The 144,179-nt window shown below is 35.2% G+C and overlaps 1 protein-coding gene across 1 annotated transcript; it reads right to left on the reverse strand.

The window, feature by feature from the left end:
* Positions 1-8,337: 8,337 nt before the first annotated feature.
* Positions 8,338-88,732, reverse strand: LOC309963266 (sodium channel protein type 3 subunit alpha-like; the record flags this gene model as incomplete). The annotated part of the gene is given in 27 exon segments (XM_082841566.1): positions 8,338-9,533; positions 10,050-10,320; positions 11,672-11,811; positions 12,772-12,913; positions 13,742-13,795; positions 14,729-15,001; positions 17,645-17,767; positions 29,216-29,389; positions 30,141-30,295; positions 31,425-31,545; positions 42,359-42,829; positions 44,641-44,997; positions 46,201-46,374; positions 53,339-53,577; positions 54,921-55,053; positions 56,097-56,444; positions 62,317-62,601; positions 68,841-69,047; positions 70,159-70,300; positions 75,251-75,314; positions 75,513-75,785; positions 76,583-76,674; positions 77,354-77,482; positions 81,306-81,386; positions 82,989-82,996; positions 82,998-83,120; positions 88,469-88,732. Coding segments are annotated over 27 exon segments (6,039 nt in total).
* Positions 88,733-144,179: the final 55,447 nt, after the last annotated feature.

Below are 144,179 nucleotides of genomic sequence, written 5' to 3' on the forward strand. Positions count from 1 at the left end.
TTTTCTGGCTTTTTGGAGTCACTCCCTATACCAAAAGGTAATTGTATTTTGTTCAAGATCTACAGTTTTTATTTATCAGAACATTGGTCTGATATTATCTACCTCATCATTTCCAGGAGAGGAAACTAGAAGTTCATTTTTAAGCCTTCAAATATATTCCTAAAAGTTAAATTTGTAATTTAATTGTATCCAAATCAGAAAATGTGGTGTGCTCTGTATGACACCAGTACTTTGAAGTTTTTTGACACTTGCTTTTTGATCTGTCATTTAATGCATTTTTAGTAAATGCAACATGTGCACTTGAAAAAAAAACTGAGACTTTTTCAAATGTTGTTGCAGAGTTCTTTATGTGTCTAATAGGTAAAGCTAATTGTAATCAAAGATTACATATCCTTATAGGTCTTCCTGTCCACTTGAGCTATCAGTTATTCAGCAAAAATGTTAAAATCTTTCATTGTATGATAAATTTGTCTGTTTCCCCTTGGGATTGAATAGATTTTTGCTTTATATATTTTAAAGCTAATTTCAATAAGTGCATCCAGCTTAAAATTGTTATGTCTTAGAGTTTTTTTTTTTAATTGGAGTATAATTGCTTTACAGTGTTGTGTTATTTTCTACTGTACAATGATGTGAATCAGCTATACGTATACCTATATCGCCTCCCTCTTGGACCTCCCTCCCACCTCCCACTCCCATCCCACCCATCTAGGTCATCACAGAGCACTGAGCTGAGCTTCCTGTGCTTTATAGCGTATTCCCACTAGCTAGCTATTTTACACATGGTAGTGTATATGTTTTAGAGTTTTAAACCTATTTTGTCTCTAATACAAATATGTGAGTATTCATTATGTTAGTATTTGCCTGATAATTTTCAAATCCTGTTACTTTTAAGTTTTCTGTATTTTTGTGTTTTAGGTTTATTTATTTTAAATAACTAGACTGTAAAAAATAAACATGATTTTCTTTGCCTTTTAACTGGGCAGTTCAATGTATTCACTGGTAATTACTAACATATTACTGACATATTTTTATAGCTATCACCAATGCCGTGGTGTTATATTGTATTCTATGCTGGAGTTTTTCTCTAGAGTATACCATTTTTATAGAATACAGTGTGATTTTTCCCCTGGAGTTGTGTAACACAGTTATCCTGGATAATAAAGCAGTATGTTGCAGTGATTAAGAGATTGGCTCTACAGCCAGTTTTCCTGGATAAATATCTTTATTGTGGTTCTTCCTAGCAATGCATCATTGGGCAAGTTAAGAATATTACATGTATCTCAATCTCTTCATAGTTCTTATCTTCATCGGGTTAATGTGGATTAATGTGGATTAATGAGGATTACCATGTAAAGTATTTGAAAATGACTAGATTAGAACATAATAAGCAGTCATTACATGTTGAGTATTGTTAATTTCCACCAAGTTGTTTTGTAGGTTTTATTTGTCTTATTTTTCCCTACTTTTATCTTCCTTCTTGTGCCTTTGAATTTCTTAAATATCAAGTTTTCCATTTTCTTCCTATAGTAGTTATAACGTTTTTATTCCATTTTTTGTCTTTACATGTATATCCTTAAGATTTTAGTAAGCATTTTAAGCAAAATTTAAAGTTAGTATCTTTACCAAACTCCTGAACAATACGAAGACCTTAGAATTCTTTTTTTTAATTTAAGTATAGTTGATTTACAATATTGTATTACTTTCAGATATATAATGTAGTGATTCAATATTTTTATAGATTATGCTCCATTTAAAGTTATTACAAAGTAATGTCTGTATTTCCTTATGCTGTACAATATATCCTTGTTGCTTATTTACTTTATACATAGTAGTTTGTATCTCTTAATCCCATACCTCTTTCTTGCCCCCTCATCCCTCTCCCCACCAGTAGCCACTAGTTCTCTATATCTGAATCTGTTTCTGTTTTGTTATATATATACATTTGTTTTGGTTTTTAGATTCCACATATAGGTGATAACATAGAGGACTTACCGTGGTGGTAGTGTGGAGCTGTGCTGCAGAGCAGGTGGGGTAGGTGTGGGTTGGGGCATGGGCTGTGGCCATGTGGCTGCAGTCAGGGACACAGACTGCTTCTGATGTGCTGCCTGTGTAAGTGCCTGTAATGTCTGCCCCTGCCCTACTAAGACACTGCTCTGGGTCTGAGCCATCTTTGTGCCTTACAGCTGACACACCCCTCGGCCACAGCAGCCCTCGCCCTGTGTGGAGTTGTGTCCTGAAGCAAGTGGGTCTAAGTGGTGCTCAGGTCAGGCCAGGGCATGTGCTGGGATGGTAGGAGAAGAGCAGTTTCAGTGTGCCTTTTCTGCCCTGTTTTAGGAAGGTGGATTTTAAGTCTCCCATTTTGTTTTGATTTCAATCATTACATTCTTTATTTCTGTAAATAGCATGATATCCTTCAAGTATGCCTCATAATTTTGTATCTCTCACTCATCGTCTTTGTTTTTTCTTTTTCAGGCAGTGTAAATTCTCCAGCTATGTTCTTTTATGTCAAGATTATCTTGGCCTTACTCAGTCTTTTGCTTTTCAATATAAATTTCAGAATCAGGTCATCAGTTTCTATAAAGGAAAAGTCTGCTTGGATTTGAGATTTTTGTTGTGATTGCACTGAAAATAATTATATCATACATGTGTATGATGTAATTTTTTTACATTATATGTATATGTGAGATAATATATATCTCAGTTTGTATATATGACTTTCTAATAATGAATTTTACCACGCATGATCTCTCTGTTTTATTTAGACTCTGAATTCTGGGTCTATGACTATGAATCTTGGGAGACTTTTTTCTGTAAACTAGAGCTAAGACCAGACAGTGTTCCTTTGCTAAGGTTTTCTTTCTATCTGCTTTTGCAAGGTTGATTTTTAAAAATGCTTTCATTAAGTGTGTAGCTTTTTGTGGATCTTGAATTTATTCAGGATCTCTAACCCATATTGGGTTAATCTTTGTCTTCTATTTTCTGTACGCAGGCAGTTAAAACCAAGCTATAGGTCACTGGGATCAATAGAAGCCCACAGAATAGCCTCTGACTTTAGTGCTAGCTTACCTTTCACTATCAGCCCTAAGGAATTTCCCTTGTTTTCTGGTAAGGCTAACCGTACATTAAAATGATCTTCTAAAAATATTTTATTCTGTTTTTAGATATTTTGTGACAAGAGTTTTAGGATAATTGTCCCATTATATGCTGGAAATATACATTCATCAAGCAAAATCCTAGTTATCAGTGTATTACCAGTGTACCTATGAGTTATTCAAGTGAAGAATATATACATGATTAAGGTAGTGAAATAAAACCTGATTATGTTTTTTTATCCATGCAGCATACATCTAATTGAGGACAACTAAGTAAACCTATTCTTTCACTGGCAGAATTAATGAAATGAAATTATTTTTTTTCAGTAGTTTTTGCTAGGCAATAGGCATTGCTTGTAAACTATAGTTACAAGGTGTACTGTATTTCTGAGATATTTTGTAATTATGGTAGTGCTTTATCTGAATTTAGATGCTAATAAATTAGAGAGTCATTCTCAGTAAGGACTGGAAAAAATTTACTGGTGGTGTTGTTTGGCACTTAAGTATTTTTGTGTTTTCCTGCAAGACTCAATTCTAGCAATGTATCTGAAAACTGGTAGTCACATACCCTGTTAGTCATTGCTGATAAAGGATAAAAGGGTGAGAAAATTAATGAGATGCATCCCATACCTTGGATATACTACAATCTATTAGAAGAGATAAGTGCAAAGGAGGTAATACAGCATGGTATGGTACATAAAATCCTAGATGCACATTAGGAAGTCTGAGGAGAAATGTTTCGGGGAAATCTGAGGAAGCTTTGAAAAGATGATATTTGAGCCAGTTTTTGAAAGATGAGCAATAATTTGTCAGGGAAAAAAAAAAAAAGACATTTCAGGCAAAGACTGTAGCATGTGCCAAGACAGGAGAGATGTCCAAAAATTGTGTAATTGGAGACTATGTGATTCCGTGGGGAGGAGGCATGAGTTGTGGAGTGATGGCCAATGACAGAGGATAGTAGTGGGATATGTGAGGGACAGGTTATTCAGGGTTTTTTTTTTTTTTTTAAACTCTGTAATATGAAAGGGAAATGGATTTTCTGAATAATGGGATGCCATCAGGTTTAGAAGATTTCAGATGTGTATTTCAGTATGCCAGCTGGACGGAATATTGGAGAGACTCTGGAGAGAAGAGGAGAGGAGAAATACTGCAGATGGAAGGACACATAGGAAGGAGACAGTTACAACAAAGTTTGGTTGCATCAAATCATAAATGTCTTTCTCTGTGAAAGAATAAAACATTTTAGGTGTTATCATAAGAGAATGATGTGCATCTTTTATTCTTTTTTCAGTAAAAATAGTGTTCTAGGGAATATAAGACTTAAGCCCAACTTCCTTAAGTTTTGTGGCAAATGTTAATGACAGAAGGAGTAAGTACACTTGTAGTTCGAGACAATTTTACAAATAGCTAATGATTTCTTTGTTTTAATTTCTTCTGTTACATATCAGGTGTTGTCTTTTAGAAATCTGTAACATCATAGAAGAGAAATAATAGCTGTCCTTTCAATTATTTAAAACATTCTTCAACTTTGTCATATAAAATCTTTGAGGATAAGAAGACTTCTTCATTAGTGGGGCTAAAGTCAAGGTCAGATGTTGCATTTCTATTTTAAGTTATCTGAGTAATGTTTTAAATGGTGTATTGACAATGCACATTTTTTTAAATTAAGTATTATTCATATAAAGGAAATTACTCATTTTGAATGGCAATTTGATTTTGAACATAGAATTTTAGAATTAAAGTACTACTAGAGACAGCATACCTAATCCAGCATCCCCATTCAAATAAAGGGGGAATCTGAGGGGCCAGAATTTGGTTTGCCTGGATTACACTGCTAGTTTTATACCAAAACTGAAACTAGAAGCCAAGTGTCAGAACTCTTGGTCCAGTTCTTCTTACATTTTTCATTTCCACAAAAATGGTCAGTAAGAACTTTCTTTATGATTACTACTGAGTAGTTTGAAATGCACAAGAATGATTTTCAAGTTATTGTATTCTAGTTATTTGAAGATTAGTAAAACACGTAAATTTATATAGACATTATCTTTCAGCTACATTATTTGAAATGCAGAATTCTCATTTTTCTCTCCACACAAATGGTTTTTCTTTACTAAAGGATCACTTATTGGTAATTTAGTATCACTTATTGTTGATTTAGTATCACTTGTTGGTGAATTTAAGTTTCTTTAATTTCATGGTATTGTTATTTCTATGTCCAACTTGATTAATTCTATTTTTTACAAAATTCTATCATGAAGTTTAATAATAGAAGGATTTTTCTTGTGAAAGTAGTTATTTCAAAAATCTGTCAAATTGTATTAGCAACCCTGTATTCTGAACATTTTTCCGAATGTCCTTTAGCTAGGTATATTTTTTAAAGTATTTTTTGTTTTTTTTGCAGCTGAGACTCTTCTGAACATAAGATCATTTAGCTATAATGCATATCAATTAATAGATTGCTTGGCTAATGATTATATAATAGGATGCATAAAAAGGTTAAGGACTTTGCAGAGTAATACTTGACTTCTCTGTGGTGTTGGCAAGATCTGAAAATTTACCTGAACAGCAAGAAGGCAACAAATTACAATTAAGTCACCTCATACCGTTTATGTTGGGGAAATTATGAAATGCGTATTTAGATCCAATTCATCAAAAATATAAGCATTATAACTGGAGTTTTCTACTGAGAAGAAACATTTGGTTTTGACCTGACATAAATCCAAGGGACCCTGAAAAAAATGTTAATATAAATTTTCAATCACTGCATCATTAATATTTTATGTGTAAATAGGAGTTCATAAAATGGATTTAAGTAACAAACTATGTAATATAACATTTATTTAGTGCCAAGAAACTTGGAGATTACAATAATTACGTTGAGAGGAGTTGAGGTCAAAATGTTTACAGCCAAGGGAGTTAATTGAAATGGATAACCATTATAGATGGCTACTATTATTGTTGTTGAACTTGAAAGTTGGAATATGTGAGCTTCATCTTTTGTACACAGAAAAGTTCACAAAAACTGCTTTTAATAGACTTTATTCTATAGTACTGCTTGGTGGATCATGCAGTAGGTTGTTATAAAATTCATGGGAACTTTTATGTATACAAATGTCAGATCAAGTACAGGTTTCATTAATTATATATGTTTTAAACTTCCAACAATAAAAAAAAACCCAGAAGCCAGGAAATTAAATACAATAAAAAATGAAATATTTATTCGTTTGGCTCAATAATGACATAGCTCACCATTCGTTTTAGTAATAGCAATTCCCTGCATGCAGTTCATCAATACACTACAAGTAAATAGTTGTGTAAAAGGAATTAACATTAATCTTTTGGTTTGTGCAAAAAACAAAAATTTATATCATGTTAGGTAATTGCACAGCTTAGCCACTATGTTCATGGCTAAAAGGGTCAGAGCCCAAGTTATATCTCTGATAGCTTTAGTGCAATAGGAATTAAAAAAATAAGACTAGTCTGCATAAGCAAATACTACAAAAGTTGAGTAAAAAAAAACCTTCCATGGATAAAGGGTTATATTGAGGCAACCATAGTTGGTAGAAAATGATCTAGGTTTCAATTTTTGACCAATGTTCTCCTACTGGAATGGTAGAAAATATATTATAACAAAGAAATCCACAAAACACATTGTTTAACTTTTATTTTAAGAAATTATCCATTGAAAATTCTTATGGATTTAAAAGTTTGGAGTTGTGATTAAAAATAAAAAGAAAAAGCATAAAGTAAAATAAATTGGCATGTCATCAACCTGAAAATAATTTTCTTATGTACAAAATGCAACAAATAAAATTGATTATATTTTTACATTATTTATATTTAAACAAGTTTTAGACATATTTTAGCAAAATGAAGTATAGGTTTTGACAGTAGGCAGTATGCAGTGTGTTTCCTTGATATCTAGAGAGACACCATATGACACAAGTTGAATTAAAAATGCAAAAGGAAAGGTGCTTTTAAATAACTGCAAGCTATTCTGCTTGATGTACTAGACATAGAGCTGGTTAAATCACTCTACTACCAACATGTGACGACTTCTAACCAAGACTTGTGAAGAATGGATTGAGTAAAATAGAGCAGCATAGGTAATTAACATGCATTAGTGGTAGTCTTCAAACTATTTATGTTTAATGAATGGTGCAGGATACAACCCCGTTGGAAGCTCGTAAAAGACACATACACTGTGGTACATACTTGATTTAATAGAAGTTGTTTATCAGGAGATATATATATATATATATATATATATATATATATATATATATATTCCCAAACATGCCCCACAGGATAAAATAACTATTTACATAAAAGAGGGTGTGTTTAATTGACATAAAATGTCAGCTTTGCTGAGAGCAGAAGATGGCAAAGCAACACTGAATCAGAAGGTGGAACAACTATTCTAAAGCGATACTTTAGATATACTTTTCTAGAACAGATTTATTAGATTACTTTTTTTGGAAAGCATTTAACCAAAATTAAATATAGTGCTCTGGAACTTAGAATAAAATTTGCACTTGCTGAAACAGAATACTTTGCATAAAAATAATCCTTTAAAAATTAGAGGAGACTTTACAGGCACGTAACTGTTTAGATATAAACAAACATAGACTAAAACACTTTCAAAATTAAAGCCGTCTAGAAAACGGAAGTACCTGAAATTGTTATTAGATTTTTTCTTTCTGGTTTTGAGCAAGAACTTCATCTCTTGGACAAAACCCTTTGTCTGATTATTCGAGAAACTTGTGGAGTAGGAACACAGGGCTCTTATATACTTTTTTCTCAACTTAAATTTCATTTGCAAAAATAGTGACATAGTATTATGAATAAACTATGAAGTAGTGACTAGGGAAATCCACTAGAACAAATTTTGTAAAAATATTGCAGATATGGAAGTTAAAAATAGAGTGGATGCAAGTACTGTACTAAAAGTGTTTGGTGTAGTTACAATGATCACTTTGCACAACTATCCCTACAGTCTAGGTAGCCATTGAGTTTCTCCTCAGCAGTGTCAGCTGGTAATGAAAACAGCAACCTCTTGTCAGTGTTGATACCCTGACTCACAGAGTTATAGTGATGGAGAGGTCACTGTCTTGTTATAGGCACTGACCATGAGTATTTGTTAAAACAGTTTGGCATAGACCTCCTCTGGGAGTCCAGTTGACACATAAACTTTACCTTCTTAGGCTGTAAACAATTGATCACAAAGATAATTCTTTGTCTCTTTTTACTTTTGATTTTCCCTCACCTCTTTCCCTTTGCTTTCTTTTTCTGGTCTGTCTTTTCCAAACTTTTCTTTGTCTGGCTTTGTTACACTATCATAGGAAGGAGGAGAGGTGGTAGAGGAACTTCCATCTGTTTTTTCTGGGGTGGAGTTCCCATTTAATTTGTCAATAATCATATCGTCTTTTATAGGTAAATCAATCCTCCCTTTGATTGCCTCTTTGTTATACTCACTTAATACCGTCTTTAACCTTTGCCTTAAAAGATAACATCTGAAATTACGCTGAATGATAGCAGCAGATACCTCCTCTTGTTTGCGTTTCAAAGTGGTTGTAATGGGCTCATAGGAGACTTTGGAGGGGTTCGATGCCATGAACCGATCTTCCATTTGTATTCGAAGGGCATCCATCTCTCCACTTTCACCCAAAACACGCTTTGTAAAGGCAAATAAAATGTCGAGGCAGTGGATCCTGTCCCCACTGACCATGGGCAGATCCATGGCAATGAGCTGGACTTTGTTTGGTTTTGCTATGAGAAGAGGAGGATCGAGGGCAGCTGCAAAATCAGAGAGCTTGGAGAACTCTATGAACTGGGTGGCATCAGGATCAAACTTCTCCCAAACCTCATAGAACATCTCAAAGTCGTCCTCACTCAGGGGCTCTGCACTTTCTTCAGTAGCAACACTGAAGTTCTCCAGGATGACAGCGATGTACATGTTCACCACGACCAGAAATGATATGATGATGTAACTGACAAAAAAGAAAATCCCCACAGATGGGTTCCCACAATCTCCCTTAACTGAGCTGCCAGGGTGAATTGTGTCAGGGTCACAGTCAGGTGGTGCACTGTTGAGAATAGGTGCTAGCAATCCATCCCAGCCACCAGAGGTGGTAATCTGGAACAGGCAGATCATGCTGTTGCCAAAAGTTTCAAAATTGAACATGTCATCAATTCCAGCTTCCTTTTTAACATAGGCGAAGTTGGACATTCCAAAGATGGCGTAGATGAACATGACTAGGAAGAGCAGGAGGCCGATGTTAAACAACGCAGGAAGGGACATCATCAAAGCAAAGAGCAGTGTGCGGATCCCCTTGGCCCCTTTGATCAGACGCAGGATTCGGCCAATCCTGGCAAGACGGATCACTCGGAACAGGGTAGGGGACACAAAATATTTCTCTATCAGCTCAGCCAGAAACATACCTATGGAACAATACAGAAAACAGCTAAACAGTGAGTATCTTATGCTTATATGAATGCTTTTTCTTTGCAAGGTTAATGAAAACAACAAATTTGTTATGCGTATAAACCTTTACTGTTTAGATCCACTTCCTAATATTACCAGTGAAAGATTATAGAGTTTTATTTAATAATTCTATAATGTCATAAACCAATATGGACTCTTGCAAAATCCCATAAGTTAAATAATCTCACATAGTGGTATGGCATTTTAAGATTATATACACCCAATTACGATGAATAGTTATCCTCGCATATGAAATGTGCCAACAGCAAACAAAGACTATTTCTGAAATCTTCAAATATATTGTTTTCTTTTTTTGAATAGTTAAATTCTTCAGTTAGTGGAAAATGAACAAGAGCATTGAACTTTAGAGTTATACACATTATGATTCTCAGATCTAATTTCCATGTTACACAGGTGATAGGCTTTGGGGACTTTCCAACAACTGCACTTCTCTGTAAATAAACCATTCTTACCTACAATGGAGAGAATCACCACCACAAAATCAAAGATGTTCCAGCCTATGGTGAAGTAGTAGTATCTGAGGGAGATAAGTTTCAGCACAAATTCTCCAGTGAACAGGATAATGAACACAAGGTTGATCCGGGACAAGACTAGAGTCATATATTTGCTCTGGTCATCAGTTTCTACCATCATGGTGACCATATTGAGGCAGATAAGGATCATGATGCTGATATCAAAAACTTGTCTGGTTACAAAATCAAAGACCATTCCTTGGTATTTGTTCTAGAAGGAGAGGAAGGAGAAGGTTAATATGCATATTTCATAAATATTGATCCATAAAATTGCAGATGAAGTCCTTTACGTATGGCCCATGGGATGTGCACCCTTCTCACATTACCGCAAACAAATTTGTTAAAAAAAGAGCAATAAATGAAGAATGTCATATGACAAAAACAAAATATAATTGTTTTATTTAGGTCCCATGGGAAGACAAAGCTGAATAAAACATAAATTGGTGGCAACTGGTTGATAATGTGCATGGGCTTTGCTTGATTTTAATAACTGATAATTTTTACAAAAAATAATGACAACTAATAATGAAGATTTACAAAGTAGGTTAATATAGACAGACTTTTAGATGGATGAATATGCCAATTCATTTATCAATGCTTTAGGGATTTTGAATTATAGCTTATTTCTGTCTGTCCATCCCTCAAAATATGTCAGTTGTTTTCTATTTAATTCTGCCTCTTCTAACTATAATATTTAAATGACATTCAGTAAAGTAGGTATATGCCCTTTTGTGTGCCCTCCCTTACATCATCCCTCTGCCCTGCTTCCCCTCCCCCCCCACCCCCCTCCTGCACCTACTCCAACTACTCTTAAAAATAATGCAAAGTGGAGTCATTTATAGGATTCATGAGACCTTGTCAAGTCCCAGTTCTGGCGATTACAGGCTTTGTGACTTTACGTACAGTATATACCTTCTTTGGGTCTCAGTTCCTTATTCCTTACCCATCTAAGAGGATAGGTGATTTAGAATACAGCTCTGTGAACATAGTCCACCATCTTTATGACTTTCCACTATAATGAAGCTCTACAGAGTATGCATTCTGAATAAATCTTTTGTGTGTGGGTGTATTTGCTGAAACAAACTATTTTGATGATACCCTTTTCCTTTCTAAAAACGTTAAAAATATTTTCTAGTCATAACAATGGAGAGAACAAATAGCATAGAGGGAGCCCATGGGTGTAGAATGGGAAGTCTGGAAAACTCCATCTACTTAAAAGGATAAGAGGGTGCCATGTAACAAGATCAGAGGAGCTGGAACCAGGTGTGTTGTTGGCAGCAGTAGGTGGCAGCAGGAGCATGAACCTTGCTTTGGAAGCAGTTATTGGGAACCCTGACTTGGAGGTTTTCAACTGACAAACTAAAGAACATTGCCTCATTTTTAAGAACTTAGCAATTCTTACAGTGTAGTAGTTGCAAATTGTGTTACACAGTATGTACTTCACAATTAGGTCATATTATATATTGATGATATCACCTAATATGTTCTGATCCAGAGCACTGCCCAATTTCATCATATGGAAATAGGGCTTTGGAATGTTAAAGAAGATGAGTAATTCTTACTGCAGGCCGAGGTATGGGTTTCTGAGGTTTCTTGGACCCAAGTTTCTTCATTGCATTGTAATATTTTTTTTGTTCCTCTGTCATAAATATGTCTTGACCTCCAAAGTAAAGACATAGTATAAAACTGGTTACAATCCAACCTGTATTACAACAGTACTTTTACAAAAGTATTTCTGAGTCTCTCCTTTAATCCTTTTTTTTCAGTTTTTAAATGGATATTATCCTGCTTCATATAGATTTATCCTGCTTTTCCCTTTTATGTGAAATTCTGAGTACCTTAACATTATATAAAACCCATAATCACATAAAACTCTGATTAGTACAGGATTCTAATTTGATTATATTACATTTAGAAGGAGGCTCAGGAGTCTCAAATATATTTTCATGAAAGGAAAAAAATCTTAATCATTTCAGTGTTGACAATTTTACTTCTTTATTCAACACTTTTTGAGCACTTCCTGTGTCTTAGACAGTGCACCCAGTATCAGAACTACATAGATATATAAGACACAGTGTCTATATGCAAACAAACAAAAACAACCCAGTACTGCAGAGATAACAATAATCTGTTTCTGAATCTGTTCCAAGATTCAGAAACAGGCTTTATATAGGGGAAATATATATCCTATGTAAAATCCTATGTAAAGTCATGGAGGGAGAAGAGCATGCCTTGTTCAGAAAAGGGCAGAAAATCCATGTAGCTGTGTATGTAGCAAGTGATAGTGTTAATGGTGGGTACCTGAGGAGTAGGGAAGTGCATATAGAAAGTGTGGTGTGGAAGAAGATGAAGCAGGAAGACTGGGTGGAGATAATTCCTGAAAGGCTCTGTAAGCAAGGGTAAAGCATTGAGGCCCACTGGATGTTTTGAAGCAGTGGTCATATTTTTGAGTCAGAAAGACACTACAGCAGATCTGCAGAGGATGAATCTGGAGAGGAGCCACCAGTTAGAGGCTGGGCTCCTCTGCAGCTGAACTGACCACATAGTGAATGGAAGACAATTTAAAAATGATCTAACTCCGTCATGACTATGAGTGTCCTGGTTATTTGGATGTAAAACAGACAGAACCTCAGAATGGAGAAAGGTGAGAGCTGAGGAATACTTATCTTCTTTTTCTGTTGGTTGAAGTTATCTATGATGACACCAATGAATAGATTCAGAGTGAAGAATGACCCAAAGATGATAAAGATGACAAAGTATAAGTACATATACAGATTTTCTTCATATACAGGCTGAAGTTTAACCTAAATAATATTGAAAATATTAAATAATATTTAAAAACACAATAAATACTTGAGCTAAATTAAAAATTTGGTGAGTGTTGTTGCTTATTATAGAGTTATTTTTGCCTTGACCTGAGATACTGTTCTGCAAAAGCAATTCTTTTCTCAAATTAGTATGACCTAATATAATGAAAATTTGTAATTTTACGATTGTTCTTAAATCTGTTTTCCCATTGTGGCTTACCTGTACCTATTCTTTAGAGTAAGTAGCAGTGGTATAAACAAGGCAAACATTTTGAACCTGTTATTAGTCTTACTATAATTTTTTTTGCAATATTTTCTCCTTGGGTTTGTAAATGCTAGCTCTTGGAGATAAGGCTTTAATAACAGAACATCAAATTCTAAGAGGAAAATTCAGCATAAACAGATATGTTCTGAGGAACTATTTTTATTCCTATTTTCTAAATTGAGTTTCCCTGAAACTTGCTTGCTTTTATCATGATATTTTTGGAAGCTGCTTCACAGACTCTGGTTTATCATACTCTCCAGGGGTAGGGAGAGACAAATTACTTGCCCACTGAGCAGCTTTCCCAATCTTAAGAGTCTCATTTACTGGACCAATCTGATTCTTCTAATCCATGCAGTTAGATATCCTTTCATATTAGATCTATAATAGACATATGTTAACCAAAATATCATTTATATTGAAGTGAATTGGCTTAAAAAGAGAATTTCTATATGCAGTTATAAATGTTCTGATTGCTTCTAATATAAAATTCTGGGCCTTTCAGTTAAATTATCACTATGGAAAAATCTAGTAGCTATAAATAGTATCTGAGTGAAACTTACATCTCGTGAATCAACAGCTGCATACATAATATCCATCCAGCCTTTAAATGTGGCCTGTAAACAACATATATTTGAATTCTGCATAAAAACCTAATCCAAGAATACGCATTTTACCATATGAAAATATGATAGTGTTATTAAATATAACTTTTTGTACAATATTATGAAATATTCTACAAAGAGATTGAAATGGATTGAATGAAGAAATGAAATTGAAATAGAACAAGATTTTATTTCAAAACTGGAACTCTTTTTCTTTGTTTGTCTTGGAAGGTATTTTGTTTTTTTCTACACTAACATGTAACTAGGTGAAACTCTCATCTCAGTCTCAAATCCCTTTCAAAAGGTAAGCTCTATGATTCAAACCTCTTGTGTCTTTAAACACTCAACTGTTTTCATTAAATTCTTGATTAGTTAATATACTGTCAGTTAAGTCAAAATAATTAAATATTACACATTTTGAAATCCACTCCATAAGATTTGCATTTCCACACATAGTAGAACTATACTCCTTAGATCTTGGTACAATTATCTGTACATTAATCTGTACATTATCTGTACATTATCTGTATCTGTGTGTTAATTAATTAATACTTAGATTAATACATAGATTAATAATCTATACATTTAATTAATCACTACAATAGATATGTTATTATTTTAATACATATAATTGCTTCTTTGGCATTTATTGCTACAGAAAATTAAAAATGGTAATAGCACAATAACACTCAATAATAGAGTAAGAAAAGACAGGAAGCAGAAATATAAAATCACATTAAAACATATTAACAACTGAACACTGGGGAAAATACATTTTAAAATCACTGCAAAACATCTTCTTTAGTCAAGTCACGCTAATAGTACAGGTGTTATCATCAACTACATTCGTGCTATCAGATATTAATCACTCAAAGAACATCAGAGAAATGATTTTACTTGAAACATTTTGAAAACGTATTCAAAACTCATACAGTAGGCACTTACCACTTGAAGCAATGCGAGATAGCCAGCGCCAACATTATCAAAGTTTACTTTCACATTTTTCCACCGAGCTTTCTTGCCAAGAGCCTGACAATCACTCAAATTGTTAACTTCACTAACTTCAAACATGTTACCAGTTGTCGTGTTTACACAGCGGTAGAACTTGCCAGCAAACAAATTCACACCCATGATGCTAAAGATCAGCCAGAAGATGAGACAAACCAACAGCACGTTCATGATAGAGGGAATTGCTCCAACAAGAGCATTCACAACCACCTAGAAGAGGAGATAAGGATAAGGCAGCTTACAAATTGTTAAAATGGAAACCATTTCTTCCATTATTTATTCAATATAAAATGGGTGTGAAACGAGTTAAATAAAAATCTAGGTGGACAAGTTTGTTTCTTCTGATATTTTCTAGGACATATTCGGTAGGGGAAAACAAACAGTGACACACTAAAGAGCTAAAGGATTTAAAGAAAGCAAAATATGCCAAAGTGTGAAAAGAAATAAACAAAAACCTGATATAGTAAGATGGAGTCAGAAAATGTTTGTATGCTGGGGAAAAAAAGAAAAAAAAAGATGTATTAAATACCAACAAGAAATAATCATCATTCAACAATACATGTTAACTTTCAGGTGTGTTCATGAATGATTGATTGAAAACATGGTTAAACAAACCCATTACAAATAAAGTATTAATAATGCCTTAAATCTGTATCACCAGATCAAGTTAACTTTTGATGAAGTTGAAGAATGGTATAAGGAATTTACAAGGTCCTTTTTCCCCATATTGATAATTCCTAATTTTAAAAAAGTATATTAAATTAGGAAATGAGATGGAATTTATCTCTGGACATAAATTACTGAATGTATTCCCATTATTATTGATCCAAATCTCTTAAATGTTCACTTCAGGGCACATGTTACTTCACCAACCCAGGCCAACCTATTTCATGAAGGAGAAATTCAGTCATCTTTCCTCTAAATTCAGAAGAGATTAATGTCTTTTTTCAAATCTCTAGTGATTTGTATCTTTTCTTATCTAATTAATCTAGCTCATACTGGGACTATTTTGTTAGGCACTTATATTAAATGAAACGATTGTTTTATTTTAAAATACTGAAACATTATTTTAGAAATCAACACCAAAGAATTAATATCAAAACCTGAAATCCAAAATTGTAAAAATTTCTTATGCTACCTGAATCTTATTTCATTTAGAAATTGTCATATATATTATACTGAAACCAGGTTGTCTTGGCTCTAAAATGTGTGTAAAATGACCTCCCACAAGTTCTCTTATCATCAAATAAATGCATGCCTTTTACCATATTTTATACCTAGAATGTTAATTCTGCCATATGACAAAATTAAAAATGCTAAACTAGAATAGGTTTCAGATTAGAGTAAACTTGGAAGTTTTCTATTTTGTTCAATTGCTGTCTCCCCTCAAAAATGAATTATTAGGGCTTCCCCTGTGGTGCAGTGATTGAGGGTCCGCCTGCCGATGCAGGGGACACAGGTTCGTGCCCCGGTCCGGGAAGATCCCACATGCCACGGAGCGGCTGGGCCCGTGAGCCATGGCCGCTGAGCCTGTGCGTCCGGAGCCTGTGCTCCACAATGGGAGAGGCCACAACAGTGAGAGGCCCACATACCGCAAAAAAAAAAAAAGAATTATTCATATGAAACCATGCAGCCAGATGAAGGCTTAAATAATGTGAGTGATGGTAAAAGATTGATGTGGAAAAAACTTGAAATTACATAATCATTTTTATTAACTTTATCTTGTCTTGTGACTTTATCAAGTAGCAATGAAAGAAAATTATAATGTAAAAGCAAGTATTTCTTTGCTTACAGTGCATCTGGAGAGTGGTTTCATTCTTCCTGGTGAGTGAATCTCAAAGTCAAAACTGAAGTGTTATTATCACTTAAACAAACCACCTCCTAACATAAAAGCCCCATGGCATAGAAGAAATTCAGTATCCATGTGCATTTGCAAGCTGGATTAAACAAAGCTGGCCTTTGTGCTAAATAGTATTTTGAGGGGCGTGGCAAGTAGATGTGTATATAAGTGTGTACTTTATGTTTAGATGCATAAAATATACACTAAGGAAGAGAGCTGGAGAGGAAAATACAAGTGCTAATGGAAAAAGTGAACCTCATTCAGAATGCTCACTTAAAAGGGAGATCTATGAAACAAACCCCAGGGGTTGCCTTCAATACTTAGTTAATTATCCTAACCCCTACTTTGGTTGCTTAGGATATATAGATTTTGTCAGAGGCTACAATTTAGTGTTGTTTTCTTGTACAACAACTTTTATTACTGATATTAATTGAAGAAGTAGAGCACACAAAAACCATTCTATCTTTCATTCATTACTGGTAATTTTTTAGAAATCAAACTACCTACTGAGAGGAAGAAAAATCTCCTCCTAGGATGAATGTCAGTAGTAAATAATTATAAAATGCATAAGCAATGAAAAGAAATAAATGGCAACACATAGGTTTTACTTGTTGTGGAAATATCCTTGAACTGTCACCAGAAGACTTGGATTCTAGTTCTAGTTCTGCCACAAACAATTTTTGAGGGCCTATTTTAGTTTCAGGAGGCTAGGCTCAGTGATCCTTAGGATTTCTGCTTTGAAATTTTGTAATTCTATGAAATAAATATCAGAAGAGTATGGCAGCCCTCTGTATCTAAATCATTACCTACACTTAATTTTTTTCAACAACGCGTTTTATTTAATTAATTAATTTTTTGGCCGCGCTGTGTGGCATGTGGGATCTTAGTACCCTGACCAGGGATTGAACCTGTGCCCTCTGCGTTGGGACCTGGAGTCTTAACCACTGGACTGCCAGGGAAATCCTTACATTTAATTTTGACATGAATCATCAGAGAACCTGTATTTTTCTTACCCTCATGCCTTCAAACCGGGATAAAGCCCTCAGTGGTCTTAAAGCTCTTAATGTCCGTAGGGATTTGATGGCACCAAGTTCTGAGTAACCGAGAGCATTGGCTACCAAGCTAACCAAAGAAACCTAAAGAAGAAACAAATATCAATCAGTCCACCAAGAATATATCTATTCTTTAGTGCCGACCAAATAAAAATTCAGACATACCTTGGCAGCCTTCATATTCCACATAGTGCGATCATCTTACATTGCCAGCCTCATATCATATTATTGCTTGTCTTATCAGTGAAACTGGAGTCTTTGCCCATTTATATAAACATCTGTAAACCCGTCCAGTTAGATATTTTACCCATGGAGCCCTTTTCAACCTGTGCATACACCACTGATGATTTGGGATTTGATTCAAAAGCCATGTGCTCCACGGATCTGTGCTTAATATCATTGATTAGAAATCATGCTTTGCTTCCAAATTTATGTAATATCTTGGTTATGTGTATTGGAGGCATTGACCATGTAATAGAGTCAATAGGTTAGATATCTTCTCTCCCCTTCCAGGTCACATTAACTTTTTATGGGCTGAGATGAAGCATTTTTCTTTTAACGTTCCTAATAATGTCTGGTTGAATATGTTTTAGTCAATATATGTTGGATAAATAAAAAAAGAATAAAATATAACCTGGAAAAACATTTTATCAGACCACATAGTTTCATAGTAATGAAAAATATTTTACCTAAACTACTGGACTTACAATTTAAAATATAGTACCTCTCATTCAGAATGATAATACATTTTTCTGATATTTACACAAATGCTAAATTTTACTTAAATATGTGAAAGGTTAAAGAAGACATGTCTCTTTTGGGAGGAAGAGACTTTATTTGCTTTTATTTTCTTTCAATATAATAACATTTATTGAAAATTTACTATATGTTAGGTTCTGTTCTGAGTGTCTTACATGTATAAATCTCAAGAAGTAGGTACTATTACTTTTGCCTTTTCACCAGTGAGGAAGTTGAGTTTCCCCCACACTCCCCCCTTCAAAAAAAAAAAAAAAAGATGTACAGGTAGAAAGAGGTGAAGTTAGAATCCAAGTGATCTGACTTCAAAACCATATCTCAGCCTTTTTCCTCCATTATCAAAAATTCATCCTTAATCTGAACCATGGAACACAGAAAATGACTTGTATGATTATCTTCTCAATTCTTGCAAGGATTTTATATTACTAGTCCTCTTCTTGATTCATCGGAGAGAGGTTAATTTACTACATCCACTGGATGGCTTAAGGGTCATGGTGTAAAGGTGACACCAAAACCAGAACTGAGACTTTACAGGCAAATGGAGCCACTGTCCCCTCATTATTTAATTTAACATACACCTCGCAGAATTGAACAGAAAAATAAATGACTTGAATGTTAAACTTCACTAGTGGCAGTGTAATTTATCGAGCTATTCATTTCTGTCTAGTGTTTGCTGCTACAGAAGAGTGGAAAGATGGGGAAAGTTATTATCAGAGAATGCACAGGCTTGTATATTATGGGCTTATTTGCCTCCGGAAGCATTCACAGCTTTAAGTTTCTGGAGTTGCTTTCTGAAGACTTCCCTCATCTTCCCAACCAAGTCCTGAGACTTGGGCATTTAAAGGGAAGTGGCTGCAAATTTCTCAAGACCCTGATGTAAGGAAGCTCACGCTTTGAAAGGAAAAGAAAGGTAATGGTCAGAACCAGGAGGTTCTGGAAGAATAGCAAGTTTTGTGTTCAAATCTGAGAGGTACCACTTGCACACTGGGGTGGCTCTGTGTGTTGCTAGAGAAGCTGCATTTTAGTGAACTGCCCTCTTTTAATGGACTTCATGTCATTTTGTGTAGGACATAAACTCATTGAGTTAAGTATTGTGAAAAACTTAATATGCTTTAAAGGCAATTTTGAAATAAATAATTTTAAAGATTTTCAACATACTTAAAATTGGAAGATGATGCCTTATGTTGATAGGGTGCTTTAAAACTTACAGTGATCTTTTTCACTCATTATCTGTGTCTGAGAGTAGTCAAATGACTAGTCCAAGAAAAGGTAGCAAGGGGCAAGCACATAACTGGAATTTCTGTTTTCAAGTCTAGTGTGTTTCCCATCTCAGCAACTTTGTCCTTGACCTTTCAATACACAATGTTTTAATCTTAGTCTCTCGCATTCTTCCTAATGTGTGCAAAGTGTAACAGAAACTCTTTGCCAAAAACTGAATTTTTAGTACAAATTTACATGATTCTAGATACCTTACTACCCAGAAAATATATGAAACCACAGAGGGTGGTTTAGTTGTCATCCACACCCTTCCACAGTCCTGTGGCAGTTGAGATTGAGAAGGAAGGGAATAATGCAGGAGGGAGTTGACGGTTCTGAAGAAGACCCTGGAAATCCTGTGATTGTTTAATGAACTAAGTGATATGAATTTATTTCCCTTAAAATGGCTAAAGATAATTTTTTAAATTCAGTATAAGCAGTTAAAAGATTAAAACCATATGATCACCTCCATACATCGAGATGATACATTTCATTGCAAAGCCTTGCTTAATTTTTGATGGAGAAATTTAGAAGCATTCTCATTAAAACCAGAAATAAAAAAATATGTCCACTATCAACATTATTATTTAACACTTTCTGGAAAAAGAAATAAGAGCTATAACAATCAGAAAAGTGGAAGAAGCCATTATTTACATATATGTTATTTTTGACCTCAAAAAATCAGGGGAATAAAGTGAAAAACTATTGTAAACAATAATATAATTATTTTCGGTTGTAATATATTTTTTCATATTAATTTTTTAAAGTTTATGTGTGTCTTTTGAAACTACACAAACTTTAAAATATTAACAAGGAAAAATAAAAGTATAAGAATAATCTAAAATATTGTTTTAAGAAGGAGAGCAATCAGAAAGGACAAATTCCACCTGATATTAAAGCTAATTATAGATCTACAATAATTAAAGCTGTCATATTAGTAGACAAAGAAGTGAATTAAACAAACCCAAATTAGACGCAAGGCATACTGGCATACCAAGATTTAGCACATAGAAAAGGGTAGCATTTTAAATGAGAGGTGAAAGAAACAACTAAAATGAGAAGCCATTTTGAGGAAGATAGAATTGGAGTCTCACCTCACACCTTACACCAAAATAAGTTCCAGACTGATCAAAAGTTCAAACATAAAAATGGATGAAGAAACAAAACTCAAACAGTAAAGCTGAGGGAAAAAGCATGACAAAATGTTTTAATAATCTTTAAAGCAAATGGTCTTCTAAGCATGAGAAAAACCAAAAAGGGAGAAAAAGGCTGATAAATTTGACTAAACCAATATGAAAACATTTTCACATGACAAAAAAAAAGCTCAAGAGACAAAAGCCCAAATCAGCAAAATAGTCATACCACATGTGACAAAATAGTAAATTTCCTTAATGTAAAAGGAGGTCCTACAAATCAGTAACAAAAAGGTCATTAACCAAATAGTATGACATACAAATTCCCTCTAAACTTTCATTTTAATATATTTGTTTGAACAACATATTTATTTATACTCCTTATTGAAATTTAACTCGAAGGAAAGCAAAAGAATACAAAGAGAATGCAAGAAGAGACAAGAAGGAAGAGAGTTTTAAAAAAATTCTGGAGTTTGAAAAACTAAAGCACACTGGAATGATTACTTTCTCAGCAGAGCAAAAGCAGCAGCAGAAACCCAAGTTCCTGAAGAAGTAAGTCAAATTGTTCCAATGGACTCTGAAAAGGCTCTGGACATGGAGGCCCTCTGTTCTTCTAAAACAGGCGGTAATGGATGGCATTGAAAACAGAATCGATTCAAAGTCTCTGTATAGGGAAGCTGGACATTCTTGAGTCCCTTCACCCACCCTTCTCCAGCCCGGCCAGAGAGCAGAATGGAGTAATACTCCTTCACGACTTACAAAGTAAAATCTGTATTTGTTACAGAGGTCAGAACGTAGCAACAATAATCTACATTGTGGTTGGGTTTCCTTGTGAGACCACAAAAGCCTCTTTAATACATCATGCAATGGAGGGTTTTCCATTAATAGTACCATAGGGTTTAAATAGCATGTAGACTAACTCAGTATTTCCTAGAGAAGGGCACCTGGAGTTTCAGATTGCTAAGTGCATACCTCCTTCCTTCTACTCCAGAACAGTCGGCTAAGCAGCTTCTAAAATGGGGCTCAGGTGATGGTGAGGGAACAGGTACAAATCTTCCATGGAAGTGGTGGCAGAGGGCTCTTAACGAAGATGGGAGGTTGGGGATACTGGAGATGGCAGGGTTTGATCAGCTGGGATGGGTAACGTTTATAGTAGGAATAGAGTGAAGACCATCCAGTGTCTGAGAAGTGAAGAGCAGTTCATATGCAATGTCAGTCAGGAATGAAAGTCCTTACACTTTTATGTAACGGAAGTCTGTAACTCAAGCCTGCCTCTTTGCTTTTGACATTCTCCTACTTTTATCTTAGGCTTTTATAGTTTATTCATTTGTCTATAACTTTTTACATGATTAGAAAATTCATAATGCTCACCAGACATGTAAAAGTGAGCATCTTGGTAATTATGGTATTTGTGGCAGAGGGAAACTGGAGATAATCTAAGTGCTCATTCCTGGGGAATGGATGAGTAAATTCTGGTGGTGCATCGCTGGGGACTGCATTGTGGCATGTAGACACCATGGGTTCCATAGGAATTTCATTGAAATATTGCAAACACCATTTTTAAAAAAATGAGGACTTTGAATCAGGTGATTTCTAAGTTTACTTCCTTGCCTGGAATTCCATAATTCAGTAATTTCAAGATGATTAAAGCAATATAATGCTATATGTTATTCATGTTGAGAAGATAAATCACAGTATCTTTACTAATGGAGGCATCATCTTTAATCAAGTATTCTACTGGTAAAATACTGGTAAAAGTGCTAGTCTGATTGATAGTGAGCATGATTACTTATGGGGTATGTAATTGTGAATCTATTCTTAGGTTTAATTATTGTTTTTTTCTAGGAAAATAGGAATTGTTTTTGACATTTTACTTAATGAACATATGTTATATAGTCACTTAATAGCTAAGTAATTACTCCGTGTCTCAGTTTCCTCATCTACAAAATTGGGATCATAACAGTGGATACCTCAGTGGTTGTTGTGATGATTAAATTAATTAAAGCAAAGGTTAATCATTATTAATATTATACATGAGAGCCCTTATCTGCCTTCAGTGTCACTGCTTAGAATCTTAGCAGTGATGAGCTGGTACGATATCCCATGGGAAGGCTTTTAGAAAAAGAAAGAGACATGTGGATCTTCCTAAGGGAGATATTTAACGAGGTCATGACTAGAGAGGCAGGGAGAACATTTATAAAGCAGCTCAGTGCTTTGTGACCACCTAGAGGGGTGGGATAGGGAGGGTGGGAGGGAGACGCAAGAGGGAAGACATATGGGGATATATGTATATATATATCTGATTCACTTTGTTATAAAGCAGAAACTAACACACCATTTTAAAGCAATTATACCCCAATAAAGATGTTAAAAGAAATAAAAGCCATTGCTTGGTCTAGTTAGTCATTGTGATGTTGGTGTGTTGTTGAAGAGGAGGGTCCAGACCTCCAATTCATTTTTTAGTTGGTAATTTGAAGTAGAATTTGCTGATTGATTGACTGTGAGGGGTGAAAGAAAGGGAGAGGCTGAAGATGACATTTAGCTTAGCTTCATAAATATACCACTACCAGACTAAACAGGACATTCAGGAAGAAATGCATGACTGGAGGGAAAAAGTAATGAATGTACTCAGTCAGGAGGAGGATCAGTAGAATTATCTAGGAAGCAATTAGAAATGTGAATTGGGGTTTAAGGGAAGACCAGTATTGGCTAAAAGTCATAATCTTTTAAAAACTGGAATATAGAATTTATGCTATTAAATTAACAGGATTATCTCTTTAAACATAGCCAGTGAAAAATTTTTCTTATTAATAAATTGATAATGCTAAAAGAATTAAATTCTTCCTGAAAAGGAACAAAGTGAGTCATTCCTATTAGGAGACATTTGTAGAAAAAGCCAAAGCACATACTAGACTGTTTACATGGAAGTATGTTTGAAGAGAGATCAGAAATTGATATGAAATGACAATAATTTATAGCTATTCAGTTCCTTTACCTCAAAGTTTTTAAGTTAATCAAATAGTTCCACAAGAGCTCCAGGTGAAATTCAAGGCAGGTGTGTACATATTAGCAAGGCATCTTATTGTTTTCATTCACCACCACCAAAGGCAGCCACCTTCAGAGTGTAATGTGGGAACTCTTTGACTAGTGCAACATGACATTTTACGTATATCTGTGCTCTGTTGAAAAATATGGGGCAAAGAAAGAGCACAGTGCTAGACAGAGGTACCTCTGACCTAATAGCTGTGTGACATCTCTAAACCTCATTTTATCAGTAGCAAAATAGAGATAAAAATAAGAATTACATCACAGGATTGTTATGAGGATTAATAAATACTGTATAATTAAAAAGAGATACTGATAATGAGGTTGGTAATGTAGGGGTTAGGAAGCACAGTCATTAGAGCCAGACTCCTTGGTTACAAAATCCAGCTTAGCCTCTTCCTTATTTACTGTGTTTACAACTTTTCTTTGTCTTAGTTTCCCCATCTGCAAAATGAGAATAATTATGGTTTCTAACTCATAGAGTTTTGAAGATTAGATGAATTAACATGTAAAGTGATTTTAGCAGCAGTTGTACACAGTAAGCATTAAATCAGGGTTACCAATTTTCTTTATTATTATTAGGTAAGGCTCTGAATTAGTGCCGTTCCCACAGTAAGTGTTCAGGACTAGGCATCTTATTGTGGCTACTAATATTAATAACAATTCTGGCTTCATTATTGAGGATGCTGATATGTCAAAAATAAATGTCAAGAACAGCCAGGATCACCTGATTCTAGAGGTTGATGGCAATTGTAAATACATACTAGAATCAGAAAATGTCCCTATTCTGCTTTTGTTCACTTCAGCAGAGCAGCTGATGAGGATTCTAAGGAGCCCTTGAGCAAGCAGGATGTCTGAGTAGCAGACATCAAGCATCTCATTTCAACCACATCAGCAACCTGTGCTGTCTCTAAAGTGGAAATCACTTGTGGACAATAAATATTTCATGATGGTTGAATCTTTACCAAGAGTGTGTTTTGGAAACATTAGCACCTTAGGATAATTTAGAACCAAATTTGAAGTTGTCATGATAGATGCTCAATGAATTTTCTTAGGGATGACACTTATGCAAAAATCCATAAGGACCGCAAGAAATGTGATTTTTTTTCAATAAATTATGATCACATGTTTAATTCATTCTATGGATAATAATAGCATCTAAAGTATAGCTTGTATAGTTATAATACAGGATAGTTTGGTTTTCATATGAATATAGTATCTTTTGCCTTTGGATAGGAGAAAATAATTATACAGAGTTAGAAAAAGTGGTCCATCTAGTGTGCGATTCTGACAACAAAGGCATGGGTTAAGTTGTCCTACTTGATTCCCGAATTATCATACTTGCTGTCTCTATCTCTTCGCCTCCATTATTCCTCAATCTTACCAATATTTCTAGTACTTTATCCCCATACTTCCATGAGACATCTCTTAACTATGACAGCAATGATGTCCATTCTGCCAAATCTAAGTGTCATTTCTCAGTACTCCTGTCACTTGACCTCCTTGCAGCCTTTTGATCACAAAATTGATCACCTCTCCTTTGGAAAAACCCAACTATCCTCCTCTGGGCTTCTGTGATACCATGTATATTTTGTTTTCCTTTTTCTTCTAATTGCTACTTCTCAAACTAATTTACTGGTTCCTTCTCTTTTGCCCAACTTCTAAATGTTGAAGTGTCTCCAGAGTTTGGTCTGGGCTCTTTTGTTTGTCAGCTTGCATTCTCTCCCTAGGTGAGCTAATTCAGGTTCATGATTTCAAATGTCATCTCTTTCCTGATGACTGCCAAATCCATAATCAGTTGTTAGATTCTCTTCAGAACTCGAGACTTGGGTAAAACTCACCATGTATTCTTGAATGTCTAATTGGCATCTCAAACTTAGTACATCCCTCTTCCACCTACCATCTGCTTGCCCTGTCAAGCCTGTTTTCTGATCTTATCCATTCCAGTTAATGGTTTCATCTTCTACCCATTTGTTCAGATTGAAAGAAACTCTGTTTATCGAATTCTCCTTTTTCTTCATGTCATACAGCCAGTTCATCAGTAAGTCTCATTGCCTTAGTCTAAGACATAATCTTCTCTTTCCTAGATTATTAACACAGCTCCCTAATTGGTCTCCCTGCTTTGACTTTTTTGCTGTTCCTTCACCATAGCCAGATGTGATAATTTAAAAACAGTAGAACAGATCCCTGCTCACCCTTCCTCCCTTGAGTTTCCCATTGTAACTGTAATCAATATACATTAAATTACATAATATGTACAATATACATTAAATTACAGTAAAACATGAACTTCTTACCATGGCTTCTAGGTGCCTTTCTGAATTCAGTGTCTCTTGCCCGTGTTTCATCACACACAAACACAACAGTTTTCCTTCAGTCTCTTGAATGTCCCTGGCTTATACTTCGGCGCCTTGAGATTGTTCTTTTCTATTCCCTCAGGTCTTCAAATAACTGTCCCATTGTTATAGACTGAATGTTTATGTCCCCCCAAAAATTCATATGTTGAAACCTAATCCCCAGTGTGAAGGTATTTGGAGGTGGGGTCTTTGGTAGGTATTAGGTTATGAAGGCAGAGCCCTCATGAATGAGATTGGTGCCCTTATTTATAAAAGACACCCCAGAGAGCTTGCTTACCCCTTCCTGTATGTGAAGACACAGCGAGAAGACTGCTGCCTATGAATCAGGAAGCAGGCTCTCACCAGACACTGAATCTGCTGGCACTTTATTCTGGGACTTTGCAGCCTCCAGAACTGTGAGAAATAAATTCTGTTGTTTACAGGTCTAAGTCTATGGTATTGTGTTACAGCAGCCCACAGGTACTGAGACACTATTTCTCATCATTTACCTTCTCATCATTTACCTCATCAAAGACACCTTCCATAGAGACTCTGGGTAAAACTCTCCTGCTCCCCACTCTGCAGTCATTCTCTATCCTGTTATCCTGTTTTCTTTCATAGTAGTGATCACCATCTGCTTTTATCTTATTTTTGGATTTTATTTGTTTACATCTTTACTGTCTGTTCCAGTCTCTCCTAGAGTGTTAGATCCTGTAGATCTAACAGGGCTTGATTTGTCTTGTTCATATCTTCTTTATCTAAAATAGCATGTGGCCCTTATTAGGTGCTCAAAATATTTATTAGATCAATGAATGAATGTTAATGGAGGTTGGAGAGATAACCCAATACCTTTACTTTTAGGTAGGGAATTGAAGATAGATAAATTTTACATAGATAAATTTCTCCAGGTTTAAAAGTGTATTTCTTCTGGTTTGAAGTTACTTCACTTATACTTCAGTTTTTGGGGTTTTGCTTTGTTTTGTTTTGAGCTTTCTGTGACTGCTTAGTTGGTATAGCAATCTATCTTATGGACTGTGAAACCCTTTTAAGTATGTTTTACTTGTACTTTCAAAAACTGTTTTAACTCTGTTTACTTTAGCTTATTGGACCCAGTGGTCTGAGAACAAGTTGTTGGTTGAGGTTACATGAATTCACATATTTTAGTCCCTGCTTTGGGAAAAGAGGAAGATAGATCCATTTAAGATTACATAACTTGCCCAAAGGTACTCAGTTCCATTTTACTAATTTAAACTTACTAAAAGGGAAGTAATTTGGGGGGCACCATTCTTTGACATTATTCTGTAGCTAACTAAGTGTCTATATTAGCTTTCTAAGGATTCAAACATGATACAAAACCTTGGCAGATTTTTGCATCACATTTATTTCTTCTATATGAGGGAAATACACGGACTTAAGTACAATGTAGTAAGTGTTTCAGTGAATGTAAAATTTTCAGTTAATGAAAATATTTTAGTAAATTTCAGAATTTTCTGGAGAAGTTCTATCACATTTTTAAGTGATCTTCATACATGACAAAAGTTTTTTGAACCAGAGAATATTATGTGTTTCGTGTCCCATCATTTCAGGGAAAAGCTGGAGATCATAAATGCTGAATTCCAAAGCCAGTATGAAAATATAAATATAACATTTGTACGAGTTAGATAAGAAATCTGTAGGGTAAAGGAGCACTGAATTGAGATTTAGGAAATTAGGACACTAATCTCAACTTTGTTACTAAGTAGTTGTGCTATCTAAGGAAAATTCTTCAAACTGAGACTTTAGTTTACAATAAATTGTTTAGAAGACTGTGTAGAATAGAGCGTAGATATTCTTTAAGGTCCGTTCAATCTGCAGAATATGAAAATATTAAACTTCCCTGTTTGGAAGCTTTTCAGGACAGTATTGAGATTCATCTCTATTATTTATTAAAGACCAGACACGGGAAGTTGGAAGTCATTTCTGATCTATTAATAGTGACTTGGCACCAGATTTCGTCTCAACTCAAAGGGTTGAACACATTTTGGTTATAGAACTTCGAGTATGTATGTATGGGAGAAAGGGGAGTAGAATTTAGATAGGCCCACACTTGTCAAAGACGATAAAAAGAATGAATGCACACATAATGACAATCATTGATTCATAGTGGCAAGCGTTAGAACTAAAAATTAAGTGCTTTATAATTGCTGGGAAACAGCTAGAGATAGTGCTTAAAGCACCTTTTTGAGGTGGAGGAGGCTGAGAAGCCTTGTGCAATGGAACATCACAGACTACAAAGGACCAGTTGACTCTCATTTTGCCCCAGTGCCTGTCCATTGCTTGGAATAAAAAAGCAGGCTGCAAGTCAGACAGGTCTTGTTATTGGCAATGTTCCTGTGACTGTTCACCTCAGGGTAATCAGATTCAGAACAGGGCTTCTACACCTATCTCTTTGCATGGTAAATATTTCATTAGCTACTGGGATATCTAACTACTGATTTAAGAATGGAAATACATTTTATTGTCTCTGTGGGTTTGTGGCTGAATGAATACAGTGAATAGGTTATTTTAACATTATTTAGTAACATACACTCTAGTAAGGGATTAGAGTGCAATTCTGACAATTCCTGGCCCCAAATATGTCTTGATTTTGCCTCCTGGAGATATTTTTTTTCACTTGAACTGTTAATAAGCTAGATCTGTCAATTAACAGATTTTTAACTATTCCTTACCTTGAGATCCTTAATTTTCAGAAAAAGAAGAGCTATTTGCTTGTGGCCTAGAACAACTCTCTCTGTGTTTTCTCTTACCACTGTCCACATTTTTAGGACCTTTTCTACTGCTTTCCCTTGAGACTTACCTCATTTTTGCATTTTTTTGTAGTTTTTTAAAAAGATAATTGCATAATTGTGTCAGAATTAGTGAAACTAGGGTCTAATTAAAGTCAAGGTTTTAATTATAGAAATATATGAAATGTCAAACTTGCCTCTTTTAAGAATAATTTCATAAAAATCACTTAGGATACTTACATCGACAATCAAGAAATCTAGCCAGCACCAGGCATTAGTGAAATAGGTTTGAAATCCATAAGCTACCCATTTGAGAAGCATTTCCAGGATGAATATATAAGTGAAGACCTTGTCAGCATATTCTAGCATGGTTTTGATAGTTTTTCGTTGTTCAATGTATATATCTTCAAAAGCCTGTGAATCAAGAATGCTTTTATTTTATTTGAATGGCTTGCCTCCACCCAAATACTTGATAAAATTCTTAGTAGAATGCTTGACACAAAGCACTAATTTGATAAATATTGGCTAGTATCAGACAAATGTGGAACCAGATGAAATCTAAAGACTAAGACTAATGGAAAATGTTGGCAAGAAAACGTCAGTATCTTTACTGATTTAGTTTGCGCTTTCTTCTCTGCCTCTCACCCCAAAATCTGTATCTCAATTACTTCTACAAAGACATGCTTTTAGAGAAGTAATATGAACTCAGAAAATATCTAGAAGTTCTGTTAACGAGGGATAGACTTGGCCTATTCCAACCTTACTTTCATCAATTCTCTGAATGATATGGCTCATTTTGAAAGAATAAATTGATTAGACATAAAAAAATACACTTTTAGTCCATAAATATTACTATGATTATTTGGGAGAACTGGATGGGATTTGACATGGAAGGTAATGTAGTTACAGAATGTCCCTGGAAATGGTTGTCTCAGTAAGGAAAACATCTGTTAGAAAAGCACCAGATGAGAAATTCCATCTGGCTGCTCATGGTTCTAATTTATTCTGTAATGAATTTTGCATAGTTAAACCCTGGGTGCCAAGCTCTGCAAGGTACAAATACACCTCTTGTTTTGCTCCTTAAACTAAGTGTATGCTTCTGGTATTTTTGGAGATAAGCTATTTCACTAGAACCTGATTCTTGCCAATAATGCGTTACACTTACCAAAGCACCACTACTGAGAAGGATCATGAAGACAATGAAAGTCTCAAACCAGTTGTGTTCAACAATGCTGTAGCAGGTTTTCCGCAGATTCCACCAGACTTTTCCTTTGCCTTCTTCTATACTTACTTGACAGAATGGAAACTTTTTAATACATCCTAAAAGATAACATTAAATATAATAAATTAGAAATATATATTTCAATCTTAAATAGGAAGAAATAAACTTTGTTCCTCCCTCCCCAGTCCTAGTCTCAGATCATCATTTTATACAGCAACTGGCTACTTCATCCCTTAGTTATCTTCAGCATCCCTCCTGTATAGTGAATCATTCTCAGACTTACATATCAGCCAGCTACCTAGAATCAAAGAATTACTTTACCAAGAGCTGCTTGAGTATAAATGGTTCCATTCTTTAACCCTGCTTAGGATCTGTCTTTGCCTCGAGGCCAATCATGGACAAGAACATCTCTCAGGTTTGGGGAAAAACTGCATATTCAAATTGTTTATTCATTTTTTGATGTGATCCTGGATTTTTACACACTTCTTTTCACACAGAAAATTCCCCTGTCTCCCAAGGTATCATCCACTGTCAGTTTTCCCAAGCTATTTATTTTCAGCCTCAGTGCTTTTCTTAGTCACACCTATGACTCATCTTGTCAGTCAGTATCTCTCTTCCTTTGTCCTACCTCTCTTAGCTTTCGTGTTATTTCTAAACTTCCATCCACTCTTCTGCTCTGAGTTACTACTTATGGGATTCAATCCAGTCACACTGAATCAGCAAACCTTTATTGATTTGTGTGCTAGCCACTGTACTGGTCACTGTGAGAATAACTGCTGGTCTCCCTGACAAGGCTCTAGAGCACATCTATATCCCCAAACAGCTCTGGTCACAGCCCAAATTAACCACATTTGAAACTGTTAGAGATGGAGTGTAATTATTGCAGCATCTATAAATCAAATCACAACATTGCCAATGAGATCTGAAGGGATTGCTTTGTCAATAATGAGATGATGTTCCAGAATGCCATTTATCTTCTAGGGTTCATTTCTCCACATTCTGGAGGATGAAAAAAAGGACGTGTCAAATTATCTTAATTGTCCAGGCACAGTAGCTGCTATAGTATAATCAGGAAATACAGATAAATTAACTTTTTGGAAGAAAAGAGGAAAACAAAGATAGATATGCCTTCACCATTTCATTGAAATATTTCCTTCAAATGAGGTATATTTAGTCTCTGTAAGGAAAGAAGGGAGATTGCATTTAACCATATTAGAGCTTGTTTACCTTCAGTAAAACAAGCTTCTGGCTTAAGGTCTTCCTCGGGTTCAATTTCAGCTTGTTCACCTTCTCGGGGCAGAGCAACATCAACTGTACTTCCTTCAGATGAGCTGATTGCATTTAATTTCTGGAAACAAAATCGCATTGCAAAGATGTGATTTTTCTCCCCTTTTATTCAGCTAATTTGGAAATGCTCTGTGATGGTGTGAAAAAATGATGGTGGTAGTGATAGCATTTGACTCTGTTAACAGTACTGATAATTGTGTACTAATAATTTAACATACTTGAAGTCCTACTGTTTAAAACAATGTAACTACTAAGTTGATTCAGACAAAAAATGGTTAGACAGCATTCAATGTGGGTGATTTGGAAGGGAGTGATTTTACTGATTAACTTGTTTATGATCTCTATTTGTCTATGGATGCCATATGAAAATAATTTAATACATCAACACTCAGGCCAAATCAAGAATAGTTTGATAAAAGTTTGGTATGCTGACATTCACTATTGATTATATTAATTAAAATGCTTCAAATCAAATTGTAATTTCCACTCTTCAATGGAAATTTTCAGAGGGCAAAGAACATTACCAGTTGTCTGTAAGTACTGTCCATGTTTCTGTAATTTTAGAAAGGAAGAGTGGCACATTAACATTAGTCACAGTCATTATAGTTCAACTTTGAGCTATATTTTTCTCTGGCTTACATAATTTTCTTTTTACTTTACTAGCAGAAAAATGATAGATCTCTCTTTCTCTTTTCCTTCTTTGAACTGCTTAAATGAATTCAATACTTGCCAAAGAATTCTAAACGAAATGGAAATTTCTTCATAAATGACATTGTTCAAAATCTGTATAGACTTTCATTAGGAGCATATTCCGAATTCAACATGTGATCAGGCTGTGAATTTTTCCTTTAAAAAAATTATTGTGACATGCCACGTGGCTAGGAAGAGCCACTTTAGTGTTGCAAGAATAAATATCTAATAAGTACTCTGATACCACTTGGGATGACATTATGGATGTGCAATGCTTTATGAAAAGTGATGCAAAGATATGACATACAGCACAACCCAGGGAATGTAAAACTTTTAGAATGAAAGAACATGGACATGTTAATGGTTTCAAAGGCCCCATTAACTTTAGTAGCTGAGTGATAGGGTCACTCTGCCCTAACCCTCTGAAAGAGTTAATGTGTTACTGAAAAATACCTGGATAACTCCCTAAGCATCAGTCATATTGGAGGAAATTTGGCTCAAAATTCTTGATTTTTTGAAATCACCATGCAAATGTAGTTTAATACTTTATAACATGAACATGGAAGAGTAGTGTCCAGATGATATTTTCTGTGGTATTACTTTGAGGGTGACGTTAACCATGTCCAATTAAATATATTATGAAAGTTACCCTAAGTCAAAATATAATTCTATAATAAAATATCTCCTAGTCTGGAGTATGCTAAAGAGAGGCTAGGCCATCGATTATGGCCTATGGTTCTTAGGATCATTAGAGTACAAGAATTTTTACCATTAAAATCCTCTACTTTTTGGAGAGGTGGAAGGTAAAGACATATTTTATTCTCTCAGGATTTTTCTGCTTCTTACAGCCAGAATATCTTTATTCTTTTAAGAAAATCCCAGGAAAGCTACTGCTGGATAGAATTGCAGCAGCCTCTGGTATAACCAAGAAAATACTAGATAATTCTTCCCTTCCAATTTCATTGGTGGTTTATGAGTTGGACACTCTGACATTTGATGAGTGGCAGCAATAATATCCACTGTATAAATAAAACCAGTAAGAAACCAAATTATTTTGAGGTTAGTTATAAAAAGCTTCATGTTTCTTCTTCCTTTTGGCCAATCCAAGCTGAATAATTTCTTCTGAGCCTGGTCACGATCTACCTTTTCCATGAAGCCTTTCTTTCTTATGATTTCTCCATGCTAAATTTTATAGAACGTTTTGCCCATAATACTTGTTTGCTTTGACCAAATAGTCTCATAAATATATATATATATAAATTATATATATACATAAAATTGTATATTTATGTACATATATACATATATATTAAAATGTACACACATACACAAATATACATCTATACACCAAAAGATTCAAGCATAGAATAGACACTAAATGGTTATGTTGAATTTATGAAAAATGAATGATTGAATGCATTTGTTATTACTCTTATAGAGAGAATTATAGTGTTTAGATAATTTGATCTCTTCATTTTGATATGTAACTCAATTGTGGCCTTTGCAGAAGTCTGTTTAGTTGTATTAGAAAATGCATTTTCTTAATGAATAGGAATTATTAATGATATTTTAGTGATAAAAACACATATTTCCAAAATGTTTCTCTAAAATATTGGCAGACATTCAATAAAGAAATCTGAAGGAAGAAAGTTATAAGTATATATGTATACACACGCAAATACACATATACTTTTCCATTTGAAAACTTTGGAAAATATACTCACCCTTCACTTCTTATTTACCACTGTTAATACAGTTGTGAAATGTTCAATTTTTTGCATTATAATTCTCTGCCATGTATTACACAAGTGTCTTATATTTAAATACAAATATTTAAAGCAAATCCTTTACAGCACAAGTGATGGTAGCCACCATTTACCAAGTATCGACCTCTGGATGTGTCTTTGTTATTGGTACTGTCTTTAGATTGTAAACTTTTGTGAATGTGTTTAGTATGTTAAAATACAAATAATTTCAATTTTCTAAATAGCTATGGAGGTAATGTACATTGTAAAGCAGAGAGGGTCCGTGTGTGAGTTAGTTTACCTCTATCTGCCTGGCATTATGAAGCATAGCATGTCTTTTGAAAACAGACAAGGAAAAAAACTCTGCATGTATTCTGCTCTTCTCAAATGAGCAGAACCCATTTTACATGCGGAATTGCTTCACCGTTATCCAGGAGTTTTTCTGATTATAAGGATAAGCTCATTAACCTTATGCTCTGCAAAACTCCTTAAGGAATGTTTAGACAGAGACTTGATGAATCAAGGTTTAAAAAATAGTTGGTAGGCTAGTGTTTCTGCCACTGAAAGTGTTTTGTGGGAGGCTCCTTTTCCTATGAAAGTTGGCATAAAGTTAATTCCTGCTAGTTGGAGAGTCAGGCTTATTCATGGTATAATCTTCATAGGCCACATTTTTGTCATAAGAAGGTACATATACTTTATCCTATGAAGTTATAAAAATATTGTATCAACTACATAAACATTTTAAAGTTGTGAATTTACCTACATTTATAAATTAAAGCTTAGACTGTGTTCTTATTAAGTTACAACAACTTACCAATTAAGATATACTGCCTGATAAACTTTAGTCACTGGAAACATAAAGAATTTTATTACTGTATTTTAAAATTTTGAAATTTACATCCTAGAAAACTAAGCATTTAAAATTCTGTACATGGATATAATACTATCTTCATAATCTAAACATTTCTAATTAAGTTCAACATTTTGGCATTCATACTCTGGTAGAGGGTAGTTTGTCATACATTTTGTCATAACCATACCAAAATGACTTCCAAATTTTATTTAAAAACACATAACTGATTTAAAAGCAGGTGACTGATGATAAATACAAAGAATAACTTACTTTCTTTAAATTGCCATAGCTGTGCTACTAAAATAATAAAAAAAAAAGATAACTGAAATGAAATTTTCCACATTAAGGAACTTGATGACTATACTAAATAACTAAAATTAATACTTGTTCTGAAGTAGTTATAAAAATGTAATTAGGTATATAGGCATAACAGTAGAAAGCTTCCATATAAAACCACACAGTACAAGCTCATCACTTGTTTTCTTGTACTGTTTTCTCCCTATCCGTCCAATATTTTATGGCACTTAAGGCTAGATTCTTCCATCCCTTGTAGAAACTACTGAGTCTACAGAGGGATGATGACTTATGCTCTACAAATGCACACTGGAAAGCAGATTTGAAGATGCAACATTCTCCAGGCCTAATTCAGCCACAGGAAGCATGCCTGGCTGAAGCAGAAGCCCGGCGCAATGCTGTGGAAGCCGCACGCTGGTCCAAGAACCATGTTCTCAAAGACATGGTACCTGAATGTGAAGTTTTCAAGGTTAGCTGTAAATACTACTTGTAAGAAATGACAGAATCAGCACCCAGAAAGGCCATTTTCCCCTGATAACATGAACTTATATAGAAATCCCCCCTTATGGCGAATATTGCTCAATTTTTATCCAATTAAATAGTGAAATTTAACTTTCAGAAATGGAAGAGAATGTTAGCAACTGGCCTACTTCCACCGAAATGCGCTCACATTTCATTTATTTTCAGTCAGCTATCAAATGTTTGACTCTCACAAACTGCTATATGATTCAAAAGGCAAAAATAAAAGATTCAGCCATTACAGACTGCCTTTAAAATCTAGCCATTTCTTTCAAAATTTCTGGGTTTTGTCTTGAAAGTAAAAGAAGAAAATCTTTTGGTTACACAATCTATCAGGGCCTTAGTCTGATCTTTTGGATATGTATATCCATATCTTGACTGATATTTCATTTGAAGGACAGGTAGCCACACAGTGAGGTCACTGGGCTGCATATCCAAGGCAGGAGGAACACGACTAAAACCAATAGCTCTTTTTTTTCTGGACCACTTATTGAATGGTTAAAAATATAAACCATCTCTATTTAGTTTGGCCTTAACATATTTTAAATGTGTAACACCCCTGATGCACCTTTTATTTTAAAAGAGGCTTACTACGAACATAATATAGGAAACTGACAATAATTATATGGTAGTTGAAGAATAAGGTAAAAGGACATCCAGCAGGCAAAAGAAAAAGCTGGTTTATGTTAAGAAGATACTACAAAATTTCCATCTAAACTTGCCTTAATTTTTATTTCAGCAGAAGTACACTGAAGCACCAAAACCTTTCTCTAAAGGTCGAGATAGGTTTAAAATGGCTATTCACACTCCCATCTGTGCCACATTCAGTTTCTCAGAGAGCATTTGGAAGACACTGAGAACGTAACAGAAATAGGAAGCTAGAGGTATTCTCCCATTGCTCTCCAGATTCTGAAAACGGAGCACAGGGCCTTTTCTAGAAGGGTACGTGCTTGGGACCTTAGTCAAGCATCATTTTCAAAGTTTCCATAACGACTTTGAAAAAGAGGGAATCCTGTTATAAACATGGTGTAAAAGATAATTTTCCAGTACCATTTAATTCTGCCCTGCTTGTGAAGAAAAAATAATCAGATTTTCTTCAATGACTAATAATCTTGTTTTACTCCTAAAACTAAAAAGTCATTTTAAGTAAAATTACATAAATCACCAGGGGCTGTATTTTAGAAAAATTTTTATTTATAATTTTATGTCTGAATTTGTTTTATTTTACAGCTAATTCTCAGTTATCCCTAAAGAAGAAGAGAGTATGTATAAATTAAACCTACAGACAAACCCCAAGCTCTAATTAGGTTTTTTTTTTTTTTCACCAAAAGCCTTGAAAAGTGCTAATACTCAATAACTTTTCACTTTTGCTTTTTAATTTGCCTTCAAGAACACTCACTCTGGGGAATTCCCTGGTGGTCCAGTGGTTAAGACTCAGGCTTTCATTGCTGTGGACCCGGCTTTGATCCCTGGTCAGGGAACTAAGATCCCACAAGCCGTGTGGTGTGCCCAAAAACAAACAAGCAAGAACACTCACTCTGGCTGTGATTCCAGTAACAGGAGAAAGTTGAGTCAAGAGAATAAACTAAAGATTTATTTCATCCACAAACCTACAGCAATTTTTGGAGATATCCTTTATTCCTCATAAAACTATAATCAATAATTAATAATCCAAAGTAGGAAATTTTCCAAGTCTCTTTTTTGCCTGCTCAGTTTTGGGTAGAACATTTAGGGAGAAATTAATGTAGATCAGAGAAATTTAAAAAAATGGGTACACTGAACCAATTACTTAATATTAAGATGCAATGAACTTTTCCTACCCTGTATCATGATGCTTTTCATTTTTAATTACAGTGATCATTTAGGGTTTGGCAGACACATGACTTAACAACTTCCCCAAACTACATGAAAATCCAAGATATGTAGTGCCCAAATGTATACAGACTATGGCCCTTCATATCCAAAATCTCATGATCACCTTGCTCTTTTTTTTTTAATGGAGGCTTTCCCCAAAAACATGAAAGCAAACATTTCTATCTGGAGCACATGAATTGGATGGGTTGAAAATTATATTCACAGATCTGAATATAATGATCTGAAAATGGCAACACTGTCAAACAAACCCTGTGAGGCTCATTTTGGTAATACAGTTTACTTATAAGGGCTGAATCAACAACAGCAAAATGTTGTGGTCTTATTTTAATGAAATAAAAGCAGAAAAAAAAATGCATCCTCTCAAGTTCTTAACTATTTTGAACTTTAAACATTTCTATCATGTTTTAAAATAGATATAAATCCTATAGAGCATGCAATTATTGCTTTTAAAAGCCTAAACAGACTAAACTGGAAAGTCATTAACAGAATCAAAAACGGTGTTGGGACTGCCCGTCTTGCCTGACCATGCTGTGATGTGTCACACGATTCAGCAGAGAGCAGCTGGGCACGTCTAGCACTTCCTTGCCATGGCAGGGGAAGGAACGTAGCTGAGTAGCATGCAGGCCAGTCAAAATTAATTTAGAAAGTGATTGTACGTGTACAACTTGCTTGGGTAACCTGGGTAAAAGTGGTGGCACGAGCCTCTGGCTGGTTAAAAAACACCAGAGTTTCATTCTTGAAGGCTCCAGCTTGATTTTACCCCTGTGAGAAGTAAGAATGGTAAGCAGTGAAGGTCACAGTATGATATTCCTAGATTGAGCTTTGGAATTCAACTTCAAATATGCTTCTTAAGAGCATTTATTCTATATCCTTCACCTGGGAAGACAATGAAAGCTTTCAAGAACTAAATTGTAAAAAATCCATAATTATATAAAAATGTCAAGAAATCATGTTTATATAAAAACAGAATTCTACATTATATCTTGTCATAAGATATATACAATCCCAAGGTTTTACAAAATAAAAGGATCACTATTTTGAAATTCATGCCTTCAATTTCCTTAAAATTTTTTTCATGCAAAACTGTATGTTCGTTTCCATACCAGTCTGTTTATGTTACTGGTGCATATAATAGATACACATATATAAAATATGTATTACATAATATAATAACAGCAATTCATATTTTTATCTCTAAAAACTTCTAGAGATCATTTCTCCCCAACTGTGGTATAGCTAGATATTTTGAAAATGAATGGAAGGAATAGAGCAGCTAGAGTTTTCAAATACTATCTAAATTAATGATTAATTTACTGCCTCTTCTTAAAGCAGAAATGTGTTGCAAATTTTTTTTTCTTTTCTTTCCTCCTTTCTTTTGAAATGTATCGTTCTGTTAGGTTTAACTTGTATGATTTTTCACTTTGTCAGCAAAGAGAAAGGATATTTTGTGTCCCCCAAAGCACAGCCCAATGTTCTTTATCTACTTGTGTTCAAAAAACTAAGAAGTGCGAACCAATATGCCACTTTATGGATACGTTATTTTTAATTTGTGTGTGTGTGTGTATGAGTGTGTGTGTGCAATAGCTAATAAAAAAAGAACAACCCAGCCAACATAAATGTGAATCTGATATGTGACCTGTGTTCAATGCCAGCAGTTTTCAGAAATTTCAGATCAAAACTGAACTTCGCTGGAATTTATTTAAATTTATTCTATAATGCTGATTTTTACTTTTATTTTTGAAAACAGTGTACAGTTGACCCTGGGGCGACACAGGTTTGAACTGTGCAGGTCCACTTACACACAGATTTTTTTCAATAGTAAATACTACAGCTACAGGATCCTCAGTTGGCTGAATTTGTAAATGTGGGAGTGCAGATATGAAATCATGTATATGGAGGGGCAACTGTAAATTATACTCGGATTTTCAACTGGATGTAGGGTTGACACCCCTAACTCCTGTGTTGTTCAAGGGTCAACTGTACTTTTAAACTTAGTGTGAGCATACGTGAGAATTGCCCTATTATTCTTTCAAGGTTTTTCTGGTACTAATTTAAAAAATCATCCACGTAAAACTTACTGCTGAATTTAATTTTACTGTGCAAAATAATTTGAAATTTTATCCTAGCTTTACAAAAGTTTTAATTTTATATTTACTTTTAAGTATTTTCCCTCTAATATATCTGTATACTTTAAACAATTTTATTACATTCTGTAATTGGATTCCATGTATCCAAAACTAGCTTGGAAGAGGACAGATGATTATTTAAAAAAATCACCCAATAAAGAATTTTTGTTCAGATAATAAAATGTTTTCAAGGACTTGAAAATGAAGACATTGTATCTCATTGTTCCAAGTTTATGATTTTTTAGTCATTAAAAAAAAGGACATGACAATGAGGTAGTATTCTCCTAAAGCAATAATTTGAAATATCTGTGGACATCATAGTTTTTTTTTTTTAACATCTTTATTGGAGTATAACTGCTTTACAATGTTGTGTTAGTTTCTACTGTATAACAAAGTGAGTCTTTGAAGTATTCTGGAAACCAACTTTTTGGTAAAAAGAAATTAAGATATATCATTTCCATGAGTTCAGTGAGATGAAACCTATGATGTTAACATAGCAAATGTTTCTCTGCCTCTTTGGCTTTTCTATCTCTTCTTGACCCCAAGCTAGTCTTGTCCCGAGTCTTCCCTTATTTTCTCTTTGTAATTACTTCTTTAGGGAACTCCTCTATTTTCAAGGAATCAGATAATTATGAAATCTGCATTATTAAATCTGTTTTTAAACCCTGACTGCTCATTCAGTCTCTCGTTCTCACTATATCCCACTTCTAATTCAGTATGTCCCAATTGAATTCTTTCTCTTCCCCCATAAACCTGGTAACCTTCTTAAAAAGGCCATTTCAGACAGTTGCATCACCATTTTCCCAATTTCTCAGATTCTTTACTAGGTTGGTCAAAAGCCAGTTAGTCTCAGTTCCCATACTTATTACCGTAGCCCAGAATTCTGTCACCTCATTATTATCAAATGATTCTTACCACATTCCCCAAGATAACAGTTCTCACTCTAAACGGTTTTACTTATTGCTATCAAATAAATTTTCCTAAAACATCACTTTCCTATTGCTTTTCACCTGCTTAGCACCTTATTGACTATGCAGCCAATTCCAAGCTCCTTGACTTACTTCAAAGACTGTATAATCTGAAACTACCTTACTCACCCATACATATTTTTCCAGTCTTTTCAACCAATACTTTATACATGCTGATTATTTCACTGCTGCACCTTAATACTAAGCTCACTCTAACTCTGGCTTTTGTTTAGTAAGTTTCTGCTTTTTGCTTTCTGTTCATGTATTTGACCCACATTTTGAGGCCTACTTTAATTTTATCTCTTCCATTTAACAATTTGCTATGTTCTTGCTGTTCTCAATACTTGTATAATCTTGTATTCAGTCCTACAGGATTAAACTTTTTAATAGGTTTTTAATAATTTTGTGAGTTAGTATTAGCTTCCTCAAAGATGCTGAGATTTCCCTGAAGGGGGTTATGTTATGAATCTCTCCTTTAACTCTTCCTTACCCTTAGTATCCAGCAGAGTGCTGAATTCACAAAAGTGCTCAATAAATGCCTGTTAATTAATTGATGATTTTCTTAAATAAATCTATGTCAAGTGATGGAAAATAAAATTAGAATTGAATTCTTATTTTACCAGAATGAGCAACACATAAATTAGAATTGAACTCTCTAAGTAGACTTTGAGTGGAATTTCGGAGAAAGAATGTTATGCCTCATTTTGTGTGTATTTTTACCTTTTTCAAAATATTTTCAAATTTACCATTATAATATATCTCAGAAGCTCTGAAATGCCTGAAAAAAAGGATCGGGAGGCTATCAGTTGTGACACTGTCAGCTACTTACTACTTATACAAATTCTGTTGACATATTACTAAAAAAAGAAAGTTCCAAACTATGCTCACAAAATCAGACATGATTTGTCTGATTCCTATGGTGTCAATATTTATACCCTCATGCTAAAACCTGTCTTTTATAACCCTGTGCTAGACTTAACTTCCTACTGGTATATCAGAAGTCTATAAATAAGTAATAATAAAAAATTTAATCCTGTTCTGCACAATTGCAGAATTAATACCACTAAGCTACTATCATAGGATCCTATGAATTTTAATCCTACAGGAGGAACAATTTCCTTTCTTTTCTTTTAAATAAGTAGTAATATGCCAGTAAGAACAGCTTTCCAGTCTACAGTTTAACTGTAATCCTTAAGTAGAGTTTTTTTAAATAGTTCTTACTATTTCCAAGTTAATCTGGAAGGCCTTATAGATTTGCTCATCCTTGACTGGGCAAAATGTAATCAGTACTACTTTTAATTTCCTAATATGTGTAAAATTTTAATAAATGAATAATACTCTTACCATAGGCAATAAAAGGTTTAGAGGAGAACAAAAAGTACACAAAACTTTCACATTAAAAAAAATCATAGCAAAACTTAATATATTATAGAAAGTAAGGAGATAACACTTTAACAATGATCCATAAAATATGGTTCATTGTTATTTTTTCTAAAGAGCATAATCGAATGTAGAATAGAATGTATTAAATAAAATCTGTTTTTTTGAAGGCCACATCTTTTAATCAGACTTTCAAACTATCAAGAAGATGAATATACTAATTATTCAGAATGATGATTTTCTGTGGAAAGTTGGAATTTCAATGGATGGAATTCTCAAAAAATATCTCATAATTTTCCAACATTACTGTATATATGACTTTCAATACACTTTTTAATAATGCATATAAGCACAATAAAAATACTAAGTAACTTGTGCATGGTTTTTATAGGAAATGCAAGAAAAACTTTAAAAGCATTCTTACCTCTTTGCTTTCTTCTAGTTCTGACTCACTGCTGAACTCTTCAGTATTTAAGTTTTCAAAGTCAGACTCTCCAACAGCAATTGGCACTGTTACAGTGAGGCTGGGATTATTTATGAATGACATATAGTCATTTTCATCGATTACATATTTTTCAACACTGCTTCCAGTACCTACACCACTGGTGGTTCCATTCCCATCCTTAAGATAATTAAGCTCTTTGCTTATTTCAATCCCAGTATTATTGGACACACAGCTGTCTATTTTGTTGCCTTCATGGATTTCTATACCTTTTGGCTTTCTGAAAAAGGTTTTTTGGAAACACTCCTGTATCTTATTTTTCACATAATCAATTCCCTTTTGCATCCTTCCTACTGCAATCTGGAGATTGTTCATTTCATTATCATCATCAGTGGCAGCAAGATTGTCTGAGCTAAATGAACTCAACAATAAGGCCAGAAAGAGGTTCAGAACCTAAAAGAAAAAAAGAAAATTTTGCTGTATTAATATTGAAGTATGCATAAACATAATAGCTTAAACAGGGAACTCATAGATCTTTGCTAAAATTAATTCAACAGCTGCTTCTTGAATGCTTACTGTATTTCAGAAACCTTGTCTTAATCACACACCATTTAAAGAACCTGAAATCTTCTACCTGCTCTAAGGACAAAATGGTAAAACAAGCACCCTTCCTTTCAAACCGAGAAGGACAACAGGAAATTGGAGGTTCTAAGATTTAAATTGTGTCTACTCAGGGTTGCCAGTGAAAAGACAAAAATCCCATTTTTGTGGTTTTGGCCAATAAGAAAAAAAAGAGATATTTTCATTTTAGTCATTTTACTGCATTTTACCAGTTTGTCTAGGGAATGTCTAGCTTCATGTGTGTAAATAATGAATTTATCTGTTTAATAGCCTGATGGATATGTGTTAAAACAACATACTTGAAATACAAATTCCATTGTCCCATGACCACAAACTTTTATAGCAGCAGAAATTACTAAAGGCGAATTATAAAAGGTTTAACACATTTCTCATCAGTATACTTTGAAATATATGTGTCCAAATAGTTCAACAGATGGAGAGAAGTCTAAAATTATTCCAGGGTTTAGGCTGGACCCATATAATGTAAATTACTTTTCTTTTTACTTTTTTTTTTTGCAGAAAACATGAAGAAATCTCAGTGTATCATTTGGATACATGGGGAAAAATATTACCCAATTAACTGATAAAATATGAATAATAGAAGAAGAATTCATTATAGCTGATACAAAATAAAATTTATTTATAGTAATATTTTTAGCTTGAAATGTAGTTACTGAGTTTCAAAATATGTTACATGGTAGGAAGACTCATGCTAAGCCAGAACCCCAGTTTGTTGCCTTATTTTTATATCAGATTTATTCAGAATCTAGAGCTTCCTTATTTACTATTCTGAAAAAATTGCATGTCCACAGGTATCCCACAAACATTCTTTTAAGCAGTCTCATTTGAAATGTACTTCTCAAAGGAAAGGTTCAGTATGATAGCATAAAGAAACACTCTGACCACACATGATTGAAAAATGTAAGCATTAAAACACATAAATATACAAATTGTGCTTCTATATTAGTGCTTTTAAGTCAGAGCTAAAAGTAAGTCTTTTAAATCTGGTCAGTGTTTATACATGTGCATAACTTAAACCTCAATAATTTATTTTTCTTTAATAAAGCAAATTCAGGGAAGAATATATTTCCAAGATGTTTGGATAATTACAATACATAGCTAAAATATAATGTACTATTTCACTGAAATTTGTCTTCAAAATTTGATAATATGCAACTTATGCCTCTGAGTAAGCAAACAATATGAACTATGTATGTGTAAAGAACAGTTTTAATAGTCTTTTGTTTAGAATTACTGGAGATTGTAACCTCATCAAAATAATAATAGAATAAAAATAATTCAGGCCGTAAAAAATAATATTAGGACAAAGTTAGTCTTGATAAAAACATTTTTTTTGAAGAAGGAAAACTAAAAACTAATATTTTTGTCCCTGGACTGTTACGGGTATACCTCATGAAATCCTCACATAAACCATAAGATTTCAGTTCTGTTTTTACAGTTTCATAGTCGGGGAGTTTTAGGCTGAGAAAAGTTAAGCAACTTGCCCATGCTCAGAGTGCTAGTACTGGGATTTGAGTCTAGGTTGTTGATGATAAAACCAGATGTGTCTGCTGCATCAGGCCACCTTCTTAGCCACTGTCTGATCTTGTTCTTAATTATGAGCATTTGTAATACATACGTACCACCAGGTTTCCAATGACCATGACCAACATGAAAACAATAAGGCACATGGTTTGGCCAGCAACCTCCATGCAGTCCCACATGGTCTCTATCCACTCTCCACACAGCACTCGGAACACAATCAGGAAGGAGTGGAAGAAGTCATTCATGTGCCAGCGTGGGAGTTGACAGTTACTAGAGATCTTGCAGACACATTCTTTGTAGCTCTTACCAAAGAGCTGCATGCCGACCACAGCGAAAATGAAGACGATGATGGCCAACACCAAGGTGAGATTACCTAGAGCCCCCACTGAATTGCCAATGATCTTAATTAGCATATTCAGGGTGGGCCAGGATTTTGCCAGCTTGAAAACTCGAAGCTGTAATCAAGTGAAAATATACTCTTAGTAGTAGTCACAATATAATTTTAAAAGTTAGGTAGACATCATTTTATCAGTATGATACTATATTGTAGTCCCACCTCTGAGGAATATAAAATCTCAAACTATACTAAAATTCAAATCCAGAAAAAAGTGTTAATAATACTGGAATTGTAAATCAAATCATAATATAATTTAAGTGCAAATATAAGAGAGAGAAAATATTTCAGAAATGAGAAAATATTTCTGATTCATCAACAGATATATCCATGAAAACAAATTAATACTTTGATTACAGACATTTGTGAATTTAGCAAGCTAATGTCACCTCCAACTATATTTTCGAGAGTAAAAAGAAATATTAAAAGTATGAGGTGTATATATATATATTTTTTTTTTTGTGGTACACGGGCCCCTCACCGCTGCGGCCTCTCCCGCTGCAGAGCACAGGCCCCGGACGCGCAGGCCCAGCAGCCATGGCCCATGGGCCTAGCTGCTCCGCGGCATACGGGACCCTCCCGGCCCGGGGCACGAACCCGTGTCCCCTGCATCGGCAGGCGGACTCTCAACCACTGCGCCACCAGGGAAGCCCTGAGTTATATATTTTTAATGGACACTTATAATATAAAAGTAAAATAAATTAATTTGATAAACTTAAGGAAAAGCTTCTTTTCAATTTGAAAAATACACATTTTACTTAATTTCCAATAAAATTTTGCATATTTTAAAATAATTTTTCTTGCTAAATTCAAAAAAATTTGTTATACCATTGTCTAAAGTGCTAATGGGATCAAATGTTTTCCCACATATTCCTTTAAAGTAGTTACCACTAATATAAGTAAGGTTGATAAAAAGATTTATTGGGTATAAAGTTTTTATTTATATTTCTTTAGAGACTTTAAAGCAAAAAAAATTTTTTAATGAATTTAAAACATAATTTTAGAAGCACATGTGTGTTTTTAAATGTGCCTTACATAGTTAATTATTATGAAGTGTTTCAACCATTTTTCATCATTCTTGATAAACAGTCACACTCAGCTTTAAAGAGAACATTTATATATTTTCTTAGAATATCACACATACTGGTTTAAGTTTAAAATATCATTGAGGTAAAAAGCTATAAAAACTATACACATTGATTCATTTTTGAAATAAGTATTTTGCCAATGAAAGATAGAATATAAACATAGTCTATGCAGATACCAGTCTGAACGATCTCAGTACAGACAGTCCCTCCACATTTGCCAGGCCAAGCTCCATTAAACTAAGGCTGACAATAATTCCATCAAAGATATTCCAGCCCTCTTGGAAATAATAATATGGATCCATGGCAATGATCTTGAGGACCATTTCTGCTGTGAAGATCCCAGTGAAGACCTAAAGTAAAATAGAGATCAGTACTTCAAGCATTGAAAAAGTTTTGACACTCTAAGAATTTGTAAAGAAGGTTAAACAGTTATGAGTAAAAATATCTAAAATTTAAAGTGAAGAAATGTGACAAATGGATATACAAGTTTAGCATTTTTTTCAGGGGAATATTTTAAGTGGATTTGTGTTAGTTAATGAATCTGCTAGATTTCCAAGGCAATGCTGATTTGAAAACATTTCATTGTCCACATTTGAAATCCGATACTAAATAATAGCTACTGAATTATTGCCTTTTTTGGTACCCTATGTTTCTACCATAATCCCAACCAATTTTTTTTAAGTATTGCAATAAGAACAATTTATGTATTATTGGAAGTCACTCAAAAATTACTTCAAATTGGTAAAAACCATATTTTGTTCTTCATTTTTATTTGTTTTTAAGGGACATCATCTTATTTCTATAATTTTATAAACATTCCTGAAATAAGAGTGAGTTTGCCACAAATGTTTTATAATAATTATCTCTGGATTTATGCCTCAGAATTAAGGTTAATGGATAAGTAGAGCAAGGAACTGCAGATTTAATTGAAAGCATCAGGAGAACATTCTCAGTATGCATACACCCAAAATTAGGATTAATAAATTATTTGAGTGGCTGGATGAATGTCTATTTGAAAATGGTTTTGTTTTTTAATTCAAAACCACAGGCTAAGACGCCCAAGGACATAAAGAGCTATGAAATTATTCTTGTGAAAAATCTTTTAAAGCAATTATATTAACTATAGGTAAAAGCTGCATATTATGACTAAAGTCAAGCTTACCACTTACCAAGGTAAATCAGCCTTTACCTTGAAGGAACTTTGTCAAAATAACAGTATCAAAATTATTTGGTTTCCTAAAATATATTAATTAAAGGAAATCTTGTTCTACTCTTACAAAGTGTAATTGCAGCCAGCATCTCATTTTCCCAATCACAGAAAGACCTAAGGGAAATACCCATAGCAGAAAAGATAGCTTAACTTCAGTTCATCATTCATTCACTCAAATAGAAGTAAAATGTAATTCAAGCAAGCTTAGTACATGAAAATCCAGATATGCTGGAATGCACATTAAAAAAGTGATTTTTTTCATTTATAGAAGGACTTACCTTGGGGTATTTTTTCCCTGGTGAATGTAAAATAAGTTCTGATTTATATGAATTTTATTTCTTATATAAAGTTTTAGGAGCAGCTACTATTTGAAATACACAGCCTGATTATAGAAATATATGAGTTAAATTGAGTTAGAAACAATCCAGGTAAATGATCTACACATATCTCTTCCTACAGAAAATCATAAGGTGAACTTTTCAGCTCTTCTGAAATGACTAGAAGATGTCCTGCATTTTAAAAACCCATACCTTAAACTTACATTCTTTCATCTAAAATTTAATCCCAGCATGAAATTCTCTTTAAAAATAACATTTTAATTACAATTTGCAGTTTAATGTCATAGCTATTTATCTCTTTAAATGCTTTCAGTTTAGGCCCTATAAATCATTGGGATTGTTTTACGTACATTTTAGTCTAGTTTAGCATTGTCAGTGGTTAAGAGTTTTGAAAAAATCTTTCTCATTCTAGCAAAGGTCAACTGAGGCTATTGATCATGATGCTTATGTTTATAAAATTTTAAAACTCCATCAAAAAATGCTAAGAACACAGAGAACTGCAACCCCTGGATATGTATATGGTTATGTACATAAATCCGTGTATGGTTTATAAACATACATTCTGCTGCCTTTGAATTTCTTTATCATGAGGAATTTTTAAGACTAAGACAATTAATAAAAACATACTGAATGTTTATTGTTTGGACTTAGCCTAATTATAATATATCTTGTCTTCTGAAGAAGCTTTTTGTGTTTTGAAATTTTGGATTATATGTTTCTGTAGCCATTCATTCATTAATAAAAAATTGCTGAGTACTTACTAGACGTTGTACTAGGCTTTGAAAATGCAGTACTAATTAGGATATACAAACTGAGAATGCATAAACCTAATTCATTTAGGCTGATAAATTTCTTATGGACAATACATCTATAGGCTTCCTAAGCCAGCTTCTTTAATGAGGAGGTAAGTTCAGTGAAAAGTTTCTAACCTATTGTACGTGATGACACAAGACAATCAGCAAAAGTGTAAGTGCTAAAGGTGGGGATGAGAATCAGCCTGGGAGTCTGGACCAAGAGTAAACAAATTTCAAGCATTTTGTTTTGGGGGGTACTGGGCTTGGATGATCAAATGTTAGGGCTTAAGGTCTCAGTTCAGGGATAAGAAAGTTTCCTTACTGAGTATTTACTTAGAGAGGAAAGTTCTGTTGATACATACATTAAAAAGATAGAAATATTAGTTCTAAAGGCTCAAGTTTGAATATTGATCAGTTTGCTCCACAGAACCTCTTCTTGTCCAGACTGACATTCCACTCTTCTGTAGTGAATTTGACATAACTGTAGCCGTCTTTCGCTCTATTACTATTAGCTTCTTGTTTTAATGGTTTTAGTTTTATCATCCTCATGCCTTTTGGATTTGTATCTTTAAATATTTGTTGTTGTTGTTGATTATTTTTTGAAGGATGAAATTGAAATATATTTAAAGAAAAATGGTGGGACATCATTTAACATTTATGATTTTCTTTTATCTCATCTGTCAGATGAGGATAGTGAGTTGTTTCATCAGGTCTGTGTTTAATATTCTTGGATTTCTATCAGTATTATATTGCTTAGCAAATTTTATTACAAACTGTAGTGTACACACAATTATTGTTACACAAGAACTTTATTAGTAGTTGTTAGAAAGAGATGAGAAGGCAGTTTTATATTACACTAGGAGAGGAGTTAGATGGCCAAATAGCACTTCTTCATTGATGAGAGTGGCTTCATAGGTGAGGTCTAGAATTTGGCTCCCATGGTTTTATCTTTCAATAAACGAGCCATTTTTTTCCTTCAAAAAGTTATCATGTCCCTTTCCTGAGATTTTGAATTCATATCCTACACCACACCATTTAATTAAAATAATTTTGCTAATTATGTTTCTTTAGACTTTTATTTGCAAATAGCCTGTAAGATTTTTAGAACAGGTACCATTTTCTAAGTTCCCATCTAGGTCTAGCAGAATAAAGGGATATCATGGACCTCTAATCACTGGTTAGGAAAGTTATAGTAAGAAAAATAGTGTAGGAGCTACAGATCTCTATCAATATTCCCTGAAGAAAAAGTTACAGGTTAGTTGGAAATGTTTGTATGATGAAGAGGTTATCTAACCTACTATGATTGATGGAAGATTCCTTGCTTATAGAATCCCTAAGATGAGTGCATGGGTTTTATAATGGTTAAAACAAAATTTAAAAATGAAAGCAAAACAGAGCATCTTAGAGAAACTCAATAGAGATTTGAGGTCTCTTGATACTCAAATTTGATCAATCCAATCAAAAGGAAGTGATGTAATTTTTATATGCTCCAGAAAGAGAAAACAAAAAGGCACATTGATCTAAGTAAAGACTGGAAGTTCCACAACTCTTTTATGGAAAATTCTTTTGTTATCAATTCAACCAAAAAACTCGATGTCCTTATTTGTAAGGCAATATGCAATCATTTACGTAGTAATAAACTAGTCCATAGAAATTTTAAATTTATTTTAATGAGAAGACTGTAAAATCCCCACAGAATATGCGATGTAACATCCATCCATGGAGTATAATATAAATCCAAATTCAGCTAAGTACCCATGCTATAAGGAATATATTCTCTCTTTTTCTCTGTGTATATATATATATTATATATATATAATTTTTCACATATAAACATTTATTATAAAGCTTGTTGTGGGTATAAAATAAGATATGTAAAACTATGAAATACTTTACAGATATACAACATTATTACTACTACTCATAATGAGCTTTTAGCCAATAGTAACAGTCAGTTTACACATTCTCTTATTCCTAAGGTTAGAAATAGTTAAGTCTGTTCTCTGTCGTCTACACTCTCTGTCTTCAAGAGTCTTGTTTTCCCAACACTAAGCTCAGCTTATGCATGGTTCTACCACAAAAGTCAACCAGTGGTAGAACCCCACTTCCCTACTTCATTATCTCCATCACTACTCAGAGTTACAGATTTTAGAATGAGGGACATCTAGTCCAACACATTGTGCTCATGAGAAGGAAATACTTGTGACTTTTTTAAGACCACCCAGATATTTAGCATGGACAACTGGATTTGGACCCAAATTTGTTGCTTTAGTCTAGTGCTTTTCCATTTGATTGTCCTATAATCCAATGTCTCTTATCCTGTCCCTCTATACTCAGTTGCTTCAACATTGAAATTCTATAAAACCTCAGTTTTCTGCTTCACTCTGACAAATTTCCAAAATTTTCCCTAACTGTTCAACTTCCCTAACTGTCTAATATCCTGGGAAAAATACAGCAGCTAGAGCAGAACTATTTTCCGTCAGTATTTCAAAGAAAGGTTAATAGCATACAGAAGAGGAAGGAAATTGTTTATTGAGCACGTGCTAGATGCCAGGCACAGTGCTACGTGTTTTCACATTATCTCATTAGATCTTCACAGCAACTCTGGGAGATGAGTAGTATTATATCCATTTCAATAATAGAAAACAAAGACTCAGATTTTTTATCAAACTTGTCCAGATGCTTCATTATTAGTAAGGTCAAACCCAGTTCCACCTGACTCCAAACCCATGTTCTTTTATGAAAAGATGCTGCATGATGCCTTTTTGGGTAGGAAACAAGCAGTTGGTTATTTATCGAGCTACAACCATGTAAACGCTCTGCAAGATACAAAAGAAAAATGGGATGTGAGCTCTGCCATGGAGTAATTTATAGTGGATTTTGTTTAATATTCAACTAAGTTCTATTCACAAATGCATTAGGAATTAAGAAAAAGTGTGTTTGATATGGGCTGAGTATCATATTAGAGGAGATGAGGCTTCAGTTGGACCTTGAAGAATATGAAGAATTGAGATAAAGTGATTTGAGTTGGAGTACTTTAAATGTGAAGGTAGAGAACAGTGATATACTATCCCATATGTAAGCATATAAACATTTGTGTGTTATAGTGACAAGGCTGTTCTGATAAGACTGCTGGTGGTTGGTTAGGAACCAAAGGAAAATAAGCTGGTATAGGAAAGATGGAATCAGATAGGGAGTTTTGAAAACCAGTTAAGAGTGTTGAACCACAAATATAGGCAATAGATACTTTAGCAAGATGAAAGCATACTGAGTGCAGAGTACTAGAAATACGATTTTAATAGTAGTTACAGGAGTAAAGAAGTTGATACCTGGAAAAAAAGAAATAATGGGTCTTCATATAAAATTGTATAAATATATAAGAAATAAAGAGAAAGTAAGTCAAATGGCTATCTTCGAAGCTGGAAGGCTCTTTGAAGTTGGAAGGCTACTACTAGAGGTAATACAAGACTAAATTGAGATTTTTAGGGCTTTCAGTAAATTGTGAGAAAGATGATATTTCAGATGTCACCTACTGTGTTTAAAGTTATCCTGGAGCAATGATCTGTAACTGTTGGAAATACAGGAATGGAACACAACTTACTCTATAATTGTAGATAATACCTAGAGTTGTTGAGTACATAGTAATATTGAGTGAAAAACATAGCCTTAATAGGTAAAACAAGAGAAGTCCAGACAAGGAGGCAGAGATAGAGTGATTGGAAAGATGAAGGAGAAATCATCTCCTTCCGATAAAGGAGAAACTGGAAAAAAAAATCAGTATCACAGGTGTCAAAGATGAAGAAAGTGTCAAGAATCTGGTGGGTGTTCTATAATGCAGTGAAGTTGAGTTCTCTTATTGGAGTAGACATTTATGCAACTGTCTGCCCAGTATTCGCTTTCTTCTTTCTGTTGGGAATAGTTCCTCCACCTGTGTAATTCCTAAGGACTGCCATTTTCACATGACTCCACCCTCGCCAATGCTGATGAAACCACAGGTGAGCATCTGACCCAGGTTATGCTGAATAGAATCCTATCACGAGTCTGAGCTGGAACTGAAAAAGAGATCCAGTCTTTTTCCAGTGCAGAGGTTACAAGATGTAAAACCAATGAGCTATGGCTGATCATGTTCCTGACCTACAGAGAAAAGATGCAATGAATGTTTGGACTATATCCAGTCCCTTGGTTAAAGGATATCCTGAAGCCCATCCTGAAGCCCAATTGCAAAATTACCCTTCATATGTTTTGGTAGTTCATCTTTTTCTTTCCATTCCATGAGTCAGTCTTTTTACTTTCCTCTTAAGCTAGTTTGAGTTCTGTTTCTGTCTTGTGCCAAAAAAGGTCTTGATTAATAAACTATGTAAATTCTTTTCTTATTTGTTCATCCATTTCAGATTCTTCATATACATTTAGGAGGAAATGTACAAGTCAGCATACACATACACAGATGTCTGCCCAAGTAACTTGAACCAAAAATGTGGCTAAATTACAAATGCATTTTTATCAACTATTTCTTCTCTTCTGTGAATTCTACTGAAGCATTTTATTAAGAAGTTCAATTTGAAACAACTATGCCCTCTTTTGCACAGAAATCAATCCTTACGTATTCTCTTCAAAGAACATGATTTCTTCAGAAGCTATGTGTGCTAAAACTGCATGCTTGTGGAGCCAGAATTAGACGTCATTGTTTCTCTGGGCCTATATTTCCAGCAAAAATGACAGTAAAGATTTTAACAAGTTTACAAAGGGTAAGACACCATGATCAGTCAGCACAGATGTTGGTCTCAATAGTCAGCATTTATACCCGAATTCTAGACCTTATCACTGAGAATACCTTCAATATTCCTTTAGATATTTCTTCCTATGAGGAAAGACGGTATAATTAGGGGGTTCCACACAGCACAAATGGATTTCTTCTTTGGTCTATCTGCCCCATCCCTGACAAAGTAAATAAGTAAACATCAAATGAACTCACCAGGTTTCCTACAGTCAACACACTACTGAATTGACCAGTCATTGGGTAGTGCTCCATGGCCATGAAGAGGGTATTCAAGACAATGCAAATAGTGATGGCAAGATCAACAAATGGATCCATAACAATTAAATTCACAAGATGCTTTACTTTTAACCATGGATCACAGCAGTCCCAGATCAAGAACACATTGGCAAATCTATACCAGCATGGTGGACATTTCTGCCTAGATTCTTCAAGCTCTGGAGGAACAATAAAGAGTAAGAGTAGTAAATAACAATAAAAACAAATTGTTGTTGTTGCAGATTATACATTATTTGATAAAATTGATGCTTCTACTTGGGGTTGGAAGTTCATATTAGTTTAACAGACTTGAGAAGACAATCCCATTAAATATTTTCACAATCTATTCATAAAAAATGTCAAGTAAATAGACTTTCTCCTTTAATTAAACAGAAAATAAATACTTTGAATTTAATATTTTGCCTCAAACTAACTTAATTATCTATTAAATAGGTAATGGGTCATTAAATTGCTATATTTTCTTTATCAAAACAGAATTTTAAAGTAAGCTTTTAGAATTATTAAATATATCAAACAATTATTCTTTTGAAAGACCTTTTTAAGAATACTGTCTAAAGCTGTGATCCTTATTAATGTGTGTGACCCATTCTTTCCTCTCTCTGCCTCCACATCAGCATTGATCTTCCACACACTGAGAATGTAGTATGCCCTTCTTTTTAATATAGATTTAGACCCAAATCTAGTTCTGTTATTCATAATTACTCATATATTTTTCAGAATTTTAGCTTAATATATTAAAAAGGCACTAGTAATTTAATGGGTGAAACCTATTATAATTATTATATGCCCATTTGTATATCTAGTACGCCAATGGGATAAGATACAAAATGTAATTGAAGTTTTCTAAAGAATTCATATTAGATATGACTTATAAATGATTTATAAAATTGCAGTACTAATATAATATTCCTCCAAACTTGAAGAAATGGGGACTTAATGAATGAACAAGGAAGTAATTGTTGCTGCCCATTCCAGTGTATCAAAATCAACAAATATTTGTGTCAGCTGTTCATTGGAAGAATGTAATGGTTTCGGTGTATGTGGAAGATGGAGGAAAAAATCTTTTTTTAGGGTCCCTGTCAAAGTGGAGCACAGGTTTTGATTCCTCCAACTCATTCATATGCCTCCCCAACCCATCACTACCTCCATGCCTGGACAACAGATTGAAGCTTGAAAGAGATGTTTCCTTGTGCTTCTAAAACTTAAAAAGGCAAGTTTTTACTCTAATTGCTTAAGGATAATATAAGGATAAATCCTCACTGATGAGGTATCAAGTGGTGAAATATCATTCTTCAGATGAGAACCAGAATCAAAAAGAAATAAGGACAATATTAGTTTTTGTAATCAATGTGATAATAGTGTATTCCATATATTATCTACTTAGGTCTATTATACAATTTTGATCTTGGGTAACTGACTTTCGTAATTCTATGGGAATAAATAATAGTTTCATAAAGTATATAATCATAGGAAGCTGACTATCCCATGACCTTCTTCTTACCCTCCATTGTGTTAGTCAGGATGCTGGCTATGCTCATGGCTCTTTGTCTTCCGGAGGAATCCTCTAGCATCTCCATTGAAATCTGGTAAGAACTTAGCCTTCTCTTTCTGACTTCTGTTTCAGTGGTGGTACCCTGCAAACCAAACACTGCTGGCTCAAACCACCCTTTTCAATGAATAATACAACACAACATAGCATTTCTCTGGAAAGGCATGCTACGTGCAGTTTTCCCAAGTAACAATTTTCAAGTAATAGTAAAATACTAAATTTATTATTAAGTTATAAATACTTAAAAAAATCACAGGTGGTACCCTAAAGGGTTAAAACAAGAATTTACTAGTTGGATGTAATTATATAAGGCAATTATGTTGCAGAAATATTTTAGTTTACCTGTTGGAATTTTCCGGGAAAATTTTCATAAGCATGCCAAAGTCATATATTATTCCATTTCATTCAAATGCAAGGAATTTTAACTTATCTCAATAATTAATAATCAGATCAATCTTCCCCCCAAACAAATAATAGTATTATATAGTCTTAAGGCTGAATTATTATCTTTGAGGCTTTATTGAAAATATTGACATATATGGGCCAATTTTTTTCCATGCACAAACACAGATGTACAATGAAATGTGTGTGCTTTCCTGAGATTTCTTTAGTTATTTCTATATGCCATCCTATAAGAAATCAAAACACTTTAGAGTCATTTAATAGACATCAAAACATTTTAGAGTCACTGTAATATTGACACTTGTATGAAAAGTGCCCATTATCAATATATTGGTCATTACAATATTGAATTTTAAGTATATGAAATTTCCAGAATATGAATAGATTATTATACAATTCTGGGTCGACAGACATCTATAATAGCAATTTGGTTGTCAAAGTGCCCATTATTTTGTGCTGGTAGGTCGACTGAATTTGCAGATACGAGTTTCATCCCAGTCTCTAAAAACTGGGCTCTTTTAACCTAAAGCATTTGGAAGTTAATGGTCCCACACAATTTAGTTGGTTCTAAAGATCCTATTGTTTTCCATTCAATAAATCATATATTATTTTTAAGGACTTTCAATTTGGGGAAGCAGGTTAGTATAACAGGCTAAAATGCCCAGGCCTTGGTAATTTAAAATTGGTATATAATGTCAGTAGAGCTAATTTATTATCTATTATCACCTCTGGTGGAAGTTGTCCAGTAGGTGAGGTTAGACCTGATGGTCCACCCACCAAGGAAACCACACCATTGCAATCCACAGTGCTGTGCATCTTCCCATTTGCTGGAAGCCCTGGCACCATCCTGGATGACATACTGGCCTGACTAACGTTACTGTTGCGTCGCTCTCCGTGTCTGTGTGGCACAAACAGTGAGTCTCTCCTGCTCTCGCTGTCTTCAAATGTACTGTGTTCATCATCAGCAAAGTCATTTTCAGAACCAATATCCTTTGCCCGACCTCTGAAGCTGAAAATACTCGTTTTGCTATTGCGTCGTGGGGAAAACAGGGAGCCACGGATACTTAATAGAGACTGAGGAGAGAGCAAGGAAGAAAAGAATTGGGATGGGGGACACAACTATTTAATAAAAGTCTTAATATTACAGAATCTATTTGCTTTTGGGTTAGAATAGTCTTGCTCTTAAACACAGGTAATCAAGTTTACAGAGAACTCATATGTTTTGATATTTTTATTAAAGACCACAATGCAAATTTAAGTATAAAAGAGTAGTTTTTCTGATTAAGAATTCTGATATGCAATCTACTAAGTGCGTGACCACTTCATTTAATCTTCACTCTAGTACTGTGAGGTGGATTTTGTTGCTGTAATATTCTAGGAGCAGAACCTGATGCTGGAGAGGACAAATGATTCTTTTTGGTAGGTGGCTTTCACTCCTAAATGCTATGGTCTGAAAGGGCACACAACTTGGAAAACAAGTTATGGTTCAAGTGAGACTGTTGGCTTAAATTTAAAATATTTGTACCAAATATGTTACTTTTGGATAATGATTTAAAAATGAAACCATTATCTCTCCATTCTCTTATTTTGAGTTCTAAAAGGAAATTACTCTTTTTTTTCTGGACTTGCTTGTCTCTATCCACATGGGCATAAAAGTCACAAAACTTAACCTATGATGCTATCTTCTAAATTTGCTAACAGTTTCCCAAATGGCTACTAATGATTCACCTGTTTTGAGGGAATATATGTCATAGCAAACACAACAGAGAGAATGCCTAAATTGCTGTATAAATTACTATTCTTACTTAAAATTTAACACTACCTTAAAAAAGTAAGACATTTACACATGACTTTACCAATAAGGGTGATGTAGAAGACAGCTTATCCTTCTAATCTCAATTTAACTTTATTAAAAGGAACTGGATGATTCAGAAACTTTTAAAATTATATTTGTTTGTGAATAAATCAAGCAAACAGTTTCTGGTACTTGAAAATGAGGATTTAGCATGAAGCCCCTTCTTCCAGTTTTTCAATGGACTTTAAATCAGCAGCATCAAATAATTCTGTGTTTATTTTAGCCTTGGTGAGTTTTCAAAAACATCTCTATTCTCTTGCAGAATCTTTGTTTACTACCTTCCTCATTAACAATGACATTTCCAATATTCCCCTCTCACCCCCAGCAGTTTCTCATGGCCTGTTCTATCTCTCTGCATAGCCAGGGTAACGTATATACATACATACACATACATACGCATACATATCCATATGCCAGCAGGAAACATGCCTGGACTTCCCTTTCTTCCTCCAAGCTTCGGTGTAAAACCAAAGAAAATAATTGTAGTGGAAAAAAACGTAAGAAAGGCAGACTCCCTCAAATTTATTTTTGGTCCCTCTGCCTAATTAGGTCATGCTGATTTTCTTAGGCCCCATTTTTAGTTTTATTTTTATGGCTTTTCCCTGCCTGCAAAGCACTAGAATAATCTTTTTGCCGTCTGTCTCAGTGATGTTCTGGAAAGATACTATTCATTGAGAAATGTGCTATTGCTTTGGATTTGGTTAGAAACATTCACAGGAATTATTGACTGCCCAGCTTATCTAGCCTGAGACTGTGTGTATGTGATACTCAGTTCATGCAGAAGGTTTGTTTACCCAATGTCAGTCGGTAGCTAGACTAATTTTCCAGTCATCAAAGTGATCAAGAAATTAGACATTGTGAAGACATTAATTCAGCTCTCAGTAATAAGGAATGGTAATGCTTTTAATCTCTTCAGACTCAATTTAAATTATCAATATGATATTCGTATGTTCAGACTCATATTTGAAACCTTAGTGTGTATTTTTAGGTCCCAGCTTTCTGGAATTGGGATTCAGTAAACAGGGGGTAGGACTCTGGAATCTGAGTATTCAACATACATTCTAGGTGATTCTAATGCAGGTGGACCTCACCCTACACTAAGAGGAATACCAACATTGTCTTACACTAATTCCTAGGATGGCTCAATACAATCATCTTAATATACCTGTGTTAGAATACTGTCTTTGGAAACTGAAAATCTGTATACACAGTATTGGTTGGGATTATGTGGTATGTGTGTACATGCATAACGTATCTGGTACATGCCTTTAATTTGCATGTTTTTATGTCAGGCTGTTTTCAAAGGCATTCCAGATCCTTGGGTTTATTTGAAACTTCTATTCACTCTTTGGAAAGTATAATAATGGGTGTGAGCACAGCTTTCAAGGCAACAGAAACTGAGAAAAGAAGATAGCAAAAATAGTATTGAGAGAAAATAAACCAAAAATAACACACTAGAAGATGCAGCAGAGTGGAGGGAATACCCACAGCTGTGGCAGCTCTTTCTCTACGGAAAACAAGCTTTTATGTTTTAAGGACCTAAAGGCCATCTTTCTTTGCCTCAGGCATGCCAAAATATAAATTCCAGGCATCTTTTTCTTTTGCCTTGTTCCAAGAAGATAAATCTGAACTCTTTTTCTTAATTTTCAGTAACAAAAGGGAAAATAGAAGAATTTAGGTGTGTAAGACACAATCCTGCATGTAGGGACTGAAACTGAAGTGGAATGGGATGTCAAAATGGAAGATGCAGGGAATTTGAAGATGTTCTAGTAGAAGCATGTAAAGTGAGTATTTGTTGGAAATACTCACTTAATAGCATTTCAAGTTAAATATATGTAGCTTATCAATGTTTTCAATAAGTCAACAACTACACTTGGTTCTAGCTATAAAGCTTCTGGTTTAAAATAGTCTCCTCATGTCCAGACAACATAGATAAAATCTTTGGGGGGATTCACTTTCCATTGTATGCCTTTAAGTACTTTTTCATGCTGTCTAGGAACATGTATTATCTATTTAAGAATAAAATAATATAATAAATATAAAATAACATGTAAAGTTTATGTTAGTAGAGGACAGGGTACCCATTATTTATGGCTTCTTGGCCTTAACATTGTTAGAAGATATGTTTGTGTTGAACATTATGCCATGTCCATCTTATGCTTCCTATCCCCACTACCTCCACTGATTCTCTTACCTTTTAGAGAGTTTGTTTATACAACCAGACACTGTAAAGTGCTTCTGGTATATTTTTGCTTGTGAGTTGTGGTGATGCTCTCTGCCTGTCTTTACTGGGATATGTAACTATCAATGCTAATAGGCGATTTCTTTTTCTTTTGCAACATCTACTATCTATCTATTTCATCTACCTATCTATCTATCTGTCTATCATCCTATCATCTCTTTCTCTCTCTCCCTATCTACCTACCTACCTCTACGTATGTCACTATCGGTCTATTTACAAATACGAAATGACCTACATATAACGTAGGTATATGCCAATTCTGTTTTTAGTATTTAAACTCTGGCTTTCAGCTAACTTCCCTGTGCTGTTCCCTCTCTGTGGTTCACTCAACAGAGGCCTTCCAGCTGCTTCTTGAACATTCTGGGCATATTACCACATCAGGGCCTTACACTTGCTCTTCAGTTAGCCTGAAATGCTCTTTGATGAGATAGCCTCTCCCCTTGCCTCCTCGAAATCTTTGCTGAGATTTCTCCTTTACAGTGAGGGCTTCCCAACCCACCCTATTTAAATTCTTTTTTTTTTTTTTTTTTTTTTTTACCACCAGTTAGTGTTCCTAATCCCCTTTTCCTGCTTTATTTTTTTTTCCATAGCACTTATCACTTTCTGACATAGTCTATAACTTACTTATCTTGTTTATTGTCTATCTCTTCCTTTAGTATAAAGTTCCATGAGGTCAGTGAATTATATTGTTTTGTTCATTGAGATTTTTTTCTAGAACTCTTTCTTCCACATAGTAGGTGATCAATGTGGATTGGCTGAGTGAACTGATCCACAAGCTTTTGGCTGAGTGAACTAATCCACAAGCTTTTATTTGAGCATTATATGATGAAACAGTGATGGAAATAGTGCTATTTTCAAAACACCTAAATATGTTCATGTAATTATTACTACTATGTGTATACATTTGTGATAACTGAAACTACTCAAAAAATTTTAGTTTTCCTAATTTGTAATTCAATGACCCATTTTAACTTAATAAGAGCTCTACTATTTGTCACATAGGGTTTCTATATATTGCTTAATATATAGAACTCTTTAAGAACCCACAGCTCTTTAAGGTAGACATTATTACCCCATTTTACAGAAATTTTACAAAGTACAAGTGACTCAAACAAGGTCACAGAACTAATTTGGAGTGGAGATATGAACATAAGCCTTAAGTCATTATGCTATAATATCAAATATTCCTAATCTTAATGACTCCTAATGGTCTTAATAATGCTAAAATATCAGGAGTGAAGTTTAAGCCAAAAAATCTAATCTGAGAAATTAACTGGGCCTGTTGAGCCTCAAATTAATCCCAAATGTATTATACTCATGTAATACCATACTTTATATTTGTACTATGCAAGGTAATAGTTGGATCTCTTGATACTGGCATTATCTGTAGGGAAATGGTTTTTGTCTTATAAATTTTTGTGTGTGCATATATATTTTGTCCTAATATGAAAATTCAAGTTATAAGTTATTAATATAGAGTTTATTTCTTTTTAAAATTCTTACTTACATATTCAATATAAACTATAAAATAAACACCCATTGTTAACTAGCATATGCATTTTCCTCAGCCAAGAGCTAAACACTATACTGAATTTTGTGCTTATCACTCCATTTTTTCAAAAATATTTGTTTTTTATAAGACCCCTTGGATGATGTACAGTTTTTTGATTTAACTTAATTATATAGCGTGTCTCTCAAAGCATTATCGTTAGGACATAATTCTGACCCAGATTAATATAATTAGAAGAGTTAATAATTCATAGCCCATGAAATTCTAATGGAACCAGATAGGGTTCAAAGCCATAATTGTACTTATCACAGATTTCATAACTATTTACTCTTCATTATGCAACTGATAAAACTTATAAACAAAGAGTTGAAACTATTTTCCCTCTTTGACTTGAAAATATGCTGAAGAATTGGGTACTTGGCATTAAATCAGAGCAAAAACAGACTGTCTTTAATTTAGTTCTCTTCGAGAGCATTTAGGTCATAACTTCATTCTAATATATCAAGGCATGACACCATATCAGCACAATGGAAGCTCATGAGAGTACAGTTCTCATATCAAAAGATGAAAGCAGGGCTTCCCTGGTGGCACAGTGGTTGGGAGTCTGCCTGCCAATGCAGGGGACACAGGTTCGAGCCCTGGTCCAGGAAGATCCCACATGCTGCGGAGCAACTAAGCCTGTGCACCACAACTACTGAACCCGCATACCACAACTACTGAAGCCCACGTGCCTAGAGCCCGAGCTCCGCAACAAGAGAAGCCACTGCAATGATAAGCCCACGCGCCATAATGAAGAGTAGCCCTCGCTCGCTGCAACAAGGGAAAGCCCACGTGCGGCAATAAAGACCCAATGCAAACAAAAATAAATAAATAAAATAAATAAATTTATTTTAAAAAAAGATAAAAGCAAAAATCCAGAGACATTTCTTTTCAAAATTCATACATATCTTGCATCACAACCTCAGATAATAAAGGCAGAAACCCATATGCAAAAAAAGTAGGTTCATCTGAGGTCTCAAAATGGAAAAGGTAAACAAGGGATTACAAAACTGTCTCACTGAAGAAAAAAATCTGATAGATAGTTTTCACTCCCCCACTTCCTCAAAAAGCTGATTAAGAAAATGGTCTCAAAATAGTGCAATGCTTAAAACTGATTACCTTAAAATAAAAGTTATTAATGATTTAATAAAAGTCCCTTTTAAAGACACTTTAGGGTATAAATTTAAATAATTGTATTAAATGTTAGTTCCCCGTCCCTCATTTAAATCAGGTATTACAAAAAATATACCAAAATACAACAATGACAAAACAAACTGGAGCACTTAGTAGAAAACCATACCTGATGAGGGGAGTAGAATTTCTTGTCACTAGTCAGTTGATTTCCATCCATGGAGAAAAGGAATCTTCTTTTGACACTGTCCTCAGATACAGATTTGGGAAACCTGTTTCCCGCTCCTTTGTTTCCTTCAAGATGCTCCCTCTGTCTTCTTTTCTTTCTTCGGTTCCTCCACTCCTTAGCACTTTTAGAGCTTAATTTTGATGCTTCTGAAGAGCTTTCCAAGAGCTCTCCTAACCCACCTATTCCACTGAAATCTCTTGAAGCAGCTGCTGCTGCTGCAACTGCCTGTTTAAACAAAACCAGGCATTATTTAGAACATACAACTTTGGAACAGTTGAATGTGATACAAATGTTGCTATTTAAGACTATTAACTATATGTGAAAATGATGTCTTCTGGTCATTTCATTGTGTTTTACTACAAGAGAGTTTACTTAATAATGACAATTTTAAATAGTATAAAGCAATATGTTAGCTTATGCATTAAGACTAGAAAAGTCTGGTTTGGGACATCTTCTGAAGAGTCTTTTTTTTAAAAACTCTGTTGAGATTAGCTTCATTTCAGGGAACAACTGCTCTCTTAAAAATATCTTCTACACTTTAAAAGCAAATGTTCTCTAAGTGGTGGTTCTTGGTCTGATTACTATTCCAATTCCATCCATAGGTTTATTCCTCCCACTTGTGATTGTGAACAACCTAGTGGTATTTTTTCCTTCTAAATCTAGGACAAAAGTCTTTTTCTTTTCTTTTTTTGTGAACTCAAAGCATTTAAAGTGTCTACTCTTTTACCTGTAGATGGGAGTAGTGGGAATATATTGGCTAGTTGATCCTCTTCCTTTATTTGAATCACATTCAGTGTTATTGTTCCCATTCCTGGGGTCATATTAATCTCACAGTTTAACATGATTAATTTATTAGATAGCACTTTTAGCTTTAAATTTTAAATGTTTATATATTATTTATTATTATTATAAATAGTAACAAATGATTAACATATAAGTCAGTAAGTACCTGAAATAATCATTCAAGGGATTATGAGTACTTCTTGAAATACTTTCTTTTCATATTTCATCACTAAATATACTTAAGCATTTTGAATTTCTGTACCTACTAAAGAAACACAGCAGGTCGGAGGTGAAACATGGCATGCCAGATGTTTTGTATTTTTATTTATATGAATAGTAGTTTTAGATGGGAATTGATCTAACCAAACTGGAGAAGATATGAAACTCAAAGCTGAGTTCTCATTAAGTATATTCCTGTTTATAAACATAAATGATTAAATTATGAGAATATTGGTTCAACTCTTTACATATGTCATTACTGAATACAAACAAATCTAATATAGCTACCATTTTGTTCTATCTTCTCCACTTAGACTCTAAGCTAGTTAGGAGTTCTGTCATTTGTGTGTGTGTGTGTGTGTGTGTGCACATTGCCTCTTCTGTCTCCTGACATAAAAAAAGACTCAGTAAATATTTGGTGAATTAAGGTGAAAAAAGACATCGTGCTGTCAGTTGTCTTAGACACTGAGTGAGGGTGGGGGAAGAACAAGACATACTTAGACTTGACTTTTTAAGATCTCATAAAAACTGTGTGTCAGAATGGTCTGTATAATAGAAACATATTTTAGAAAAGAAGATAAAACTCATATTGAATGCTTTGACAACATGTTGTGCTTTATGTTTCCTCCTCCTTGAGAAGCAAACCTTCCTAAGTAGCTTCCATTTCTGAATCTCATCTCAACTAAAGATTTTAAAAAAGGTTTAAAACTAAAGGTGCTGTGATACAAATTCTCTGAGATTAACATGACCCCAGGGATGGGAACTATAGCATTACATATAGTACTAAATATGTGTGTTAGGCTAAGCAACACATAAAATGTTTATATTGAATACTATATTCATCATGGAAACCCAGATCTAATACTCGATATAGGACAATGCCTAACATTTAAATGAAACTTTAATTCAGAACTTATAGAATTGTATATAATCAGATAACCAGATTATTTTATTGAATTCTTGATCATTAGTATCACTTTTAATATCATCAGTAATGAAAGATGAGAAATATTAAGGGCCCTTTATAAATATGAATGTTTAATATAAATGTGTAAAATAAAGTGGATAAATGAAGTACTAATCTGTAGCAAGTTAAATATAGTTGCATAGTGCTTGATACATAGGAGATACATAATATACACCACTCCTTGAAAGAATGAATATATATATATATATTTCTTTTTATCCAAATAAAGTCAGTTCTCCCTTCCATTTTGTATAGGCAGAAACACACAACACATAGTGCTAATAATTTATTGGCTTGTTTGTCATCAGGAACAAAGGACGTGGAAGTGGTGGTAATATTCCCTTGCCATAATTCTGAAACTCAGTTCATTTAAATCACTTCTGGAATTTGTTTTGCATAAGACATGATTTCCCTACCTATCATGGGTAACAGTTGGAGTAACTCAAAACCAAACAGATTTGCAAGGCAACAACGGTAACCTCCCAACACAACACATTTTCTGTGTCACTCGTTAACTCAAATTTGTCACTTGTTCCACTTCCAGGGATTTGCCAATTCCCTTTCAAAGGCAGATGTTTCCTGTCACCTCCCATGTCTGTGTACCTGTTTATACCCAGCTCTGTGACATGGCCAGTGTCCTGTTTACTTAGACTAATAGGGTTACTTTCACAACTGCCTTGCTGAATTCCTCTTGTAACAAATAACAAGTATGTGCTAATATTTCCACAGGGAATAACATTTGCTTTTTCTTATATCATTTCTGTGTGATTCAAAATAGGCTCTATAACTTACTGTATCTGTGTGTCCTTAAAAAATAAAACCACATGACTATGTGTGATTATACTTCACTGTAAACATAAGATCCAGTTTTAAAATCCCGTTTTAAAACTATAAGACATTAACTATACTTATTACAATTCTACCCCTAATTATATTGGATCTCTTAAATGCCACTATTTCTAATTTTGCCCCAAAGCTTACTCCTAAATTTTTCCTATCAGACCAATATATACTGCTATGGAATATGCTATGTTGGGCACTATTAGACGTTTAAAGATCACAAATTAAATGCCGAACACAAATATGACGGTATAGGACAAAGCATTTCTTTCTTTGTTGGCTTTTCTCTCTCTGTCTTTTAAAGTTGTACTTGGTTTGTGAATCCACTGAGCTGAATACGAAAATTTTTTTTCATGTCTAAACAATGACTAGCACTAGGAGGTCCTTCAACAGTTATTAAATAAAAATGGAAATGATGCTAGGCTTCATGAAGTCATTAGCTAGAGAGTAGCTTTTGAAGAGTCAGAGGTGGTCAGCAAGACTCACATTACACTGGAGCACCAGTGATCTCATGGGTGGACTAAGTCCACCCCCCCCCACCTGCCTCCACTCCCTCCTCTCCTTGAACACTGGCTATTTATTGGTCATTGCCAACTGCATTGTCAATAAGGAAGTAAAATTAACTTAGTCCTGTGCCATCCCAGTCAATATTAAAACACTGGGATAAGATACCCTGGAATCAGTATAATTTTTTTTTATGTATGAAGCTAAAGCTGAATCAAATCATGATTTGATCACTGTAATCCAATAACTGACTTTTAAGTGAAAAGAACTGACATTTTTTTAGCTGACCTAATTAGGATAGAGATAATTAAGTTCTTTAAACTTCTGTTAGACATAGTGCACTTTTACTGCTAAATTTAAAAGATTATACTCTTTTAATTGATACCATATTTTCCCTAAAGTGGCTGAATTTCAGAGTACATTCTTACCCCTGTACTGTATGTCTGTTTAGTATTTTCAAGCACATCGCTTTGTCTGTTCTTATAAATGATAATAGAATAATCCAATGCTTTAAAATACAACTGTGCATTATCTATGTATACATGTATATTATTTCCTATAACATTTATTTAAGCTTCAAAATGAAGAAATTCTTTGCCCTGCAAATAGCTATCTTATTTCATTATCTTACAAATGTGTTTTATTTGTAGTGATCTGGAATAAACTCTTAGATACTTGAAATATAGAAATTTATGGCAAGCATGATGTATACTTTATAAGATTTTCAAGAATCACCAAATTTGTTTATGACTTTTCTTATAAAACTCAATAAACTATAACCATGATACTGCTCTGTACCCAATGGTAAGACGAAGATTCCAAGGATTTACTGACGTTTGAATAATGCTTCAAATATTTGGAAACATCCATCTGAAAAAAATCACTATGCACAAAACTTATTTGGACTTCTGCTTCTGATCAAGATATAGTAACAGCTCAGATTTGCTCTTCCTCTGAAACAACCACTAAAACAGACTAAATACATGTAACAATGGTTTTGAAGACACTATATGAATGGGCCATTGGGTAGAATTTTCAGAAGGATTTTCACTTAGTAGTAGGGAATAATTAGCCTTAGATAAAATTCTAAGTTCTACCTAACAAATCTTCAAAGGTTTGAAGATGGAAAAGATCAAACTGTTTATAAGTAATTTAACTATGCTCCCAAACAAGGATTGAGAATTTTTATAGGAATACAACAATATCCAGCACCCCAAAAGGTAAAGTTTCGGACGTCTGGAATTTAATTGAAGATTGTCAGAAATGCAAAAAAAAATCAGGAATATGTAACCAAAAATGAAGAATAAATTATGAAAATTGACCAAGATCTGACACAGATGTTAGAATTAGCAGACAAGGACTTTAGGACTCTAAACAGTTATTATAACTGTATTGTGTATGTTCAAAATGTTAGCTGTGTGGGAGATATAAAAGAGATGCAGATCAAGCTTTTAGAGATGAAAACTATAATGTCTGAGATGAAAAATACAGTGGATGGGATTAATGGCAAATCCAGTGTTGCCATTAAGATGATGAAGGAGAAAAGATGATAAATTTGAAGACATAACAATAGAAACTATCCATACTGAATTGACAAGCTGATTCTAAAACTCATATGAAGCTATACATTTTTAAAATATATTTGACCTGGAATAGTCAAAACAGTCTTGAAAAAGACTATCTGATTTCAAGACTGTAGCTATTAAATAGCTACAGTGATTAAGAGAGTACAGTTTTGGTACAAAGAGAAGCAAACAAATCAATTGAATAGGATAGAATCCAGAAATAGACTCGCTCACATATGGACAATTGATTTTTGACAAAGGTTCAGTGGCTGTTTAGTGGAGCAAAGATATTTTGTTCAACAAGTGGTGCTGGAATAATTAGATATCCATATGCAAAAAAAGCCTCAACACATAAATCACACCACCTTACACAAAAATTAACTTAAAATGGGTCATTGACCTAAATACAAAACATAAAACTATAAAAATTTCAGAAGAAAAATTAGGAGAAAATATTTGTGATTTTGATTTGGCAGAAATTTCTTAGATGCAACACCAAAAGCATGATCAAAGAAACAAAAAAATGTTTGATAAACCGTACTTCATCAAAGTTAAAAACTCTTACCTCGGAAAAGTACAGTTAGGAGAATGAAAGACAAATTACAGACTGGGAGAAAATATTTGCAAAGCATAGATATCATGAAGGACTAAAGGACTTATTTCATTTATATATTAAAACTACTCAAACTCAATAATAAGAAAACAAACAGCCCAGCTAAAAAATGGGCATAATATTTGAATATCCACTTTACAATAGAAGCCATACAGATAGAAAATAAAAACATGAAAAGATGCTCAGATTCCTTAATAATTAAGAAAATACAAAATAAGACATCAGTGAAATACCTAGTAGAATGGTTAATAAGACTGATCATACCAAATGTTGGTGAAGACGTAGAGGATCTATAATTCTCACTGAAGTGAATCGGATTTTGCTTTGTCTTCCCATGACTTTCACCTTCAATTTATGTTTTTTTCTTTAAATCAAGTACTGTTTTTCTCTTCTTTTCCTCAAGACATGAATGCCCCATTCACTATGGCCCTAGCCCAAACGTCCTTTAATATTAATCAGAATTTAAAGTTGGAATCTAATAGCAGATGCCTTCCTGATATCCTGTTGTGCTATAGAAATTCCAAAGAATGGTTAATGTTAGGTATGCATAAAGTTTTCTTGTTCACATTTGAGATCAATCAACTATAGAATAAAACTTCAAATGTTGTAATTAGGGGTAAAACAGGAACAGTTGGAAATATCCATTATGTATATTTTCTACATTAAACTGAAAATCAAAATCTCCCCTGAGTTTTCATGTGACAATTGCATAGTTAACCTTATTCTGAATACGTTTTCTACCCTGAGCTAATTTCCTTATCTATAATATCTAAAAAGCTACTCTGACTCTAACTTAGGAAACAATTTTATGTTTGAATAGCTTTCTCTTTTCTAATGACAATGCCTGTATGCCAAATGAAAAGCCAGTTCCAGTTTGACCTCTATGGTACAACAGTATTCCTACTTAAAACTAAATAATAATAACAATGATAATAATAATAATAAAGCAGCTTTGCTTATTATCACTTAGTACCTGAGCTTCTTCCTGTTGCTTTTTAATCTGTTCGAGCATTTGCTGAAATTCAGCCTCTTTCTGTTCTGCCTCTTCTAAGGTGGCCTGATTCTGTTCTTCATAGGCCATGGCTACCACAGCCAGGATCAAATTCACCAAATAAAAAGAGCCCAAGAAAATCACCAGGACAAAAAATATCATGTATGTTTTTCCAGCAGCACGTAACGTCTAGGGAAAAAAAAAAAAGATAAATTTCAACAATATTTTATAAAATGTCCCCAAATAAAGATCGGATTAGCATCATTAGGCAGAAGACAAATGCTTTTTAGCATTCAATGTATTTTGACCAAGATTTTATTTGGTGTTCAAATGCACACACACACACACACACACACACACACACAGACAGACACAAATATAGTTAAATTATTTGAGGCTTGATTGTAGTGTCATTTGATGTAAGCATACACATTTCAAATTAGTATATACTGGATATGTATTTGAGCACTACTAAAATGCTTTTCTTAGAGTCTATAATGTGGGGCAATATTACAAGTAAGGACACTATTTTTAATTCCTTTCAATGGAGTTACTACTCTCCACATCATCTAGAGATAACATCTTTCTTCCCTCCTCTTCTAGCTCCAATTAACCTTAGGTTTAATTTGAAATTTTTATATAATTGAATTTCAAAATCTTTTCACATGTTCTTGTTAAATCCACAACTATATTATAAACTCAAAGTCATGAACATTCTCTGCATCCTCCATAGCGCCTAGCAGAATGCTTGTCATCAAAGAATCTCTCTCAATATACATGTACTGAGTGAATGAACAATTGGGATCCTAGGCACACTTGCTTTATGCTGTACCCTTCTCTGTATTCTAGAGTATTATAAACAAATATCTATACTAGTCATTTCATATATGTTCATAAATTTAACTTTCATGCATGTTAGTTTGAACCTTTCTGCTGTGCTCTGAATGTGTGTGTCCCCCACCCCCCGCCCAAATTCGTATGTTGAAATCCTAATGCCCATTGTGTTGCTATTAGAAGGTGTGGCCTCTGGGAGGTGTTTAGGTCATGAGAGTGGAGCCCACATGAATGGGCTAATAAAAAGAGTGCCTAATAAAAAGAGACTCCAGAGAAATCCCTAACCCCTTCCTCTGGGTGATGACACAGCAAGAAGATGTCAGCTTATGAACCAGGAAGAGGGCTCTTGTCAGAATGCGATCATGCTGGTGTCTTGATCTTGGACTCCCCAGCCTCCAGAACTGTGAGAAATGTATTTCTGTTATGGCATTTTGTTATAGCAACCCAAAGGGACTAATACACTTACCAGCTGGTAAAGGTTCTCCCAGTAGTCTTGAGTCATGAGTCGAAATAGAGACAAGAAAGCCCAGCTAAAAGTGTCGAAGCTTGTGTAGCCATAGTTGGGGTTTCGACCAGCCTTCACACAGATATATCCTTCCGGACACTGGCTGCAAGAGAGAGAAATGGAGCTGGGGTCAGCAGAGCAATTATAGCTATTTCAATCCATATTAATTTATAGGAATTGTCAAAACCCAGAGTTGCTGTCTGTGATGAATTTGCTTGCCTTCATTTCCAGAACACTTTAGATAATTGTTCACAGTGAAACTGTTATCAGATGAAATTTAATAGGAAAATCAATAGAAAACTTAGGTGTGAGGAATCATTTATAGACATTTAGAATGACAGAGAGGCAGCAACCACACATTTTTTTGCCTCTGACACCTTTCTTTTCAAAGTGGCAAGAATCAGTGATTAAAAATGAAAAGTCAGAAAACAACCAAAAGGTAGGGAACAACTTAATGAGTTACTTCATTAGTCACTTCTATAAAAATTCCTAAAATAAAACTTACATTTTAGAATAATTATAGATGTGCAGAAAAATTGCAAAGAGTACAGAGACTTTCCATTTATCCCATGCCTAGTTTCCCATATAATTAACATCTTATGTTGGTATACTACATTTCAATCAATATTGCTATATTATTATTGGGCTTCCCTGGTGGCACAGTGGTGGAGAGTCCGCCTGCCAATGCAGGGGACACGGGTTCGTGCCCCGGTCCGGGAAGATCCCACATGCCGCGGAGCGGCTGGACCCATGAGCCATGGCCACTGAGCCTGCGCGTCCGGAGCCTGTGCTCCGCAACAGGAGAGGCCACAACAGTGAGAGGCCCACGTATTACAAAAAAAAAAAAAAAATTGATATATCATTATTAACCAAAGTCCATAATTTAGTCATATTTTCTCCGTTTTTCCCTAATATCCTTTTTACGTTCCAGGATCCCATCCAGGATGCACATTACATTTAGTCATCATGTCTCATTAGGCTCCTCTTGGCTGTGATAGTTTATCAGACTTTTCCTTGTTTCTGATTACCTTGACAGTTTTGAGGAATACTGGTCAGGTATTTTGAAGAATATCTTTCAATTGGGATTTGTCTGATTGTCTCATGATTAGATATTGAGGTTATGGATTTTTGGGGAGGAAGACCACAGATGTAAAATATTTTTATCCTTACATCATATCAAGGGTACATGCTATCAGTATGACATCACTGTTGATGCTAACTTTCATCACCTGACTTGAGATAGTGTTTGTCAGGTGAGATAGTGTTTGTCAGGTTTCTCCACTGTAAATCTACTCTTGTTTTTTCTTCTTTTTCCATACTGCACTCTGGAATAAAGTCATTATGTGCAGCCTACACATAAGGAGCAGGGGGTTATGATCCACCTTCTTAAGAATGGAGTATGTACAGAAATTATTTGGAATTCTTCTGCATGAGATTTATCTATTATCTCTCATTTATTTATTTATTCAATCAATTATGTATATAAGTATATACTCATGGACATTCATTTTATACGTTGAATTATAATACAGTTATATTTATAATATAATTACTGTAATTTTTTGCTCAAACTATTCCAGTTTTGGCCATTGGGAGCTTTTTCACTTGACTCCTATATGTCTTTGCCACACCATGGAGGTGTGTGTTTTGTTTTTGTTTGTTTTTCAGCACTTTCTTACATTCTGGAACTACAAGATGCTCCAGGATCATCTTTTATATTTTCTGCCCCAGTCCTAGAATCAGCCATTTCTCCAAGGAGCCTTTGCTCTTTTATTGAAGAACAGCATTAGAAATTATGATTAGTGTGTGTATGTGTTTGTGTATACACATATATCTCCTCGCTCTGCCAGCTGAGGGCCTAGAAGCAATGACACTGCCTTGGTAATAAACACAGCACCCAGATCTTGCTTTCTAATACCATATATATATATTTTTGTATGTGCCTAGATTAAGCTAAATATATGGTCATACTCATTTCTCCAACTTTATTTCATTACTATGGGATCATTCTGGATTGATCCTCCTCCCTTTGCTTATCTGTAACCCCTCACTCCAAAAGTGAGAAACCTGGCTTCTGTCATCTGCTATCTATATACTTAATTGTTCAGTACCAGTATACATGTATAATTGTTTCAGTATTATTAATCCATATTATCATGGAAAACAGCTTTATCAAATAGAGTACAGTTCCTTTTGCCTTAGTCTTACAGGCTCCATTCATTTCTAAAGTTTCTTAGATTAGCACCTATTCCCCTCCTTCAGTGAGGTTATTTTATATTTTAAAATATATTTAGATACCTTTGTCACATTCTGTTTCAACCTGGGATCCTTAAACCTCACGTAAGATTTTTGTTTTTGCTTATACTGTTCAGTCTTTGTTCTGTAAAGTTCTATGAATTTGACAAATGCTTAATGTTCACCATTTCAGAATCATACAGAATAGTTTCTCCACCCTACAAAATCCCCTATGCATCAACCAGTCAAGGCCCTACCCTGAACCCCTGGAAAACATTGATCTTTTTATCATCTCTATTGTGTATCTTTTTCAGAATGTCATGTAATTGGAATTATACAGAATGTAGCTTTTTCAGATTGGCTTTTTTTCACTTATTAATATGCATTTAAGGTTCATCAATGTTTTTATGGCTTGATAGCTCATTTCTTTTTATTACTCAGTAATATTTCATTGTATGAGTATACCACAGTTTGTTTACTCACTTCTTGAGGGATAACTTGATTGCTTCCAGTTTCTTGTGATTATGAATGCATCTGCTATAAATATTCATATCAGGATTTTGTGTGGATATAAATTTTCAAATTAATTAGCTAAATATTTAGTAGGGCAGTTGCTGAGTTGTATGGTAAGACTGTTTATTTTGTAAGAAACTGCCAAATTGTCTTTTAAAGTGGCCGTACTATTTTGCATTCCAACCAGCAATGAATGAATGAGAATTCCTGTTCTGCATCTTCACCAGCAGTTGGTATTTTCAGTTTTTTAAAAAAATTTCTGTCATTCTAATAGCTATATAGTAGTAAGTCATTATTGTTTTACTTTCAACTCCCTAGTGACAAAAGATGTTGAGCATCTTTATATATCCATATTAGCTATCTGTGTATATTCTTTTGTAAGGTGTCTGTTCAGAGTTTTGCCCATTTTTAAATTGGGTTATTTGCTTTCTTTTTTTGAGTTTTAAGGGTGCTTTGTTTATTTTGGATACAAGTCCTTTATCAGATATGTGTTTTGCAAATACTTTTTCCCACTCTATGGCTTGTCTTTTCACTTCCTTTACAGTGTCTTTGCAGAGCAGAAGCTTTTAATTTTAATAAAGTCCAACTTATCAATTATTTCTTTCATGGACTGTGCTATTGGGGTTGCATTTAAAAACTCATCACAAATTCTAAAGTCGTGTAGCTTTTATTCTATGTTTTCTTAAAGAATTTTAATAATTTTGTATTTTACATTTAGGTTTATGATTAGTTTTGAGTTAATTTTTGTGTAGGGTGTAAAGCTGTATCTAGATTCATTTTATTGCATATGGATCACCAATTGTTTTAGCACCATTTTTTGAAAAAATTTTCCTGTGTCTATTGAACTGCATTTTCTTCTTTGTCAAAAACTAGTTGACAGCATTTTTTGTGGTCTATTTTTTTGGCTGTCTGCTCTGTTTCATTGATCTATAGCTACTATTTCCCAATACCATATTGTCTTAATGACTATAGTCTTATAGGAAGTATTGAAGTTGCATAGATTTCTTTAGAATTTTATTTGACATTTAACAATAGAGTGACGGTCAATTTTACCATGTAAATTACCTGACCCATAGCAGGTACTCAATAAAGGGAAGGGATTAGTATGGTTTAGTAGGGATAAAGTAATGCATTAACCAACCTTATCCAAAATTTCATCTAGGTTTTTAACCGTAATAATAAAAACAATAGCTAACATGCAATAAATGTTTTTGATGGACCAGGTGCTAGTCCAAGTGCTTTATATGTATTAAGTAATTAATCACCATAATAGCCCCAAGGGAGAGATGATATTACTCTCTTCATTTTAGATATAAATAAACTCAAATACAGAGAGCTTTGGACACTTTTCCAAGGTCAAAGAGATTTTAAATGGTGGAGGTAGGATTTGAACCCAGGTATACATAAACTGTAGAACCTATGCTCTTATTCACCATGTTCTCCTACCAAAGTTTGAGAAAACTATCAGGAAAAAAAATTTCCCCCAAATTCCATCTCTGTGACTGGTATATGGTTTCAGTAACCCTCTTAAACCTTTATGACCACACCAGTTTCCCATTTTCTAGGATGACTCAAAATATGTTCTGTGTAAGTTCTGTGATCTAAGAGTCACTTACTATTGCTATCCCTTGGCTTCTAAGAAATTCACTCTCTACCCTGATTTAAAATTAATTTATAATACTCTTGGCAAAATATGTTAAGTATGAGAGACTAGCAGGATAGCTAAGACATTACAGCATCTCTTATTGTAGAATGTGAAAAAAAACTGTAAAATATGCAGATGCAGACTCAAACATGCCTTTGACATACATCTGCCACGTGGCTTCCTTGCACACAGGATTTCATGCTATTTCAAGAATACCTAAGTCTCTCAAAGCAGTTTCCCAACTGGGTTTGCACCCTGAAGACCATGTTACAGTCTGGATCATTTCTAGCCACAGCAAAACTTATCCCATCAATACATCCTCACATCAATCAAAATGTACCCATCTTATGTTTCCTTCCCTGTAATTCTTAAATGGTTCTGATGGGTTTACAGACAAGACAGATGCTGGGCCTTCACACTTGGAGCAATAATTCAGGTACATCCTAACTGTCAAATTCTTGATGACAGTTCTTCACCCAAAGGGATGATTTTAATGGCTGTGAGTTTAGAATTGATACCAATCCAATTAAGACAGAGAAGGTACTTCCTAGGTAGGCAGTACCACTCTTTATTATACACATGTAAGGCTACCCCGGTATATTTTTCCTATTTGCTTTTTTTCCAAAGTGTTCTACATCTTTAGAAAAAAGTTATCCTTACCCTGCATCTGAGCCATTTCCACAGAGTAAAGGGTCTTTTTGTCCATCCAAAACATAAAAGTGACCTGTTAATATAAAGAATAAACTGTTTCATTTCATATCAGTCCTATTGCCATTAGGAACAAATGAGAATTTGTTTAGTTCAGTTATTTCCAAAGTGGACACCAATTTACAAAGATGGCTTCAAGCCCACAGCCTCAACTATTTATAGTTGAAAACTCATTCAGCAACACTGAGATTAACAATGGCGCAATCTTGCTTACCTTCCTCTTCAATGTAATCCTTCCAGTTAAATGTGCTCATTGTTACATTAACAAATGTCCCATTTGAATTCATTGTGCCATTAAAGAAGGAGGTGGTGTTGGTTTCAAAAGCAGAATTGCTTGGGGGCCATTGCAAACATTTATTCCGCAGGTTGCCCATGAACAGCTGCAGACCAATTAGAGCAAACACGCTCAGACAGAACACAGTCAAGATCATGACGTCAGACAGCTTCTTCACAGACTGGATCAGGGCACCCACGATGGTCTTTAAACCTGAGGAGAGAGAAGGATAGGTCAGCTGAGGAAGAGTGTCATAAGCCACAATGTCTTCTTAATAGTCATACACATTCTCTTTCCCCATAAACAATTGTTTGTCTCTTTAGACACCAAAGCTTTATGGACAGCCAGATGGTTTGGGAAATGGATGAAGAGCAGATTTTATTTATGATCAGTGTGCTTTCTGGAGGTTTAAAATAAAGGTGTAAATATCTAGGCAGGAGGTTTTCTTAATGTGTGGTTTTATGTGCTGCCACGAACATGTAAAGGCAAACTTGCAGTTGTTTTACACTTCAGATTTTGTGTTTCATGAGGCTGTTTCTCTCCAACCATTTTTTAATACTAGCTTCCAAGTAGCAACGATTTAGAGGAGGAAAGAATTTTAAAATAATAAGAATCCCATGCCATGTACATGCTGTTCAATAATAATCTTTGCTCCTTTATAAGAGGAGATCCACTTTCAAAATAGATCCGCGGTAAATGGTAAAATCTAAATCAGTTAGTAAAGCCATGGTAGCAAAGCTTTTTTAGAATGTAAGAAAAAGAAAACATTGCATTGTAAATGCAAAAAAAAGTGGGTGAGAAAGAGAGCAAAACCAGTATTTTTTATAGACACTTCATGCAATTCTATGTTAAACTCAAAGGCTGACTTTATAAATAAACGTGCAATTTCATTTGGCATTCTTGAAGATGACAAACAATAAGCAACAAGGCTAATGTTATAAGTGTAATTTCAACCTCAATATTATTACAGTGTATTTAAAGTCAGCCTCGGTGTTTAAGCTAGCTCTCACCTGGAATGACTGAAATTGTTTTCAGTGCTCGGAGAACTCTGAATGTTCTCAACGCTGAGACATTGCCCAGGTCCACAAACTCTGTCACATATCTGTAATAGGGAGTTCACACACAAACACAATAACACAAAAGAAAAGTTGGAGATATAAGGGGCCTACCATCTTACACCAGTTTCTTCTTACCTGGGATTACAGAAATAGTTTTCAGAGCTCTCAAGACTCTGAAAGTTCGAAGGGCTGAAACATTGCCTAGGCTTACAAATTCTGTTACATACCTGTAGAATTAAATCAGAGTTACTGATAGTTTTGGAAAAGTTTATGCTAAATAAAGAATGAAAAGTGGTTTGGTTTGGCATATAGAGCCCCTTGAGTTTTATGGAAATGCTATAGACTTCAGGGTGCCATGTGCTAACAGCTGCCTTTACGGAATAAAATATTGCTGCTTTATTTCAATGCAGTTTTCACTAATATGAACAAGTTTGTTTACAAAACTAATCGAAGTACAGTTGGTGGTATTAAATTATAGTCAATGAATAACTTCACTTTGATGAAGTAGAAGGCTATATGGCATGAATGTAATTCCATTTATTGCTCATTTACCAGATATATTTACCTTGCAATATATATTCTAATATGTATTCTCAAAATGTATGAGGCATATAGTTAATTTGGCTTATAAGCAAACTCTCCTTTAAAAATGTCACAACTACCTGATTTATGCTGCAACTATTTTCATTCCTTTGAGCTTAACATGTTTTCAAAAATACTCACGCCATCACAATGACACTGAAATCCAGCCAGTTCCATGGATCACGAAGGAATGTAAAATCTTCTAAGCAAAACCCTCTTGCCAAGATTTTTATAAGTGACTCAAAGGTATAGATTCCAGTGAATGTGTACCTAGGAAAAGCATCCAAACAAAAATTAACTGCTTCATTTGAACTGTTAAAATATAGCAAATCCTATCCTTTTGTGGTTTTTCACTTCACTAAGACCTTGTTCCTTATTTCCACTTACAAAAAAAACCTGCTAGTTTAATCTTATGAGCTTGAGTAAAGGGTTAAACTGAAGAGATAATATCTTCCACAAAGAATCTGATCTTGTTTAAATATTTAGGTTTTAGAATAATAGTTTCATGTGTTTTATGGATATTTATCAAGCTTGATGTGCTAGAGCAACACTGTCCAAATGAAATATAATACAAGCTACATATGTAGTTTTTAAATTTCTAGTAACCAAATAAAAAAGTAAGAAGGAATGAGTAAACTTAGTTTGCATATTATATTTTATTTAAACCAATATATCTAAAATGTTATCCTTTCAACAATTAAGACTAGCCAAATTTCAAGTTTCAATAGCTGCATGTGGCTTATTGGACATTATAGCTCTAGAGATAACATTTCTTGGATTTGTTTATTTATAATAAAATATTTCACTCAGATTTCTTAATGATTAAAATAATTTGGGGGGATATTTTACATGTCTAATCTAGAAAATGTACTTCCCCCTTTTTTTTTTTTTTTTTTTTTTGCGGTACGCGGGCCTCTCACTGTTGTGGCCTCTCCCATTGCAGAGCACAGGCTCCGGACACGCAGGCTTAGCGGCCATGGCTCACGGGCCCGGCGGACCGGGGCACGAACCCGTGTCCCCTTCATCAGCAGGAAGACTCTCAACCACTGTGTCACCAGGGAAGCCCTACTTCCCCTTTTTATCCTTAAGATTCAGGCATAAAGTTATAAATCTGCTTTTCTCTCTCTCTCTCTCTCTCTTTCTCACTCTCTCTCTCTCTCTATATATATATACACACACACACACACATATATTCACCAAATATATATATATATATGTATATATACATATTCATTAAAAAACTTTCAGTGCATTAGTATTTTCTGTGTGTGTGTGTTTACACAATTACCAAAATTACCAAAATTCAGGAATACCAAAATTCCTGAATCTAACCTGTCATCAGTTACTATGCAATTGGGCCAAATCATTTAAACATGCTCAAATTCAAGTTTCAGCCTCCAAAATGGTGAAAGACTTTTCCATTTGTTGTTTGGTAGTGAATTTCTAGCCCTCTCTCCTTTGAGTGTTGATAATACAAGTTATTTCTGTTTCTTCCAAAAATAGTTGGGAGAGAGTACTTGTTTTTCAACAGTGGATTCTTTTTAAAAGTACAATCTAAGTTTGTTCTTCAGATTACTCCTCTCAAGCCACAAAGATTTAATTTACTTTCATTAAAATTCATTATCTTTTCTAGCCTACTAGTATTTTATATGTGAAAAAAGTTAGGAGAGTTATTTTCGCATTTTTTTTTTCTGTAGAAATTTCTCTCTTATGAGGGAACAAAGAAATCAAAGGAAAATGTATGCAGAAATCTTCACGTCTAGTTTTCCTAAGTCTTCCTTTTTTAAACAATTCAATTAATTTCATGAGGAGTAAGTATAACTGCTATCTTTACTTATTATGAAGTAGCTGACTTTATTAGGAAGACATAATTTACAATGCCAAGCTTATGGTTACTTGTGTTTTGGTTTGAATCTTTGTGTATTACATATAATCACCGTGACACTTCTGTTTGGAGAGTTACCTGGCATTGCAAAAGGCATGAGACAGCTCCCATGTATGTTCTGTTTATCCTATTAATGGTTAGTGCCCTGTGGTTTATGCTTAAGCAATTCTAAGTTATCTGCAGACTAGAAACAAGATTAAAGTCCCTGCTCCTATTCCTGTTTTGGAAAAGGAAAAAAATTTGTGGGGACATTTGGAGTGTATGGTGAGTGTGATAGCTATCCAAGGAAGAGAGGTCTTAGAACTTAACATTTGAGACAGCTTTGCACAGAATGGGTGTTCAGATGTACCTATTAGCAAACTAGATTGAACAGGTCAGTGAGAATCAAGGGGATCTTGATTTTTCTTGGCTGTACCCCCACTAGGCTCTTAATCATATTGTTGATTCTGTCCATTTTACAAGGTGTTTTATTTTCCCCTGTAATTTTGATGTCCATAGAAGTGCCTTGCCTTACATAACAACCTTCACTATGCAATATGGTTCTCAGGCCTTCTGAGTATGCTACCTCTTTGTACAGGGGTGGTTTCTGCTATCAGTGACTTCTATTTTCATGTCAGGACTGACTTCTCTTTGCATTGGACTCTGTTTTTTTGTGTGGTTTTTTTGTTTGTTTGTTTCTTTGTTTTGTTTTGTTTTTTGGCTGTAACCACTAATATTTTGCTTGTTTTCCTGCTGCTTTGCTGTCAACTGACTAGAGATAATTGATCAGAAACCTGTGCAAAGTTTCCCAACTAAACCGTGTAAGTCAAAAGCTTTTGTAAAGCTAAGACTTTTCATAATGGATATAGTCATCTCTAAAAATGACTTTAAAAAGAGAAAACTGCATATTCAAATAATAATATTTAAGTGTCCCCTTTACCTGTCTCTCTTCTTTTTAAATATCTTTATTGGAGTATAATTGCTTTACAATGGTGTGTTAGTTTCTGCTTTATAACAAAGTGAATCAGCTATACATATACATATATCCCCATATCTCCTCCCTCTTGCGTCTCCCTCCCACCCTCCCTATCCCACCCCTCTAGGTGGTCACAAAACACCGAGCTGATCTCCCTGTGCTATGTGGCTGCTTCCCACTAGCTATCTATTTTACATTTGGTAGTGTATATATGTCCATGCCACTCTCTCACTTCATCGCAGCTTACCCTTCCCCCTCCCTGTGTCCTCAAGTCCATTCTCTATGTCTGCGTCTTTATTCCTGTCCTGCCCCTAGGTTCCTCAGAACCATTGGGTTTTTTTTTTAGATTCCATGTATATGTGTTAGCATACGGTATTTGTTTTTCTCTTTCTGAGTTACCTCACTCAGTATGACAGACTCTAGGTCCATCCACCTCACTACAAATAACTCAAGTTTGTTTCTTTTTATGGCTGAGTAATATTCCATTGTATATATGTGCCACATCATCTTTATCCATTCATCTGTCGATGGACACTGAGGTTGCTTCCATGTCCTGGCTATTGTAAATAGAGCTGCAATGAACATTGTGGTACATGACTCTTTTTGAATTATGGTTTTCTCAGGGTATATGCCCAGTAGTGGGATTGCTGGGTCATATGGTAGTTCTACATTTCCTTTTTACAGGACACATCTGTGGTGTTTTAGCACACATCCTCTGTCTAAATAAACTATGTGTCGAAATATAACTAAACATCAAAGTAACTTAAATACCTAAATGTATTTTTCCTAAATGCAATGATAAAACATATAACTGAAATGCCTAATATAGTAATATAGAGCTAAACACCTAAATCTGTTTTATCAGAATATAACAATAATGGTAATATACTAGAATAAAATAATTTTATTTATAAAATTATTCAAATGGTAATTATATTTTATCTAAAGTGCATAACTGTGATTCAGTCTTAACTTCTATGCTAAATGATTGTTTAGTTTACCACCTAGTATGTACAATTAATAACCTTTCTTAAACAAATACTATCCTTTGTCAGAAGAAATACCTACCTCATAGGAGAAAAAGTCCCCTAAGAACTTCCTCTATTTTTTTCATATTATGGAAATAACTTTTTCTTAAAAGTGTTTAGCCTGACTTCAAAAAAGTGGAAACCATGAGTCAGACCATAACTATAAGGAGATTGCTAGAGAATTTGAGTGTGTATTTCTCGTTCCAAGAAATTATTTCTACTTACTCTACATTCTTTGTCCAGTCTGGAGGATTACTCAGGGTCATAAATACACAGTTGGTCAAAATAGTGCACATGATAAGCATGCTGAATAAAGTAGATTATAGTTAAGGAATAAATGCTAGTACAATGTCATGGCCACTTAAAAATGATCCAGTACAAAAAAAAAAAAATCAACACAAGTTACCTGTAAAATTAACCTTACTTATTTCTTTTAAAACAATGGCAAAAACAGTAAGAAACTTCAAAGTCTGTCATATACTCTTGGTCCATTCTTTTTTATTTTACATCATTTTCTCACAAAACTGAATTCAATAGAAAGAGATCTCTATTTGAAGCAAATGGGAATTTTGCATTTCAGTGAGTTGTGTGAAACTGCACTGCAGGGGAAATGACCATTCTTTAGTAAGTTTATAGTGTAAGTCTAAAAGTTATACTTCAGGTATCGTTTACAATTTCTACTGACAGAAAAAAGGTTAATGAGTGCAATGTAATACACTTGAGAATGTACAGCCCCATATATTTGAGGATTACACTGATTGAGAATTCCACTGTAATTAGAAACTCTAGCAGTCTTATGGTGATGTAACTTGTTCCTTTAGCGTTTACAACGTAAGAATAAAGAGAGAGACAATTTTTTGCTAAAGAGCTAGTATTATTTTCTAATTTTCTATTTTCACTTGAGAGTGTGGGAACTTTGACCACCTAGCTATCTTCCTGTATCTAGTCCACACCATACCTAAACAAACACTGTTTTTAAACCTTCCTAAGAATTAGATATGGTAATTTCCCTTAGGATCTCAATCCAGACTTCACTCTAAGGAAGTTTATGATTACATATTTTGAGGTAAATCTTTTATTTTAAAACATAAATACTTTACAGTATCAAACCATAGAATGGGAGAATTCAAATGCACTTCAAAAGGTTATCAGTCCTATTTCCCCTGTCTCTAGGTTAACCCTGTCTCTATTGTCTCTCTTTTAGTTTTTATGTTAGCCTGTTTTAAATCTGTATAAGATGCCGATTCTTGAACACTGCATCTGAAGATCACCTTTCTATTTTATTATCATGTGTTGAGAATTTTCTTGAAATCCACCCCTATTATGTCATTTTACATATACATTTTGACTATCACTGTAAGTAGTTTTAAGTTCAATGAGTTTTAAATATATATTATCAATCAGATACATAGGCACATAGTAGTTTAAAAAATATTTACTAAAGGAAGGAAAGAGGGAAGAAAGGAAGGAAAGAGGGAAGGAAGGAAGGAGGGAGGCAGGAAGGGAGAGAGGACAGGCCCAGGTGATGAAAATACAGAACGAATTAAGGCACAAAAGTTTGAACATTTGGTAATATAGGTAATAATACTAAGCACCATAGACTATGTTTCTTTAGTCGTGGTTATATATGGTATAATTGAGGTTAATAAAAAGTTTGAAGTAGATTTGCTGTTATTCCTACTACACAATGTGTTTCATTTACACATTCACTATCATGGTAGCGTTTTTACTTCTAGAATCATAATAGTCATTCTACAATAATCTTGTTATAAATAGTAGAAAATCAATGAGTAAAACAGATTAAACAACAATGTTACCATTAATCCCAAAGAAATTTTATATATATTTTTTAAAAAGAATGACATTTTTTGTAAAATCAACTATAGAAACAGCATTTAGACAATTCACATGAAAAGGATATGAATGTACCAAAATCTTAATAGCAATTTTCCTAACAGGGTTTAGCGGAGTTAAAATATACAAGGCAGAGGTGGCACTGAATCGGAAAATTGCCTTCCCTTTATTCAATACTATAAAAGTCTGAAAAAGAAAATATGAGAAAAAAATCACTAGATTAGACATGTGGCTTATTTGAAGAGCTTATACACATAAAAAAACTTTTTACCTGATTTGTTTGAACTTCTTTAAGCCAGTTTGTATATCATAACTATAAACATGTTAGATGTTTCTCCCTTAAATTAACATATAGCTACAAATAAAGATATGATATACTATTATCTAATCTGTCTCTCAGGTATCAACTTCCTGATACAAATTGATGATCCGACACAAAATTTTTACCAAGATGTAAGGTAACTTTATGGACTCTAAGTCTATCTAAGCCTTACCATCTGTCTCCAGTTTTGGTAACTTTTCAGATTATTCTGTACATACTGCTATTCAAATAATCTTTTATAAATATTTTAATTGCATCAAGTCTTTTAACTCCAAAGTTTATGAGGGCTATTTTCCCTCTGGTAGTTGTCCTACTTTAAAATGTTCAAACAGGCTGAATAAACTGTTTTTGCTCATTCTATAGATCTGCTGGTAATACTGAGAAGAAACAGCTGCATTAAGAGTTAGGCTGAACTACATCATTTCAAAGGGCATTCCCTGAAACCTATAATCTTCAATTTACCATTTAAGCTGTACTACCCAGTGATTACCTAGTAGGTCTCACTAGGATCATCTTTTATTTTTTTCCCACCAAAGCATCTCTGTTCCAGCCAATTCAATTCACTTGCCAGTTCCACTCACTGTCAACTTCTCCCTCTGATTCTGAAAATGAGTGTCATAGAATCCTAGAGGAGGGAGGCACCTGAAAGGTCATGTAATGCAAACTTCCGTTTCAGGTCCGTAACAGACTTGACAATAAGGTCCCACCTACAATGACCCACTATTATATCAAAGGTTCTTAGTCCTGTCCACATGTTAGAATTTCCTGGGGTGATTTTAAAATCGCCAGTATATGGGATCCACGCGAGAACAGTTGAATCAATTTCTGGAGGATGGGCACAAACAATGGTATGTTAAAAAATTTCCTCACGTGATTCTAATATGCAGCCAAGGATTGAAAATTCCTACTCTCTGGGAATGTCCTCAGCTATCAAGATCATCTCCTCCACCATGTCTTTCCAGATAAATCACACTGCCTTCTGATCACTCCCTAATTGTTTCCCTTTTCCAGTAAGTCTTAGTACATTAATATACGCACATTGGCATGTTGCTTGTAATTAGAGTCAAGTAGCAATTTACATGTAGAGTTCATTCCACTGAGGACTAGCTTAGAAGTTGTTATAAATCATTGAACATAAAGAGCCTGTTCACTACTTTTTCTCCATTTTTTCCACAGTATTTAATAGCCTGGTTTGCAAATAAACACTTGTTTTAATTAAATGTGGGTTTATCTTTAAGATGCCATTTACCTTTAAGACATCTATTCTATATAACCAGTTACTTAATAATATGTTTTTATCCTTTAAGTAAGGGCTATATCCCATACATTCATGTTCACTGACAACATGCTCTGTTTGAATAGATATATTGTGAGTATAATATTTATATTTTATAAATATAAAATATTTATATTGTAAGTATAAAGGGTAGAGAAAACAACTTCTCTGCACATTGGCCTTTTGTATTCAAGACCATGGACCTCACCAACCATTTTCCATGAACTGTACTCTATAAATTTGAACAATTCTATGACAAGGGCAAATAAACTGTTCTTTACTAGCACTGAGATTATCCACAAGGGACGGTGGACATTGGGAAGAGTGCCCTTGAAGCACAAATGCATTAAAGGATTTTTTGAATTCACAGGATTAAATCATGTAATATTATAGCCAAACAATCTAGATCCATTTAAACATTCAATGACAGCAGTAACATGTAAAGTTTACCATAGTTTAAGGTGCATTTACTCATGCTTTTTTGAAACAATATCCCTGAAAAAACCACTTGTAACATCGAGAGGATTTTATTTTGAAAAAATCTCCAAAAATAGAGTGAACAGGAATGAACTGTCCCTTAAAACATGGAATCCTCTTCTCTTCCCACAAGATTGGCCTTTGTAGTACTAATGGGATTAAAAACGACATGCCAAGGGCATCTTCGGTGAATTTACTGATTCTGGAAAAAGCAGACCTTAAGAACACAATACCAGTTTATTTCTGGAGAACAGCACCTAACACAAAGAAAACTCTGAGTTCTGAGAAATTAAGAATAAAATGTTAATGTCCTGTATAGTGAAAAAATTTCAAGAAAGGCATTTGAAATTTGGGGCTTTTATGTTATTGAGAGATATATCTAAACTGAAAATTGACAGAATGACACGTAAATAGAAGAGAGATAAATAGTGTCAATTCCAAAATCAGTCCTCTAAGAAATGATAAGTATTGATGTGACTTAAAAAAATAGTACTACTTATTGCTACTAAGATGATGAATGTTGTATCCGGAAGTATGTTAACTGGTTATTGTCTACTCTGGAATGCTGCCTGCTTCTTTTTTCCAGGTAAATGCACATTTTACACGTTCACTAAAATTTTTACTACTTGAGGCAAGAATAAGTTCTCTGAGTAGAACCGCATACATCAGAGAATTCAAAATTATAAAACCAATTTTTAAAAAAATTTTCTTTTCTTATATTAATAAACACCATATGTAGTTTTGCTTAGTGGTTAAGAGCTCTGGTTCTGGAGACTGACTGCCTGGGTTCGAATCCTAATCCACCACTTATAGAATGTGACTTTGGGCAAGTTACTTAACCTCTCTGGGCTTCACCTTCCCATCTATAAAATGAGGTTAACATAGTACCTGCCTCACTGGTTCTTTGAATATTAAATAAGTTATACCAGTTAAAGCACTCAAACAGTACCTGACAAAGTATGAGCATAACAAATGTTAGCTATTATTATTACTGTTACTATTCTTAAGTTTTATCTGTTCAATTTGAATGCCATTAAAATACACTGTGATGTTGCTCATATGATTAAATTAGGTATGTAAACTGTATCATTAATTGATGGAAGCAAAGTTACATAATGCTTTACAATTTTAAAATGCCTTTCACCTGCATTATTTCATATAATTAACAAGCTCTATACCGTATTTTAAATTCCAGAACTTCTCCATTAACTTCCTATATCAGCTCCTTCTATCCTAAGAACCACAAACTACCTTTTTCTTCAATAGCACCTCAATCTTTATCTTTATGGACACTTCATAAAGGAAAGCTGTGCAGACAACAGTAAACAGTCTAGATGTCTCTCAAGATGGGTCATGGCCATTATGAATAAATCAGGGTTCAAGTCTTGCTGTCAGACAGGAAGGCAATAAAAACTGACTTTGTCAGCACACAGAGAATAATTCTGTTTCTCAGCAGCAGACTCACATTAACCAAGCTTTAAAGCCTGATATAAAATCAGAATGCCAATCTACTAATATACAACCAGTTATATCACTGTCACATGGGCTGAAATAATTGCCATAGCACAACCAGCACATTCTTTTCTTTAAGCAGATCTATGGGAAGACAAATTATAAGATATTCTTTGCTGAGGGTGGAGTCCAAATAAGCTGACTTAGTTAAATAAAACATATGTTTGATGACATCTTGATTAGGTAGTACAGTGTAGCCCCTTTACAATGAAGTGACTTTCTGGGAGGAATATGCTTTCAGGGCTACTACTAAAGATCTGTCTCCCTGGGAAAATGCTAATGTTTGTCTCTATTATTCTCCTTTCCCCCCCTTAATTTTACCAGTTCCCTTTCTTAAGGACACTTCCTTTCTTTAAGTAGCAAATACTTTTAATCATGTCAGAGTATCAGTCATGCCCCTGTCTCTTGAAGGTATCTTTGCAAATATATAGTTTGAATCAATAATTTTCAGAGGAGAATTTTCTTCTAGTTTCTTGGGGAATGCCTCACTAGCATCATCATGTGTAATAATACAGTAACTAAATTTCAAAATTTTCTTTATCAATTCTATGGTAAAGTACTGGAATAAATTATTTTTAGAACTATATGAATATTTATTATCTGCCACCTTTCATGAAGCTAGTTTAAAAGGAAGAAGAAAGGACCTGTTTATTTAACTTTGTTCTGTAACTTTAAATAAAACATTTTAAAGCTCGCTACTCGAAGCATGGCCCATGTACTAGCAGCATGAGTCTCACTCGAGGGCTTGTTAGAAACGCAGGATCCATGACCCCACCCCAGGTCGATGGAATCAGAATCTGTATTTTAACAAGATCCTCTGGTGATGTGTATGTACATGTAAGTTTGAGAAGCAGTCCTTTAGAGCAATAGGGCTAGTTCCATGTCTGAATGGTTGTCAGTTCCTTTAACCATCATTGATCTTATAAATTGTATGCTGCTTAAAGAATGCAATTTCTTTCGCCATTCCTTATAAAAGGGCTGGCTTTGGCTAGTAAAAGTGCTCAATATCTCCTTTAATCTGTAAGCGAGTGGCTCATGGTGATATTAATTTATCTTTAGTTTCTACATGGGCCTGTTTTTATGCTTGTGAACGTGAAATATAAATTGTGGTTGTAAGATGTCAAAATACCCAATTAGAAAGCATAAAATCTATCATCCGTTTTTTATATTTCCTATAAAATACTGTACAGCTGGTTTAACATCAAAAACTAGCTAATTCTGACAGAATTATGTGATTATTATAGTATTAGCAAGGCACAGTCATAGCTGTTGATTTAAATCATATATGGATGGAGAAACGAGGTTTTGGGGGGGGTTGCCTTCTGTTCTTGACATTTTTTTCTTGGAGTGATTTTTTAACAATATGTAAGTGTTATAGAATCTAGCCTGTGACAAATTAAGGTTAAGAGAAGCTCCCAGTCATATTCCAGGTTAGTGGACCAAAAACATATATCCTTGGGTGAACATGCTTCTCACTGTATATCTTCCTATAGGAGGATGCTAAGTAAAAGCTTATTTATTGCTCTCTAGAACACAAATCTATTGTGAAGAAACCTCAAGCCAAATAAGAACTAAAAAATAGTTATATGTACCCCATAACTCTTCTTTCACATAGCTACTGTTCTGTTGTCTACCGTGTGCTTAAATATGTCGGCAATAACAGATATTTTGCTTTGTTGATGTCAGTTTTAATTTTGACAGTATCAATTACTATGAAATTGTACAAATTGTTCATCTCTTTATATCTCTTCACTGTGGCCAGATCTTGACTTCATTTCTTATAAATGTTTCTGCTTATTATATTGTGCTTAAAAATAAGTGGAAATAAAAAGTATAAAACCTTTAACAGTAGAAAAATTATGGTGTGGTATATATATGAGCCCCAGCAAAGTATATTAAAGTTGAGTTAAATTAAAGACTTATTGGAAGGATAAAATCAACACTCACTTTCTTATTGATATAGTACGGGTCCAGGTCCTCCAGTGGCTCTGACACCATCCCTGGAGGGATGTCTCCGTAAATAAATGGAAGGTTCTTTCCAGCTTCCAAGTCACTGTTTGGCTTTGGTTTGTTCTCGTCATCGTTGTTTTGTTCTCTCTTGGGTTTCTTGGCTTTCTCTTCTGCAGCACGTTTTTCGATAGCAGCAAGAGATTCTCTAGTAAAAAGGCGGAAGCTTTCAGGTCCTGGGGGTACCGGAAGTGCCTGTGCCATCTTTTCATCCTGCACATTTAATTACGTTTAGCTTCTTGCATAAGAATATCCTACAATTTTTAAAAAATGCATGAGAGATAGGAAACCAAATGAATGAGAGGGATTAAGAAAATCAACCAAGATGTCATTTAGTGTTTTTTCTAGTAATTTTTTTAAGTATAAACTTTAAGTAGTGCTTTTCATGCTGCACTACAAATTTTAACTCAGAAGCATCATTCAATCTAATTTTCAATACGCCAACTTTATATGTTCTTCAAAAGTCTGTTCTGACACCTTTGCACCAAGGTATAGTATATGTTTGGTAAAGAGTAATGCCAAGAATGCTTGTCAATAAAATTACTCAAGGATCCATTATTTCTCTCCCTCCTCCTTTTATCACATCTTACTAACTTTCCAAAGAAAGAAATCCTGGTGACAATGCAGTGGTATATCCCTGACTCATAAAATCTCAGGATAGGAAAACAAGTTTTGCCTAACCCAGCCACTGTTCTGATTATCAGCATCATTGACCACTGGTTGTCCAGACAAGGTCTGACTGTCAGCAGGGACAGAGAAGTCAAAACTGTTTCCGTTTAGCTTTTCACCTTGGATCCTTCTGAGGTATCTTCTGAAGCAATGCAGAATATATTTACTTCCTTTCCCAGTCTGCTGCTCTTTAAGTATTCCAAGACAATTTTCATCTTCTTCCTGAATCTTCCATTTGGTGTAGTGTGGTAAAAGCATGGACTATGGAGCTAGACTTCTTCTGTTCTAAACCCTGGCTCTGCCACTGATGAGCTGCATGACTTTAAAAATGTAACCTCTCGGTGCTTCAGTCTTCATCTATAAAATGGGGATAACATGAAAACTGACCTCCCAGGTTATTGTAAGGAATAAATGAATTAATTTACATTAAATGTTTAGACTATTTTCTGGAATTAGCAAGCACTGTACTAGTGTCAACTATCATAATCTAATTATCTTCAGTTCCTCCAGCCATTTCCTCTGTTGTGGTTTCAAGCATCCTCACAATTCAAGCCACTCTTCTTTAAATAAGGTCTTAACTTGCTGGAACTACAACTGACTGTGGAGGTTCAGGAATGGGCTGGGAATTGCAGAGTACAGGGGCACCTTCATTCATGCCTACCACCTGGCTGGGAGAGGAATGGAGGTAAGGCAGACATGTGGAGTGGACATGTTCAATTTCCCAGGGAAGGGAAAACATTCTATCTGCTGGAAATGTGACAGAGCTGTCAAAAATACAGGAAATCAGCTACATAAATTTTGAAACATAAGTTAACAGTTATATTATTTTGCAGTGTGCCAAGAATCTCATTATAAAAATCAAGATAGAAAATAGAAAAAATAACAAAAATACAATGAGTACACCAGTCATCTTGTAGAATGATCTACAACCTTGGCATCAAAATAATCATCCAAGTCATCTGTGACATTTTCCCTATCTGCAACCGCCCACCCGTCTCTGCCCTTATTCTAGTCTCCATGGTAGTTTATCCCTAAATGGCCTTCTAATTCTTGGCAGTTGATTGCATGGATATACTGACCTTCCAGAGAAGCAGAAACTCTAGATCTTATAGTAACATAAGAAAAATGATATAGGTTATTATATGTTTTTTGAGTGTATATCTGAGTTACTGGTTCCCTGGTCTGTTCCAGTAACAAAACATATTTTAATACCTGTGTCTTTTCATAGAATTCATACTCATAATATGACATTGTTATTATATTTCCTGCTATTATGAAGGTATATTCTAGATAAGTTATAAATTATCAGACTTGTCAAAAAATTGTGCCATTTTTGCTACTAGTTCTGAAAATGAACTTCTGATTTGTGGTGGGACAAGGCTCTTTTTTTATGCTCCATCAACCGGTATATAAATCAGAAGGTTTGGGAACAGTTATTCTGTTTTACTTAAAAATCAATCAATCATCTATTTTGTGCCTTCTAAATTCATGGCAGACAGCACAAAGTAGAATTAATAGTTTCAGCCATTTTATGTCATTTCAATGGTGACATAGTCACTCCAAACTCTAGGCTGCTGTGGAATAATCACAGCTTTTATACTTTTCAGTGTGGAAAGAGTTTGTGCTTAACTGCAAACCTTAAATACCCAGGGATGTGTAATCCACCTGTGTCTCATCACCTGTCATGAATTAAATGGATAAGGTTCTTCCCCATTGCTAAATGAAAATGACACAGCATGAGAAAACTTTCTTTAAAAATTTCTGTGGAACGTGGTTGCTTTCTTAAGGGAGAAGAAAGGTCACTTTTGTATTTGAGCATTTACTTGCACTGATTTTGGTTTCTTTACTGACAATGGAATGAAAACCATGCAGCAATTGGTATCAGAGATCTAGATTAGTATTGAGTCTGTTACTGTTTGTCATTTAACCTTCCTCAACCTCAGTGTCATCGAAGTACCTTATCATGTATGAGGCAGCACTTTGCCATAAAGAAATAATTATACTTATTTAATTGGAGTCTCCTGGTTCCTAAGTTTTAAAATGAAATTAGTTTAAACATGTAGAAATCTTTCAGTAATCTTTACAGATGACTGATTTCTCTGGGATGACATGGAACAAGGAACCATCGCAAATCATGGAAATTTATTTAAAAATAAATAATCCTTTACCTTCTTGTTCACTTATCAAGGGCTAGAATAAAGAATTTGAGTCTTGGTCAAAAGGAAGTAAAGAAGTCTCTTTGAAATTCCCATGCTGCTGTCTCTAAATCCTGAGAAGACAGGCCAGTTCTAGACTCTCAGATTTTTGTCTGCAAGGGGAACTAGGGTTTGTTCAATATTTGGATAGGCTGAGACATTAAAGATTATAGTGAACAAGAGTTTCTCGGGGCTTCATCTACAGCATTGCTGTTTAGAAACCTCTCATAGTTCTTTGGCAGTTCTATTTTAATTTTTTTCCTCTTCTTTCTTGTTCTTTGTGAGCTTATTATACAGAGCTCTTACATAATTTTATATTCCTATTAGGGCCAGACTTTAGAAAATTAATTCCTACTGATGCCTTGGTGTGGAATATATATTATTAATGAATATATGTGCATTATAATTTATTAAAACACATCAAATTTAATATACCAAATTTTCTCCAGAACTGTCCTTGCAAGGACAAAAAAGATAAAAGACTGAGGAGATGATCTCTTTGATTAAAAACTGAAGTGTTTTTGTGTGTTAATGTGTGTGAGTAAAACAAATACATCCTTCTGTTAATCAAGAAAGACTGTGGTTCAAAATATCCTATTGTAGGGGTGGACGACAGAATGTCAAGCCTGGAAGGAACCTTAGGATCATTTATTTAGGAAATATTAATTGAGGGACTACTATGTATCAACACTGTGCTTGGACTAGGTACCCATAGTCCCTGCCCTTAAGGAACTGACAGTCCATTGAGAGAGACAGATTTCTATACTAATAATTATAATACAATTATATGTAACTGCTTATTGTCTGAGGTCCATAAGAGGGAGCAATTTATTCTGCCCAGAGAGGTATGGTTCAGGCAAGTTTTCCTGAAGAAGTGATATTGGGGTGGGTTTTGTAGACAGGTTGGGATTTGACCAACTAGTTGTTGTGGTGGTAGTTGGGGGAGGGTTGGTAGGAAGACATATCAGTAGAGACCTACTTGGTAGGCAGGGAGGCAGCATGTATATGGACCCAGAAATAACAGAGAGCATGGATTGTTTGGGAGGAACTATAAGCAGTTCATTATGGGTGGAGACCAACCTGCCCAAAAGGGAGTGGAAAGAGAAAGGAATGGAAATTTAGGCAGGATATAGATCACCAAAGGCCTCATTCAGCACCCTAAGGTAAGCTGTGGGTGGGGAGTGGCATGATCATTTGGAAGGTTGGAAAGATGGTGGCGGTGTGAAAGGCAGACAGATAGGGAGTGATCCGAGAGCAATGGTTTTCACACATTTTGGTTTCAGGATTCCTTAATACTCCTAAAATTATAGAAGACCTCAAAGAGCTTTTGTTTAAGGGGAGGCTTATCTATCCATATTTACTGTATTAAGAATTAAAATAGAAAATTAAAAAACATGCTTTAATTAACTTAATAACAAGCCCTTGTATGTTTACATATAAAACAGATTTTTAATGAAAATAACTTATTATCCCAAAGGAAAAGAATTGAGTAGAAGAATGAACTTGTTTTACATTTGGGCAAATCCCTTTCCTGTCTGGCTTAATGAAATACACCTAGATTCTCACATCCTCTTCAGGGTTCCATCTGTTGAGATTTGTTGTTTTGATTCAAGTACAAGATGAAAATCCTCCCGGGACTTCCCTGGTGGCACAGTGGTTAAGAATTCGCCTGCCAAACCTGGGCTTCCAGTGGTTTGGTTTTTGTTATTTTGTAATTTTGTTCTTGTTTTTCTTCTACTGTTCAGCTCTGTTTCAGATAATTGCAGTTGATACATTTCTTTGTTCTTTAAATCTTAGATTGAGAACTATTTAAATATTTCTTGCTAGAAAATGGGAATTCAAAATCAAGAACAATCTTGAAGTTAAGAATTTGATATTTTAAACTGTTACCTTTATGTTGTATTCAGCTAAATGCAGTTATTCTTTTTTTAAAAATTTTTAAAAACAGATTTTTAAATTAATTAATTTATTTATTGGCTGCGTTGGGTCTTCCGTTGCTATGCACGGGCTTTCTCTAGTTGCAGCGAGTGGGGGCTACTCTTCGTTATGGTGTGAGGGCTTCTCATTGCGGTGGCTTCTCTTGGTGCGGAGCACAGGCTCTAGGCGCACAGGCTTCAGTAGTTGTGGCATACGGGCTTCCATAGTTGTGGCTTGAGGGCTGTAGAGCGCAGGCTCAGTAGTTGTGGCGCATGGGTTTAGTTGCTCCACAGCATGTAGGATCTTCCTGGACCACGGCTCAGACCCATGTCCTCTGCATTGGCAGGTGGATCCTTAACCATTGCACCACCAGGGAAGCCCAATGCAGTTATTCTTAAGAGCTCATATATACAAAGCAAAAAGTTGCAGAGTATAAAATTAAGTTCATGGCATTTTAGAAATTACCTGGAGTATTGACTCCCACTGCTTGTTTCTATGATAAATAAAACTCAAGAAACACACACACACACACACACACACACACACACACACACACATACACACACACAGAATCCGCCTGCCAATGCAGGGGACACGGGTTTGATCCCTGGGCCGGATAGATCCCACATGCTGTGGAGCAACTAAGCCCATGTGCCACAACTACTGAGCCTGTGCTCTAGAGCCTGTGAGCCACAACTACTGAGCCCATGCACCGCAACTACTGAAGCCCTTGCATTCTAGGTCCTGTGCTCTGCAACAAGGGAACCACCACAATGAGAAGCCTGCGCACTGCATCAAAAAGTAGCCCCCGCTCGCTGCAACTAGAGGAAGCCTGTGGGCAGCAACGAAGACCCAACACAGCCAAAGATAAATAAAATTTTAAAATAAAATAAAATTTTTTTTAAAGAAAGGAGAAAATCCTCTCACATATATGTAACTGGAAAATAGGGAATATTTTAATTTCTTTATCAGACAATTGGGATTATTATTCTTTGATAAATACCAAAACTCTACAAATGGTACTCTCTTAAATTAGTTTCAATGTGGAATCAGAAACCATATCAGTGAACTTTTGATTGATCTTGCCCTTTGGATGGATTTTGTACCATCATGCAGGGATCATTTGGGAAATATCAGCACATTATTATGCAGATTTTTCAAATTTTGACATTTTATTATATAACATTCAAAAATCACATTTGTTAATATCACCATTGATCTCTTGAGAAAAGTCATAATGTATTGGGAGACTGTCAAGCTCCCAGTGTCAGATAAAAGTTTTCCAAAATTCCAATTTCCACTTGAAAGCTCCAATTTTACCATTGGCAACAAATGCTGTCATTTGCTTTCCCTGAAATGACAAGTTTTTCCTTTGTTCATTTTTGAGAAAATATCTGCCAGATACCCAAGTCTGAATAACCATAGTTTGTCAGTTCTTTCTTTCAAGTGAAAATGGGGTTCCATGAAAAAAAAAGTGGTATTCAGCTCCTGACACAATCACACAAGTGCTTTTCCTTGAGACAACCATGGTGCTCAGTATGCAGAAGAAATGCTTTATGTATTCTTTCCCTATCGTCATACAGAATATTAAAAATATGTGTTCTTTAGGGTCAAGATTTAATAAAGTTCATAATATTTACTGCTTCATCAAAGATGTTCTTACGTGAACTGGTATTTTTTTCTTACTGAAAGTGTTTGGTGGTGAAGAAAACAAGGACTCCTCCTTCAGTATGACGCCACTGCCTTGATTCCCACTCAGGCATTAGCAGTTTTACCCCCTGACTATAGCACTGTCAGTGCAAATGTCAGAACAGCGAAGAAAAGGCAAATGACACCTTGGTATTGTTAAGAAAATAGTTTCTACCTCAGAGCCCCTCTGAAAGGGACTCAGGAATACCGCATTGTCTGCAAACCACCCTTTGAGAACAGCTTCCTTAAAAGGAAGCAGATGGACACCAGTGGTCTAAAGCAGAGGGCAAGAGAATTTGACTATAGCTTTATTATTTAAGGGCATGGACTTGGCAATTAGGACTGCATTCAAGTCCTGGCTCTGCTACATTCTAGCAGTGTGACCTTGGATAATTTTTTTTATCCTTTATAATCTTCAGGTTCCCAATCTACATAGTGAAGATAATGATAGCAATGATAGCACATACTTCATAGAGTTAATGTGACCTTTAAATGAGAAAATGCATCTAAAGGTGAGCAGGTGCCTGGAAAATAGTAGGCAGTCAATAAGTTAGAGAGAAAACAAACCATGACCCGAGGACTGTACTCAAGGCACCATTAGGAAGAGAAGACCAATAAGATTTTGTGATGATTTGATAGGGTGAAGAAGAGTTATGGGGTTAAGTTCATTTCCAGATTTCTGGTTTAAGCCACAGATTTAACCCAATGGAGACATGGAGAAGGTTTATAGGGCACAATAATGAATTATGCTTGAGTTTTATTTAGTTTCAGATGCCTGTGAGACAACTGGATGTGTAATTAAAATATGGGTCTGAGACTCAAGAAAGCTGCCTGGGCGGGGAAAATGTTGATTAAGCAGTCACCAGTTGAAACTGAAGAATATGCAGTACATTATTTAGGAAAAAATCGGAAGATGAAGAGCAGGACTCTTGTGACTACCAATTTTAAGGAGAGGGAACACAGAGGATATTAGACAATGGAATTAGAAGAGTTATATGGATGCCAAAAGAGGAATTTCCAAGATGCTAATTAAAAGGCATACATTAGATTTGACAATTAGTCGAACTTCCTGCCTTTAAAATAAATGAGGAACAGGCACAGAGAAGCAAAGTAATCTTCACTGAAGTGTCTATTGACAAACACAAATTGTTGCTCTGAGGCAACACATTTTCCACACAGTCTGTTCTTTATGGATTTTTCCTACTGTTGTTGACATTTTTTTTATCTTGAATCTTACTATTGTGGGATTTGATATTAAAGATCTAAGCTGTATATTAATAACTACAGAAAAATTGATTTGTATACCTCAGTTCAGTTTTCCAGGCTCACATATCTGTATGCTATGATACTAACATAAGCTGCTGTATGCTATGATACTAACATAAGCTGCTATATGAAACCAACAAATGAAATGAATACAAAACTAATAATTGTTAATGAATCAGAATCTAAGAAAAGTGGCACAGTAAATATTTGGGATATGCAGTGGCATTATTGCGGCAAAGACAAAGTATTTTTTCCATTAGTCATTTAGCCCGTGAATTCTCGTCTTGCCTGATTTTCCAGAACAGAAGACAGTATGTTGAATTGTATTGGTTTATAGCCTGTTAGTATCAATAGTCTCTCTCTCTGTAGGGATTTTTATAATTATGTTACAGACAAAATCAATTAATTCTGGTCTGTTCCCATGAAAAGAAAATTATGTCAGAGGCAGTAAGTTTGCCATCTTCAAGAATAGAAAGTTGCTCTGTGTCATGCAACTTGAGAGATCAGGGGGAAAAATAAACATCCAAATGTATTTTCATGTTCTTGATGACAAGGGAGGGAGTTGTCAGGGAAAGACTGGGTCCATTACTAAGGAAAGGATGCTGTCTATGTTTTCTTGGTATCAACAAGAGACTATTATAGGAAGGGTATAATCTAGAAGACAAAGTGGACCAATTAACTACTGTCCTACTAAAGAAAGTTATTAATATTTTCCAAAGGAATTTTTGTTTAGGGCTAATGATTGTCTAGTATTTGCTATATATCCTCAGGTAGCATGTGTGACCAAGAGCATATTTTATCAAAGGCATACACACAGCATTCAGCACATTATAATAATAAACACTGGACACTCGCCAAGGCAGAATAAAATATTATTTTCCATGTTTTAAAAGAGTTTTGAAATAATACTTTGTTGGTGTGCCTACCGAACCAGGTGGCTTTGAGGATTAAATAATACTAATAGATAAACATCTGTTGAATGATTACTACGTCTCAGACACTCTGTCATTTAATTTATGCACACTAACTCATTTTTTTTCTTTTTTCTTTTTTTTTTTTTTTGGTGTGGTACGCGGGCCTCTCACTGCTGCTGCCTCTCCCGTCGTGGAGCACAGGCTCCGGATGCGCAGGCTCAGCGGCCATGGCCCACGGGCCCAGCCGCTCTGCTGCATGTGGGATCTTCCCGGACCGGGGCACGAACCCGTGTCCCCTGCATTGGCAGGTGGACTCTCAACCACTGCGCCACCAGGGAAGCCCCACACTAACTCATTTAATTGTCATTTTAATCTTATGAGATTAGTACTATTATTATTATTCCCATTTTACAGATCAAAAGACCTAGGTGCAGGTAGGTTAGATAACTTGTTCAAGTTACAAAAGTAATAAGGAGTCAGGATTTGAACCCAGATAGTTTAGGAAAAGCTGGGCCCCAAGCCTACAAAATGAGAAGAATTTTAGTTCATGTTTTCAGAAATGGAAATTAGGATGAGTCTGCTACCTTATTAGGAGGTTATTATGTATAGAGCCCCATGTTAGGAACAGGGTGGTGCAGCCTAAGAAATATAGCAATATAGTCCTCACCTTTGTTTTAAAGTAGAATACAAAACAAGCAGGAATTAATTAATAAAACCACCATCTAATAGATACCTGCTTACATGTGTGTTAAGCATTTTGGAATTATTTAAAGGTAAATTAAATGCTTAGGCTAGCTTCTTCTTCTGTGTAATGTACCTCTTGTTCTTAGTGTGATGTCAAGGAATTCAGTATTACTATTGGTTTGGACAAACCTACTGAGAAAGTAACTGTAGTATGGATATCACTATGCCATGGCCAAATACAAATGAAATGTAGGCTTTCTCTACCATTGTTCCTTTCCTGTTAGCTTAACACATGATTGTCTATACACAAATATAATTATTGATTTACTAACTGTTTAATAAAAAAAACTATTTTTGCCTTTCTCTAATGTCATGCCTCTGAAAAAAATAGCTGAGTGTGAAAGCACAAGTCATCTCTGTCTTCAGAACAATTTTTGTCTTGGAAATAATAATCATCTTCTAGGAGATGAAGTTCCCTGTGACTTTATCTTTATCAGACAGCTATAAGCTTAGAGAGACAACTGCTCACTAATAACAACAATTAAGCCAACGTTGTAATAGATATATCAGCATCATTGGTTTCATCAGCTCCTGAGTTTTTCTACTGTATGTTTGCAAACTGAAGCAGATTTTGTGTTCATCTCCCCAGTGACCATTCCACTTTGACACCTCCTCCAAGCCCCTTGCCAATCATTGGTTAAGGATTAGGCACTTGGTGCAATTCTGGCTAATAAAAGATGAGGGGAAGTCTGCCAAGTGGGTGTTTGTAAAAGATTTCTTCACTCAAAAGAAAGAGACCGAGGAGGAGACAGAATTCTCTGTCCCCTGGACCTTAGCATCAGGGTATGATACATGGCACTACTGTAGGCACTTACAACCAGAATGGATGCCATTGTGAGGGCAAAGCTGACAGACTTTGGGTGGCAGGTCACAGAGACAGATCTACCCCTGGTCTCTTGATGGATCACTCAGCTCTTGGACCCAAACAACCTGTGCACTGCTTGTTATGTTCAATAAACATCCTTCTTGACTTAGATAATTTTAGAGAGCTTTTTTAGTTAATTGCAGCTGATACACCAAATAAATAAACACTCCTCAATAGGTTCAAAAATTTGGCCAGTCCAGAAGCCAGCTTATAATCAACTTCTGACCACATGTTTTGTTGTCCTGTATCCTATACAGAGAGGTGAACTATGGAATCAATTACCACATAAATATAATAAAATTCAAGTAAATACAGTCCTAGGTAATACACAGGATGAATGTCTCTTTTGAAAGAAAAATAAATAAAAAGCTGGGTTAGTTTCTCTTTCTTACATCAATAGCCTTTATCGTCATTCCACTCCCTGAGGTCATCTCTGCCATGTCTCTAAGTGTTTTTCTCTTTGGAGGAACAAACTAGCAAAGAGGCAGGAAATCACTCTTCTACCTTATTTTTGTCCTGAAACTGCTACCGCTGTTAGCTAATAAAGATTTTAGTTTACCTTCCACAAACACAGATTTATACCCATTAGCAGATTAGGTACCTTAGATAGTCACAGCACCTTTTTCTGGAAAAGCTCCAGGCCGCTTCTGGGAATTATCTCATTTGTTCTTACACTAGTCTTACAAGAGATTCTTTTTATTCCAGTAAGCCACTCTACCGCAAGTCCTTGACAGGTATCTCATCCCTGATGAATTCTGATGTGGCTTGACATCAGCTTTCTTGCTCCATGATCTGTGTAGAAAGAGAACACAGGTGAAGTGAGCCCGGCATCTTTGGCATTTGGATTGATGTGAGTGCTCTGGTTCTAGGTCTGGGTTTTTGTATTTTGTTTACTTACAGTCCTAGATCAAGGAAGCAGGATTGACACAAAACAGGTTGTTTGACCCGTGTGAGAAGCATGCCCTTGTGTGCTCAAGGAAGGATGGAGCCTGGAGCCACTGTCAGTATCCTAGGGTGGGCATGGGGCTCACTATCCGTCGTTGACAGCCCTGATTCAATCACCCCTTCTGAAGCCAGGCTGGAGCTCTAGAGCATCTTCCTGTTCTTCACCTCCTACTTCCTTCCTTCCTCTCCCCTCTTTACTTCCCCTTTGTTTCTTTTCTTCAAATACCAGAAAGGTCGAAGAGGTAGACCAGTGGAGCATGTGGTCCACATGGATGTTGTGGGTTATTATTCCAGTTCCTTTTCAGCTCCTTTTCCTCTCCACCTAAAACCCCATTTGATTGGCTGACTAAGATAAGACCAATAAACTTTATTCAGTGGCTTCTAAGAATAAATTTTAGATAAGCAGGGGTGAAAAAAACGGCATGTTAAACCTAGGCATAATATCTGATGTCATATTCCTTCCAGCTATAACCATTAGCAATGGCTAAGCCCAGTTAAACCAGGATTTTTAAAAGGACAATATATGTAATTTTTAAATCAGCAATCGATATTTTAAAAAATATTTCAGTTCACTTATACAAAGCTTACGAGTCAAACTGGTCTGAATCCTCACTAACAAATCTCCTTTTACAATTTACTATGACAAAAACCCATTAAATGTCACCTTTTTATTTAATGCACAGTCTTCTACCATCTTTGTTTTCAGATGAGAACTCATTCCTAAGCTACCAATCTTTAATCTGTCATCAGAGTGATCTTTCTAAAACATACATTTTACCCTTATTAAAATTTGTCAGTGGTTCTCAGTGACTTATCATCACTTTAGCAAAGTGTGCCGGTGCCTTTATGATCTGGCCTCTGCCTCTCCTCTCTTACCTTTCACTTGGTAACAACACAGACCTGGCTCTGCCACTTGCTAGCTGTTTGACATTGAACGTGTTACCTAACCAATCCAATTTTTAGTTTCCCATCTGTTAATGGAGATTATAATACACAGTGAAAGAGGGTTGTTGTTAGAATTAAATGATCTCCCGCACACACACATGCATGTAAAGTCACTTGTACAATAACTGGTATAAAGTAGGTATTTCATAAAAGCTGGAGGTTTTAGTAGTAATAGAAGTAGCAATAATAGTAATAATAGTATTATAGCTATTATTACATTAATAATACCCATCAGACAGATCCGTGCATCAGAGCTTGAACCATTAAATTGTTAAATAAATTTATAGTCCTTAAATAAATGTTAGTTCCCTCTACTTTACAGCCACAGCTTAATAAATGCTACTTCGCCCCTTCACAGCACATAAATAACTGGGTTTTAAATACCGTGATCTCCAGCCTGACATATAATGAGCGTGACGTTAAATAACCAAAATAGCAATTTAGATATTCCAAAGTATTTGCAGTCTTTTCTCTGAGGACAAGGAGGGGAGTGAGGTAAGGAGGGCTGAATATCAAAGAGGAACTAAGAAATTAAAGAGGAACAGAAGAGTGGAGTTTGAGAAAGCTTGCCAGCTTGAGTTCTCTTTCTTTAACCTTCCCTTATGAAAATCACTGATTCATGGATCAGAGAAAATATATCTCATGGCCTGGGCTCCAAATGCGAGAGATTTTTTCAGTCTCAAGTACACATGGGAAATAGTGATTTCAGCTCCAATTTAGGCCTCATACTGTAAGTTGTATTATGTCCTAATAAGATCTCTATCTCACTCATCTTTCAAAGTAGACCATGGCTTATAGATTAATCGTAAGATAAAATTGGACTACATGAGTTAAGAGGAGAATGAGGACTCTTTAAATCAGTTCTGAACTTCAGTGCGCATAAGAATCATTTGGACTACTTGTTAAAGTTGCAGATTTCTGGGTTCAACCTCTGGAGATTCTGAAAAAGTTGGTCTAGGGCAAGGCCCAGGGAACTACATTTTAATCTAGCTCCTTAAATGAATTTGGTGGAGATGGCACATGGATTACAAGTTAAGAAGTTTGTACTGAAGGAAAAGAGTAGAGATTACTATGAATATGAGATGGTCACTTTATACAGTTGAGGCTGGCATTTAGCGCTCTTGTTCCCAGTAGGTAAGAAAAAGTGGAAGCACACTGGGTCACATGTATTTGATTTTATTTTAGGAAACAAAACCAAAAACAATTCTTAAAGGCTATGTATAAAGAGACAAACTTTCTCTGAGAACTAAACTGAGGGATGTTTTGTTATCATAAGGGACACTAGGTAACATGCTTAGCAGATGTCTTAAATTTAATTTCACAGAAGACCCATACAAGGTTTAATCAAATAAGACTTCTACTGATGGCTAAAATTAGTTAAGCTCAGTGAATTCCATTTAGATGGTGATGAGATAAGATGATTCAGAAACTATACTTTCAGATTATTTAATACAAGTATTGGACCTGGAGATCCCCCCAAAATGGATAGCCTACCTTTGAAATTACCTTAATAGAATTTTAGCAGTTTGGAAATTAAGGGGAAGTTCTTTATACCACAAATGAGGAAGTGCTTGTTCAAAGAGTGTAGTAGAAGCTTTACTCTGAAAAGGGTAGGTGTCACCAGCTGAGGAACTTTGGACAAAGTTGGTTTAATTTTATTAACTCATTTCTATTTTTACTATTAATAATTTTAATACTAATGCCAACAAATGTATTTTGTAGAGATAAGTTTATTTATATTTCCTTTTGTGTTAGTTTATCCTAACAATTGATTTATCATTTAATATCTTTAAAGTCCAGTGTATATTTAATTTTTGTCTTACTCCAGCTCCATTGTTTTTAACCATTATTTTGCCTCTTTAGTTTCTCCTTTAGCTACTTTTGGCCACTTATGCCATTTTCCTTCCTTTCAATCCATTTTATCTTCCTTTATGCTGATGTGATGTACCTGCTTCAGAATTTTCCAGATAAAAACCATTTCTGGCAGGCATTAGGCTGTGAAATTCTGGGACTCAGCTCTTTGTGCAAGGGTTGAAGCAAATCCAAAGCCGCTCACTGAGTAGCTCACAGATTTTGCCAGCAGGTCCCTGGCAGCGTTTCCCCATGGGGAAAGGGCAGCCTTCCATCTGGATGGGATCGCTGGTTGGCCCTTCAATGTCTGTAATAGCCCTATCCTACCAGCTGCTCATTTGGTTTTAAGTCTTGAGACTCTTATCAAGGAAATAACTTCACATGGTCAAATCACCAAGATATCGTGAAGTGAAAAACTGGAAATTTGTCTAGGAAGCAAAACCATGCATCTACTTCTCTGTGTACTCCAGAGATTCTCCTGGAGCAAATTTGACCATTAGAAGACTAAATGGGGGTCTAGGTTAGGTTAACTGAATAGCTGGGATTTCTTTCTTTGAGTTGTATTAAATTCATTTCTGCCTTACTCTAAAAATGTTGAGCCCAGGAGGCTCAGAGCTAAATGTACATTCTAAAACAGTAACTTCATTAATGCACAATCTTTAACAGGTTTATCATCTACACTTTCTCCATCTTCCTTGTCTTCAACTGCCTAGTGCATGTGGATTTTGAAAAAATAATATACCACTTAACTTTTTTATAAAGAGATAGAATATAATAAATAAAAGTTAAATTTCTCTAAATACATGATTTAAAAGATTTATTTGTTCTTAATCATGAGTCTATGCTTCTTATAAACAAATCATTTTTCTCAAGGACGATACTTAATTTTACAATGAAAATAAATGTTAAACACTGAGCTTGGAAGCTCAGTACCCCAAAATTGAAAAGGATCTTTCAGGCCATCTAGTTTTCACCATTAGAGTTTATAGCAGTGGTCCTCAAAATTTAGCATCAGAATCACCTGTAGGGCTTTTATTAAAACACAGCTTGCCAGGCCCCACCTCAGAGTTGCTGATTCTGTAGATATGGGTGAAGCCCCAAATTCTGCGTTTCTAGTAAGTGCACAGAGGATGCTGATGATGCTGGCCCAGGAATCACATTTTGACAATGACTGGCTTGTAGACTCCAGAAGTGCTTTTTTTGTTTGTTTTGAAGTTAGAAACATATATACCAGTCATACTGCTCTCATTTTCATGATTTCTCAACGATGACAGTCATAGCTTCTTCAGTGTCATTTGTTCATTTGTTTAATGTCCTGTGGTGTAATTCTTCTGAACCTGGAACCTTGAAATGATTTATGGCAGTATTTTACAGAAGCCTGCAATAGCTTCCTAACCATCTCCCTACTTCCAGCCTGATTCCCACATAGCCTATTTTCACCCAGCAGTCAGAGTGATTTGGGAAAAACAGAAAGCAAATCAAGTTATTCCTCTGTGCAGGAGCCTACAGGAGCCACCCAGAGAAAAAGCCAAACTCCTTACAATTGCCTCTCAGACCTTATGATATGGCGTTCCAGTTACCTAGCTGAACTCACCTTGTGCTCTCCTCCTTTCTCATTCCTCCCTAGCCAAATTGGCTTCTGGCTGTCCTCTGCACCTACCAAACACACATATACTGTTCCCTCTCCCATGAGTGTTCTTTCCTCTAGATGGCCTAACTTTCTCATTTCTTCAAGTCTTGGTCAAAAGTTTACCTTTTCAAAGAGACCTACTGTGCTTCCCCTCCAGCTGCTTATCCCACTTTATTGTTTCCAAAGCACTTATCACCTTATTATGTACTGTGTAATTTACTTACTTATAATGTTTATTGTTCATTTTCTATTTCTCCTGGGTAGAACATAAGACTTACAGGGGCTGGAATATTGGCCTTTTTTGGTCCATTTTGTTCACCAATGAATCCCAAGTGCTTAGAACAGTGCATATAGCACATACTGGGTGCTCAACAGACATTTTCTGAATAAATGAATTATTTAATTTTAGTTTATCAAAAAGATTTAAACTTTTTACTTAGACTTACTATTTAGAAGTTCAGCCTACAAGTACTCTTTAGAAAGTCTTGTATTCTATTTAAGGCAGCATATATATATATATATATATATATATATATATATATGTATTTTTTTTTTTTTTGCGGTACGTGGGCCTCTCACTGTTGTGGCCTCTCCCGTTGCGGAGCACAGGCTCTGGACACACAGGCTCAGCAGCCATGGCTCACGGGCCCAGCCGCTCCGCGGCATGTGGGATCTTCCTAGACTGGGGCACGAACCCGTGTCCCCTGCATCGGCAGGCGGACTCTCAACCACTGTGCCACCAGGGAAGCCCAAGGCAGCATATTTTATAACAGCAAAGTCTGGGAAAAAACTGAAATATCTACTAATAGGGGATTGGTTAGGTAAATAAAGTAACTCAGTTTTGTATCATACAGCCATGAAGATGATAACACATAAAAGAACAACAAAAGCTAAATTCTCTATAGGTACAATATTTCTGAATTATGTTGTCCTATTTAACCTAGACCAAAATACATACATTCAGGTCCTGTTTACCTCAAAGATAATTGACTAAGTAAGCTAAGTTTACCAGACTCTCTTTAAAACAAAGCAAATTGAGGACTGAATGTTTTACTCAAAGAATTTCCCATTTCAAAATATCTTAGAGAAGTAATAGTGGTGATAATAGAGGACACGGACTAAGCACTTGCTCTGTGCCAGGCACTGATTAGCTCATTTTATCTTCACAATAACCCTATGAGATAATGGTGATTATTGTCCTCATTGTGTAGGTAAGGAAATAATAGGGTTCAGAGAGGAGAGGTAACATGTCCAAGGTCACATGGCTGGTAAATCATGCCACCAAATCCAGTGTCTTTTTTTCTTTAGAAAAAGTAATAATCAGAGACTCTCTCTAAAAAGTATTTTACTAATCTGCTTCTCCAGCTTCATCTTACATGTATGCTCCTCCGTAGTCAAACTGATCTAGTCGCCATTCCCTGAAAGCCCCCAGTCTCTGGCCTCTGGCTTTCAAAAACATTCCCTGTTCCTGAAATATCATTCACCTCCAAAGAACACATGCAGATGGCCAACAAACACATGAAAAGATGCTCAACATCACCAGTTATTAGAGAAATGCAAATCAAAACTACAATGAGGTATCACCTCACACCAGTTAGGATGGCCATCATGAAAAAATCTACAAACAATAAATGCTGGAGAGGGTGTGGAGAAAAGGGAACCCTCTTGCACTGTTGGTGGGACTGTAAATTGATACAGCCACTATGGAGAACAGTATGGAGGTTCCTTAAACAACTAAAAATAGAACTACCATATGACCCAGCAATCCCACTACCGGGCACATACCCTGAGAAAACCATAATTCAAAAAGACACATGCACTCCAGTGTTCATTGCAGCACTATTTATGGGTTGGCCAAAACGTTCATTTGGGTTTTTCCATAAAATGCTAAGGAAAAACCCAAACGAACTTTTTGGCCAATCCAATGCAATAGTCAGGACATGGAAGCAACCTAAATGTCCATCAACAGATGAATGGATAAAGAAGATGTGTTACATATATACGATGAAATATTACTCAGCTGTAAAAAGGAACAAAATTGTGTCATTGGCAGAGATGTGGATGGACCTAGAGACTGTCATACAGAGTGAAATAAGTCAGAAAGCGAAAAACAAATATCATATATTAACGCATATATGTGGAATTTAGAAAAATGGTAAAGATGATCTTATTTGCAAAGCAGAAATAGAGACATAGACGTAGACAACAAATGTATGGATAACAAGGGGGAAGGGGGGGTGGGATGAATTGGGAGATTGGGATTGACATATATACACTACCATGTGTAAAGTAGATAGCTATTGAGAACCTACTGTATAGCACAGGGAACTCTACTCAGTGTTCTATGGTGACTTAAAAGGGAAGGAAATCCAAAACAGAGGGGATATATGTATACGTATGGCTGATTCACTTTGCTGTACAGCAGAAACTGACACAGCAGTGTAAAACAACTATACTCCAATTAAAAAAAAAAAAATCCTACCTGTACTCCAAGGCTCATCATACCCAAATTCTGAGTCAGAAGTGATTTTGCCTTCCTCTAAACTCCAACAACATGCACATATTGCTTTAAGAATTCATATAATAATTATAATATTCTGGCTTCTGCTTTTATTAAGGATGTGTCTTATTGCTTCTATATTTTAAATTCCTTGAGGATAAGGATTTTATTGCTTACCTACCATAGTAAGCAGGACATTATTAGATATCTGTTGAATATAATTACCTAAAACAAATTCTGCAAATACCCTGTCCAATGTGGTAGCCCTGGTCACATGTAAGAATTGAGCACTAAAAATGTCGCTAGTGCCAAATCAGAAATAATATTTTGGGTATATTGGCTTAAAAAAAAGCATTAGTGGGCTTCCCCAGTGGTGTAGTGGTTAAGAATCCACCTGCCAATGCAGGGGTCACGGATTCGAACCCTGATCTGGGAAGATCCCACATGCCGTGGAGCAACTAAGCCCGTGCGCCACAAGTACTGAGCCTGCGCTCTAGAGCCCACGAGCCACAACTGCTGAAGCCCGCTCTCCTAGAGCCCGTGCTCCGCAACAAGAGAAGCCACTGCAATGAGAAGCCCATGCACTGCAATGAAGAGTAGCCCCCGCTTGCCGCAACAAAAAGAAAGCCCGAGCGCAGCAACGAAGACCCAACACAGCCAAAAATAAATAAATAAATTTGAAAAAAAAGCATTAGGAACATTAATTTCACTTGTTTCTTTGTCTTTTTTTATGTTAGCATCTAGAAATTTTCAAAGTACATATGTGTCTCATATTTTTATTGGCTACTGCTTGTCTAGTGTATGCCTTTCCCCTATTCCTTCACCCGGTGATCAAACCCATAAACAAATGCGTGAATTAAGAAAGGGGGCAAATCCCTCGTTGTGAGATGCTCTAAAAGGGAGGGGCAGGCTCTCTCTGGATTGACAATTTTCCTGTTTTACTTGGTCAGATTTTGTTATTAATTCCTAGGATTTTGGGCTGAGAAACAAATGTGAGCATTGTGTGTGTGTGTGTGTGTGTGTGTGTGTGTGTGTGTGTGTAATGCATGCACGTGTTTCAGGAACAGAAACCACATTTAAATCAGAATATAACCAGAATTATAGGAAGCCTTCTATTTTGAAGTAAATTGGCATGATGGAAAATAGAAAGCAAAGTTCTCAGCCCAATAAACAATCCTTGATCCATATTCCTATCGTAACATCAGTTTTGCTTCAGCCATAATAGAGAGGCCTCTGAGCTGCCCTTAGCCACGTCTCTTCTACTGCTTGCTGGTGACTTGTGCTTTAGCCAGTTTCTTTCCAAGCAACCACAGACTGTTTATTTACTGTAATCAAAATGACAGTGCACTGTTTTCACAACAGAGTGTTAAGAGTTGATTGCCTTTTTCACTTGGCAACCTCAGGGAACTCGAGGTACAACTTGCATTACTTCAAAATGGTGGTGCTTACTTCACATGTTACCTGTACTCCTTTGAGGCTTAAAATACAGAGGATTGAGCTTTATCTAGCCTGGAGCAGCGAAGCTGTAAAATCTGCTCTCAGATTAGTGCTAGTGGTAAACTCCACTGGAACACAGACTGATTTAGGTGGGGCTGCAGTTCGGCTGTCATGTGATTCTTCACCAGCCAGAACCCAGCCACCTGAGTGGCTTCTCTGTTAAGCATTTTCCCTCACTAGATGGTTATAATGCTGTGGAGTCTGATTGCCCTGAAGTGGTGCTGCAGAAGACAGTGTAATATAATGGAAAAGCATGCCCTGCCCCATCTTTTTAGAAACAAAGTTTAATGAAAAGATAAGGAAGAGAGGGAGGAAAATAGAAAGAGGGGAATGTACCTGCGATTCAGGTAACCTGTTTTCTAGGCTTATCTTTGACATCACTTGCTGTGACATATTGAACACTCAGTGTCTTTGGTGTTGAGTGTCCACATCTGTTATAGAGAGGGAGTGGAAGAAAGTGACTAGTTGATTTGTAGTGCCTCTTTTATCTCAGAAGCGCAGGGACTCTGCACTCGGTGTATTCCAACATTCATTCCTTCTGAGAGACAATGATCTAAGGGTATAGCAGTCGCCTTATACTCTGAACAAAAATACTCTGAATATTGGACTAGTGATGTAACTGGAGTTGGCTGTGTTTTACCTATTAAAGTCTGCCTTCATATTCAGAATACTTCAGTGAACTATGTGCTTGCTCAAATTTAAACTATGTTTTTTGGTGAGTCAACACTATGAATGGCTTGAGAAGAGCATAGCCAGAGAGTTGGTTTCTGAAAAGAACTATCCCTTGAATCCTTTCTAGCTTTAGATATTCAATTCTGTATACATGATTTCTTCATGAAATTGGTAATATCAAAAGTCTTCTCATCTGAGAAATTCTATACAAATAATAATTTTTTAAAAAATGACAAAACTTGAAGTCTAGTTTTCAGTGAAATATGACCAGTCACTAAAGAAACTGAAAATATCGTCCCTAGGATCTGAATTCAGGACTCAGAGAGTCTATGTTTTTCCTTCAGCCATTTAGCACATCACTGGCACCAAAATAGAGCAGGGGCCTGTGTGTACTGCCCTGATTTAGGTGTAGATGTGTGCCACTTGTTGCAGCGGGAACACACAGTGAAGGGTCTCTGCATGGAAAGGCAGGAGGGATGCTGTTTGGTGCTCAATTCTTTTGAGGCTAAAGGAAAGCCAAAATGCCACAGGTAAGAGAAAATTACATTTGATGCAAAACTTTATTTCTGACAGATTGCAGCAACCAATATGCTAATTAGAGAAAAGACAGGCATAGCCTATCTGGCCCTTCCCAGGATGGAGGATCTAGCAAGTAAGACCATGGCTAGAGAGGGCAGCAATCATGAGGAGAAAAGTAAGAGCTGAATAGAGAAGATGCTGGGAAGGACAGAACTAGAATTTGTGGCATTTCTACAATGTTCCATGTGTGCAACCTGAACTAACTCCTCAAGGACAGGGATAATTTAGGATTCTGATCAAATTGCCTGTGCAAAGTTGAGCACTGAATTCAGTTATTCTTCAATTGTCTTTTCCCTTTTAAAAACACTTAATAGACTTTTTTTTTTTTTTTTTTTTTTTTTTTTGCGGTACGCGGGCCTCTCACTGTTGTGGCCTCTCCCGTTGCGGAGCACAGGCTCCGGACGCTCAGGCTCAGCGGCCATGGCTCACGGGCCCAGCAGCTCTGCGGCACGTGGGATCTTCCCGGACCAGGGCACGAACCCGTGTCCGCTGCATCGGCAGGCGGACTCTCAACCACTGCGCCACCAGGGAAGCCCCAATAGACTTTATTTTTGTAGGGCATTTCTAGGTTTACCAAAAAATTGATTAGAAAGTTTAAAGACATAGAAAACAAACTTATAGTTGCCAAAGGGGAAAGGGGAGGGAGGGATAAATTTAGGAGTTTGCAGACACAAACTACTATATATAAAATAGATAAACTAACAAAGTCCTACTGTATAGCACAGGGAACTATATTCAATATCTTGTAATCTAAAATGGAAAAGAATATGAAAAAGTATATATGCATTCATACATATATATATATAAATGAGTTACTTTGCTCTACACCAGAAACTAACGCAACATTGTAAATCAACTATACTTCAATTTTTAAAAATCGTAGAAAAAATAAAATATCTATCAAATGTTGAAAAAGAAAATTCAAAGAGTTTCTAAATCAAGTGTGCCTTTTTATGTCTTAGATATTTAGTTTTAAAATTTTTGTTCAGAAAGAAATTAAGAGAATAAATAGAAAATATTTTGTCATGCCTAAAATTGCCCAAATTTAGCTTTCCTGAGGGATATGGATTGTCGGAAAAAATGAGTATTATTTTATGGTTAAATTGGTCTCACAGAGTGTTGTTTGAAACCTAGCACCATTATAGTACATTTAATGGATATTTAAAAGAAATGTGTCTTACACAGACTCAGGATAATTTTGAGACAGAGTAAACAAACCTAACAAATGTATGAGAGAGCTTGCTATTGTGGTTTCCATGGCGTATTTTAACTCTTGTGCTAATTTGCATAGAGATCTGCATCATGATTTGGATGTGCTCTGCCACTTTTCATTTACGCCTAAGCATTACCTTTTCCCTTTGCAAAATATACTTGATGCTTTTGAATAACAAGTTGGAATTCTTTTCCCCAAAGAATCAAGTTAGTTCTCACAGTTGTCACTGTGTTGGTGGAGGGAATGCTTTAGTCAACAGTAACTTTTTTGCTCTCTACACTGACTAATTTAAGGTGATCCTTCATCAAAAAACATTCTTTTTGGTTCAGGCTTTCATTCTTATTAGTACTTTACTGGTTTGTTACTTATATTTTCATTGTAGACTACCAAAGTACTTTGTGTATAAAGCTAGGATGTAATTTTTTTGAAAGTCAGTGATCCAATCCCAGTTTGAGAACCCAAGCACCATTTCATAGACATCCATCATAAACTTAGCCTCAAATATAATATAGTATTCCTTCTGTTCACTGTGCAATCACCAGCCTCCTGATTCAAAATATGTATATTCTTATCCTGAGATTTAACAGATCTTTCATACATGGTGATAATTGTGGTGACCTGGTTGACAGACTGGTAGGGGTCATGAAGAAAGCATAGTTCGGTAGTAATATTAAAGGATGTTTCTCCAGAGGAAAGACTTTAGGATATAATCTGCTCTGAAGGATGTAGAGGATTGTTTTAGTAGGGGCTACCACAGTCTCTCCCCAGTCGCGGAAAGGACTGTGGGAAATCAGCATGGAAAAGCAACTGTGGTGTTAACCCAGCAAATGTCTGCTTAAAGAGTTGAAAAGGCAGACTCACCTTAGTAATGGAATTCCTTTTTGGAACCTCAATTCATTATTAATTCCACTTAGCTATTAAGTTAATTCATTTCTTCCTCAGAAATGCCACTTGAATTTTGGCTTTAAAAAATTTGTTGGTTTACATATCTGCTTTTCCTCTAATCTGCCACAATTGAAGTTTCAATAATTACAAATCAATGTTTTGTTTCCAGCTGAATGACCTGGACATTCAAAGAGTATCTTTCAATGGACACTCTTATTTGATTTTTTTTTTTTTTTTTTTTGCGGTACACGGGCCTCTCACTGTTGTGGCCTCTCCCGCTGCGGAGCACAGGCTCCGGACGCGCAGGCTCAGCGGCCATGGCTTACGGGCCCAGCCGCTCCGCGGCATATGGGATCTTCCCGGACCGGGGCACGAACCTGTGTCTCCTGCATCGGCAGGCAGACTCTCAACCACTGCACCACCAGGGAAGCCCTCTTATTTGATTTTAAGACAGTTTTCAAAGGAGCAATTTATAAGGTACAGAATAAAAACAGGGCAAATCTCTGGTTGTATAAATTGAAGTTAATGGATGCTTATTTCTGAGTGTGCACAATTGTTTATATTGTTAGTTTGCAAAATATACCATAACCAGCAGCTGGGTCAACTTTCAAGCAGAGGTAAGGGTAGGAAATTAACAATTTGAAATATAAAACTGCTTAAACATATAGAATAAATACCACCCTTTTCAACCAAGGGAGAAATAGACACGAATGCATTTTTTGCTATTTTAAGTATTTGCATAATAGTCTTTTTACTTAACACGCGCCCACTTGTTAGAATTTTGAAATTATTCTGAAAGTCATTTCTCAGTTGTCTTTCACTTCTCTGGCCAAGCTTTCATTAGCTTCTCTTATTTTTCTCTGTCTTCCTTTAGTCAGTTGCTTTTCAAACCTGGCTGCATATTTGAACTATGCTTGCAGAGCTTTTAAACAAACATGGATACCCAGGCTTAGCCCCAGAGCATCTAATTGAATTGGCCTAAGGTGGAGCCAGCTTTGCTCTTTTTTTAAGCTTCCCAGGTGATTCCAACGTGCAGCCAGAGCTGTGGGCCACTCTCTGAATAAGCTCATCATGTTTTACCTCTTTCCATTTTCTCTCAGATGTTTGCATATCTATTCCCGTTCAACTGTTTTTTTTTTTCTCCTGTCATTTTTATTAGGAAGTTTAAAAAATCTGACTTTTTTCATTTTGCTTTTTCTTTCTGATTTTCCATAACGGCCAAGAAGTTCTCATTCTAGGCACATGTATTTGATTTTTATTCTTATCTAATACTACCAAGTTTCATATCAATGAAAGAGAATGCAATATATTTGTGAATAATACTTTTGTCTGTTCTTCCAATGCTAATATAATAATATACTTTAATTTTTGCTATAGGTATATAAAGATTGATAATAGAGCCCAATAAAATTGTTGAAAAATAATATTAAGAATGGATTTACTTGAACTGTAATCAGTATTGGCTATGATTAAAGATAGTTTAATAAGATATTTTAAAACTTTGAGACCATATGGACTCAAGGACATATAAATATCCTATTAATAATATTTTTATCTTTTCACAGCTAAAGGACATGTTTGCCCTACAAATTTCAGTCATTTCAGAACAGTGCAGAAATGGGAATATCACATACCTCATCAAATAGCATATCAGTAACAAGATATCCACAGCAAGGGGAGCATTAATAGCAACAAAAAAGGGGAGAAAAAAGATCTATGCAGACAAAGTTCAGTGATGTAATTAGCAGCACTATAAACAGAAATGTGGGAGGGAATATGTAGAGCATTCAAGGATTTGAAATGAAAGAGATAGAAAAATGGTGGGCAGTTGGTTGAGCCTGGAGGAGCAGACAAGAAATCTGAGCTCTAGTGTAGCAGTTCCTCCAAATACAGTCAAGCCATTTCCTCTCCATGAAGTTTATTTTCCTTCATTGGTAAAACTTCTGGTTGGATTGGCAAAAGGAAAAAACACCTGGCCAAAAATCCCTTGGCCATATCCTGCCTGTAGGTATGCTTTGTTGAATCTATCCAGTATTGTAAATAATTTGAAACAGATGACAACATTTAACAACAGAGAGGTTTCTCATAAAAATCTAGATTTTAAGCTTCATTGGAAAAATCATTTGATTCAACAGTCTCCTAGCCCCTCTTTAGAAAGTACATGGGCTTTGGAGTTCCTTAGTCCCAGCCTGACTAACTTTACTCATTTTTCTTACCTGCTTTGTGCATGTAGGAATTTGGGCTTATTTCTTGGAGAATTTATTCTTAAGGTTATGTCTAACCATGATATAAGTTCCATGAAAAGAAATTGCTTAGAATACTTTGTTTAGTCTACAGCCATACCACCCTGAATGCTCCTGATCTCATCAGAATACTTTGTTTGGGTACAGCAAAAGTAACCTATAAAGAGAAAAATAAATGTCACAAGCAAAAACATCAAGGACAAAGAGAAGCTAACAAACAGGTCATCAGTTCTCAAATAGAGGCTTGAGCCCATAAAACGTGTCCTATTAATAAGCTCTGTGCAAGAATATTTGGGGTTCTGGTTCAGAAGCACAATGTCACTTAACAACAAGAGCTGGGATTTAATGAATTATTCCAGTTCAAGCTCTTGGAAAAAGAAAAGGACAAAGTGTTCTGTACAACCCAAGTAAGAATAAAGTATCTCCTGAATATTAGGAGATTAAAATTCCCCAAAGTTAGCTTCTTGGCAGAAAATGGCCAAAGTTATTTAAAGAGTGACTTCCCATCTTTGAAATCACCCATTGAATAAAACAATATTAAACCACTGTTTAAAAATTTAAGGACCATCATTTCTTTCACTTTCCTCCAGCTCAGAGCTTAATCACATGCAGGGCTCCCTATATGCAGTCTCCAAAAGGGTGAAAACCTAATTCAGTTATTACAGAAATAACTCCAGACTTTTAAAAGGTTTCTCTGAACTAAAACAACCCCTGAGAATTCCCTAATACAACCACCTAGCCTATGTTATATGCACTGTATTTGTGTTTAATATGTATATTTAATTTGTAAGCATGCTTATAAGTTACTTTGCCGCTGTTCTCTATTCATATATCTCGGGCAGAAATTTCTTTAATATTCTCTCTATAAGGTCCTTTATCATTTCAAACCCTGGTAAAAAGAGGTGTAGGATTATAAGACTCACTCAGTAAATACATATTAAAACTTCTGTTATCCAATTGAGTAGGTATGCATATAAATTTTAAAGAACTCTTCTGTTGTGGCTAATTATATGTCTGAATGTAGATTCAAATTTCACATATCCAAAGAGCTGATGCGCATCAGGCAGTTCACAGAGCAAAGCACATCTTTGCTCAGCAAGAGAGCAAGATTCTCTTCTTTAACTTATTTTCAAGTAAAATTAACAGAAAATTAACATTACTCTGCTCTTAAATCTACCCTTGTTATATCCCATTAAAATGCATCCAAAGAATGTGTTAACTTCACCCCAGTGTGAAAAATATTATCAGGTAAAGCTGACCTGAAAAGGCAGCTTCCTAATCAAAGATAAATATGTGAGCTTGCAACCCAAGGGACAATAAAATTGGCTTTATCCTTCCCAAATTTTATAACTACCTCAAAGAACAATCTACCTCAAGAACTAGTAGTTTGTATACCAGGTTCTACACTGAATTTCCATTAAAGGTGTTTATGGATAAAATTTAAGTGGAAGTAAAGATAATTTAGGATTGAAGTTAATAAAAATTTAAAAACAGATCCCCAGTACAGAAGTGTACTGTTAATATCTTAAATTATATTTCAGGGGTAGGTGGATAAATTAATCCTCATAGTTTTGGAAAACTGGTAAAATAACCATTAATATTAAGGTGGAAAGAATATTTTTAGATGACAAATTAAACATTAATTCCCAGCCTTCAGTGAGTTCATAGTGTTCCTATACATGAGTGATGATGAGAAAAAAGTAATCTGCACAGCCACCCATGCAAAGAAATTTCACTGTCTAGTCACATGTTCATTCCTTGGTGAAAAAAAGTATTTGTTTTTATGTGCTTACACTCATGGGTGCTTTCATTTAACCCCTAAAAATAAGGAATCAGAAGAGCTGGGAGTGAGCCAGAGTCAGGGAGATGGACTAGTTACAAATTCCAAGCAGAACATTGTCTAATTGAGAAAACTTCCACTCATGTCTTTAAGACTCTCAAACTCAAGGCCATCTCAGATCTGTCTAATCATGAGCCCATTAAGTCATCTTGGCTGCCATGAAGATGAAACTGACAGCACAGTTATTTGAGTCAGTTTAAAGAGGCCCAGGGTGGTTGAAGGGAGGGCTTAGGAGGCCTGGGGTGCTGAAAGGACATCCCAGCTCTAGCTCCCCGAGATCCCAGTAGCACACAGCTGTCAAGAGCACGAAGCTGTATGTAGAGAAACCCTTGGGAGGGAAGCAGGGATTTTGCTGTATGTCAACAATTTCATCAGGCACAATTTGACTTTCCACCTTTCATTGGACCATCAATATGATTTAAACAGTAGACAGTTTGTGAGTTGATTGCATAGCCAACACATGCAATCATTTCTGGGATTCAGGTTCTGTAATTTGATGGTCATAGTAGAAATTATTTGGCATATAAATGTGGTTCTTGGTGAAATTTAGATTTTCTCTGTGAATCTTCACAAAGCCTTTTGTCTAATAGGTGTATCTATTAAGGTACAAGTGAAATAAAGTCTTTTGCCCCTATTTTTGTTAAAAAGAAGTAAGCCTTTGAAGTGGGGTCTGTGATAATATATCATTGGGCAAAAGAGTAGTCTTCTATAAGGTATTATGAGAGTTCTATAAACAATCCAGGAAATGGCCAGATGTTAACACTAATTGATATTATTATAGGGAACACATGTTTTGTTGTTGTTGTTTCAGCAAGGGCATGCTTCCAGGATGAGAATTATTCCCTTTTCAACTACAGAATTTCTTGGCAGTTTCACTCTGTTCTTCCTGTTGTGGTGGAAGATACATTACCATCACCAGTATTAAAATGATATCTGTTCCTTTTGTCAGGGGTTGGGGAACAGGGGAGGAGGGGAGGGTGGGCATTTAATCATGTCCCAGGATATATAATAAACACTGGACAGACAATATTTATTTACACAATCCTTCAACATAGGCATCATCATTCCTATTTTATAGGTGATATAATAGAGGCTCAGAAAGTTTCAATCTTTGTCAGTTAATAGTGGAGCTAGGATTTATTCTGCCAGACCTTTCTCTTAACCACTTCTCCATATTGCTTTCTGGTTGTTTCCACCACAGAGAAGCTGGCCAAGGACTTTTAAAACCTCTCTATTTCTCTATCCTCATGTTTAACACACCATTAATGGTAACAAACAACTCAGTAAAAGTCAAAGATGCATCAGATTACTATTAAGCGGAGAAATAAATTGGTGAAAATCCAGATAAATTAGAATTAATAGAATTTTAAAATGAAAAGTGTCCTTATATATCCTTGATTCCAATTCCCATCTTTTACAGGTATCTCTTCTGAGGTGACAAAGCTTATTAGTAGCAGAACTTGCATCAGAAATCAAGACTTCCAGCTCAGTGTCCAACCTATTTTTCTCTGTCACACCAATAAACTATAGTTATTATTCTTGACCTTACAAATGAAGTCACTATTAGTTCTTTAAAAGAATAAGATACCAAACTTATTTGATATATCATTTAATCAAAACAGGTTTGATTTCTAAAAATTTTCAAAGAGCACATTTAGTGAAGAACTCTGTATACATTTGTTCTTCACATTGTGACTACCTATACAGACAAAAATTAAGAGATTCTTGCAACTATACCGATAAAAATATTGCTAATTATCAGGGCCAAAATGTAAGCATCCATTCATAAATGTAAAACACTTCTGAAAGACCAGCTCTGGTGTTTACACAGAACAAAGTTATATTCAGTCACCTGTAAAGAAACATGGAGTGTACAATATGCTCAAGCCAATTAGCATCCATTTCTGGGAACCCCTTTCAAAGAAACAGTTTTCTCTATATCCTATGGTAGGAGATCTCCTGAAATACATAAAACCTAGGGCTTTTCTCTGAGGCAACTGCTATTTTGTAACATTTTTAGGGGTAGTATTATTGCTACCCATGGTAAAATCTTAGGTGAGAAATCAATATTTTTCCATATTATTAGAGATTACAGTTGCTTTTAAAGCTGAGGCCTCAAGTTCTGTTTTTAGGCTGATTTGACCAGTACTAACTAGAAACCCAGGTTGAAATCAGAGGTCTTTATTCCACACAGGGCACTCACTACTTGGACTGATTGTGATGAAATGTTTTCATGCAAATTCCTATAAGCACGTATGCCTTTATCTTTGTCCCCGTATGCTACATTACACCACCTGTTGTATTTTTTAAAAAGCTTTATGATTTTTAAAACTCTTCTTTAAATTAATACCTATAGATTTTCTGCCAATAATTTCCTGTTCTAACTATGTGATTGCTAATTGAATAAAACATTTATGATTATTCTATAAAATATTTTAAAGAAAACTACAGAAAATACAGATTATAAAGTAAATAATTGTTTTTTGTCCAAGTGGCTCTCCCTGATAATTAGTAATAATAATAATAACCAGGTATTAAATACACACAGAAAAAATACAGAAATATATGAAGCTTATGAGACAACTCATAGAAGGTACAGTACCCTTTACATCAATAAATAGAATGGTAAATATTTAATATAAAATGTATATATTAAAATAAAGAAACAACACATACTGGAGTATATAGGGATCATTTTATTACTAGAAGGTTAAATCTCATTTTAATGATTGGTATTGGTGAGAATAGATTATTTTAGAGACAAATGCTAATGTTTTTCAAACAGCTATATACCTCTATATTGTTATCACTCCCTATAGGCATGGCCTCTCTAAAGCTGTTAAAAAAAAAAAGACCAAAGCACGAGAATGACAGTTCCAATTTCACTATACATTTATGTTTAAAAAATACTTGGCACACTGGACATTTAAATAGAAAGGTGCAGCCACAAAATCAATTAGGCTAGCTCTGTGTAATAAAAAAATATTTTCTCTGACTACAATGGATCATAAGCATCTACATGTTTCAAAAATACAAGCTCAGTAGTGCCTAGTTTGTACCATAAGTCACCATTTCTAGACAGAGGCTCTATTTCCTTTGAGATAAAGGAATAGTAAGCAGTTTACACATCAGATGATGCCTTTGGTTCCTGTAATTTACATTAAAACAACATTAGGTTAAAAATAGAAGCATGAAGATAATTTTAAAATAAGAAAAATGATCTGGTGGCTAGATTCTAGGGTTCAGATAATTAAATGTTTTGCCAGCTTACCTGATAAACCAGAGTCTTATGGATCACAGCGTAACAAAGCCCGCATCCAAGATGGTTAGAGTAGAATGAGCCTCCTGCAGTTGTTCAGATTTTTGGCCACAGAGGTTTACATATTAACTACAATTTTTTTTTCTTTGCTTTCTCTGGGGACAAGAAAACAAAGAGACCTTTCCAGAATCCTCTCTGCTTATGCCTCGGCTTCCTGTTCTGAGATTCACTCTGTGGTACCCAACATATATCAGAAAACAGCTTTGAGGAGAAAAAAAAAAAAAGCCGACAGCACTCAACTTGGTACCGCCATCTACTGGCAGACACATAAAATTGAATGAAAGGAAAAACATCCCCATTATTCTTTATCATGAGGTAAAATGTAACCTATCCCCTGCATATGAGTATGTACAAAAATATTCTTTTGCATACTAAATTACTTGAGTATGCACATTTTCTAGCATTGTATATTTTTCTAAATTTTATAAGTTTACAAAGTTGTTTCAACCATAAATGACTACAATTAAAAACCCTCCAAATTTCTGTTTGAAAATTAGGTTTTTAGATTACCTTACACCTTACATGTAGAATTTTGTAAAATCTCTCTTGTGGCCTGCTCTAGCCTTCTGAAAACTTTATCTTTGCACAGGATGAATTCTTTTCTGAGTGAGTAATCTGACTCCTTAAAGAACAGTGTAAAACTGATAGTCATTTTGTATTGCTTTTTGGTAAAACATTTACGAGAAATAATATCTGGTAAAGTATTTTAAACTTAAGTGAGGCCTGTGTAATTTAGATTTATGGATTATTTGGTCTGTATATGACACAAGGAACAGGTGAAATTCATCTTACATAAGATAATTCAATCGAAGGTTATATACTATTATATCTATGTAGTTAAAATACTTAAGAAAACATGGCTTATAAGGATATTGAAGCTCACAATACATAAGCAAAATGAAAATGATTTTATCAGTTTATTAAAAGAGATTTCTTAACTATAAGTGCTATTCATTTCATTTGACTATTCAGTTTACTTTAGAGAAAACAACTATAATTTCATTAATCATTAATTAATTAAATATGTTCATATTGATGGAGCACCTTAGTATATGTCAGGCATTATATTAGCTTTGAAAAGACAGAGATAAAAACACACAGTGTCTGTCATCAAGGAACTTACGTATAATGAAGAGAGAAATATAGCGGGTACCGTATTTTTATGCCATGTGCTCAAGGAGTGTTATTTACTTAGCTTTTAAATTCTAGCGCCCATTTTGCCTAATGGTAGAAAAATAAATCCTGTCAATTCCAGGTGGACTGAATCACTTGAGGCTTTCTCCAATGATTTCAGGTTTATACTCTTCTCACGGGGACTGATCTCAGTCAGGAATACGTATGGAGAAAAGCAGAGTTTGATCCCCAGCCTCCCACTTTTCTATGTGGGAATCCAGTGAGGTGTAGAATTCTGTCTGATCCCTGGGCATCATCATCCCTCCATGCAGACATCTACCAATGTGGCTTCATTCCTGTTTGGCCCCAGAAACACCATCAATTCAGTTTTGCATGGCAGCATCCCCTCTTCATGACCATTAGTTACCTCAGGTTTTGTCAGCTCTTTCTCTCAGGTAACTTTTGTTCCTGTGCTTAGGGCAAAAGGGAAAACAAGCAAGTAGCGACTTTCCAGAGTCACTCTGGGCTGTAATTGGCTGACATAAGTCCCATGTCCCAGGCACCCCACATGGCCATCTCTGTTCTACTGTTTCCATCCCATGGAGCATAATGTGTTCTGTGGGCTTCAGACAAATGAGGCACAATCCCTGCTACATTAGAATATTTCAACTTCTTATCTTTCTGCCTTTTTAGCTACTACTGAGCAGGCAAGCTATGTAGGGGCCCCTTATTAGAGACCCCAGTTGGGTTGGGTTCCCTTGCTTCTTCACAAGCTTCCGTTCCAGCGCCCAAAGAGTTTAGCTTGGCTCTCTTTCTTTTGTGCCAGTAGTAAACTGGATCCACAAGTTTTTCTCTAAATCTTTCCTGTCTTATATAATATGTTGGTTTGCTTGGGCTGCTGTAAGTATCACACTGGGTAGCTCACACCAACAGAAATTTATTGTCTCACAGTTCTGGAGGTTAGAAGTCCTAAGTCAAGGTGTCAGTAGGGTCATGCTCCTTCTGAAAACTGTAGGGATCCTCCCTTGTGTCTTTCAAGCTTCTGGTAGCCCAGACATTCCTTGTGACAATATAACTCCAATCTCTGTCTCTGGTCTTTCCGTAGTGTTCTCCCTGCATCTCTTCATATTGTCTTCCCTCTGTGCACACCTGTCTCTGTGTCCAAATTTCTCCTTTTTATAATGACACAGGTCATTTTGGATTAGGGTTGACCCTAATGACTTCATTTTAACTTGCTCACCTATATAAAGACCTCATTTCCAAATAAGGGCATATTTTGGGTCACTGGAGATTAGGATTTCAACATATTTCTTTTCTGAAAGTGTGTGGAAACAATTGAACTATACATTAAGACTCTTTCTTTCTTTCTTTCTTTCTTTCTTTCTTTCTTTCTTTCTTTCTTTCTTTTAACATCTTTATTGGAGTATAATTGCTTTACAATGGTGTGTTAGTTTCTGCTTTATAACAAAGTGAATCAGTTATACATATACATATATCCCCATATCTCTTCCCTCTTGCATCTCCCTCCTTCCCACCCTCCCTATCCCACCCCTCTAGGTGGTCACAAAGCACAGAGCTGATCTCCCTGTGCTATGCGGCTGCTTTCCACTAGCTATCTATTTTACATTTGGTAGTGTATATATGTCCATGCCACTCTCTCACTTTGTCCCAGCTTACCCTTCCCCCTCCCCATATCCTCAAGTCCATTCTCTAGTAGGTCTGTGCCTTTATTCCTGTCTTACTCCTAGGTTCTTCATGACCATTCTTTTTGTTTGTTTTTTAGATTCCATATATATGTGTTAGCATACGGTATTTGTTTTCCTCTTTCTGAGTTACTTCACTCTGTATGACAGACTCTAGGTCCATCACCTCATTACAAATAACTCAATTTCATTTCGTTTAATGGCTGAGTAATATTCCATTGTATATATGGGCCACATCTTCTTTATCCATTCATCTGTCAGAGGACACTTAGCTTGCTTCCATGTCCTGGCTATTGTAAATAGAGCTGCAATGAACATTGTGGTACATGACTCTTTTTGAATTATGGTTTTATCAGGGTATATGCTCAGTAGTGGGATTGCTGGGTCGTATGGTAGTTCTATTTTTAGTTTTTTAAGGACACTCCATACGGTTCTCCATAGAGGGTCTATCAATTTACATTCCCACCAACAGTGCAAGAGGGTTCCCTTTTCTCCACACTCTCTACAGCATTTATTGTTTGTAGATTTTTTGATGATGGCCATTCTGATCGGTGTGAGATGATATCTCATTGTGTTTTTGATTTGCATTTCTCTAATGATTAATGATGTTGAGCATTCTTTCGTGTATTTGTTGGCAATCTGTATATCTTTGTTGGAGAAATGTCTATTTAGGTCTTCTGCCCATTTTTGGATTGAGTTGTTTGTTTTTTTGATATTGAGCTGCATGAGCTGCTTGTAAATTTTGGAGATTAATCCTTTGTCAGTTGCTTCATTTGCAAATATTTTCTCCCATTTTGAGTGTTGTCTTTTCGTCTTGTTTATGGTTTCCTTTGCTCTGCAAAAGCTTTTAAGTTTCATTAGGTACCATTTGTTTATTTTTGTTGTTTTTATTTCCATTTCTCTAGGAGGTGGGTCATAAAGGATCTTGCTGTGATTTATGTCATAGAGTGTTCTGCCTATGTTTTCCTCTAAAAGTTTGATAGTGTCTGGCCTTACATTTAGGTCTTTAATCCATTTTGAGTTTATTTTTGTGCATGGTGTTAGGGAGTGTTCTAATTTCATTCTTTTACATGTACCTGTCCAGTTATCCCAGCACCACTTATTGAAGAGGCTGTCTTTTCTCCACTGTATATCCTTGCCTCCTTTATCAAAGATAAGGTGACCATATGTGCGTGGGTTTATCTCTGGGCTTTCTATCCTGTTCCATTAATCTATATTTCTGTTTTTGTACCAGTACCATACTGTCTTGATTACTGTAGCTTTGTAGTATAGTCTGAAGTCAGGGAGCCTGATTCCTCCAGCTCCATTTTCCTTTCTCAAGATTGCTTGGGCTATTTGGGATCTTTTTTGTTTCCATACAAAATGTGAAATTTTTTGTTCTAGTTCTGTGAAAAATGCCATTGGTAGGTTGATAGGGATTGCATTGACTCTATAGATTGCTTTGGGTAGTATAGTCATTTTCACAATGTTGATTCTTCCAATCCAAGAACATGGTATATATCCATCTGTTTGTATCATCTTTAATTTCTTTCATCAGTGTCTTATAGTTTCCTGCATACAGGTCTTTTGTCTCCTTAAGTAGGTTTATTCCTAGGTATTTTATTCTTTTTGTTGCATGGTAAATGGGAGTGTTTTCTCAATTTCTCTTTCAGGTTTTTCATCATTAGTGTATAGGAATACAAGAGATTTCTGTGCATTAATTTTGTATCCTGCTACTCTACCACATTCATTGATTAGCTCTAGTAGTTTTCTGGTAGCATCTTTAGGATTTTCTATGTGTAGTATCATGTCATCTGCAAACAGTGACAGCTTTACTTCTTCTTTTCCGATTTGGATTCCTTTTATTTCTTATTCTTCTCTGAATGCTGTGGCTAAAACTTCCAAAACTATGTTGAATAATAGTGGTGAGATTGGGCAACCTTGTCTTTTTCCTGATCTTAGTGGAAATGGTTTCAGTTTTTCACCATTGAGGACGATATTGGCTGTGCGTTTGTCATATATGACCTTTATTGTGTTGAGGTAAGTTCCCTCTATGCCTACTTTCTAGAGGGTTTTTATCATAAATGGGTGTTGAATTTTGTCAAAAGCTTTCTCTGCATCTATTGAGATGATCATATGGTTTTTTGCCTTCAGTTTGTTAACATGGTGTATCACCTTGATTGATATGCGTATATTGAAGAATCCTTGCATCTCTGGGATAGACCCCACCTGGTCATGCTGTATGATTCTTTTAATGTGCTGTTGGATTCTGTTTGCTAGTATTTTGTTGAGGAATTTTGCATCTATGTTCATCAGTGATATTGGCCTGTAGTTTTCTTTCTTTGTGACATCTTTGTCTGGTTTTGGTATCAGGGTGATGGTGGCCTCTTATAATGAGTTTGGGAGTGTTCCTCCCTCTGCTATATTTTGGAAGAATTTGAGAAGGATAGGTGTGAGCTCTTCTCTAAATGTTTGATAGAATTCACCTGTGAAGCCCTGTGGTATGGGACTTTTGTTTGTTGGAAGATTTTTAATCACAGTTTCAATTTCAGTGCTTGTGATTGGTCTGTTCATATTTTCTATTTCTTCCTGGTTCAGTCTCAGAAGGTTGTACATTTCTCAGAATTTTTCCATTTCTTCCAGGTTGTCCATTTTATTGGGATAGAGTTGCTTGTAGTAATGTCTCATGATCCTTTGTATTTCTGCAGTGTCAGTTGTTACTTCTCCTTTTTCATTTCTAATTCTATTGATTTGAATCTTCTCCCTTTGTTTCTTGATGAGTCTGGCTAATGGTTTATCAATTTTGTTTATGTTCTCCAAGAACCAGCTTTTAGTTTTTTTGATCTCTGCTATCGTTTCCTTCATTTCTTTTTCATTTATTTCTGATCTGATCTTTATGATTTCTTTCCTTCTGCTAACTTTGGGTTTTTTTTTTTTTTTTTGTTCTTTCTGTAATTGCTTTAGGTGTAAGTTTAGGTTGTTTATTTGAGATATTTCTTATTTCTTAAGGTAGGATTGTATTGCTATAAATTTCCCTCTTAGAACTGCTTTTGCTGTATTCCATAGGTTTTGGGTCATCGTGTTTTCATTGTCATTTGTTTCTAGATCTTTTTTGATTTCCTTTTTGATTTCGCCAGTGATCTCTTCATTATTAAATAGTGTATTGTTTAGCCTCCATGTGTTTGTATTTTTTACAGATTTTTTCCTGTAATTGATATCTAGTCTCATAGCGTTGCAGTCAGAAAAGATACTTGATAAGATTTCAGTTTTCTTAAATTTACCAAGGCTTGATTTGTGACCTAAGATATGATCTATCATGTTCCATGAGCACTTGAGAAGAAAGTGTATTCTGTTGTTTTTGGATGGAATGTCCTATAAATATCAATTAAATCCATCTTGTTTAATGTATCATTTAAAGCTTGTGTTTCCTTTTTTATTTTCATTTTGGATGATCTGGCCATTGTTGAAAGTAGGGTGTTAAAGTCCCCTACTATGATTGTGTTACTGTCGATTTCCCCTTTTATGGCTGTTGGTAGTTGCCTTAGGTATTGAGATGCTCCTATGTTGGGTGCATAAATATTTACAATTGTTATCTTCTTCTTGGATTGATCCCTTGATCATTATGTAGTGTCCTTCCTTGTCTCTTGTAATAGTCTTTTTTTTTAAGTCTATTTTGTCTGATATTGCTACTCCAGCTTTCTTTTGAGTTCCATTTGCATGGAATATCTTTTTCCATCCCCTCACTTTCAGTCTGTATGTTTCCCTAGGTTTGAAGTGGGTCTCTTGTAGACAGCATATACACGGGAGATTAAGACCTTTCAAATTTAAAACACAAGAATCTGATGATTCTTTTTTCTGTTTCCCATGACAATTCCACTTAGGGAATAATAGCCTTGATATCTGGCCAGAATTTTGGGGGAGGGCTGCAGGAAGAGGCTCTGGTAATAGTGAAGAAATTTAATAACAACAATAAAAAAATATTTATTTAGTACTATGTGCCAGATGTTGTTTTATGCATTTTGCATATATTCATTTAACCCTCACCCATAGAAGGTATTATTACTTGCATTTTACAGGTGAAACAATGAAATATCGAAGGAAGTAAAAGCACGTCAGTTAGTACTTCACATATCTTAACCACACAGGCAATTATAACCTAGTAACATAACTGCTATGACACAAATATGCACCAAGTGCTGGAGGAGCATAAAGGAAATGAACTTCTACTAATTTAGTCCACTGCTACTCACAAATTCAGTTAAAATTCAAGACAATTTACAGTTTTGCTGTGTAAGTTTTCTGTCATGAAATATTTCTATTTTCTAGGAACTTTTACCTTTTTCTCTTGTCACAGCCAAATTATCCCTTCACTAAATGCTCATTAACTCTGCCTGTCCTTAGCGCTCCATACTAATTTCTCCACTAGTAATGATACTTAGAAGCATATTCATTCTGATGCCCACTTTTGGGTATCCATATGCTCAAGAGAGTTCCTGGTAGTATTTTCTGGGGAACTGATGTTTTCAGGTGATTCTAGGCTATGTGTGTGTGTGTGTGTGTGTGTGTGTGTGTGTGTGTGTGTGTGCTTTAAAGTATAAACTTTTCTTAGGACAATGAGGGATAATTATCATGGAATGAAATTGGTGGAAGAAAAAGAAAAGCATTTAAGTTCTATAACAAATAAACAAATGGAATCATAACAAATTTAACAGAATTATATAATTATAATAAGTATGAATTACAAATATGAATTATACTAAATTTAACAGATAGAATTCATACGTTATCATGGAAATATATGTCTTATCTGATTCACATAGTCATTGCTAATATTTTTAATTGTTCCAGTAGATCTGTCAATGAGTAACAATTATTATTCCAAATATCCAAACCTGATTTAGCAATTCTCTTTTAAAGTTTCCTAGATATCTCCCTCTCATTACCTTCCTCCCCTACCTTACTATTTGGAATGGTGGTTCCCTGGGCCTAGACCAAACATAAAAACTAGACCAAACACAAAAACTAATAAATCTGAAAAATCAAGACAATGCATGGAGCTAAGATAAATATGTGAATACTATATTTAATATCCTAGATGCATCTATGAAGTGAGAGTAGGATACCTTGGGGGAATAATAAAATATATAAAGATCTCTCATAAATTATATATATCATAGATAAAGCAGGGGAAAATCATTCGACAGTTTGGAAGAAAATAAAGACATCTTTTAGAAAGTTGAACAAAACACAAAGATATAAAATGTGATAGAAAAAAAAAAGTTAGAGTATCAGTCCCTAAAGTAAAATAACAAGTAGATATATAGTACAAGACAAATTTCCAGAAATGAAACGGCTCACCAAATGTTCACTTGATGAAAAAGAGCACACATTGAGATACATTATAAAATTTCAAAACATCAAAGATAAAAAGAACAAACAAGAATCAGATCACCATCAGACTTATTAACAATAACTATTGGTAGGAAGCAAGGAAGAAAGGCCATCAAAACATGTAGGGATATAGTTTTATTCCCAGCCAAGCTGGAAAATCAAATAAATCTTGTATGAGAAGCAAAAAAAAGGTATTTCTGATTATCTAAACTCTGAAATTTTAACCGCTCTATATCCTTTTTTAATGTTATTTGAGCATACAATCCAGCCAAGAAAGAAAAAAAAGAGGGAGGGAAGAGAGGAAGGAAGGAAGGAAGGAAGGTCAAGGAAGAGAAAGACATGACATCCAGAAAACATCCATGAATCTGCCTAGTTGGGTAAGAATATCCTATCCCAGGATAACATTTTTGTGGAGGCTGAAATGCTATTAGTCCACGTTGTAAGATGGAAACAAAGGAACATCCACAAAAGAAACCTAATTTAAGTATCCAACATAAATGGGATGATTAATTCCTCTTTGTTAGCCTGTTGCTGTGATGGATTGCATTAACTGTTTTTTTTAAATGCTTTTTTATTGTGGTAAAAGTCACATAATATAAAACATACTACTTTAACCATATTTAACCGTACAGTTCAGTGGCACTAAGTGCATTCGCATTGTTGTGCAACTCTCACCATCATCCATCTCCCGAATTTTTCACTTCCCTAAACTGAAACTCTGTCCCCTTTAAACATTAACTCCCCATTCGCCCTCTCCCCCAGCCCCTGGCATCTACCCATGTACTTTCTGACTCCATGAATTTGACTATTCTAGGTACCCCGTATAAGTGGAATCAAACAGTATTTGTCTGCACCTAATACATATTGGAATACATTTTGCATTAATTGATTTTTGAATGTTGAACCAATCTGGACCACATTTTAATGACTGATTTGAACAAAGTGAGGAAAACAAATGATAATTATTGTGGCAATATACCTCATAGCAAAGAGAAAATAAATGAATATCCATGAAGAAACCTTTACCTTTTGTTTCTAAAGAAATTCTTTTATGTGTGCAGGTTTATCATTTTAAATACAAAAAAGAAAAAGGAAAAGTGACCAGAAGAGTGGTATCATTTTCTCTAATTCTAAGCTTCATTGTGGCTTTTGGGCTTTCCTTCTGCAGATGGAATGACAGATGAACTTCAGGTCTTCAGGAAGTGGATCTTGAGGTTTAGGTGAAATAGATACTAGCTACAAATATAGGGCTTCTGGAACCTCAATGGTATCTGACCATGCTTTGTAAATATATTATATGTGCATATTAACTGTGCATAAATCACGAAAGTTCAGAGTTAGAATAGAGCTATAACCTCCAGTTAGGACCTTTGAGTTGGTCTCTATTCCTTCAGCCTCTAGTTCCTCGAGATCTTTGGAAACTTTGTGGGTAGAACTATAACTTTACTTGGCTCTAATTTGATATCATAAGCATCATAGCCAAATAATGCTTTTTCATAATATCTATAAACTTTATGAAAAACTTCACAGACACAAGCCTTATTTTCCTGTTTCCTAGACCATTATTTTCAAAACAGTGTTTAGAGGAACACTCTTGTCCTGCTGGTACCACTCTATACCCACCAGAATGGCTAAAATTTTAAAAGGCTGCTAATACTAGTGTATTATAGCAGTATATGATCTGCAGTATATGAGTGTAAACTCTCATATACTGCTGATCAGAACGTAAATTATTGTAGATTTTTGGCTTGTGTTTCCCATGAGGTTTTGAGATAGCAGTCTGTATATGTACAAGATTGTTTTAAGTTCCTGGTCTCTTAATTTCTAATGCATTCCCAATATCCTACATTTGTACTCTCCTCATGAGTTCTGGTTTTGATATCATATTTATGTGTGGATGATTTCCTACCTTTACTTTATGTTTGCCTTTACTGATGAGCTTTCCCATTCATAATTTTCGTGATTCTAGTTTTGGCCTTTTCTTTTCCACCTAGAGAAATTCCTTTAGGATTTGTTGTAAAGCTGGTTTGGTGATGCTGAAGTCTGTTAGCTTTTTCTTGTCTGTAAAGCTTTTGATTTTCTCCTTCAAATCCGAAGGCGAGCCTTGTGGGGTAGAGTATTCTCGGTTGCAGGTGTTTCCCTTTCATCACTTGAAATGTATCATGCCACTCCCTTCTGGCCTGCAGAGTTTCTGCTGAAAAATCAGCTGATAACTTTATGGGCATTCCCTTGTATGTTATTTGTTGCTTTTCCCTTGCTGCTTTTATTGATTTTTTATTTTTTTTAACATCTTTATTGGAGTATAATTGCTTTACAATGGTGTGTTAGTTTCTGCTTTATAACAAAGTGAATCAGTTATACATATACATATGTCCCCATATCTCTTCCCTCTTGCTCCCTTGCTGCTTTTAATATGTTTTCTTTGTCTTTAATTTTTGTCAGTTTGATTAATATGTGACTTGGCATGTTCCTCCTTGGGTTTATCTTGTATGGGACTCTATGCTTCCTGGACTTGAGTGTTTCTTTTCTCACACTAAGGAAGTTTTCGGCTATAATCTTGTAAAAATACGGAACACTTCACAAATTTACGTGTCATCCTTGCACAGGGGCCATGCTAGTCTTCTCTGTATTGTTCCATTTTTAGTATATGTGCTGCCGAAGCAAGCACCAAAATGTAAATTAGTATATCCCCTTTGAAAACCTATTTGGCATCATCAGCTAAAGCTGAGCATAAGCATACCCTGCACACTAATGAGTTCTGCTCTTAGGTATATACTTGATAGACATGTGTGCAGGTATACAAGAATGTCTGTAGCAACATGAGTGAAAACAATTCCACCAAGAAAGAATCCAAAGAGCCATCAATAGGAGAATGGATAAAAGAATTACAGTATGTTCTTGATCTATAATACTGTACAGAGATGAAAATGAAAGAACCACAGCAACTCCCTGAAACCTAATGAATTTCACAGATATAACATTGAGCAGAAAGACGGTAGACACACATAAACAAAACATTTTGATTCTTATTATTACATTTAAAAACAGGTAAAATGAACACTAATATTAGAAGTAAGAATAGTGAATCCTCTTGAGATAACGTAATCTTTGGCAAGGATTAGTTGAGACTGGGGCCATTCTGGAGGCTGGTAGATCCTGTTTTTTGACCTGGGTGGCAGTAACACAGGAATTCACTTCATAATAATTCATTGAGCCAGACATTTATGTGTAGTATACTGAAATTAAAAAAAAAAAAGATACATCAAGGGTTTGACAGCTGTCATGTTTCAGGGGAAGAAGGGAATGAAGGGTAAATGTATGGATATTTCAGGATTTGCTCTGTATATTTCTGTTCTGTTTGAGACTTGTACAATTATATATGTGTGCATTAGTAGTGCAATTTAAAAATACATTTAAAATATTAAAAGTACACTAAATGTGTACCTTCATACTGTTTATATTTATTTATTCCTCAGTTGTTCCCTTTTAAAGTTGAGTTTAGAATAGATCTTTCTGCTATTCAAAGAGATCCTGGAATATATCTTTTTCCAAAAGGCCTTATTCATGCTGATACTCAGCTTCCATGCTTCTGTCTTTAGTCATCTTAATAGTAAAGTTACCTACCACTGTGCTTGCATTTATTTTTATTAATTATTATTTTATCAAAACGTAAATTAATTTACATTTTGTTTTCTGTCCCTTTACACCTCTGTCGTCCATTTTAGATGAGAATCTCCTGCTAATAAATACTGACACAAACTCACTTTTACCCAGTGCTTGATATATATAAGGTGTTGTAAATTATACAAAGGAATAATTTCTTTGTTCTGAAAGAAAATAATGAAATACTTTCATCTGGTCCATCTTTTTTTCTTTATAATGTCTCTAAAAGTTGAGAAGTGTAGATATTTTTCACATCTTTTAGCTGAGAAAAATTGGTACAGAAAGACAGAAATTACATGGTGGTAAAAATTGGTCTAAAAAACAGGATTATTGTCAGTTTCAAGTCTACTCAGTAGACAATGTGATTTTATATGAAGGACTCAAATATTCCAGATATAACAGCTGTCAAAATATTACTTAGGTGTGCTTCAGTTCAGGAATATTAAAATATTTTTATCTTTATTATAAAAGAATAATGCAATAAAAAATTCTCCATTTCCAGGTGGTTTCCAAATATAGATTACCCTTCATGTTGTCACTATACAGCTGTGTAATTACAGTTTTCTAAAAGTATCTTGGGCCACTATGCCATTTTAATTGCTGTTCCCTCAGCTTGAAATTACTTTCCATTATTGCTTTTCTCATACCCATTTTCCTTCCAACACCTGCCCAGTTGCTATTTATTCTTGAAGACTCAGTTAGGATAATGAACTTGATATCCTGCTCTGCTCTCCCCTAAAAATGACTTATATACCCTCCTCTGCATTCCCCAGATTATGGGTAGCACTATATTATATGGTTGTACTATATTATGTCATATTATATGGTAGTATTTTTCATACTACGCTATACATTTTGGCTTATTTGTTTCCAATCATTCTCTTCAACACTCTTCTAAACAGACTATGAGTTCCTTGAGAGCAAGTACTCTACTTTTTTATATCCTTTTCTTTGTTACTTAACACAATGCCTGGCAGGGAGTAGGTATTCAATAAGTATCTGTTATGCATAGGATGGTGTTGTGTCACTATGTATAAACTGGCGTATCATTTACCTCTTTCATTTAGAAAGCCAGTAATGAGAAAAGCTTTGCCATCTAATACCAGAGTTAGAACAAGAATCTACTCTATTTTTAGAGGGTAAGCAAATTTACTTCACCTCACCAATAGTAATAACTTGTGGGAACCTATATTTAAGTGCAAAGTATTAACTATAACCTTTCAATATTACCATTCATACTGCTATACACATTGTCAGAAGTGAGAATGTGTCATCCATTCAGATGACTAAATATTCTTAAACACTTGTAAATGCCCATTATTTACCAGGGGATTTCATTGGGAAAGGACAGATGTGAAGCAGATAAGGTCAGGTATTGGAGATACGCTCTGCTTCTCTCAGGAAAGATCGTTGGATAATCTGTTTAATCATATGCACACATGCTTTCTGCTCTAGGGCTTTGTGACTAAGCAACAGACCTTTTTTTTCCTACACAAACTTTGTTAGTGTGACACTGTCAGACTATGGGATCCCCTAAGCTAAAGGGAAAAATACATTGTTGTTTTTTCCATGAGACCTTAGCATCTGTTGCTGATTATAAGCAAGCAGTTAGACAATTCACTTATACAATTTCTCATTCTATCTTCCAAAATTTGGTACATGTGAGTAACTATGTCCCAATCTATGCAGGATTAGGTTAAGATAAGAAGAATTATATTTTTGATTTAATATACTATTTTTTTATTTTTTGAAAATATTTACTTGAACTTACATTAAATTTTTGCTGTTTGTTTAGCATTATTTAATGCTAACACAATAAGATAGGAAACATGCATAGACGATATGTCTAAGTCTAGAGGGTGTAATCCTTTATAAGCTTGTTTTGTAAGATATATTTTTATTTAGTTTATCTGTTTTAAGAAGTGAATTTAGCTGAAAAAAATAACTCCTCGCAGTTTGAAAGTTCACTTTATTAGTGGAGAAAAGAAACTAGAGTTATTTTTTAGTCAAACTAATCACAATTGAAATTATTGTGTTTATATTTCAGGAAATAACTAAGTTTACAAAGATAAATAGGTTAATGAAACTTTCCAATGTGCTGTGGGCAGAAAGAAGGGTCATTGAAAACAATGTGAAGGTCAGGGGGTGTGGGAGGAACTGGGAGATGCTGATGAAGGAGAAACTGCAAAGGAAGCAAGGAGCTGCATTCTTAAGGTACTCCATCTACTAGAAAGAAGCCAAGAGGAAAGGCAGGGAGAAAAATGACGTGTTATTGTTGTAAATCTGGGAAAAAGATGATATGCATAAGTCAATGGAAGTGGAGATAGATAAAAGTATACAGATTTGAAATATATTATAAAACTTACATTGTATATATGAATCTTAGTCTATATGCAGGTGTATGAAAACCTAGATTGATAGTAATTTCAACTTCAGTAAGTAATTACTAGGGCACCTCCACTAATCAAAGTTCCAGACTCTTGTATAGGATCAAGGCAGAAGGTAGAGGTGAAGAGTTCAAGGATTCATTTATTCAACAATATTACTGAGCATCTGCTGTTTGCCAGGAAATGTTCTTGGTGCTTGAAGCATATCAATCAGTAAACAAAATGAAGATCTCCACTTCATGAAGCTTATATTTTTAGCAATGGAGAAGATATAGGCAATAAACAATTATCATAACAAATTAGTAAATTATAATATGTTAGAAGATGATTAGTGCTAAGTAAAGTAGTTAAAATTAAAACAGCAGAAGGGATTAAAATGTTGATAGGGTGGTTTCTTGTAGTTTTGAGTTGGGTGTTTTCTCAGAGTCCCTTGTACATTCTCTTCTTTCTCTAGCCTGATGTTTACCTGGGCCAGGTTTCCCTCCTTTGGACTTAGAAGCAAACACCACAATATTCGAGGTGTGGGAATCTACTTTCCTGAATGGCTGCTGAGTGGCTAGATGATGCAACCCAGAAATGCAGGGAGTTAGCTCTCCATGGCATCAACCTTGACTATATGAGTAAGTCTAATTGAGAGTCCACAACCTAGGCAACCTAGGCATTCAGGAAATACCACATTTCCTTACATTCTACAAACCTATTTAGATTTTGATGCCCCATCCCACTGAAGTGGCAGGAAATTCAAACTCTTATTTTCAGGACTTATTTCCTCCTTCCCCCATCACCAGAACTGAAGTTTCCAAGGTCTTACCCAACATTATTAGTCTTCTATCCAAACAGTTTACTTCTCAGTTTTTCATTGGTTTGTCTATCTGTCCTTTCACCTCTCTGATATTTTGGCATACAAATATATAACCATAAAAATGTAATGGCTTATATTTAGTGGGCACAGTAATTGTTACTATATTAAGTGCTTCACATGGATTTTTTTTTCATTTGGTTCTCACAACTTTATGAGTTAAGCGTTGGTGTTGTCCTCATTTTAAAGATGTAGAAATTGAGGTTTCAAGAGGTCTAGTAACTCGACCAAGATCATATATCTGGTGAATTTAGGATGGGAATGTCAGTGGTTACTGAGCTTTTATTCTTACAGTAGAGGATTTAGTGGAAGAGCTGATTTGCTCTCTTTTCAGCATTTATTATGTGTAAACATGTAGCATGATTGTTAAATATCTTAGATCACCTAGTAGATTGTAGGTTTCATGAAAGCTTAAATATTTTGCTTATCCTTGTAATCTCTAAATTTTCTGATGTGGTCTTTTGTACACAATAGTTTATGTTTGAAATAACTATGGAAAAAATTGGACAAAACCATACAATAAATTACAATAAAATATCTCAGAGAAATGATTATCTCTTTGATAACAAAAGAGGCAATGCATTTTGTAATGCTGCAGCATTTCTAATCTGAGACCTAATTAAGCAACTTGAAAAAAAAGTGCTAAAATTAAGAACCACAGACAGCAGGAGTGCTCATATCAGAAATTTTTAATTGCTAAGTGTGGAGACAAATAATAAACAAAATGGTGGATACACACTTATGAATAATGATTCTCAAAATTGACCCAAATGAAAAAGGGAGCAGTGGTACAATTGTTGAGAGTACAAATCCCATAGGGAAATGCTAATTGTGATATAGTGTTTAAGTCTAGAGAATGGAAAAACAGAGAGGTAACTTTAAGCATACAGAGTTTGGTCCTGTGTAAGAAAGCTATAATTTACCATAGATCTACTCAGTTGTATGGATGTATCTAAACAATTTTTATCTTGCCCTTGATAAGTATCATTAAGCATCCTTTTAAAAAAAATTTTATTGAGGTATAGTTGATACACAATATTATATGTTTCAAGTGTACAACATAGTGATTCACAATTTTTAAAGGTTATATTCCATTTATAGTTATCATAAAAGTTTGGCTATATTCCCTGTATTGTACAATATATCCTTGTAGCTTATTTTTAAAAATTTCCTTATTTTATTTTTGGCTGCATTGGGTCTTCGTTGCTGCTCACGGGCTTTCTCTAGTTGTGGCGAGCAGGGGCTACTCTTTGTTGCTGTGAGTGGACTTCTCATTACGGTGGCTTCTCTTGTTGCGGAGCATGGGCTCTAGGTGCATGGGATTCAGTAGTGTGGCATGTGGCCTCATTAGTTGTGGCCCACGGGCTCTAGAGCACAGGCTCAGTAGTTGTGGCACATGGGCTTAGTTGCTCCGTGGCATGTGGGATCTTCCCGGACCAGGGCTTAAACCTGTGTGCCCCCTGCATTGGCAGGCAGATTCTTAGCCACTGCACCACCAGGGAAGCCCTGTAGCTTATTTTATACACAGTAGTTTGTACCTCTTAACCCCTCACCCCTATCTTGCCTCTCCCCCCTCCCTCTCCCCACTGGTAACCACAAGTTTCTCTCTATATCTGTGAGTCTGTTTCTTTTTTGTTACATTCACCAGTTTGTTTTATTTTTTTTAGATTCCACATATAAGTGATATCTTTCTCTGTTTGACTTATTTCACTTAGCATAATATCCTTCAAGTCCATCTACATTGTTGCAAATGGCAAAATTTCATTCATTTTTATGGCCGAATATTATCCCACTGTATATATATGCCACATCTTCTTTATCCATTCATCTGTTGATAGACACTTAGGTTGCTTCCCTATCTTGGCAAGTGTAAATAATGCTGTTTTATTTTTAGTTTTTGGGAAGCTCTGTACTGTTTTCCACATTGGCTGTACCACTTTACATTCCCTCCAACAGTGTTCCTTTTTCTCCACATCCTATTCAAAAATTTGTTATTTGTGGTCTTTTTGATGTTAGCCATTCTGACAGGTGTGAAGTGATATCTCATTGTGATTTTGATTTGCGTTTCTCTGTTGATTAACAATGTTGAGCATCATTTCATGTGCTGTTGGCCTTCTGTATGTCTTCTTTGGAAAAATGTCTCTTCAGGTCTTCTGAGCATTTTTTATTCAGGTTGTTTGTTTTTTTGCTGTTGAGTTGTAGGAGCTGTTTATATATTTTGGATATTAACCCCTTATTGGTCATATCATTTGCAAATATTTTCTCCCACATTAGTAGGTTGTCTTTGCATTTTGTTGGTGGTTTCCTTTGCTTTGCAAAAGCATTTAAGTTTAGTTAGATCCCATTTATTTATTGTTGCTTTTATTGCCTTTGCTTTAGGAGACAGGTCCAAAAAATATTGCTACAATTTATGTCAAAGAGTGTTCTACCTATGTTTTCTTCTAGGAGTTTTATAGTTTCTGGTCTTACATTTAGGTCTTTAATCCATTTTATTTTTGTATATGGTGGTTAACTAACACTAAGTATCTTTTAAAGTCTTTTGGAGGGCAACTGCATTCTTATTTTTCTTGCAATAGGTTATCTCTAGCAACACAAGTTGTTGTTGTTGTTATCTCTATCTGGGAAAGAATAGTACCTTTACTTGCAAAATGTTCCTCCAGCTAGAGATGTTAATTTGCCCCAAACTGGCAATGTGTAGTCTTGTAGAAAAATCTTTCCCTCTGGGCTTCCCTGGTGGCGCAGTGGTTGAGAGTCCGCCTGCCGATGCAGGAGACACGGGTTCGTGCCCCGGTCTGGGAAGATCCCACATGCCGCGGAGCGGCTGGGCCCGTGAGCCATGGCTGCTGAGCCTGCGCCTCCGGAGCCTGTGCTCCACAACGGGAGAGGCCATAACAGTGAGAGGCCCGCGTACCGCAAAAAAAAAAAAAAAATCTTTCCCTCTGCTACCCAGCAAAACAGGTGGCCTTGGCTTTGGTCCCTGTTGCTATGGGTCACTGCACACCTGGACCCATTTGTTCAGCTTCAAGTGGAGCAGGTGTGATGAGGATTGGCTATCCTGTGGGACAAAAATGGACTCCGCACAGTGCTTTGCTCCTGTGACAGGCAGCCTTGCTGAGTGAGTGGGCTGGAACGGGCTATGGTAGGCTCAGGAGGGAGCCAAATAGAAGGGCTGATAATGCAAACACTGACTTTAGAATCTAAAATAATTTGTAGCAGTAAGTAGAGCCTGGCAGCTGTTCACACAGAAGTTAAATGCTGGTTAACACCATGACAGGTGCTCTGCATGGGCTGGACAATTGTAAGCACTTGGATAAATATTGGCTGTTGATTTATTCTCACTGTTTCAAGAGTGTCAGTTTCCCAGCCTTCAGATAGATACTACTAATTTACTTCATCTAGCCCCTTTATTTATTATTTAATTTATATTTAAGAACACAGCAGAGGAAGTCACAGTCATGTTAGAGCAAGGCTGCAAGTCCCTTGGTCTGGGTAGGTTTGTAAACATAAATAAATAAAAGTGTATAGCCTGATTAGCTCTATCTCTTAGAGGTAGAAGCTTCAAGGTAAGAATTATGTCATTCATCTTGGTAACTGATTATTATGATGGATCAGAGACATGCTCAGTGTGTTTTATGTGAAAATCATGTAATATCACTGTTAAAGGAACATTGAGATAGGGAAACTCACCTTCAAAGTTCAAGGAATTATTTGTGCCAGTAATTTTGATGTTTTTAAATATTGAAGTTTGAGTTATTCGTTTGCTTAACAAGTGTTCATTGAAAAGTGGTTGGCGGGACATGAGTAAATAAAACACAGTCCCTGACCTCAAGGAGTTTATGTTCGAGGGAGGGAAACTGACAACACAACAATTTCAACACGATGCACATCTACAGATGGATGTACACATGGGCTGTAGAAAACCTGACTGAAACTGCTCGTCAGAGAAAAATTATTCCTCCATTTTTATGTGAAATAGAAGAAAACAGCTTCAAAAATGGGATAGCTGGGTTTACAATGTGTAAATGTTTTGAAGTCACTCACCTCACACAGAATGGTCTCTGTGAAGTATATTAACGAGTGTTTCTAGAAAACTATTTCAGAAGAAATCATGTGGCTATATTGATACCATGTGCATTTTAGAGCTCTCTGGATTGTAAGTGGCAGAATCCTGATTCAAAAATACTCAAGACAAAAGGAGCAATAACAGGCTCACAAATCAAAACTTGTGGGAGCTAGAGGTGCTTTGGACACATCTGGGTTCACGTCCTGAAGTAATGGCATCTGGAAGCTTTCCCTCCATCTTTAGTTTTCTTCTCTGTGGCCTTCGTTCTTAGGCAGGCTGTCTGCACATGGTGTACTCCTGCAGGACTGGTTCCATCCAGCCAGGTTCAAGAATAGTGAGAATGAGAACACTTCATTACCAAGTGCACCAGCAAAAATCCCAGGATCAGCTTTGATGACCTTTGATTGGGTCAGGTGCCCAACCCTGAACAGTCACAGAGACCAAGAGGATAAATTGCTCCAAAAGGTCAAACTTGGGCCACGTGCCACCTTTAGAGAAGGAGATGGAGGCAGCTCACCCAAATCAGGTGGGCTGAGAGCAGGTGAGAGGTAGTTACCTGTGGAAAATTGAGGAGTTCTTATTAGAAGTGAGACTGGTTAGGCAAATCAACCAAAACCCATGGATTTCTGTTTAATTAAACTTTTTATTTTGAGAGAATTGTAGACCCACATGTTTTTAAGTGTTAAACAATTAAAGATTAAAAAAAAAATAATGTCTATTTGCTCAAACTTCCTAAGCTACTCTTTCAAAACCCTTTGTTTTAATAAGTTATTAAAGAAAATTTCCAATTTGCATTTGTAATCAACATCTCTATTTTAGAACAGGGAAAGAACCCTAGGTTCCAGGCCTAGCTTTGCTAATAAAAATCTGTGTGGTATTAGGCAAAACACCTGAACTTTTTCAGGCTCCATGTTCTCAACTGTAAATGTAGTAATTTTTGTGGCCTCACTTCCCTCATGGGATTGTTGGCAAGATAAATAAAATGACAATATGGTTTTAAACTGTAAAATATTACTATATTTCTTCACAAAGTTTATTTTTGAAACACATATTTTTACTTGATTTTGTATACAGGTTTCTTTCCACTGTATTATTTCTATCTCCTATATACACATGAAAACTTTAGAAAAATTAATGTCTAACGTGATAATTTAGCTTCCTATATTTTCCAGAAAATTAAGACTTGGATTTTTTTTCATACTTCTCTAGATTCTTCCAGTGGCTTTTTAGTGCTTGTTTATTAGTCATCTATAAGTTAGCCATACTTATTTGATTGTTTGGAAGCCTTTGAAATAAGGTCATCATTCTGTTCGTAGCTAAGTGGCTACTAAAATGCCTGAACAAATTAGATGCAACAACTCTCATTCAGGAGCTTTAGAAATAAGTATCCTCATAGGAATTGTGACCATGTAAATACTGGGCCATCAATTTGTGTACAGACTATTCACAGTCAAATAATACATTGGACAGGCCTGGGCTCACAGAGTATGATATCAAAGGCAACTCTATTTTTATCTTCACTGTTTTCAAAAAGGAATACAGTGGAAGAATTTCTTCCCCTGCTCATGGTTAAAATCTTGGGCATGCTCAGTATTTTTCCTTGTCACTCTTAAGTAATACAAAGTCTTATAGTCTCATTTTGTCACAAACTTAATCTCAATTTACTAGCTGTATAAATAACCCATTTAGAAAATAAAAATTTGAACTTGATTTAAACTTAAAATTTTCTCTTTCTGGTGCAAATAAAAATGCAGTCCTCTCTCTCCCCTCCTTAAGATTCTACCTCTCCTCCCCCAGCATGCCACTCTTGGGTCCTGACCCTTGCAGGATTAAAGATGGGAGGAGATGGAAAGTAGAAGAAGGAAAGTTCTTACTTGGCTGGTAAGGCTGTAAGACAACTTCATCATCTTGACGTCTTAGGAACTGCCAAATGTTTAGAGGCAATTCTTCTTTCAATAGTGATTCTTAGAGGGAGTATTTGACTACTTTTCCTTTCACAAGGACAATGCATTTTTATTCCCCTTGAAAAATGCTCCTCCCTAGGCTTATGGTTTTCTGGAGACCCACTTCATCCAGGTTATTTGTCCACATCTTATTACCTTTTCAGATGGACAATTGAAAAGGTTTAAAACTGGTTCCAGATTGATTCTGTCTTCCATGTGGAAACTCTTGCATTTTTCTGCCTAAATTCTACCAAAATTTCTGGAGATGGACTCCAATCCCAGTACAGAAACCACCTCTCTTTTGTTTTGCAAAAGCAGCATGTTAGATTTTCTTGTGTCCTATGCCTGATTAAATGCTGGGGACTTTTATTAAGCTCCATGGTTGATGCCTTTGAAAATCTTATTACAATACTTGAGGTGAAGATGGGGCTACCTCCACTCTTCTCTCTTGGTGGAAGGTGTTTTGGGGATTAATTAGTAGAAGTTTCAAAACAATTCCTCTTCAAAAATCCCCTCTAATTTCCACAGACCAAGTTTTGTCCCCTTGAGGTGGGTGCAGGGTTGTGAGAATAATGAAACTTCATTCAGGTATGCATGTCTGGAACCTTCTTTGGAACACAGCATTGCATTTATTAATTCTTGGTTCTTTGGTTGAAATTTCCAATTTAAATATTGTGATTCACCTACTGTTTAATCCACACTCACACTCATTTCACCTCTCGAAATCCTTTGTAGTATGCTGTTGCATCTGTATAAGGCCCCACTGATTCATTTACTTTTCAACATCTCTGTAATCTACTGAATTTTCTACCAACAGAAATGATCAGGCACTACAATGATTTTGTCCTTGCTGGGTTCTTCTGTTTGAAGAGTGTCCTTGTAGATTAATTGAACTAGCATTGTTAATATCATCATTGACAAGCAACATGATGATAACTGTCAAAAATGTAATTCGGGATTTTTTTCTTTAAAATTGAGTGGCATGAACAATTCTTCTTCACTATTTAGAAATCTGTTCTACAAATTCCAACACTTTTGATAGTAACTTTAAGAACAATTGAAGATTAAGGAAGTAGCTTTTATTTCTTAAATTAGTTGCTAATTATCAGTGCTGCATGGTAAAGAGCCTTGAACAACAAATAGGTAACTCGGCAAGCAAGAAACAGCCATAATAATAAACCAGAGTTCTCATCTCCTAAAGTATCACACCCAGAATCTAGAGTTGGACATAACTAAAACCACATAATCAATTAAACTTTTGATCACCCCTAATGATCTAGACAGAGATGATCTGCCAGAAAAAAATATATCTTCTAATTATGATGGGTTGGTGATGTGGAGAAAGATGAATGATTCAAGGTATAAACAATCTCTGATTGAATACACATACACAATTTTAACTAGAGAGGAATACTTAAATAATCTCTAGAAACTTCAGTCCTACAGTTCTGTGCATCACTACACAATGGCAAGCTAGCTGCTGAAGAAAAAAACATTGAAAAACTCCATTGTATAAGTCATAAATTTGGAGGAAATAAATGAGGTGACAAAGCAAGGTTGCCTGCCATGTCTCTTTTACAAGTTGGAAGCATTGCATTTAGGGAACATGTTATGTCTGTTGGACAACCTTCATGCCATTTTTAATATGGAGGTCAATTGCAGGAAGCATTGATGGTATTTTCCTGAGGGTTTAATTCACAGGGAGTGTCCTAAGCATTAGCAAAAGCAAAGCCCAGGGCGTGGTAAGAGCAAATAAAATGAGAGTGCCATTTAATAAAACAGACTTGTAATTGAGTACAAGAATTTCAAGTGCTAGAACTAAAACTGCTTTCTGAGAGCTATCACATACCTGATAATGTTTTCCCTGAGCACTGCAAATGAAAAGGTTTCTTTAATATAGTGCTATTCCATTTATGTTTTATGCAGACTTAGATCAATCACATTAATAATCAACATCATTTGGAAAGAAAAGATGTTTACTAAGCGAGCCTTAATTTATTGATTTATTCTTATGTAGGGCCCTTAGCTGCCTATGAAAAAGACTGCCCAGTTGTGTTTTGCCTGCCACGAAGCAGGCATTTGAGAAGCAGCGATGTAAAAATTAGTTGGGATTATTTGACTTCAAGTGACAGAATATTCAACCATAATTGGCTTAAGCGGAAAGAGAGTGTATTGGCTTATAGGATTGGGAAGTCCAGAATGTGATATGGCTTCGGGCAAGCCTGCACCTGGAGATCAAATGAAATCATCTGGACCTGATCTCTCTTCCAGCTGTCGCCTTTTCTTTTCTCACTATTGGCTTTATTCATAGATATTCTCTCCTCTCTTATGCCAAGATAGCCTCTAGGAATTAAATGTTTATATGCTCACAATTCTAGTCCAGTTCCAAAGTTTTGATATTTTGATCCGTTGGTTCTGATTGAGACTAATGTCCAATCTTGGACCAGGCTTGGTGGCCAGAGAAATACAGAAGCCAACGGCAGTGACAGAGTTACATGGACTACAGGTACCAACAGTTTGATCAAGAAGGATTTCTAAAGAGAAATTGGGGTGTGAGTATAAGCAGATGAGGAGAGTGTGCAGAGTTGCAAGTACAGCAAGTATCGACTATAGATTTTTCCCGCTGGTCACTTCTAGAAGAGATTAGTGAAGCAAAAGGATAGTGTCTTGTGGTGACATCTAAAGGCCACTAAAATTGCTTTCCCCAGAAATGGTTCCTTTAAAGATTCTGTCTTGTAAGGAATATGTCTGTGGCAACTGAACACCCAAATAAGTGGACAACCCTTCTTTCTAGCCCAAATTCAGATAAATGTTTAGTTAACAGTCACTCAAAGACAATCTCACTGTTGGGCAGTGTCTTCTTAAGTCTTGCTCTACCTCTGATTAAAAACAATAAAACTTAACTTGCAATTTTAAGGTGTTTTCCTGTTTATCATGTCATTTGAAATATCCCCCAAGCGTTTTATATTTCATTAGCTAAACTAAATTTGCTATGCAGAAAAGTGATATACAGAGAGCCAAAGAGAATGATCTCTACAGCGTTTTAGTTTAAAATTTATTCTAAGCAGCCAGAACTCTACATTTTTATTTTTCAGATACAATTTTATTAAGCCTGATTCACCTTATCCTAAACTTATACTTTTTATATCCAAACCAGAGCTTTATATTTATCTCTATTAACCATTCTGTTTTTGTAATATTTAACTTATTTTTCCAACATACTGAGATAGTTTGTGGTCTAATTTCTCATGTAATAAACTCATTATAACCTCTTCATTCTCCTCTCCTTATTTCTCTGCCCATCCCATCTTCCATGGCTTGGGGTTAAAGAGAAGCTTCAATGGTTTCTTCATCCTATGCCATAGTCCTCTCTACTCTGTTGGTTTCCCCAATGCCAGACTTGAGTGGCATGTACCCCAGCAATTCTGGAGCCAAGATTTATGATCCAGTTTTAAGTTGAAGATGGTGAGTGCAAACTGGGAAAGAACATAGGGAAAAGGCCTGTAAATATTTAACATCTGGGTACAGTGTGACAGAGGAAGGGAAACAAAGATATTAAGTTTGGATAAGAAGGGAAGAAGATTAAGGGTCATCTATATGTTGCACTTGGCCTGTGTATTCTCTTAGTCTACTACCAGAGATAGTAAAAAAAAAAAAAAAAGTGATAAATTCCTTGTTTAATCCTTGACTACTGCAGTTTGAGGCTACTGCTACTATCCCACAGAAATCAATTTCCCTGCGGTTACCAGTGTCCTAAAATTACCAAATACAAGGACTGTTCTTCCATTACTTGATGTCTCTGTATTGTTTTGTACTCTTGACTTCTCTTGCCACATAATTCTACTCACTGTTGTCTTTGGTGAGATCATTCATCTTAAAGACGCTTCTTCTACTTTGGTAGTCTTTGGTTTCAGTCATTAGTCATCCAAGCCAGAAACTGATAGACTAAACTTAGACCTCATGTATATTCCTTTCCCAAAGCATTTAATTTAACTTTTAAACAACTTTATTGAGAAATAATTTGAATGTTATACAATTCATCCATTTAAAGTATACAGTGCTATGGGTTTTAGTATATTAACAGAACTGTGCAAGTATCATCACTATCAGTTTCAAAACATTTAATCATCCCAAAAAGAAATCCCATATTCATCAATAGTCACTTTCCATTT

The sequence above is a fragment of the Leucopleurus acutus genome, assembly GCF_964270905.1.
Source record: "Leucopleurus acutus genome assembly, chromosome: 6".
Taxonomy (NCBI): domain Eukaryota; kingdom Metazoa; phylum Chordata; class Mammalia; order Artiodactyla; family Delphinidae; genus Leucopleurus; species Leucopleurus acutus.